General features: G+C 42.6%; 1 protein-coding gene across 2 annotated transcripts; it reads right to left on the minus strand.

Moving 5' to 3' along the window:
* Positions 1-2,045: 2,045 nt before the first annotated feature.
* On the minus strand, positions 2,046-98,359 carry LOC115403684 (neuropilin-2-like). 2 transcript variants are annotated; one of them, XM_030112658.1, is made up of 18 exons: positions 97,804-98,353; positions 84,711-84,891; positions 71,333-71,514; positions 63,747-63,974; positions 61,266-61,421; positions 61,009-61,178; positions 55,803-55,958; positions 46,710-46,854; positions 41,891-42,066; positions 40,744-40,917; positions 39,233-39,377; positions 27,208-27,282; positions 26,005-26,169; positions 18,187-18,455; positions 17,885-17,981; positions 15,400-15,432; positions 4,701-4,763; positions 2,046-3,385 (listed from the first exon to the last, which is right to left on the minus strand). In XM_030112658.1, the coding sequence occupies exons 1-18, from the start codon at positions 97,877-97,879 to the stop codon at positions 3,063-3,065; spliced, it is 2,814 nt and encodes a 937-aa protein (XP_029968518.1). In that variant the 5' UTR covers positions 97,880-98,353; the 3' UTR covers positions 2,046-3,062. The 2 variants fall into 2 exon arrangements, with proteins under 2 accessions (XP_029968518.1, XP_029968519.1); XM_030112659.1 differs by lacking the exons at positions 2,046-3,385; positions 4,701-4,763 and adding an exon at positions 5,271-10,970 and having other exon boundaries at positions 97,804-98,359.
* Positions 98,360-128,643: the final 30,284 nt, after the last annotated feature.

Consider the following 128,643-nt stretch of genomic DNA (forward strand, 5'->3'; position numbering starts at 1 on the left):
CTTAACTTTATTTACTGTGGTGAAGCACAGTAAAAAAGCCAAATACAAAGAAAACAGGTCCGTTTTTCTTTTAATTCAGGTTTTTTTCAGACCTTTCTTTGCTGTCTGTGTTGTCGTCTCTTTGTGTTGTGAATGTGTGTGTCTCCCCCTCTCATCCTCCACCTGTCCTCCTGACAGACATGTTTTATACATGTCAGCCATTGGCAGTCTGTGTGTATGTGTGTGTGTGTGTGTGTGTTTCTTCCCATCTGCCCCGTCACCACCTGGCTGGCTATGTTTACATGCACGGGATCACCATCGTTTTCATTTGATTGACGTGGATCAGTAGTACCAGCCACAGTCTGATTTCTCTGAAACAAAGCTCAGGTCCTCTTGAATCCACAAAAATAAAAAGTTACCCAAAGTTTCAAAAGGTTAACAAAAACTAAAACAATTAACTTTGACAATTCCAATAATATGCGCTGGATAGAAATACCGTAGTGGTTTATAAATCACAATGCAGAGGACAACTGTGAGCAGCAGAGGACGTCTCTTAACATTCTATCTATAGAATCATAAAACTGCTTTTATTGGCTTAAACTTTTGTTTAAAGGCACGAAAACCTTTATAAAACTGTTTCCAACGTGTTTAACACTTAAAATACTGTTATTCTAAACGGTGTCCAGCAGGAATTCTTTTGTAAATGTGCACAATAAAAAATGCATTCACATGTTATGTTTCCCACTAAAGCTCATTTCATGTATATTTTAGAATTAAGGTCAAAGGTTGTTCTCATTAAAGATTTGCAAAGCCATTTTTAAACAGATTTTCATAATTTATGGTTTATTCTTTTCTCTTCAGCTGCCTTCATTTTTTGGCTCATTGCTCAGCGGCTGCTTTTATTTTGAATAAATTCATGCACTATGTTGCATTATGCTATCAGTGATACATGTCTGCCAAGGTGTCTTTAAGGTTATGAGCAAATGGAATTATCATATGCTAATTGAAAGTATATGAGTAAAATTCCTGGACAGAAGAGCTGATTAAATCATCAGACTAATAAATTTAGAGGATCTATTTAAGAAATAATCGCAATGTAAAAACTAATAATTATTCTAAAATAATAATTTGCAACAAAATCTGTTAACAGCCGTTTCACAGTAGACCTTCAACATGCATGTAAACATTACCATCCTATTTTTCTCTCTATCCACACCTGTGTGTATATGTGTGTGAGTGTGTGTGTGTGTGTGTGTGTGTGTGTGTGTGTGTGTGTGTGTGTGTGTGTGTGTGTGTGTGTTTCCTCCTGTTCGTCAGTCTCTCAAGCAGCACTGGCCCTCCTCCTCCTCCTCCTCCTCCTCCTCGATGGCTGTCCTCCGATACAGCGTATACTGTAGTTAGCTTAAGGCTCGATTGTGTGTCCCAAAAAAAAAAAAAAAAAAAAAAAAAGAAAGGAAAAGAAAAGAAAAAACTCAGCGGTAAGATTTTCGTTCTCCTCCACGAGTACTTCCCTCTTCCGTGTCTGGGCGGCCGTTCTGAGGAGTCTAAGGTAAGAGTGGCGGAGAAGCAGCGGGATGATTCGTCGCTCCCGACCCACCCGGCCTCTTGAGAAACACCTGTTCGGCTCCACCGTGCACGCGCATGCACGCACACAGCTCTTTGGCAATCCATAGGTTGCAATAAAACAATCACTGACATTTTGATAACACAGTGTCTGTCCATCATTTGGGCATCATACAGTTTGGAAAGCAAAAAAATATAGATATATACTGAAAACAAACTCTAGAATACTGAATCTAAAGCACGACTCCATAACAGCATGTTAGATTTGATAAACCTCTGGTTTTTCTCTTTTCTGTCCGACCTTCCCTTACCTTTCCTCTACTCCTTGCAAAGATTTATACTCTGTGATGGAAAAATGTGTCAAAATAGAAAAGGACTGAAGGAACAGTTAAGACCGCAGAATCCAACACAATCCTAAAGAAAGTCTAAAAATGGCGAAAGAGCTCTACAGGGCGGCTACAAACTGAAGCTGGCATCTCTTTACCTTTTTTTTTTTTTTTCTTCCAAACAGACACAAGTCTAAAACAGAACAAAAACAGTCACCATTACTCTTCTATGCCACTGGTTTCACAAAGAGCAGACCGAGGGCAGACAAAGGAGCGAGCGGGCGCCGGACTGGCGGGCTAATGGACGCTTAAAACTCACGGAACTCATATCTAAAACTTCAGTAACAAATAAAATAAAATAAAATGTCCTGTTTCCTTCTTCACTATTAGAAATCTAGATCCATTTGAGTTGTGTGATTCAATATCTCGTAAAACTTTTTTTTTCTTCTTCTTTTAGAGGGAGGGGGTCAGGCATTCACTTGATATGTGTTGATTTCAGTCAAAGGTCCCCAACATCGAATGGTCCACGGGCGCTGAAGTCTCCACAAACAGTCGGAAGCTGGAATCCCTTCAATTCTGTGAGCCGCCGCCGCCGCCGCCGCCGACCACGTCCGAATTCAAGCCGACGAAGAAAAACTGTCCTTCAAGCACTGGCCGACGCGAATCCTCTCGTCGAGGAGAGTCCCGTTAGCAACATCTCAAGCAAAACACCAAAAGACCATGCTCTCATTAGACCGCCATGTCCGGACCGCCGGCCAACCTGCGGTCATTCCAGTGGGCGGTGGGTTATATTCTAGGGAAAGGTCTGTCATTCATATTGGTGTATTCATTCCTTCATTCATTCACAGGCTTTTAGAATCGAGCAGGCTTCTCTCCTGCAGGCGGAGGAGAAATGGGGAGAGTAGGGAGGAAATACAGGGCTCTACTGTTCCCCGAGTTCAGGTCGCATAACATGTCGGGAGATCACGGCTTCCCGGCGGCACATAAACAAGCGGGATCGGATTCGACCCCGCTAGACATCGGATTAAGGGAGTAGCAGGGTAGCAGGGAGCGGGGGACACTGGGGATTGAAATTACACAGAGTGTTTCCTTTTCTTTGTCCAGAGAGCAAAACAACTTTTGCAGGGGGGATCACAGGACACACCTTCCTCCCCCGTCATTTTTCATAGTCCTCCTCCACTTTCCCCCTTGACCTCACGCCTCCGAGCAACACCTCTGCTGGTTTATCTTCACTTTGTGCTTGATCCCGTCGTACAGCTCGAAGTTGTAGTTCTCCAGCGTGGTGGAGGAGCGCGAGGACAGCCCGCTGTACGAGCACGTGCAGTAGAGCAGCAGGCCGGCGCACACCGCCCCCAGCAGGACGCCCAGCGAGCTCATCACGATGATGGTGAGGAGGATGGGGTCCAGCGTGTACAGCCAGGCGTTGTCCTTGTCTTTCTCCGACACCAGGGTGACGGACGGCGGGTCGACGTCGGCGGAGGAGGGGGTGGAGAAGGGCCAGCCGGGGAAGATATAATCTGGAGAAACAGCAGCAAAACACTGACAATCAGCTCTGATGTTGAGAAGAATTAGATCACACAAGCATCAAAGATGCAGCTTCCATGGACGAGATGGGGGGGGATACAGCGAGCTCCTGCTCTGCCTCAACCATCCTCCATACGTCGTCGGCAGACTCTTAAATCTCACTACAGTCACATGCCTGGAGCTCTAATGGTAAAGCCGGCATTAGTTTTCCGCCACCGTATTCCTGTGTGTCCTCATGAAATCACAGAAATCATCTGAGACAGACCACAGAATGGATCTCAACGGCATCGACAGGACTGGACTGCTTCTCTAATTCAAGTCGCTGCAGTTCAGGAACAGCCAGCTGTTCTCCAGAGATCAGCATCTGTAAGTATTTTAATGCTATACCTTTATTTTGATTAAAAAAGTAGATATTAAAAAAAAAACCAGATTGAATAAGTGCTAACTTTCAGTAACGTGCACAACACTGACTGTAGAGTTGTTGAAGTTCTTTGTTTTTGAGGTAAATGTTCGACATTACAGTAGATTTATTCAACACTGTTGACCGCAGCATCATTATTATTGACAGAAACTTTGTAAATGTAGTAAACTTAATTACTGTAAAGATACTGTCTGCTGTACCTCTTGGATGCTGAAGTCTGTGCATCTGCTTTGTAAGACAGTCATGCTAATGTATGTATATTCACGCAAACAAGCCAATCCGCTAAGAGCTGCATTTGGAGTGTTTTCTGGAGGAATACCCTAGAGGGCAGCTAACATGCACTCATGAACGTGCACACAGACGGCTGTAAACGGGCATGTTTTGCAAGGCAAAGGCTGATCGCTCGTCTTGTATCTGTCAGAGGGCTGCAACAAACAAGAACTAGTGGGCATGCATACAAACACACACAGTCTCTCATACACACACACACACGCGCGCACGTAAGCGGTGATTGTTACAGACAGATGTTTTTCTTGGTGCCCAGAAGGAGGCTGTCTGTCTCACTTTGTCTACCGTGGAACATGAAAGAAGAGGAGGAGAAACACACAGCAGGCACATGCAGAGACACAGACACACACTTTTACATGCTGTCTGACAATCTCTCTCTCTCTCTCTCTCGCTCTTTCTCCTCACACAAACACACACGAGACTGCATGTCACTTTTGCCACGGGCCTTTTCTTCTTGTGGAATCACAAGTGAAACGCGGAGCCATGGGCATGCCCGTGCGCAAAGAGCAGCTACACCAGTAGAGTCGCGCTCGAGCTGTAAAACAGCCAGTATCGCCTCAGGCTCAGGAGAGAGAGATGGGGGGGGGGGGGAACCTTACCTCCATTGATGGGGGGTTTGTGGTTGAAAACACTTTCTTTACCGAAGTCCATAGGCCTGGGATCTGCAAAGAGAAAGAAAAGCAGCGTTAATCTCACCCGTCCAGCCATGCTGAAACTACCCGCGCGTCTCCATCATGTCGAGATAACATCAACACGTCTCTTCGGTCGCCGGCACACAAGCAACACTTGTAGATGGGGATCAGACAGCTGAAAACACGAGTGGTTCTGTTTAAACTTTCTGAAGAGATCAAGCACTAAAGCTCCTTTAAACTGTTTTGGTCTGTGCTGAAGTCTATCAGGGGAAAATAACATCTGCCGTTACTAAACTTTTCACCCAGACTACCTGCATAAAGCCGACAAGTTCCATTATGTGATAAGCATTGATGCCCTTTTTGTTACGTGCTCGGGAATAAAAAAAGAATCAAGAGATTGGGAGAATGGTGGAAAGATAGCGAGGAGAGAGACAGACTGGAAGAATCTGAACTGTGAACATGTTAAAAAATGAACACGAAAAGCAGCTTTTTAGAAAAATATCACTTTTATTACCTTCACATTCACCACAATCTATTTTCATTTCATTTCCAAGACCATGAAATTCAACAAGCTAAAACACCACTTTATGATTTCTGAGGCAGGCCGGAGTGCAAGGCTTCGAAGGATTGGAAGCTCAATTCTGCTTCAGTCGAGTTTTTTTTTTTCTTTCTTTCTTTTACTGGAGGAAATTGACATTAGTCTCCAGAAAAAAAAGGCAGCAATATCTGAGCAGCTGATAGTCAGTTATTGCTCAGGCAAAGAAACCAAAAATACATTATGAAGTGAAAATGTCATAGATATTCATAAGATAAAAGGTGAAAAACCCATTTGGCAGGTATAAATAAAAAAGATACTGATCTTTATTTCCTCAGTTGAAGCCAATGAGATAATTTGTTTCAGATGTGGTGGTTTTCCTTGCCAGACCTCCTTTCTGATCTCTCACTGAACAAAATAATGCAGTGAAGCCAAACACATGTGAACACCCCCATTATATGACAGCAGGAGCCTTTAACATGAAAGCAACAGGCTTTAATTACGGAAAGCGTTCAGAGTAGGCAAACCCTCGACCCCAAGGTGGGCCTCAGGTTAGAAACCACTAGTTGAGAACACAGATTCGCCTTCTCCGAGATAATGTATTCCCAAACACTGATAACTCCACAAAAAATAAATCAAAGGTTTTCATACCTGCTTTCTAATGTAAATGTTAAATTGAAACTAAAATGGAAAATACTTTTGAAAAACCTTCAACATTTGAGTTGAACTTTACAACAACCGATTAAAATGCAGTATGTTTCAGTTGCTGAAAGCTTCAGGATTTCATTACTTCACCGACGTTAATGTCTCTCTGTCGGCTTTGCATGTTGGATTTAGTGTGCTCAAAGTGCAAGACAGCAAAAAAACCCAGCGCAAGTCAATAAAATTAACAACAGCAAAAAAACAATCAGAAGATTTGAGGTCGCTTTTTTCACAAAGGTAGAGAAAGTGCACAAGAGTGGTGATAACAGTGATGTGGCTGAAGCCAGGTGTGAATGTTTGAGGGATTTCCTCCAACCAGGCTGATTTTACTGAAACTGAATTGCGGCGTGGCGTCAAACTCGTTCAGGTTCACCCTTTGCTAAAGTCGTGTTTGAGAATGATCAAGACAAATCTTCAAATAAATACTGAAATACAAAAAGCAACGTAACAATTCCATTTTCATGTCATTATCAACGTCGGTTATATAAAAACTCTTCGCTTGGATGCACTTGAAAGGGAGATTTCACGTCACCACAATTAAAGAAACGAATCAGGTAAAATCACAAGACGGAGAAGCCAAAAGAAGAGAGAAATACAAGCTTTCAAATAAAGTATCTGTCTGACTTCACTGCAAAGAAAGGCAGCGTGAAAACCTCCAGGCAGCAGCAGACTGTGACCAGGATCATAAACACTTCTGCTGTAGCTGTAAAATCAGTGCAGCCGAAAATCCCAGCAGTCATTATGTAATCAAACATGTTGCGTTCCGGTACTTTTTAATGATAATGTACACTTCATAAAGGGATAGAGTTTTCTTGTCTTTGATTGTGTAAATATACCAGCTTGATGTAAACTCTCCAGGCTCCCAACACTCCTTTCTCATCGCCGGGTAAAGTCACTGCGGGCCTCGGTGCAACATTAAATCGCTTACCGCCAGACAGCAAATGAAGCACAGGGGGGGAAAAAGAAAAAAGATGCTCGGACACTCTTTGGATGACTGTTGAACACTTTCTAATGATCCTGGCTTGAAGCCCTCGGGCTAGGATCCCGAGAAGAATCATCACACGGATCTGAAAGGAGATTAAAACTCCCTGTAGCCCCATTTTATCTCTGCTCTCCAATTAGTAAAGAGAAAAATAAAAAGGGGGTCTTGCTTTTATTATTTTATTCAGGCAGGCACAGGGATGGCTCTTTGGCACCGTTTGCTGTTCCAGTGGGGGCCTGCGGACCTGTTAGAGTGCTCATCTTGATGATATTTCTTTAGGAAACACAGGAGGAGGGGAAGAAACTGAAAAAAAAAAAAAAAGACCTGAGACAGCCCGAGGGCTGGAAATGCTTACCGCAGGGTTTTATGAATGCAATCAGTTCCATTAACTAATTAGAAATATTAAAGGGCTTCAAAGTAGTCTGTGATGGAGAAGGGAGAGGGCGAAATGAGGGGGACGTTGATTTAAAAGTGCTGCATGAGAAGACGCCAGCGCGTTTTCCAAATCTTGCAAAAAGTTTGATAGAGCGAGGGAGAATGGAAGAGAAAAGTGCACGGGTAGCACAACATAAATGCAGCCATACATCATTCCTCTATTTGAATTCGGACCGGCATTGATTGGGTTATGGCACGGGGCTGCTGGAATGAGTCATATAATGTGTAAATCACACGCAGGAGTCGATTGAAATGGAAGCGAAAGGGGCTGGGACGGCTGAAAATTGATATGCAAGCACAAAATAGCAGAAATACTTGTTGACTAAAGCACAAAACTGCATTTTATAAGACACAGCAGGATGAAATGAGTCAATACGTGCGGACAGCCGCGGTGTAAATAAAATGCACAAAACAATGATAGTGTATGACTGCGTCTGGTGGGAGTCTGGATCCTCCGGTTAGACGGCGGCGTGTGTGCAGAGCATACAGTGTGTGTCCTCATCACTCTGTCTATTCTGCCAAAAGACTTCTTTCATCTGCTTTTGTGTTTGAAACAACCTGCCCTCCTCCTTCAATTCTCTCTCTTTCGCTCAATCCAAACCCCAACCTGCCTCCCTGTTAGCCTCCCTCTTAGTAAAAGAAAATCTATCTTTAGAAAGAATAGAGAGCTTTTTCTTCTTTTTTTTTTTTGCTTCTTTCATCTCCCTCCATCTCTGGGCGCATTCTTTGGAGAAAAAGGGGGCTCGCTTAATGGGCCCTCGTCTGCCGAGAGATTTTTGCTCCCCTCCATTTCTTGCCTCTCATTTTCTCTCCTGTGTTTTTTTTTTCTTTTCTTTTCTTTTTTTCACTAGGAGGATTTGCGATGAAGGTAAGGAGTCGAATAGGAACAAGCAGGTTTTGATAAAAAAGGCTGGGGGATTCGGGCATGAACAAACCGATGCGGAGGGAGGCAGCGGCGCGCGGCACATGATGGCGAGCTGCTGAGAGGTCCGGAAACCAACCGTCACTGTGGTACACTGCAATATCACAAACACACATCTGAAATAAATCTCTTTTTTTTTTAACCCCTTATAACATGTTGATTAGCTCCAGTTTTGTGCTGATTGAATCAAACTGGAAGCTGTGCAACGTGCACAAACATTTGTTGCGTCAACATGGCTTCGGCCTCGGGACTGACATCAAATTTAAGTCAAGAAAAAATGTATTAAGATCTCTCAGTGAACGCCAGTAACATCCTTCTGACAGTGAGTATAAAAACAATCATTGCAAAGCTATACATCGTAAACATGTAGGCCTACTTACAGCAAGCACACGCACCAACTTATACCTCTGAAAAGAAAGATTCACAGTAAACACAAGAATGAAACCTTCGGTGAAATGAATCTTAAGGAGAAAAGTGCTGTTGATGTTCTCAACGTTACAAGAAAAAAGTATAACAGATCATGTTACACTTGTTGAGCAACTGTTCACACATCCAGGGTGCGATTTGCTGGGAGGGATGAGGAGGAAATACCCGACTTCGGTTTAACTGCAAGGAGGGATAGAACTGATCTCCTCTTCATAGCCACTAAAGCTCCTTCACCTCCCTGAAAACCGGACGAAAAGGGTCAAAGAAGTGCTGCACACACTGCAGCTCGTGTCAAGTGGTGTCTTTCCGTCATTTCGCCATGAAAAATATTATTAATAACTGTTATGATCCACATATAATAAATTATTGTGAAGAGTCCGCCACCTTTATTTACATTCAGGTCTATTTCTTAAATCTTTCATCAATTTTAAACCAGCTATTCCCTTTTTGTCATGACACCTTCCCAAAAGATACACAGAATAGAGCATGCTGGGAAACCCTCTGCTCAGATCCCGTGTTTCCGACATCCCTCCCTCTGGTTGTGTCACAAATCGCACCCTGCACCGATGCATATATGTACATAAAAATAGAATTTTTGTTTGAATTAAATCTCAAAAATATACTGCGAGGATGATTTGTGAAAAAGCATCATAAGTAATGTTACAGGATGTTTGGTCTCACACGCTCAAGAGAAACAAATCAGCGGCCATTTTAGAGGCCCAGAAGAAAGGTTTTTGTCACAATTCCAAACCAATGAACTGAGAATAAAATTAACTTTCACAACAACATGTAAAAAAAAAATCCACACACACAAACACCGCAAAAAACGCTGTACTTGCTCATGATGACAAGGAAATCCCATGATTGTGTTTTCTACTTTGCTTCATTCACACAGTCTAATCTACGCAGGACATACAGAGATGTTTATTGAAACATGAACAGACACAGGCATCGGATTATCCACGAGATCCAGGCAACAAACTTCAAGAGTACAGCTGCATCCAGTCGCACTCTTACTGGACGCTGAGGCAGCACCTCGTCCTGAGGTGAAGAGGTAATACTTTGAAAACCGTTCCTTTGAAAGGCATATCCAGGATGTAATCAAACATATGGGAGACGTGCACACACCAAGACATGCTTGGGCGTATCTTAAAGTGTGCATGTTTGAGCCTCTGAGTTCGGATCCAAGCTGTTTTACAGCTTCTGACGAACCCGGTTGGACACGCCGCCCTGATGCTTTCCATACTTTCTTTGTCCTTTGTCGGTGTTTTACTGTCTCTGTCTCTTACAGGCTGGTGGAAAAATGGACTGCTCTTTCGTTCAGCCCCAAAGAAACAGCCATCACTCTTAATGCTGCACACAAACACAATTCGTCTCCTCTACCTGTGTGTAAATCCCCTCCCCGTCAGACAGGATATCTGGAGGCCAGCCGGTGTCCAAGCCACAGATCAGAGCAGAGCAGGACAGACATTTCCTGCTCTGACATTTAGAGGGTACGCTGTTACAAGGCTGACAGTGTAAACTCCATATACATGCAGTCCATGGATGTCCATTATCCACTTTATTTTCAGATCGGAGTGCAGATGTCGACGTCAGAATCGCCTCCTGCAGAACTGATCTAAAATGTTATCAGGAGGTTATCCGTCTTTGGCCTTCAGACATGCAGACTAACTTCTGTCTGCCGGCCTCTTCAGTGAGTGATGGCGGTGAGATTCCAGCCAACTAATTTAGAGCATCATGACTGGCTAATTGGATCAGGCTTCCGCAACGGGAGCCGTGTAGATTGTCACTGACGAACAGCTGCAACTGCTAAAGAAAAATGTCATGGCTCTTAATCGCTTCGATCCTCGACTGGAGTTCAGTGTTTTCAGCACCTGGAGTCATAGTTGTCGTCTTTCTCCAGCGTGATGGTGAGCATGGGTTCAAGACTCTGTCCAGTGCCTGGGTAGAGGTGGTTTTGGTTTAGATTACAGCTGGGGTTCTGGTTCTGGTAACAGTTTTGAGGAGCTTGCTGATAAGGCTGCTGGCTGTTGTGGTACATCACTGAGTGATGGTGGCTGCCGCTGGTCTTCTTGGGCGCCCAGTGGTACCGGTGGCAGCACAGTATCACCGCCACGGTCACCGTGACCAGCAGCAAGAGGGCGCCAACTCCCGCCAGCACATAGTACCAGTAGGCGGGGACCGGCTGCACCACCACTGTGTCTACTGTGGGCTCCATCCCAGATATGGCACCCCCTGGAGGGCAGGAGGACACATTACTGGTTGGCTCGATGGACGAGCGAGGCAAGCATGCAGACTGCGTTGGAGAGTTAAAAGCCGATAAATCATCTCTATGGCAGGCCAAATTGTGATATCGAATGGCAGATCTGTCAAGCTTTGAATATCTCCAAACATACTGACGCTAAACATACTGATTGGATTATGCATTTGACATTATATTGAGACTTTAGGTCTCCCAACAAGCTATTTCTCATGATTCTAACTATCATGAACAATTAATCCTAATGAGGCATGAGAAACACATTGGTTTGACCTGTCTTATCACATTGGGTTTAATAGAAATATGATCCTTAAAGGTCTTCTGCATATAATATTTGAAAATGATGCAAAATGTTTGAAGTGAAAGGACAAAACATCAAACATTTGCCAAAGATTAAATTTCCCTAGAGAACCAACAGGTACAACAGATAATCAAGTGTTTGACTGCCGGTTTGAAATCAGTCTCCTGTGGTTACAATTTTAAAAATGATAACAATTCACAGTGATAAATATGCCAGTGTTATCTGTGAGAACAGAAAGCTTGACAGGCCTGGCAACAATCACCAAGCTTAGCAAATGGTCAATTATTGGGGCAGTGTGCTGAAAATTGTTGTGCCTGGCTGGTGTTTAAGTAGACATAATTTCCAAGGTCAGGCAAAAAACAGGCTCTCAGCTTCCAAATTTAACGCATTCTATCAATTTTTAAACACTCAATCACATTTTTAATTCACTCCCATTCTCCAGTCCTCGGGAAGATGCTGATGCACATTTGGCATTTTTTTAATTTCACATCACCACAACACAAAGGATGAGGATTTTTTTTTTTTCAGTAGATTATTTCTTTGACTGAACAATACCTCGTGGTAATTCATCCTTTACCAGTGGAAAGCTTCTTTATTTCCCCACTAAATGATGCTATATTTGTAAGGAACATGCATTTGTGGGATGAGTAGCGGAGCTGCGTAGACTGAAGGCCGATACAACAGAATTGTGGATTACCTCTGGTTGTAGATTTGTACCTTAATCTCAACAAGTTTGTTTCAAATTGGGAGAATACAGCGCTCAGCTCAGCACAGCTCATTTCACAAATGCATGTTTCTTGGAAATGTTGCAACATTTAAAACTGAAATATGCTTTTCACTGATAAAAGATCTGTTCTCAAGAAGCATTGCAGCAACAAAGACATAATCTACCAAACACAAATATCCTCACTTTTTGTGCTCTTCGGGACCGATACAGATACCACAAGCGTTAGCTGCACATTGACACGCAAAGGCCCATGCGCCATGCGCTCAAACGGGAACCTGACAATGCAAAGCCTTGATTATGCAGCGGCTGGCCGACTCCAACAAAGGGCGGGGAGTGTTAAGTGGATGTATTCGACAGGGTGCAGCTTTTTTATCAGGGCGAAATCGCACTGAAGTCGAGTGCACGGAGAGCAGGACGGAGTGGAGAGGAGGGAAATTACAGGGGTGGAGGACGGATAAAGAAAGAGGGCATTATTGGGGAGAGAATGGAGAGAAACAGAGAGGGTAGGTAAAAGAAGCGAGAGAGGAGAGGAAGGGTGGGGGAGAGAAAAGGAAAGGGCTAATCCTGCCATGATATCTTTAATCCTGCATTAAAGCGTTTGTCTGAAACTTCAATACTCTGTCAACTCACTGTGAAAGAAACCCGCAGAGAGAGAGAGAGAGAGAGAGAGAGAGAGAGAGAGAGAGAGAGAGAGAGAGAGTAGGCACAGTGGCTGGGTCAAGCAAAAACTAGATAGAGATGAGACAGAAAAGAGGAATGATGAAATGAGAGGAGAGAGAGAGAGAGAGGTACGGAGAAGGATATAGAGCATCAAGGAAACCAGTAAAGCTTAATTTAGTCTTTTTTAAAGTTCAGACGTTCTCTTTAAGGGTTTAAAATTGGCTTTGACTGTAAAGCTGTGCCCTAAGCAGCCTGCATAGAACACCTTCCCACCGGTGGATTAAGAAACCGATCATTTCCCAAAAATTGACCAAGATTTTGCTTTTTAGGGGAGGCCAGGAGAGGGGGGAAAAAAAAGACTTTCTGAAGAGCAGACTTAGAAAAAGCGAAAATGTGTGGCTTTCAAGGAAGTTGGTTGCTAGAGTCTCTGAGTGCCGTATCAAACGAGGCTTCCCTTCTCCTTCATAAAAATTAGCCTCAAGACTTCTGGGACACCTTTACAGCTCATATGCAAGTCCTTTAAATCACACATTTTTGGTTTATGAATACACACAACATAATAAAAAGAAATCTATCAAAAGATCATCAAAATTGTGTATTTAAATGTACAAAGTCTTGAAGAATTTAGAACTAAAAAGCAAGAAATCAGTTTTAAAATGCTCAATTGATCATCAAGCCAAGTTATTTTACTTCAGCTTTAAACAGATTCACGCTCCCATCACTTAAAATCCACTCTCAGCCTCATTTTCACCTGTACTGTAACGGCAGATCTCACTGCAAATAGATGAATGACGCGATACAAAACAAGTGTTCTTTAAGTGTGCAGTAAATGTCAGGTATGAGTAATTTAACCTCCGAGCTCATGGAGAAACACTTTGTATCTCGGATCACGTTTTAACAGCCACTCCAAAAAAGAAATCTAATCCTTCTACATTCTCATAAACACAAAGCTGTATGTCAGGACCGACGCCGCTGCCACGCTGGCCGTCATGTGAGAGCCGCTCCGGACCCGACGGTTTAACAAAGCAGCCAGGATTAGGTCAGACACTCGGAGAATCAGTCAGGTGACTCAACTTTTCTCAGCTTGTCTTTTGCCTTTTGACTATTTTTGGTATGGTATTCCTGCCTTTTACTGGAGTGCATGTGGGGAACCAAAGTAAGTGCTGCTCAAGTATCTAGCACTATTCAAGGAATGTTTTTGATCACCTCACACACAAGAAAAGTCCAAATACGCAAATGTGCACACACACACACACACACACACACACACACACACACACACACACACACACACACACACACACGCACTGAACTATGTGCACTTTGTCATCTCTCAGCTTCCGAACACAATGCTCATTTCGAACACAAAGTGTGAGAATTACAGACGGAAACAAACAAATGACAGAATGAAAACATTTAACGACCATCCATGAAGTGTGACGGAATATCCAGCTATAAAAAACGCACACACGTCATCGAGTAAGTCCCCATTTTCTTCTATTCAAATTGGAACCAAAATTTTCTGTCAGTGTGTGTGTTTCACTAGGCTCTGACAAGATATCAGCATTTGTATTGCAGTGATCTAAACAATCACACACACACAGACACACACACACATTTGTGCACAGCCAATGGTTTAGGTCTCGACCCAGACTTTGAAAACAGGCAATCCAGTAGCGTAATCTCCCTAAGCCTTTTCATCTTCTTTCTGACTGGCCTGTTTGAGGATGAAGGAGGAGGGAAAAAAAAAAAAAAAAAAGGAAGTTGGATGGAGATCAGCTCTGAATTTAACCCTAACCCTTTCAAAGAAAGAGGAAGGATAAGCGAGGGAGGAGTGCATTGTAAAAGGAGTGAAGAGGCAGGGAAGAGGAGGAAACCGAAGGAAAGAGCGATGGGAGCGGTTGCTGCAGAGACAGAGGGCACTTACATGGAAAGAACAAGTCAAGATAAAGAAATAAATTATGAGCATGGCTACTAATCTTTACAATTAGATAAGTAATGTAAGTATGAGGAATGAACTGTTGGCCACAAGAGGCCTGCCGGTACTTTTAATTTAAGTAATGAGCAGAGGAAAAACACAGCGACATCCAACACTGACTGCATGACCTGTGGTCTCACAATAACTTATTTAACACACAAACTTTAAAAAATCAACACTGCACTGTAGGTCTGCAGAAGCACAAACTGCATCGTAAAACTAGCAGTTTCACTCCAGTATCAGACGACTGCTAACCACTTCCAGTGTTCATCTGCTGCAGCTGCCTCTGAAGTGTGGCTCTTGTCATGAATAACCGTGTGTCCATCTGTTTGTGCGGTTAGGGACGTCGTTTTCACTTCAGACTACAGAACCAGGAGTAATCAAGCCCAGCATGCAGGGAGGCATGCTGGAAAAATGCAGTGGATTCATTCCAACAAGTTCCAAATCCATCAATAACCTTATTTCGCTTACATTGCTTCTATCTGGATATGTGGTATTGTTGTAGAAAATTGAGTTCACATGTACGAAACTGTTTGCATTTCGAAATCTGGGAGTGACGCAAACTGTAGCTCCTGTCGGGTTGGCCATGTGACCCATATGCCGCCTTACTGTAGCACGTTTTATGCAGTAACAAGGAGACTCGGGGCCAGTGCAATGCTTCAAGATGAGCGTAGCACAAAGCAGGAAGCACAGACAACATTGCACAGGAAGTACAAATGCACGGGAAGTCGAACTTACTGGTGATGCCTGGAGTTAAGGCCGGGAGAGGCTCTGGAAGAAAGGGAAACAAAGGAAATGTTACTGGAGATGGAAAGACCAGGAACAAGAATGGATGTGATGTGAGTTCTCTTCTAGGATGGGGCACATTCAAAGGTTATCGGGCCACTTGTATGGCGGTCGCCGATTTCATCAGCCCGATTGATAAAGAGCAGGAGGACCTATTGTGTCTACTTGAGTTGACAGTCTATGAAAGATTCCTATTAATAGTATTACAATCGGGGGATTTACAATGCAACAACAGCTCGCAGTTAAAGTGCATACAAAGGTCACCTCCAGTGTAATAATTCCTAAGTATGGCTGCCAAACATCAGTAGACACACCCACTTACAACATACAGAATTGTGAGCCTTGGGCAGTCTCCCAGCAGTGCTTCATCAGGTTTTTGACATGTTGGACACACTCAGAAGCCACTGAGAAGCCAGGTAACCCAGGTAATCCCTGGTGTCATGTCAGGAGTATTTATGAGCAGTAATGTCGAGGCCCGGGATTATATGGAGGATGTGATTTAAAGCAGGAAATGCACCCAAGAGACAAATAAAATAGTAATAAAGTCATGTCTTATCTTATATTTGAGCAGTTCATGTATTTTGTTGCCTAAAACCATCAGTCAGTTTTTTTTTTTTTTTCTGCCTCAACACAAATTTGTTGAGTCACGTTTGTTTCCACTTGACTCATCATGGAGGTCTGGTGCAGCTTTCACTGGTAGTTTAATATCTTTTATATGTCATTTAAATGTGCGAAAAACAAACCATTGAGCCAACTAAGAGATGTAGCTGCTAGAAGACAGATCCAAAGAGTGTAATTGATCGACAAGAGAAAAACATCAACTGGGAAGAACGCTCAAAAAACTACAGTCAGAAACAATAAATGATTAAAACTCAGATGGAAATTCTTCCCTCTTTTTACTTTTTAGCTGGCCACTAAGTGTGCCGAACAGAAAGCTATCCGTCTAGACTCCATCTCATTAAGCGTTTGGTTTTAAGTATCTCTTTACAGACGAGACGCAGTAAAAAGATCTCCACTGTTTGCACAGTCTCATTGTGAGGCGCCATATTCTGTTGATTAAACTCATATTTGTCATGGTTATTAACAGAAATGCATTTTAATATGGGTAAAAAATTGCATTATACTGCACTCTGGAAGTGCTTGTTATTCCTTTTTTTTCCTAAACAATCAATGAAGATTTGTTGGGTTCAGAAGTAGTTTAAGAGTCTAAATGCCCATAAATCTTCCAGGATGACAGCTACTTTTTAAAATGGAGAGATAAATAAAGAGGGCAGGATAAAGGGGGAAAGAAGAGGGGAAGCGCGCCTCTCTGTGAGTGCTTTTCTTATTGTCACAGCGCGTTTCTCTCTTTCCTTTGATTGTTCTCCACTTTGTTGTTTTAATAATTGTTTCTATTTCTCTTAGGTGTTAACGGCGGCAGGATTTACTGGCTGGAGAACAGACAGAGAAGGAAAGACGGGGCTGGAAGATGAGGTGAAAAGGCTGAGGGACAGGGTGAGGAGAGGGGAAATGGAGAAATGGGGAAGGAAGGGTGGAGGTACGTTAAAGGGTCATGGGAACAGAGAGTGAAATTTATGGCTGTTTATTATTTGCCGGAGGATGTTACATGGACGACGTGAGAGAGAAAAAAAAAAAGAGAACAGAGGAGGAAGAAGGGAAAAAATGGGGGCGACAGAGGGAAAGAACGAACATGTGGAAAATAATTAGAAATATGTTTAAATGAAAGAGTCTTGCTCCGAAAGATGTCCCTCAACAAAGAAGCTAATAATGGTTACTTTGTAACTTGTGATTTTTCCAACACTGAATATGTATAAAAATTCAGATTTTGCCTAATTGGAATATTCCATCCAGCTTCTTTAATGCTGTTCAGGGTCGAGTGGTGTAATGTTTGTAACTTTGATGTTGTTAGTGAGAAGCGAAAAAAAAAAAACAGGGTGGAATCATTATTTGTGTTATTTTGCCGTCTCACTGGACGGCTAATGTCTCTGTCTGTGAGAGCGAGGATAGACGGAGAGACCTGGGAACAGCGAGAGTCTCTCCAGCCCTTTAATCACAGCTACATGTTGCTCTCTTCAGTAATCAGGCACAAGTACCCGCATTATTTCCAGAGCTTGATGGCTCAGACTGAAACAAAGATGAAGCTACGGATGAGAAAAGATGAGAAGAACGAATAAATGCTGGAATAGATTGTTACAGAGAGGAAGAGAAAATGACAGATAGATTAGAATCCGTACCCGAAGGCCGACTGTGGCCCACTTATATATAAATATATCTTTGTGCATAAAAGTGAAATACTTTTTTTTTTTCACCCCCCCTGATTCACTCTTTGTGTCATCCGGTCTTTATTAGAACACAGTGAATAAGTGGAAAGGAAACCACGCAGACGGACAGGATGAGTGAGCAGCAGGTTAAAAAATGTCCAGCATGTGAGACTTACGTGTGCACTGCTCCAGCTCAACGCTGCTGGTCATGTGGATGTTGTCTATTCTGATGTGGCCTCTTGTTGGGTGATCAAAGAAGCCCTCAAACACCACCTGAAGACACACATACACACAAAAAAATCACTTTATTACAGCTTATTGATGGGTGAATGGGTGAAAATTTATTTTTAATAAAAAAAAAAAAAACGAAAGAAAAAAATTAGGAAAGTTCATTTAAAATTTTCCTCTGCACAGAACACTGCCAGTGTTGTCCATGTCCTGATGTCACGTGTTACTGTTTCAGTGCTGTTTCAGTCACCTGATACTCTTTGGGACTCTGGGGCAGGACCGTTCGGCCCTCTCTCCAGTGAAGGCCCTGGTCTCCCTTCAGCACCCACAGCAGCGTCTCCTCCTGGTCACTGTCCCGCAGCAGGACCCTCAGGCTGGCCTGCGCCTCCCCCTGCAGCTGGTAGTAGAAGAGGAGGCAGAGCGGCCCTTGCTCCGGCCCCACCTCGGGGCTCAGCAGCCTGGCTCTTTTGCGCTGGGTGTGGGCGCCTGCATCCAGGTGGAGGTAGTTCCCTGAAAAGTCTGTCAGGAGTTGAAAAATGAAATGTGTGTTTTATTATCACAGTCTTTTCGCAAACTCAGCGATATATTTCACACTAACGAGCTGCAATGAGAGATAAATTAGTGGCCTTTAAACTGACGAGCCACCACTCTTTTTAGCAAAGGGAGGTGAATTAAACTCCGCATGTACGGCCGTCTGTACGTTGTTTGCCGTGTATTTATTTAAATGGGTCCCGCTTTGATGCTTTATGATTTGTGACGGTGCCACGAGGTACTGCAGCAGCGGGACGTGGTTGTTTAGGATTTAAAGCATTACCACCATCATCTTGTGGTATGAGGCTTGACCGCAGTGAAACTGGCATTTCATCATGGTCGCTAATGGCTTTGAATACACGCGCACACACACACGCATACACACGCACGCACTAATTATTGTGAATGCTGACACTTCCTGCTTTTACTGCCGTCATTTTTGTGACTTAGGCGGCATACCAATACAGTCACACTGCACCTGCGTACGTCTGTGTGTGCGCTTATGCCGCTGTCATGTTTTTAATCAGATTCCCTTCCGACCACCCCTCTAAACACAAACAGGGTACAGAAAGATGGGCAGAGAGCATCAAGGGTGGAGGGAGGCCGTAGAGGAGAGGAAGGGGTGAAAGAATGAGCAAACAAAGTGATGGAGGCAGCGCTGCACTCCCCCCTCCACACACCAAACACAACCATAATCATTAGCCTGCTGCTGTGTTTGGCTGTTTTTCTAGTTTGTCTATTATGGCCGGAGAGTACAAGCTTCGCTGGAGCTGCAAATAGTGTTTTTATCGACAGACAGACGCTATGTGTGATACCTCACGAGGGAGGACAGAGGAAAAAAAAAGAATCAAAGAGAGACAAATCAAACAAATAATGATTAAAGAATCTATCTATCTATCTATCTATCTATCTATCTATCTATCTATCTATCTATCTATCCATCTAACCAGCTAGTTTTCTGTCGATCCTTTTTTCATTTCCCTCCCTCAGCTAAGACAGGAAGAAAAACATTCGACGGATTTTGCAGCTCATCAAGCTTAATGAATAATGGATCTGGGTTGAGGTAGCTCAACTTTTCACTTGGAGGCAATGAAAGAAGGGGCCTAAATTACCGTTGCTCATTAAGTACAGTTAGAGAAAAGTTGCAGTGTTTTTCTGTCGTTACTCGTTTGATCTTGGCGAACGTACAAAGGGAGGGAATTAATTAACAACTCTCCATGGGAGGGATAGGCAGGGATGTGGAATTGGCTCTGAGGGAGGGAGGGAGATGTGTGTGTTTGTGTGTTATGTGCGTTCTTTGCTAGACTTTCTGCTTGTGAGAGTGCAATTTTTAGGCATCTCTGTTTATGTTTTTATCCGGGATGTTTGTTGCAGAGAGTTCACCTGTCAGTCACTTTATACGTGTGTGTGTGTGTTTGTGAGTTTATCACACTACATAGGTGCAGGTAGGTGAGATGTCTTCTGAATGTGCGTGCGCATCCTTTAGAGAAGCGAGATTAAAGCTATGGTATATGTCTCTGTGTGACTGCATAAAGGTTTCCCACAGGGCTGAGTTCTCTCCGCCAGGCAGCTGGATTTGTGACACCGCGAGTTCACCAAGAATCTTTCTTCTCAAGCTATAAATCGAGAGCTTGTAGCTGAACCACGGTGACTCAGACGTGTCGCTGCAGGATCAGTCCATATTGTTGTGTCACTGAAAAACATGAGAAAATCTCCAGTGTCAGCAATTTCAGAGCTGCCTTCGTGCTACACTACAAGGTGTGGCTGCTGCTTTGACTTACAGCAACTTATGAATGCTCACAGCTAATGCAGGTTGTGTTAGATGTAAAGATCACACTATACTCAATCCATACATTCAGAATCAAACAAACAAACAAACAAAAAAAAAGCCCCTCTCTAAATTCACTATCTAATTGTATAAAGATTTTCTATAGAGCATCGTGTGGAATTCGCTTGAGTGCATTTTCTCTGCTTGTGAACAAAAGATGCTCACATTAAGCTGTTGAGTTTCTTCAGATACTTTACTCCTATGGTTCATTAATCTGAATGTGGTAGGTCCAAAATTATTCCAACCAACAGCCAAGTTTTTGAATGCTGCTTCTCGTTCCCGAACGGTTTCAGAAGGACGACCTCTGCGCTGGCCCTTTGCAACTAAACAGTCATCATGTGAAGCTGTGGCTGAGCGTCTTGTTAAAGTAATGACGCACACAGCTGCTTTTGATATTTTACAGCTGCACATTGTAATGGAAATTTCTCATGTATGCATGCTTTTTCTCACTTGTAGTGCTCGCAGAGGTATTTTTGTAAACAACCGTAGCTCACACACTCAGATGTGTGGGGAACCATGAATGCTTTGTCTAGAATTTACTTTTCCTGATAATCTTAGCGTAGCAGCTGCGGCACTCGTGGGAGTCTTCCTGTGTCCAGCCTACGGCTGGGTGCAGTCAAGGCCCCTGGGAGTGAACGTAGCAGATAGTTATTAGAGGCTTGCACGCCCCTGCGAGGGCAGAACTCACTCTGTTACTCTGTTGACTGCGTGACTTCTCCTGCTGTACAGCATAATAAAAGATACCAAAACGAACTCACCGGCGGAAGCCCTTTATTAAATAAAATTGCCATAACAGTTGGCGTCACGAACAGGATAGAACAGGGGGGTTTGCCCTCTCATAGGTGATCAGCACTGCTCCTGGGTTCCTGACATCTCGGAGAACATGACTAACGTAGAAAACTCAGCTGTCTTCCCTGCTTGCTGAATTGAGCTCTCAGGAAACGGGTGTCCCCTTGTCTGGATGGGACTTCTGGGATGGCTGACTGAGGGCAGCTGGCGAGCTTGGCTTACTAAGGTTGCTGGCATGCTTGCTATTTTCCTGTCGATTCTGGGGGTTTTCTCCTGCTGCATTATTCCCCTAGTCCGTTGTCTGGTTGCTCGCATGTTCACAACTACTTTGGCTCATTATACTTTGCTTCATTCCACTGAACTGTTTGCGTCCTTGTTCGCTCACCTTTCTGATGATTCTGATGATGATGATGCTGATGATTTGGGGTTGATTGACTGATGTGGGGTGTCTGTTGGCATCTCCCATGTGTTGAAGTTGATTAAACCGTGGTTGATTTAATCAAAAGGGGGGAATGTAATGGAAATTTCTCATGTATGCATGCTTTTTCTCACTTGTAGTGCTCGCAGAGGTATTTTTGTAAACAACCGTAGCTCACACACTCAGATGTGTGGGGAACCATGAATGCTTTGTCTAGAATTTACTTTTCCTGATAATCTTAGCGTAGCAGCTGCGGCACTCGTGGGAGTCTTCCTGTGTCCAGCCTACGGCTGGGTGCAGTCAAGGCCCCTGGGAGTGAACGTAGCAGATAGTTATTAGAGGCTTGCACGCCCCTGCGAGGGCAGAACTCACTCTGTTACTCTGTTGACTGCGTGACTTCTCCTGCTGTACAGCATAATAAAAGATACCAAAACGAACTCACCGGCGGAAGCCCTTTATTAAATAAAATTGCCATAACAGTTGGCGTCACGAACAGGATCCTACGAGTGGAATCCGGCGGAGGACAGAGACCGACAGAATGGTACATCAGGCCTTATCATTCCCACCAGGTTGCATCATTGTGGTTTTCTGGGAAGTTCTCAGTGGTGGCAGAACAGCACTGTAGAGTGTTTGGTGTGTGCAGCTCACAAGGCAAGGCGAGGAGAACGCCATGGGGAATGCTGCTCACCGCCACCTGAGTACCCTGTGACCACCTGATGGTGGACTTTGTGGAGCTGCTCTGTTTCAGATCAGACAGACCATCACAGGGCCCTTCCCCTCCTGGCTGAAGGGCCTCTCCACTCTTCACTGGCTGAACCCAGGTGACTGGATCCAGGTGAAGGACTTCTGCAGGAAACACTGGAAGGCCAGGCGGTGGCCAGGTCCAGGTCCTGCTGGACTCATGCTGCCTTTAAGGTAGCAGAGCGAGCTTCCTGGAGCCAGGCGAGTCACTGTAAGCCTTTCCCAGCACCACCCTGACTCCAACAGCTGATCTCCCAGCCACAGGGCAGAATAATCCCTGAGATCAGCTCCTGTGTGAGGTAGTCCACCCTCCACCAGGCAACAGTGAAGATGTTCCTGCTCCTGAGGGTGCTGCTGCCCCAAACCGCAGTGGCCCCCTGCTTCGTTGCAGACGCATTGTGGACCTCACAGGACTCCAGGACAGACTGTGGTGGAGAGCTGCCCCTGCGGTAGCTCCAGAGTCACATGATGCCAACTGTACTGTTTGTGCTTTTAAGCCTTATACTGCCTCCGCTAACACTTTACCATTCCTTGTTTCTGTTCCTCTCCAGGATTCTCTCTACACATTTCTGCATGCAGGCAGGAATAGAACTGGCTCAGAGCTGCGACATCCTAATGCTTCTCACTCTGACCCTTACCCTTAGCCTTAGTCTGATGCTCTACCGACTGAGCTAGCCGGCAGGATAGGACAACATCTTGGATCACACCAAGAAAATATGTTATCTAGAATTAGAAAGTGTGATCGTGCCCATCAAGCTTTTCTTTAACATATAAATATATATATATATATATATATATATATATATATATATATATATATATATATATATATATATATATATATTTTTTTTTTTTACTTGCCTTCAACTAGTCCTTTTCACCTTTCCTTTCCTTATCAATGACTGTTCCTCTCCCAGGAACGACTGCTATGACATCTTGCGATAAAAATCTTGAGAGTGAAGAATTTCAGTCTAGCCGTATCTCAGATCAAAAGAATAACTTATGAGCTCTGTTCAGGTTGGGTTTTTTTTTTCCCTTCCCTTCTAAATCCCTAAAAGAGCTCTTAACGACAAGGGCTGGGGATTTGATTTGCATATCGAGACAGCTCCTAGACAGGGTGCCACGCTAATGTTGCTGTAGAACAAGACTTAATGTCATGTTGCTGTCAAACACGGAGACAGGGACGCTGCTAAGTCAATTACACGCACCCACACGTGCACGGGCGCACGCTCGTGTGGGGCGTGTGCGCAAACGGATTGGATGTAGAGCTTTGCTTTATGTCACGGCCCTGTCTGTTTATGAAGGAGCTGCTCAGTCGACCATAAACTAGATGGCTTCAACAGATACAGAGAAAACCTTGCTGGACGGCAAGGTCGTGTGAGTGTGTGTGTGTGTCTGTGTGCGTGTGTGTGTGTTGGCACGGGCTAACTTACACACTTTTGGTCTTGAGAGTTCTTGAACAGTCCTACCTAGAATTGTGTGTGTGTGTGTGTGTGTGTGTGTGTGTGTGTGTGTGTGTCCAGAATGCCCCGGGGAGGTCTGGAGAGCTTAAGGCAGCACTTCTGTCAAAGCCATCATCTGACTTATCTGACCGGCTCTGGGCGAAGTGTGTGCGCCTCATGGGTGTGTAAGTGGAGTAAGTATGTGCATCTAAGGGAGACAGGGATGTGGAAGGGTATAGGAGACAGCAAATATGTGTGTGTGTGTGTGTGTGTGTGTGTGTGTGTATGATTGATAAAACAGTCTCGGTGATCCTCCTGCTCTCTTATTACAGATGGACAGATGTGGGGAAAAAGTCAAGTACAAGTGAGAGGAATGGAGGGGAAGCGAGCGAGGAGCGAGTGGGCCGATCAGAGTGATGGACGCAGACAGCTAGAGGTGGGAAGTGACGGCAAGGATGTGATCGAAAAAGTTTTATGATTGTACAGATTTGGAACTTGCACTTGGAAAAGCAACAAGAGAAATGAGATCGAGATTGAGAGTAAAAAGACGTTTGTCCAGGCATTGGAGGTAAATAAGGGAGGAAAAGAGCAAATAAGGAGTCTAAAGGTGGGATAGCTGCAACGCACAAAGACGACGGGGCAATCACACAAAGATATGGAGCTAAACAGGAACGAACACAGCGAAGGAATTCAAGATTAAACAAAAAATTATGGATTAGAATGAAAAAGACCCAGAAGTTGAGCAGATCAGTTCAAAACATACAACTAAGCAGCAAACTAGGTTGGAGAAAGTGGAACTGTTAAACCTCACATGCTTAAGAACTCCAATTAAGACCTAGAACACACTTCCAGAAGATCTGAATGAAATCCTTGCATCATAGTTGCTGTCAGTTGTTCCTCCCAGCACCGGGATGCATAATATTCCACCACAGGACAACTGCCTCGCTCTTAATGAGCTCAAGAAGTCTCTGCGCTGAGGAAGGTCAAACATTTCGACATGACGCTGCTTTTCTCCTCTTTGTTTATAAAATGAGAAATATCTTGAAATGAAGAATGCCCAGAAAGTCGAGCGTGTTCCTAATGGGCACGTGGAGTTTTGGGGAAAGTTTGAGTGTTTAATTAGAGGAAAGGACCAATCCATAAATCCTTTTAATGGGTTCTGACCCTGTGGAGGTTTAACAAGATGGAGCTTTTCATTGCTTCATTTGTTCAATGTGTGTCTGAATTAGATAAAGTTCCCACATTAGATTTAGAAGTGTCCAGTATTGTCTTGACTTTTTAGGAATAAAATAGATTTAAATGGCAAATTTCATAACAGATGATCTCGCCTGGAAACTGCTACAGATTTTTGGTAATACAGCATATTTTCCAGTGTTTTATTGGCAAAATGTTATCTAATTCAGCAGACATTTACAAGACTTAATGCTTCTGGAAAAGAAAGCACATAAAGCAAGTTTAGGTTCATGTCAGACTCCAGCTTTCTCTGACTGAACTTGGTTAAACAGATATAAAGGATGGATGAATGTATGGATCTCTGACATGTTTCATGATCTGTGTTATTAACAACTTTACGATCTAAATTTGTCCTGAGGAATCACATTTTTTCACATTCTCCAGCCGTTACCTCTTCTCAGATGACAGCACACACACCCACATGCCGTGTCTGGGATCAGCATCTGGTTTACTGTGAAATGACTCATACACGATAACATTCACAGTTGCCACATTGCTCTCCTCTACCACCATCACCAAAACATAAAAAAAAAGTAATAAAATCATTTAAGGGACTTCTGTTTTATCAGTCCAGAGCAGCAGCAAAACCTGTTATTTTCTCTGTCTAATGTGAGATTTGTTTAAACATTACAATGAAGCTGACTTCGACATGTGTAGATCTCATTTTGATAATCACAGAGCGAGTAAAGCTTTGGGTCCCCGGTGAACTTTGACACTTCAGACTCACACCCAAGTTTAGAGAAAGTTACTAATGGTTTTTACATCAGGAAATGTTAAAATCTTGAGAGCAGAAAAAAACCTCAGTCATGGTGTGGAAGGATACAACTATTACGACCTATTATATAAAACAAAATGCATGTGATGTGCTGTATTCATTAATTCCAAACAGTCTGTTTTCACTGGCCTTCAAACTTGTGATTAACTCACAGTATGAGTTTTTGATCCAGCAGTGATTCCGGTATTTCTCTTAGTAATGTATTTCTAATTTTAAGTTCCTTCGGACACCGGCGCTGCAGAATGTGTTTTCACCTCTGCATGTTTTGCACTCTTGTAAATGAGTGTGCCCGAAGCAAGGTGAGGACTCACTGTCTGATCCCAGCGCCAGGTCCTGCCTGGTTCCGTGCGCGCCGTGTCCGGTGGAGCTGCTGCTGGCCGTGTGCAGGGTCCAGCTCACACCTGACTGCGGGTCCGCCGACCACCCGCACAAGCTCTGCTCGAAGTCACACACGGCCCACAGGGATGGAGTGGTGGCTGCAAGTCCAGGGAGGGCAAGAATAAAAACACAGATTAAGTATAAAGACATTTGTTGGATCAACACAAACTTTTCTATACATCATTTAATGTGCAAATGTCTAGATCTTTCTTTTTCTTTCATGAAGCGAGACGCCACAATGCGTGACTTGTCTTTGTCTTTATAGTCCCCCAAGAGAGAGATTTCATTGTGCTCGTGTAATATGACGTCTCGAAAAGTTGAAGAGAAAACAACTTAATAATAAGTAAAAGACACGGAGAGACATTTTCAGAAGCACGCAGACCACAAGACGACAGAGGAAACGGACAAAGAGGAAACAGAAAAACAATGGGTGAGTCAGAGAAAAAATATCTGGGAAGGACATAAAAGAATAAAGAGAGTCTAAATGAAAGTAGGTTGGAAATAAGATGATGAAGTGATTCTGTAGTTAGCTATTGCGTTCAGTTATACTGTAATAAAAGAGAGAGAGAGAGGGAGAGAGAGAGGGAGAGACCTGCTTAAATTAAACTATGCACCAACTCCAGTGAGGCCACTTGCCTGATTGTTGCTGACCTGTAGCTGTGAAATCATGTGTGTGTGTGTGTGCGTGTGTGTGTGTGTGTGTGTGTGGTTGTGTGTGTGTGTGTAGAATCGAGATCCTCCGGCTGTGAGAGCTTATATTCACTCAAACAGAGCTTCCTGTGGGACTCTTCAATCTAACAGACTTCAAAGCCCAGAGGCCCTGTGGTGCACAGTGTCATCATGAGTTTGACCTTAAGAGTGCCAGTGTGTGTGTGTGTGTGTGTGTGTGTATGTGAGCGTGTGTAGATGAAAAACAGGCAGAAATAAATGCACGTGTGTGTGTGTGTGTGTCTTTGTGAATGTTTTGGAAAGAAATCTGCATATACTAATACTAGAGTGGAGACGAGACGGGTAAGAGTGCTTGAGTAAAGTGTGTGTGTGTGTGTGTGTGTGTGTGTGTGTGTGTGTGTGTGTGTGTGTGTGTGTGTGTGTGTGTGTGTGTGTGTGTGTGTGTGTTTGTGTGTGTGCGTGTTTACCGGGTCTCAGTGCAGGAGTTGTCTGCTCTACCCTTGGCGAGGTGGGCGTCGCAGTGTCGGGTATGGTGGTGGTTTCTGTCAACAGAAAAAATACAGAAAACGGTTGGAAAAGAATAATAATAATAAAAAAAACCACATTCTGTTCAAAATCTGGCATCGATTGATGAGCGTGAGGGTGGAGTCAACAGATGCTACACAGTACACATTTTGTATGAAAACGAAGGTACTGGCTTTCATACACGATATTCAAAAATGATTTTAAATGATAAAAGGTGCATTATTTGCTGTACTTATGTCAAGTTGTGATGGTTGTTAAATAATAAAAACAGCACATCATGATGCAGTTCAGAACAAACACCTTAGTCATCTTAGACTAAATAATCTTAATTTTGATTAATTCCAACGTATGCAAATGCAACCCATAGTCCAAACAGTGTGCAGACACAGGTTATATTGAAGAATGGTCAGGTCGGCTCTTGTCCCACATTCCTGCCAACAATGCAGTTCATTGTCCCTTCCAAGACAACTCAACACATTGATAGAAACCAGGTGACCTGGATGACTCATCTGACTGGAGGGGTCTGCAGCAAACATAGATGCTAAGCATAGCAAAAGAAGCCCTCAAGGAATTCACCATTCTACAATGTTGGACTTCTAAATTAGCCAGTTAGCACTGATGAAGCCCTCAGATGGTAAAAAGTCATGTCAGTGTTGCCCTCCCAGAAAGAAAATGAGAAGCGACTGACTGAATGTGTTTGTGGTAAAATGTTTGCTCAAATCCCAGATTTATAAATTACAGTAACTAATAGTGTTTGCACACGTCTTCACTGCAATTTTCCGTGACTATAAAGGCTGATGTTTGTCATGATGCAGAGCAGAGACTGAGGGAGACGAATGCGGTACACCTCTCAATTTAGCTACTGCAAATTGGGTTGTGTGTGCATGTGCACACGCACGTGCACACATACACGCCGCTATGATGATAGATGCTCCACTGAAGCTGACCTTGGAGCACAGCAGCAAGCAACCAGTGTGAGATAGATCAAATAAACACAGACAAGCACGCACGCCCGAACACGTCAGCAGTGGAGGACGTAACCTCAGGACCTTCTGATCTTAATAAGCACGTTTTTACTGTTTGAGGATTCCTTAAATGGCCCTGAAGTTCCCACCAGATCACTCTCCCTCTCACACACACACACGCTAGTGCGTGTGTCCCCATGTTGACGTAAGGGAACAGAAGATTGCCCGGCCTGCGTGGCACAGGCCTACCACCACAGACCTCTCTCCAAATTACTCTCAGAAGCTACTTCTTTCCCCCTCTCACTCATTTTATGGTCATTTGCTTGTCTTTTCCTTCTGCTCAGCACTCCTCCCTCTCAGCTATCTTTCTATCTGTCATTTGTCACAATGAATCTGAGCAGATTCAGCTCTGTTTTGCAAAACCACAAGAACTTTCTATATACATAGAAAACACAAGCACACATATGCACACACACACAACCAAAGTCAATCTTGCCTCTTTTTTTTCCTCCGTCTCTCCGGCACAGAAGTGAAATCCTATCTAGTGTTGTTTCTGTTTCACCGCAACGACAATTTTCTTCGTCATAACTCTTTCTCTCGCCCTTTCTGTCATCTGTCCCTGAGGTGTGTTTTGATTTCCACTCGCCATCCTGCATTTGCCTACCCCGCACCTACTTCTCTCGCTTTGTTGGGATCGTGTTTCTCGCGTTTGTTCTTTATTTCCCAAAGATCCGCCGCGCTCCTCAACCTTCTCCGTGCTTCCCTTTGCGTCGAGACGCCGTCTATAGTGTTATTTTATGGAGATTTTAACCACCGGCTCAGTAAACCCGAGCCTCCTGTGATTTACGGCCTGCACGCTGGCTCTAGATCTTCCCATGACTTGCATGGCGATTCCCCCCTCTCCATGTGCGTCTTATTCGGAGTGGACTGTTAGCCTTTTGCTACCTTTGCGAATAGCTTTGAGCCGGGCTCGGTGCCGGGACTCCCCCGCTCCCCTCTAACGCGTATTGTGAATGTGCATAACATTATTGAGTTGTTTACACAAACTACTCACAGCGAAAGTATGCAGGATTATTATGTAAGCCCAAACACAGGCGTGCGCGCAGACACACACGCACGCACGCAGAGTGAGATATTAACATTGGATAAGTGGTTCCCAGCTGTTGACATTAAGCTGTTTTAATTTGGTGCCCTTTACCACTGTAATTAGCCCCCTGTATGGAGGGGAGCGAGGGAGCGGTGGAGATGAGAGGGAGAAGGATAGAGAAGGAAACATAACCCTTTCCACCTCACACAGCCATTTCCCTAATTAGTGACCACACACAGCTTCTGCCGGCCTCCTGTTTCCACGTCCAGCTCATCTCCACCTCTCCGGTTCAGTATATTCCAGTCTGGCCACTCATTTCTTTTTACTTCCTCCATCTTTTATCATCCATCACCCCCTTCCTCTTCATCCATCAGGATCCTCGACAGGTAGCAACAGTAAAGGTCACTAAAATAAATCAAACAAGTAACTTAATTATAATTTGCTTATTAATTTAAAAGAGCAGTGGAGGCCTAGAGGAAGAAGCCCACTGCTCCTGGTAAGTGTAGTTAAGGTTAACTATGAATATGATAAGCTAAGAAAAAAAAAGGATCCCCAGGCGAATTACCACAGCATAACAAATTAAAAAAGATACCTGCTGCTGCAAAAGGGTTTCTGATTCTTGCTGTACTAACGCACACTGTGATACAAAACAAGGCAGCAGAGTCTTTAATCACCTGTGTGGGAATACTGAGGAAGAGGTCTCAGTCAGCTTTTTAACATGAGGATCCAAACCAGAGACCCAAAAGAGAGAGAGAGAGAAAAAAAGAAAAGCTATCTTTCCATCTATATTTTGCAGATGGGTCAACTTGGAACCAAGCAAGCAGCAACTCCCTGATTCTATCTTACACACACGCACGCACGCACACACACAGACACACACTCCTCAAGCTGAGAAACAGAAGGTGTCGTAGGCCCAAGGGCTCATTGTAAAGCTGCTGACTGAGCAGAGTGAAGCGGAAACAGAGAGACGAAAACTGTTCAATTATGGAAAGAGCTCTGGGTATAAATCTACCTCTGTCAGCCTAAATAATGACTACTGACACAGTATGGCGAGCGTGTGCGTCTGGGAGGGAGAGAGAGAGAGAGAGAGAGAAAGAGAGAGAATGTTGTCGCTGCTCAATTATCGGTGACATGGTGCATATGTGTGTGTGTGTGTGTGTGTGTGTGTGTGTGTGTGTGTGTGTGTGTGTGTGTGTGTGTGTGTGCGTGCGTGAGGGGATTTCCTTTGTAAATGACTGATTGACTGGCAGACGGAAAGGCATGGCCTCCCTAACAGAGACATCCTGTGATGAGTTACACCACCAGTGAGCTCCAGCGAAGTCGGCTAATCTTCCTTCTATTATTCTATCCATATTCTGTCCATTAACAAAAGAGTCAAAAATGCAATGTTAAAAATATTCAAAACCTTTGAAAAATCTTAACATTTCTGCAGACAACCATAGAAGTTAGTAATTTGTGCAATTTGCTTAGGCCTTTGTATGAATACAATAATGAACTGAGGCGTTTAGCAGCTGCAAACTACTGGGCAGAGTTCAGATTGAACAACTACAAAGGCTCAACGCCGCTGATCTACACGCAAAACTTAAAAAAAAGCATAAATCTGACACATTAATGACTCCTGACAGTAAAGTTTTGCAAGCTACACCTGCTCTCAATGTGCTGCAGATGACTTCCATTCAGCCTCAGGAACACGATTATGTGCAGAGCTCAGGCTGCATTTGCGAGCAGACGAGAGCTCAGTGACAGAAAACCTGGAAACTTGGCGACTTTTCAGACGTGGCAGAACCGGGAAAAGGGCCGCAACATGTTGTAAAGTGTGGCTTAAAAGGAGAATCAATGGTGGGAAATTTCAGCGCTCTGGGGTAAGAAATGATGCCAGAAATCTAAATGGCAAATCAGAAAACTGCTCTTAAAACCAGAAATGTGCAGGTTTGATGTGTTGAGTGCTAGCTCAACTAATCACAGCTCCTTCTTTAGTAAATGGGTAGTTGGAAAAAAATGCGTTCTTTACGGGGGGAATTATTTTCAGAGTAAATGCCTAATTAGTTCATTGTACTGCAAGCTTCTAATAATATCTACTTTTATGACAAGAGGAATGCCGAGTTTTAATATCAAGTAAACAGGCAAGGAGAGTTTCTTTCTCACAGTAAGGAAAATAAAATAATAAGAAAGAGAACACGTCAGTGACTGAAAAGCCACCAATAATGGAACTTAAAGTGTGGCTGAAAGGCAGAGCCAAGAGCTGCACAGCTGAGATGCTCTTTATGTCAGGAAACCACTGACAGTGAATTGCTCATTAGCCCATTGTGCAACACAGCACCACAAGGTATGCGAGTGTAATTGTAGCCTTAAGTGTCAAGCTAAGTACGACAACAACTGAGATGATAAAAAAGAAGCTGCCGGCGATGAATGGCTAAGTCCCATCACCGAACCAAAGTCAGCTACAAAGGAAATGAGTTTTAAGAGTGGCAAAAAACCATTAAGATAAGTATGCCATTAAGATCTGTGGAGGAGAGAAGGTCAGACTTCTAGTTCTGCGTTAACGAGGATATGGTTCTAACTGCTCCCCAGACCAAATCAATACTTTTTGATCACGTTGGGTTTGCAGAGTGTGTTTCATCGCTGACACAGACTCTTCTTCGACACTGCGGTGGCAATTAAACTTCACAGATTATGAGGAAAAACATAAAAGTTTTAACTTATAATAGAGGTTTAAACCGGTGCAAAGCTCGAAAGAATTTTCTTGCTCTTCAGATTTAAATCAAACCTGTAAAAATAGCACTGATTTGAAGGAGCGTTGAATTGTGGGATGAGCTAGTACGCTGCACTCGCCAAAAAAAATAGATGGATGAAAGACATAAATCAAAACAACAGAAAAACTAAAATGACGTCCATGCTTAACATTTTGACAGGGATTTTCAGAAACAAACCAAGAAACGAGCACCAACAGTCAACATGATCCTGCCTGCTAGTTCAAATGACAGGAAGAGAGAGGGAATTTAACCATAACCATGTGGAAGTAAACGATGCCATAGAAAGCTTAAAAAGCTATAACTTCTCCTGGTATACATTTTTACCTTGCAAACATTGACTCTTGTAATTGTTTGAGCAAAAATTTAGCACAAGACACAAGATTTATCAGGTTTCAGTATTGATCTACCACCACACGAGTTATGCTTTTTTCATTTTTTCTTATTAATCTTGGCAAATGTTAACAATAATATGTTTAAAAAAAATATTATCTTTTATTCTGATTTCAGCAGTGACAACAGAAGAAAAGGCAGACAGGAGGAAGGAGGAGGAGCAGAGGACAGACAGATGAGTGGGAGTAACCGAGGACACATCCCACCGATCACATGAAAAATATTGAACTGAAGCCACGGCTCACATGTGAAAGCAATCAGCAGTGCTGGACCTGACACTCACAAACAGACACAAACACAAACACACACAGGAGTAACACACCCTTGGCTAAACCCTGCGATTGGCTGGAGACTCGCTGCATTGCTTGAATGTTCTAGAGAAGGATCCGAGCAGCTTTCCCTCCACAGTACCCCTTTGTGTGTGTGTGTGTGTGTGTGTGTGTGTGTGTGTGTGTGTGTGTGTGTGTGTGTGTGGGTCATTTTTTGGCAAATTCGCATTGCAAAACTGTATCAATTATAAACCCGATGTCATGTCAAGGTGCATTAGTGTTTCCTACATTTAGAAGTAACTCTGCGGTGCTTTGCCAACAACATTGGTATTAAAATGAAATCCCTGAGATTTGTTACAGAGGCAGCTGTCAGTTCTGTTCATAGACGCCTTGACGGACAGTAGTTGAGGCTTTTTTTGTGTAGATTTACTGGACTTGGGGTCGGCCTTTTGGCTAGGATGCTCGAAATCCTGGGTGTGCTGTGGAGGACAGCAATGATGTGAACGTTTGAAAAATGAGGTTAAAAGTTAGCAGTAATATGTGTGTTTACTATAATCTTCATTGGGTTAAGAAGCAATTGTCTCCTTGTCTTTTGTTCTATTCAACAAACTTAATGCAATGTTGATTAGCCACATTTTATATCAACGCTTCCTTCTTTTCATTGCAGTATTAATCTGCCATCAACTCAAATTGTGGTGAAACGCAGGACTCACAGTCACAAATGACAAGAATCCATGTTGACATTGCTGTAATTAAGTACTAACTGAAGTAGTTGCACTGTTATGAGGATACAATTAAAGTGAAGGTTTGTTTTCTCATGCATAAACACAACTCACAACATCTAATTGACTTTGTTATGAAATGCTGAGCAGCCACAGACTTTCTGTAACCGGGTAAATAGAGTTATATCACAGAGGTAATGCGTCTTCACAAAAAGTGTTTTCCCATGACTTACATAATGGATTTTAAACTAGTTTTCATTTACAGCACACAGAGTATTTTGCACTTATTGGAGCTTTCCTCTTCAAATTAAAACTCAAACGTCTCTTCATCCCTCTCATTTGCTCGTCGTGCAGATTTTCGAGTGAAATGGACCAGGAACCAGCTACGTGCCTATCATCGGGGTAATCATGGTGCTTTTGTTGGACCACAGAACTGAGAAGTATAATTTCTGTCACAACGTGCATGGCACGTTTTTTTTTTTTTTGGATTTCCGTGATGTCAAAAGCCGCAGCTGCAAAAAAAACCTGAAGACAAAGCCGTCTTCAGCTGTACTTTGACCGGACACAAAAGCCGCTGTCGCTCCCCGTCTGCACTTGCGTGTGCCTCTTTGTGATTATCACCGGGAACCCCACCCGTAACATTGTTGTACTGATGAGAAACTAAACGTGTATTTACACTAACTCTCATTTTGAAGCCAAACAGGTGGTATATGTGTGTATGTGTGTGTGGATACAGTATGTGTCTGTCAGCCTGCCAATGACTAGGTGTGGACTGAAAGAGATGAGAGAGCCGCAGATGTTCTGATCGCTCAGTCATTTCAAACACGGACAAAACTGGCAGCTTTGTAAGCTTTCAGTTCACATCCAATAGTTGGGGTTATAAGACCTAAATTACATGTTGCCTTCATAGCTAGCGTGAATGATTAGAATGAGTCCCGCAATAACAGTCAGGTCTTTGTTTCTGTGTGTTCTCACCGAAGGTTCGACACAGTAATGAGATGCTAAACTACATTACAGTTGTGCCCTGTAAGAACCCCCGATGTGTAATTTTGGATTTTTTTCCTTTCTTTTTTCCATTTTTATTGCAATAGAGTGCTGAGATTGTCTCTCTCATGAGGAAATTGTTTTACAGCCCTGAGGCCAGGTCAGCGAGGTTCATTGAAAAATATGAAAACAATACAGAGGTAGTAATGGAAAAGCAATTTCTTTGTGAGTTTACCAAAGCTGATGATTAGAGGATATGAGGTTTGTGACTGACATCATATCATATTGTTTTCCTTCTCCCAACAAAATAAACAGAACATTTGTTACACACATATAGTGGGCACATCAGTTTCATGCAGCGCTCAAGACACTTGCACATTTTTCTGTGAACTCCTAACAGTGGCACACACAGGGGGATGTATCCTTCATAGAGAATCAATGAGTGACAGTAAAAACTAATATTTGTTTTGTCAAAACATATTTTCTAAGTTAATTTATTGTGAACAAACTGGTAGATAAAACAATGAGTTTAACATGTTGCAGGGCTTCATATGACCATCCCACTGAAATGCACTTTACTGGTAAAAACCTATGGACATCCTCATATATTGCTTTTGAATATCAACAGATGTTAACAATATAACTTCTTGTTGTTTGTGGGTCTACAGGCTCTTTTGGTCGTTTGTGTTCGTTACATGTATAATTTGGTGCATTTCTCGGGATGTTTCGGGTCGATAAGCGGCAATGCCACTGCTGGCCTGTGGGGGCAGTGTTGTGCAGTATGGGAGCACTCCTTACCTTAGATTTTAAAATACAATCATTTGACATGCTTGGCCTACTGGTGAAGCTTGAGGAAGTAGATTTAATCACTAGGAGAGGGAAAAAGATTGAACTGCCCCAAGATGAAATAATTCAGTCGAATGAGTGATACGTTAACCGGAAGAAAAGTTCATTCCATATCAGAACCTGTATGTACCTAATGAAACATCTGACCTCAGCATGACCCCTGAAATCACCAGCAGAAATCCATTTTCAGGAAACAATAAAATGGCTGTTTGGCTTTCTGCATATACTACTAAAGGTGTGCATGCGTGTGATTAAGCCGCATACACTCCTAATGTCTCTTCTTATTTATTCATGACCCTATCAGTGCATGGCTTCATTTCTTAAATGGTGCTGTGGGGAGAAAAAAGGAGCCGACTGTAGCTGGAACTACCATTTTTTCCCATCTACATATAGCCTGTGTTGTGTCGGGAGACTCCCATAAATCAAATTTAAATGAAAGTAAAGATGCCCTTTTAATATTAGCTGCCTCATGAATGCCATGCATGATAGAATGAAAAATTGATTCTGAGCAAGGTTTGTTGCACACATCAGATAAAAGGAATAAAAATGACTTGATTGTATTTAATCTGAATAGGGATAAAAGGTATTCTCTTTTCATGTTTTATTCTATATATCCCTTCCACTGTGTGTGTGTGTATTTGTGTGTGTCAGAGTGGTCCACCAGAGTTGAAACTGGTGCATTTTGTGTGCCTGTGACTTATGTGTAAACAGCTGTGTTCAGTGGACTGGAGCTGAAACACTCTTGAATATTTTATCTTCCTTTACAACTCAACACAACTGCTGGAACAAACACACACAAACAAATAGCACAACATGTTCTTTGTCTTCAGTGGGATGTTTTTCGGGTTTTTTTCGTCCCCCCGTTGTTTTCATTTACAGCGCTGGCGAAACGGTTGTGACTGCATAAGTGGTGAGATCATGCGTTTTTCAGCATTATTATCCTCACATCACTTAGCATGGAAACAATTAAAAACCAGACAAAGTGAAATTTAACGGAATTTATTTGCTCTCAGCCGCTCGGCGCAGACTTAACTGGGTGCTCGGCTGTGCGTCGCATTTAGGATGGTAGCAGCAGGGGCGGTTGCTGCGGTGTTCATGTGAAGTGGGAATGAACTGCTATCATGTTTAATGCACGGATTACATCCAGAAGGCAAACATCTGGCGCGCAGACACAGACGGGCAGACCACCAGACGATCGGGGGGGGAAACTGCTAAAAACCAAGATGTTGATCTGTGCTACGATCGCAGAGATGATGGCTGCAGATACGCCGTGCATGATGTTATTAGACGCAATCACAAAACACCCGTGTGCGCACAGAATGAAGCCAAATAACAGAGCCGGAGTCAGCCAGATGTGAAGATGTACACATTTAGCGTTGTGCTTGCTGCTCGGCACCTGAACGGCTAAATGAAAAGAGCAAGTTTCCACTGGGGCGGGGTGCAACAAAACTTTAAGCATGCCATCTTTATGTCCTCTCATTAAGGATTCAGTTAACCGGGAGAGCAGTTAAATTAATGTTTCGTTTGAAACCACAGGGTTTAATGAGAAAAGCTGTTAAATAGATGTAGACAGAGGTAAATGCTTTTAATTGCATGAATAATACAGCGGTTCTGTTCTTCTGTGGCACAAGCAAAACAATTACTTTCCTCCATTTTCAGCTTTTCCTGACAAATAACTATTTGACCAAATCATCATTATATTATTCTAAAGGATCTGAAGGGCGCAACCACAGTGTGAAGGAACTGTTTTTAAGATCATCATCGGCCGCAATCAGCAGAACCCAAAGTAAACGTGTCTTCCTGGGATCTCACTCGATCAAGTGTCAACTTGGCAACCAACTTTCCCTCTTATTTTATAACTACACTGATGATGGTGTCAAAGTCAAAATTAACAGAAGACAGTTTTTAAAAAACTGAGTTTTTTTTTTTGATTATCCAGTAATTAATCATGATAATTTAATGCATTTAAATGATCAGCCTAACACACAAAACTTCACCTAATTTTAAAGTGTATATAATGCAATTAAAGCAATTCTGTTGAACTTCAAACTAAAGTTTCCCCATATGAAGACAGTAGATATTAAGCAAGCATTCATGGTCAACATTAGATTATCTTCATCATTCAGTATGTTTAGGTATGTTTGTTCTTCCTACCATGTGACAGGCTGTTGTTATCTCACTCTTTGTACTTACTGTTGATTCCACTTTGACCACAGTGATGCCGCAATGTTTTTGTTTTAGGTCTCTTAGAATATCAATTTAACTTCTGTTGTCACTTTGCATTAGATTGAGACCCCTGTTAAAATCAGATGATACCTCTCAAAGGGTGTGTATACTTGTAAATAAATGTTTACCAGCTTTGACATCATTGGCCCTTGTACTTATAATATTATTTTTATTTTACTTTTGTTTTTCATATATAAACCATTTTCCTTTATGATTGAAAATATCTGTATAAAGAAATGCTGAATTTTTTTCATGAGAAGCAGCCTCTCTCTGCTGTCTGTGCTGTGCTTGTTTTTTCTCTCTAATCTCTCCACAGTAACGTGTTAGAAACAGTCAAGGCTGGCCCTTCTGTGCCCATCAGCAGCAGCCTCCTGGTTATGCCTGACACATCTGGGATATTGTGCTTCCTCTGGGCTTTCACAGTCTCTCTCTCTCTCTCTCTCTCTCTCTCTCTCCTCCACTCACACACACATAAGCACGGAGAAATACAGTACTGAGGCCATCAGCCATAACCAGCAGCCTACTTCATGTCCGCTGGGGAACAGGTACGTGTCGTTTCCTGTTCTCATCTTCACCTGTCACATGTCACAGCACAACTAGAGTAGAAAGATCCGATGGCACATGAAGGAGCGGGCGCAGGCTGGCCATAAAAACACCATCTGCAACCAAGGACCCCGTTGTTTAAGGAAAAAAAAAAAAAAGCACTTTTCTATGTTATTATGACAACAATATGATGTCTACATTTGAGCTGGGATTATTGTAAAACACACAGCAATGGCTATTTGGAAAACCGTTTAAATTTCAGTGGCGAGGTATTTACTGCCTCTACTTCACATGGTGGCGACGGAATGCATAACATTATTATCATTATTTTTATTATTGCCTGGTTTAAGTCATGTGCCAGGATTTGTAAAATTGCCTGCTTTATTTCTGAAGTTATTGGGCAGAGGAGAAGAAATTGCCTAGCACAGCTAACAAGGCCCATACAACACTTCAGCATATTATAATAAATGGTGTCACACAGCTCAGTAAAGTAACCTACAGACTAATGGTCTCCATTCATCACTATTTATGTGGTATTGCCAACCTTTTAAACTGCCATTCCTACTAATTCCTAACTCCAAAAATACGTAGATAAAGAAAAAAAACACTTTTGAAACCTCAAAAGTAACTCAGTTGATCACAAATGGTGCTGCAGCTGGTCCGTGCGTGCTATCTACATGTGATCTACACGACGGGCTTTACGCGCAGGACAGTGCAACCAACACAGCTGGCTACTATTAGTGAAAGTCCCATGACCTAGACATGTTAATCCCTGTCCAGACATGTTGGAAAACCTTCTACTGGAGCAAGATGATTAACTTTAACCTCTATTGTATCGGCAGAAAGCCGCCGAACGCGTGTCTCTGCAAATAGAAACATATATATGGACATACAGACTCTGCAATGAGACAAAGACACAAAGCTCGACACAACAGGTGACGGAATAAATGTTTGCTTGCAATTATGCTTATAGACCATGTAATATACAGCGCATACATGCCAAGGTAATCATAATCCCACTGTGATGATGATATAGTGTGCAAGATTTCACAGTTGTTGCATAATGTGTCTTGATTGCGCGTGTTTGAGCCCGTAGGTCATGGGTTTATCCGTACACGTGTTTCATGCACACTGCACGAGGACTCCTTCCATTACACGAGCGTCTCTTTGTGCTCTTCTTACCTGGAAGGTCGCAGCCAAGGACCTCCATCCTCATGCCGATGCCAGCGGGAGACCACCGCTCCGGAAAGACTCGTATGTGCTGGGCGACTATCTCCTCGAACCGCCGCACCTCCGGGGTGTCGTAGTGGCTGTTTCCCTCAAAAATCTGCGGGAAAGAGACGGCGACGTAATCAGCGTTTTTTTTGGTTTATAGAGCTGTGAAAAGCAAAGATAAAAAAATGATTGACTTTCATTTTCTGTCAAAATCCCTCAGGTCAGCTCATCTGTGCACTTAAAAGGTCAAACTGGAATAATCTAAACAGGCTATTGTGCTGGCTTGAGGGAATGATAATGGCCGGGCTATTGATCTGAATGCCATCATATGAGCACCTGTCCAGTGAGTCATGTGACCCTCAAGCCCACCTCTATTAAGAGAGGTGCTTCGATAAAATCTATGTGGCAAAGTTCGATAGATCTGATGGCAGCTCGTTTCCTCAACGACAAGATTTGAAGGGCTTAAATGTGCAACTGAGGCAGTGATATGTAGCAAAATATACACAGGGTTATGACTATTTTGTGGCAATTGGGGCACCGGGGGTAAAATTAATAAAACAATGAAGAAACCCCAAAAACAACAGGAGAGTTTAAATTTTCTTTTTTCTATATTTCATTCATGCAAGCAGTGAACTCATTTCTCTGAAGTCATAACACAGCAAACACAGCACCATGTGACATGTGCCATAAAAAATAAAAAAGGAGTGCGTCAACCTTTGATTTTTGAATAATCTCTGAGGCGGCAGCAGTCTCGCAAGATTTACCGCAAAGTCACAAGTGACTAGTCCGCAACGATCCCTTCAAAAACGTGGACTGTGAACATGGTGCTATTGGTTTCATTAACTGAACCCTGTCTCCTCCTGTCTTCCACATTTCTGGAATTTTGAGAGCGTATGATGAGTTTCCCAGGACGCTCATTTAAAAAGACAGGCAGATGAGAGGGAACAGGGTTTTAGCATCAGGAGAAAATCTGGGCGCTCAGTAGTGCTATTAAAGCGCTTTAAGACATAGTCTCAGGAAGGAGAAGTGAGTTTAAAGTGGCCTGTCTCGCGGTGCGTTAGACTGCCAGCAGTGCTGAGTGGTGATGCAGGAAAGACATTTTTAATTAACACCCATGAGAGACAAATGGGGGGATGAGTGAACAAGAGGATGAGAGACAGTAAAAAGCGGGGGGTGGGGGGGTGGGGGGGGGGAACGCACAGACAGACGGAGAGATGGAAGCAGGGAGAGTGAGGATTGAGGTGATTGAATTATTACCAAGGAAGCCGAGGCGGTAAAATAACAGCTTTTATAACAAGAATGAGCGAGGGGATGAAGGAGGAGAGTCAGAGGAGGAGACGGCGAGCGAATGAAGAGGAACTAAGCTGAGAGACAGCTATAAATAAACGACAAATGAGGGAGGACTGACAGAGAGGCAATCAGAGAATGGAGAGCGTGCACGTTCGTGTCACACAGAGGTAAAGATAAGGCGAACGCACCTTCGCAAATCCAGTCTTGCTGTCTGTGATGTAGGTCCACTCTTTGCCCGTCACGCTGTGCGCCAGCTTGTACTTTCTGACGAATGCTCGGTTCTCGGCGCTGGTGCTGCCCTCCAGCCCTCGTGCGCCCTGGGTAATGATGCCGCGCACCATCTTGGGCACACCGAGGTCCACCTGCGTCACAGGAATCACAAAGTTAGATGACTCTTTTGTTTGTGATCCATTTCATTTAAGCGTTGCTCTACAATGTTGCCAGACTGTCGTCACATTTCTTGGTCTTTGCTTCCATAAGGTTGGACACTAATTATATTCATATTGCATTATTGGTCCTTTTTATTTCCTGCTGCTAACAATCACTATGATGTGGTTATTAAACTTCATCGTAACAGACAGCAAATCTATTTCCCTGAAGTGATAACAGGGAGCGCCGCTATAAGCCTGTGAATGGGAGCATGCAAAAGATAAAAAATAAAGTGTATGCAGTGCCAATACTTTAAATGACTTTCACCAAAACTGTAGTCATGCTGAGTGATTCGACAAAACCTTTCACTTTCTCAGCAGAAATTTAATAGTTTAAAATTCCCCAGCTGCAAATTGGACTATTCCTACCTCCAAGTTACTTAAAAATGTACCATTAGTTCTCTGTGTCACTTTTTTCTTACATTTTCTTTTTCTTTGCCGTGTGCCTTTGTTAAAGGTTTCACTGAGTCATCCAGTTCACAGATCCTCAGCCTTTTTGGCAACTATGACTTTGCTTCATACATTTTTTAATCAAATTTGGTTTTTTTTGTTTTTTTAAGTTTGGCTGCCAGATCCCTCTTTGCAACTGAGTCCATACTTTGTGGATCTGACAACTTTAAATTTTGCTCGGTGTGCCATCCTCCAGGTTTCAATTGGGTCATTTCATGTTGATCATGCTGGTCTTACGCTGATGCTAAATGATAGTTAATGTTTTTTGAGAGCTAGGATTAAAATTGGTCAAACCTTTTGGTTAAAGCAAAGTCAAAACAACAAAAAACAAAAACAAAACTGTAAATTGAGCTCATTTCAACCTGACTGCAGTCTCATCAGTGGTAGGAAGCAGACAGTTATCCACCTCAGAATTGATCTCAATGTAGAAAAAACTTGGTTTGTTTACGCTACATACCTGAAGCCACTCCTCTCCAGCGATGGGTTGAGTCGGGTTGGGAAACCAGCCCGACCGGCTGGCCACCAGCCTGGCGGCCCCCATGGAGCCGTGGATGTCCCTCATGGAGGACGCGGAGATCTGCGAGTCGGGGAGCAGGCCAGACAACATGCCTTGCAGCTCTGAGCAAGGAGCATCTGAGGCGGGGACACAGATGGAGAGGATGGAGAACAGACTGATAGTCAGTGCATTTCCTCAGACAATGAACATGTTGCGAGGGCATCGCAATCAGCACACAACAGGACACCGGAGGCCATCTTTCTCTGGACAGAACTGGAATTACATTGTGGCGTAGAGCTTGAACTGTTTGGCAGTTTACATTTTTTTCTTTCTTGTAATCCAAATACCATTAGAACATTTTAACTGTCAGTCAATTTATTCCTTATATCAACTGCAATGTGGTCGATTAGATAGGTTGCGATTTTAAGTTTACCAACAGTACAACATTGATGTAATTGAACACTATTTTTTTTTTAACTTTCAGTTTAATCAGGATGTATTTTAATTCAAATGTAAGGATCATCAATATCATGGCTTTAAGTCCACTCTTTTTAAAATCATAAGTTTCAATTAAAATTTTTGCCAATCACTTTAGTTCGTGACAGGCAAATTTCTTTTATGTCTGTATTTCTTTCCCAAAGTGTAACATTCAGACTTTATAGTTGGTTGAAGACGGTGTTTAGTATGTAGATTTTGATCATGCTCATTTGAATCAAAGCATGCTATTGGTAATACAATAAATGCAGTTATAATGTAATTAGTACTTTGCACACTGAGGAGTAATGTGTACTTTTGACATTACTTGTTGAGTCAACTTTCCGACTACTAGTAAGTAGTAAGTACTAGTATGTCTGCATATTCTCATTTGTCCAGGTAGGAGGCATCTTAATGCAAACTGAACGATAGTAACAGTTTCTGTCACTAATGTGATGATTTGAAGAGCGGACAAAATATAGAAGTATGTATATGTAAAAAGTATTGCTCTTGTTTGGTCTTCATTACATCTCTTTTGGTTTTCCACCTCAAACATTACATCACCTGCAGCAGTTAAATATTTAAATCTGAAATGGAAATTATGATATTGTGATGGAAGATTGCTGAAAAACACTCAATCAAAACTATTGCTTTAAAACACTGACACACATTTGGGACAACATTTGTAAATACCAGGTCATAAACGTGTATTTTCATGTTTTTTTCCCACAGACTAATTGATTCTCTTTAAGTGAAAAGAGTCCAAACTGTCATCCTTGCGTGATCCAGCTAGGTGAAGTTGCAGCACTGCGAAAGCATCCAATACGACCTAGATAAAAACTCCTCATAAATAAGTGCCACTTTCAGGCCCGGGATAATTTGGTGTCAGTGTTTGATCTAATCTTGGAGCAAAATTCTCTGTGTGATTGTGACACGAATAGTTAAAGCGGCGACTGGCGCGTTACGCTCCGCAGCCCCTTCTGAGCTGCTTTCCATCAACCCATTTCATTATTTTTCCTTCCTGCTGCTGCAAAGTTGATGCGTAACTATAATCAAGCATCCAAAGGGGATTCTTCACAGGGAATTGAGCCAGAGAACTCCCAGATGGAGGAACTAAATGAAAGCATGATGCAGATCAAAGGGATACTGTTTGTTACACTGACAAATGTGTTTTAGGCTAACAAGCATCAGAATATGGTGTTGCCATGAATAATGACATGAGACAGGACCAAAAAAAGTGACCGTCTCTGTTTGGAAAATGTGCAGGTTGAAACTGATGTGAAGAAAAAAAAGGAAAATGAGGTGAAAAAAAAAAAATGACGGAAGAATGAAAGAAGAAGAAGTGGGTGGCAGGACAAAAGGTGAGGAAGGAGAGTTAAAGGACAAGGGGGAGATAAGGAAGTAGGCAAAAGGTCAAAGAGAAAGATAGACTCAAAAGAGAGCAAGTGAATAGAAAGGGTGAGGAGGATAAAGAGTGGAAGGAGAGCGAGCGGGCTGACAGTGAAGGGTGACGGTGATTGATGGTGACATTCTTCAGGTCTTCATGGAGATGAATGTTTAATGCTGTGACGTTTGCAGCCGTGCGCCGCTTTGGTAAATAATGAATCAACAATAAACAACAACAGCTACAGATGAGCTCCCCCTTGAGCTCGGCAGCAGACGAGAAAACTGATTAGCCAGAAGAAAATCCCATTATTGCATCGTCTGTTTTATGTTGCTTTTGTTTGCATGCGAGTATTTTGGTAGTTGCTGCGCCGCCTGTTTAATCCAGAAGTGCAGTGGGTGAGTCGATGGTAATGTAATCTCTGCGGATCATAGCAGAAATGGTCTGATATTATACACCAGTGTGAGAGCTCTTACTCGGAACGCTCCCGTCCAGACCGTACGTGCACCGGCTCACAGCCGTCACGGTCTCGCACACATGCTGGAAGCCACTTCCTGTGATGGTTCGCCCACTCACAGGTGAGCACACACTCCCACCGCGCTTCTCCTGATAACAGGGGTCTCACAAGTGAGACCTGAGCTACCAAGGAATCACGCACATGACTGAACCTCGCCTCGCTTCATAAATACACACATTACACAGGCCTGGAGGGACAAATAATAAAGGCGCTAAAAATAAGTGCTGCTGTGATGTGATTAGGAAGAAGTGATGGGAGGGCGGAGTGGCGCATGTACAGAGATGATTTACCGAGGAGGGACATAGAGAAGAAAATCAGAGCGGGGCGAGAGGTGGAGAGGGTGAATGAAAGGTGTCGGCGAAGGAAAGAGAAAGACAAAGGGAGAAAAAAAAAAAAACAAGGGAGAAAAACAGTGGCACGGAGTAGAGAGATGGGTAGATAGTGAGAAAAAAGTCGAGCTGGAGACATAAAAGTGTGATGTAAGTTAATGACATGTCACTGACTGACTGCTTTATGTCTGCCTTTATAGCCCTGTGCAGGGTATTATCACATTCCCCCTGGCAGTGTGTTCCAGTGTGAGTTTGTTCACATGTAGTTGGTGGGGGAGAAAAAAACAACAACAAAAAAAAAAGAAAAGAAAAAAAACCACATGACTATCAGCATATATGTTTGGTTAGAAAGTTTTTCGCTGCAGTTCATAGACGTATTTTACTGAAACTGCTGCAGAGCAGTTCACTCTATCGTCATTCACCTCTGAAACATCAAACTCTGTCCTCGCTGTTAACAAAAGGGACAGTGGCAGGAGACCGGCGGTGCTTTGCATATCACGTCAGTGTTTTCCACCGGCCCGTGATGGATGGCAGATATCACAGGCGGCAGAGACAGGCAATAGGCAGGGAAACGGCCAAAAAATGTGTTGAATGTGTTCTCAGTGCTGAGAGTAGTGGAAACAGTAGGGTGATATATAACGCAATTTCAGGTGTTCGGGTAAAAAAAAAAAATGGGCGAATGTTGGGCAAGAACTCAGGCGAGATACCTGATGTATTCTCCATTCCCATCCATATCTCCATAATACGAGCACACACATACACACACACACTGAAGCAGTATCATATTGTTTTGGTGTGATTGTGATTTGTGTGGGTGCTGAAATAGCCCTCTTGGATAAGAGCATATCTGTCCCTCTCAATGGCCACTACAGTGGCAGCAGAGAGAGGCCCTAACCTAATAATGACACAGCGGAGCTGGACATGCACATCTTATGTTTCCCTGCCTTGCAGGGACACTGCATTGACTTACACCGCAGACTTTAAGCAAACTCCACAACTTCTTGCCGCTCTCACCTTAAAATAACCCTTACTTTAGTTTCAGCTTGAAATCTGTGTAATTATTTTTCCTTATGTGATTTTACTGGACATGGTAACAGCAGTCCACACTGAGGCGTTATGCCACCAGCTGATGTCCCCACGAGCACGGCAGATCCAAGCTCACACACACACACATGCACACACGCTGAAACAGGTTGTGTTTTCATGCTTTTCGGTGACACTCCCTGGCTAACCCGTAACCTCAACCTCGAGTTCCATCTAGAAATTGAATGATTCTCCCTGCTTGGACTTAGTTTTGGCCCAGAAGGATGGCATGTGCCCATAACGTGTGTCTAAACAGATTTAGACACACACACACACACACACACACACACACACACACACACAAAATGGCCTGAAACTCTCTGTTTTTACCATTTCTGCACTCACAAACACAGACGGTCTAATTAAGTTTTATCTATTTATAGTATTGAGCTGATTATGCTGGTTGAAATCGTGTTTGTTTGCCAGGGCTGCAGATGAAAGCTGAGAGCCTGTTACTCTCTGATGTTATCACCCACACATCACACTCTAGTATTATTCTATTAGGACTGAGTGTGTCTCTTTGTGCGCGTGTGATCTGTGAGTGGGAGACAGAGAAGGGGGGATATGTATATGAAAGAGCAAGGGTAAGAGTGTGAGTGCACACGAGAGTGGGTGTGTTGTGTGCATGTGAAAGGGAGAAACGGATAAGAGGAGTGTATGAACAGAATCATGAATAGAACTGATGGATGGACAAATGAGAGAATTAGTTCTCAGCAGGTGATATAAACGACAAGGACAAAATAATAATAAAACAAACCAACGAACAAACAAACAAACCCTTCTTATTCACATCTGAGGGTTCTCACTCAGGAAATGCTTTCTGGGGCAGCTATTTTTGCCCTGAACCACCTCCTGACCTGTTCCGAAGCTACTATATCATATGTAGAAAAGTTTGCAAGATGACCACCATGTTTTTACAAGAATCCCAGAAGGAGGGTTGTAAAACAAGTCTGAGCAACTCCGCTCGACAATAAAGATGTAAATCTTTCTTACCCGTTATCTGACAGCCGTACAGCTCAAAACGCAGCGCAATGCCATTTTTCCAAGTCTGAGGTCTGATGCGAACAAAGCGGGCCAGGACCGGCTGCGGGATCCGATTGAGAACCACCTCTGTTGGGTCAGTGTTGGCATGGAAAACCTAGAGATAGAAAAGCAGATATATTTATTATTACTTTGTGCAGGAAGGGCAGTGGGGGAATGAGCTGCAACATACGAGCTCACTCGTATAACATGCACTGCTGACTCATTAAAAGCGCCGCTGCAACTTATGTACAGTTTCAATTGTTCTCTGGAGGAAGACTTTGTATATCGTTTTTAACAGATATATGAACCCAACATCTCCATTCATGAAACAAAAAGGCTCAAAGCTCAAAGTGTGTACAAATAAAGCTGAGATCAATAAAAAAAACATGCACACCCACACATGCATGGAATAGTGTCTTTATAAATCCCAGTCCACCTTAACAATGTGCAAGCGTAGCCTCATATGCCACCCTCAACACGCCCACAGTCAGCTATAAATGGTCAACGCTCGCTGCAGCAACTGAGCACTGATGCACAGAAGTGAGTCTGTGCAATACTGTTTAGGAGAAGTCAGTAAATAAGACGGAGACTGAGAATATGAATTATGATAATAGTGTCAGTTAGAGGCACACACTGCCTGGTGACCATAAGGAAAATGAGACAAGATGTTTTGTTTTCAGTTTGGGACAGAAAACAAAGTTTATTCAAACTTCACTCAGTGTCTTTTTCAGAACTAAATGAAGACTTACTAATGAAATTCTAGCAATGCAAAGCTGACAAAATAATCTGTTGGTCATCTTTTGGGTCAAGCCTAAATCATGTTAGCAGCTTCGACATTTTTAAAAAGCAATGCATCCAAAGAAAAACTGTGTTAATGTCAATGGATTGTGCCCAAGTACAACATACTGATTTGAAAAAGACACAGCAAACAACAGACCTTTCTATAAATAGCCGCATTATTGCCTTGAAAGATTGCATTTTGGTGTAGCTTATGATGTTGTTTAGCTCAAATCCCTGTTCCCACAGTGTGAAAAGCCTCATAAATCCATTAGCATGGCTGATTGGACCTATTTATACTGGAATGGTGAACGGTTCCACATCTGAAATTTTGTGTGTCACTCCAGCACTTAAGGGAATAGTTCCATATTTTAGGAAATACGATTATTTATTTATTTGTCTTATTATAAAAACACTCTTCTGCCTGTGTAAAAGGAGAGCCACAGATGGAGTTATTGATTAGGATGACACACTTTAACTTGCATCAGAATCACAGCATGCTAATCTCAGATTTATTAAGCCGCATCGGTTACATTATTGCACACAACACATAAATTGAAAGGATTCCAGGGGCTCACTGACACAGTCAAACACAGTCTGAGGGCATACAGTGTGGAATAAATCAAGGGTGTAAATATGCGGGGGAGCACCCTCTTCTCACATCCTCTTGACTCGACCACGCGAGCAAAGAACGGCACAGAAGACATCTTCACTCCGTCATGCTGTCACCCCTCAGTGCACAAACCCACACTGGATATTCACTAATACCCCGCTCCCCGACACAACGTCTTCCCATCGCCTCACAGTGTCCTGCTCTCACTCACACTCACACACACACACAGACACACACACACCAAAAATGATTTCCTCTAAAAGCAGACACAAATACAGATAAAAGGAAATTGAATGCAAGCGCACATGGCCAGAAGCACTCTTTTTGTCTCTTGACATCGAGACTTTATATCTCTATCTCCATCTGACAGACTATCATCTCTCTCTCTCTCTCTCTCTCTCTCTCTCTCTCTCTCTCTCCCGACGGGAAAACACAGCTGGGCCTCTCCTCTACTCACTTCTTTCCCTCTCTTCTGTTTCTCTTCAACATCTCCACTTCCCGCTCCTTCTTTCTGCCATCATAATTTACCGTCGCACATTGTAAGGAAAGAAAAAAAAAAAGCATTTATCTTGTTCTTTAAGTACTGAACCAAAAAAAGAATAAGGATTTTTTTCTCTTGTTTTTTTGACACTGTTTCCATCAAGTTATATTAGTGCTGAAAACACAGTGTAGCGTGCTTGTCACAGAGCGCACTGAGCCTTATTCAACTGAGCCAAAGGCCTTCCAATTACTTGCTTGGATACGCATTTATAGATGTTTACTTTGTTTTAGGTGTGTGTATGCGTGTGTGAGTCCCTCTGTGTGTAAATCCCTGTTTTCTTGCTGTTCACAATCCATTAAAGCTCAGGGTCCGTCAGGGGTGACAAAATGTGGATGAAGGGAGTTTCTGACCCGCAGGAACAGAAGCAGGCCACTGGGTCAGCTGGGAATTGAACCCATGACCCAATGGGTGAGTAACACAAAGTCAGCTCCATTGAACTTGTGCCCTTACGAAAGCCTTCATACTGGAAACTGTGACCAGTTAAATGATGGAAAATGCCTAAAGGCCCCAAAAGACTTAATGGGATTGTGGGAGCCGACTGTAATTACAAGTATGTGTGTGTGTGTGTGTGTGTGTGTGTGTGTGTATGTCAGTGTGTTAAAGTGTAATTATAAAGTCTCACTCCTAGGAGTTGGGAGCTTGCGGCTGCTTTCTGATTTCCCATGGCGAACATTGAAATGTTTCTACGCCACATGTACACGCAGTGCCAAGTCCCCATGACTTTGGGGGACGCCACGCTGACTTACATGGAAGGCTCGGACACTCACTTTGATCTCAGACAATGAGCATTTCTTGCCTGAATCTTGACCTTATCTTCTCTCAGACCTACAACAGAACTGACTCTGATGCAGCCCTGGTCTCCATCTTAATGTGAGAATATTTACATGGTGCTTGCAATTTGTCTCAAAGAGCACGGCGCGTCCTTATCATGTGACCGTGTAAACAGATTCCCACTGCATGGGTAATCCCAGCATTAGTAAGGCTACTCACACACAGTCCTACACACACACACACACACACACACACACTTTGATGTGAACGTGTTGTAAGAGTTCCTTGGAACACGTGTATGTTTGTGTGAAGGTTTAATATCGTAGCTCTGCCAGTGCTGCCCTTTGTCCTATCTATCAAATGACCCTTCTTAATTCTCACTAACCCACTTCGTTCAGGGTCACCGAATGGAGCTGAAACTCAATCTGCTGCTGCTTGATGCAACATTTCCTTGTCAGTGTTGTAGCCGTTGCTGTGTAGTCCTTCATGGAAGTATAGTTGTTTTCAAATATCGGAAAATCAATGAGCTGTTTTGGAAATAACATGAGACAAAATAGGGTGTTTGTGTCGCCGCATTGATCACCTCCACCACTTCTCCCTTACCACATGAAGGTCAAATCCAAGTTGGACTTTGCATGTTCTCACTGTGCATGAGCACCAGTGTCAAATCCACTTAAAGTCAAAGCTGTTTCTTGATGGTTACTAGCTCTCTGATTTAATTATGTATGGACAAATGTAAATAGCTGTAACTACCATTTAGCTTGTATACAAAATACTAATGGCTCAGTTATCCATGAGCATATCAATATAATCTTAGCCTTGCTTCATTAGACCTGTCTGCTGCACTCTGTTCTTCTCAGCAGTTTTCAATGTGGCTTCTTCTTGCTGTCATTAAACCAATTTTATTTTGTGCTGACATGCAGAATATACAAGATCTTCCTTCAACTAACTGATGTAAGCAGCTGACCTTAATGAGAGGATCATTCATCTGAGTGACCTAAACTATGCTGACAGCTCAGATAATGAGTAATACCAACACCGCAATAATACAGCCCGGTAAATCATGTGGACAGACATGAGTGAGACGAATAAAAAACAACATTCAAGCTTTTGTTTGTTACTTGCTGCTTATGTTCAGAGATCACACGTGCATATCTCAGGAAGCGACGCCACACTTGAGTTAACCTGTGAGCTTAAAGAGATGGCAGAGAAACAAACATCACATCCCAGGTGACATCGCACACCGCCAAAACTTTGCACGCACTTATTAACTGGTATGTTTTTATTCCTGTAACAGTTCCCAGGCTGCGGCTTTGCAGTGAGAATCAACAGCGAGGAGGTGAAAGGGGATATGTAGCATCCCGTCCCGGAGGTCTTCAACTCCTAAATTCACTCCTAACAGTCTCTGTCTAAAAGGCTTCAATAACAATCAGCTAATGGACGACACCTGCTGCAACCCCGCTCAGGTTATTGAGTGTGTGTGTATCCGTGCACGTGTGCATGTGTGTATGTGTGTGTGTGTGCGTGCCCTGTTTGTATGTCTGTCTGCATTTGTTAATGGGCCGATGTTTCCACCGACGGTGGAAGAACGAGGGAAGCTGACACCGGGAGCAGAGTGCAGTGAATGGATGCTCACCTATACACCTCTTTCTCCCCCTGTCTCTCACACACACACACACACACACACACACACACACACACACACACACACACACACACACACACACACACACACATACAGTTTCACGAAGTACTGTAAGGAACTTCAAAAGGTACTTTTCGTCTCGGCGAAGTTCATAGGTGAGAGACATGAGGGGAATACCATTTTCTCCATCATTTACACACACACCTGCTCCACTGCACGGCAATAGAGAATAGCAGCTGATCTTGGTTTGGAGGCAAGTGGCAACTAATCGGATTTAGTGTATAACTACAGAAAAAGCCCATGACAAATGAATATATTCACCTCATGGGAAGGTAAAAACAGGTGTGCGAGTGTGTGTGTGTGTGTGTGTGTGTGTGTGTGTGTGTGTGTGTGTGTGTGTCTCGTGTGTGTGTGTGTGTCGTGTCGTAAGCCTGCAGGGCCACAGTCAGTCATCCAGGCAGGACCAGTGTGGGCGTGCTGAATTATTCAAATATCCGTGCTGAGTGTGTGTTGTGTGTATGGGTGTGCATCGAGTTATAAAATAGTAAAACAGCCCCCTCCATCTCCTCTCATTTCATCACACAAGGGCGAATGCACACCCGTGCACAGACATCAGGGAAGTAACCCGTCTTTGACAGTTGAATCTCTGCGTGTGCGTGAGTGTGTGTTTGAGAGTGAGAGAGAGAGAGAGAGAGAGACAGTAAAACACACTAATCTCAGAGCCCACATCACGTATGGCACCTTGATAATGTCTCCCTTCATCCCTTTTCTCTCTTTCTCTCCCCCGGCTTTTCTTTTGTCATTTGTCACAAACCCTTTCCTGCAGCTCTCCTTTGACCTCGCAGTCCCTTCTGTCGTTCCCTCACCTCGCAGCCTCCCTCACTCCACTCTGTCATTTTATTTTCTTTCCCATTCCTGACATCCTTACAGGCCGTGTTGCTCAGACCTCTGATCTTTCCACGGGGATTTGTGGTCAACACCCTTGTCTGCTATTCTCATTACTCTCCCTCTCCTACTTGCCTCTGCTCATCCATCCATCCCTCTTTCTTTTGCTCTGCGAATCCCCTATGAACACTCCTTTTCCTCTCTGTCTGCCTCTTTCCTTCACTCACTTGTTCCCCTATGAACTTTGCATCCCTCCTTCTGGTTTCCACCCCTCTTTCCCCCTCCGCGTCGCTCATTTTCTCTCCATTCTCTCTTGGTTCTTCAACCTTTTGCTTGTTTTTTTTTCCCCCTCCTTCGCTCCTTTTCTTTTCGACAATGCCTTTCCATCACAATGTCCCTCTCTCTCTACCTCTCATTCCACCCACGTCTGCCTCCTCCATCCTTCTCTGTCCATCCATCCATCCTCCCTCCCACAGATTAAAGTGGGAATTGGAGGTTTTGGTCTTGGCTAAAGTCCAGTGTTGTAATGGCCACAGACAGGTCTGCCTGTAGCAATTCAGGAGGGCTACGTAATGACATTTGCACCGAGTCCGGCCTAAATGTACCTCTCCATGAGCGCTCTCAACAAAGTAAAGAAGTGAGACAACATCACGGGACCTCAGTCCACTAAAAATCTCATCTTTTTCCTTGCCATGTGGATAAACTTGCTTAACCTGCCCGAACAACCTAGTGATCAGTATCATTGACTACTTTATGTACAGTTTGTGTCTAGGGCATTACAGTGCAAGCAGTAAAATGATGTGCATATTGGAAAATGAATAAAGACGACAAAAAATGCTTGTTTAGAAACTGAGGTATACAGACGTATCCATCGATTGTTTCTGTATCTAAATTTGTGTACACATCTGGCCCTTTCTCATTGGCCCGTTTCTCATCTCCATTTCCCTACTTTGTACAATCTGTCTACGGAAGGCAGAAACAAATTATGTCTCAATATTATGGCACTTTCTTTCTCCCGTCTGCAAAGTTTCTGCGAGTTAACACATATTCCATATGTCCCATCTGGTTCACAACAGGCCTTTAATGACATTATCAAATACATTACAGATCACACAAATCATCCTGATGTAGTGTGACAGCAGTGCCGCCCCTTTGGGCCGGCTCCCAGATGTTTAAACCCAGAGCGTGTGTGTCATGAGTGCACGCACAGTGGCTCCTTCACTCAGCACGACTCATCTTCAACATATATTAACGTCCGATGAGGAGAAGTATGTAAACAAACACGTGCCCATATTCATGCATGTGTCTTCTATGTTTCCGGTAATCAGTGAGAGTATGGTGTGTTTGCAGGAATGCGTACAGTCTGCTCTACATGTACTCCCCCCCGCCCCCATGCATGTGGCTCCCATTAATTTTTGTCCTCCTTTAATACGACTTGCTCATAAACCACTAATTCAATAATTCTTGCCGATTAACACACATACACGTGCACCGAACCATCACTGCAGCCGAGCACAAGAAGTCATTTGTTTAAAACGGCATAAATGTTCCTGTCCGTTTGGTGATGACTTTCTCAGAGGCACTAGGGGGGGAGAAGCAAAAGATGATGGAGTGTCCAGAGGGGGGAAAGAGTTCAAGAGTGGATGCAGAAGGCGAATGAAGATGTGAAGAAAGTGAATCAGGGGACGGGGCGGCATGAATTGATGGATGAAGAGATTTTGAGGGAACTAGTGAAGGCGTTAGTGAATGAAAATGTCAAGGAAGAGATGAATGGATGGATGAACAGTTCAGAGCACGTTCAACCGGCTAACAGAGACAGGTCGGGGGGCTTCTGTGAGTTCCCGGCCTCAGCGAAAAAGCTCAACCTTCTCTGAAGTAAGACATTTTGAAATGAGCGAAGGGCTAAATGCTTATAGACTGATGTGATCCAAGGTCTGCCCGTAATTATAAAAACAATTTCCCTGAATTATCCTTTGAATGCTGACACAGCATTTCATACTCTCGTGCAACACTCTGCCAAGCAGTCCTCGCCACTGCTACGGAGTGATTTATACAGCGTCCCAACATAAAACACACGCTCAAACGACCGGCCTGAAAGATGATAGAGACAGTCTGCATGGCAAGGCCGCTGCTGACTGGCCGTCTGAGGTGTGTCAGCTGAGAAGGGACATTAGGCGCCAACATGCTGACACCATTGTTTCAGCATTAGATAAATAACCATTGTACATGCCTGTTTTTTTGTTCCCCCCTGTTCTGACGTCAGTCTTTCACGTTCATCCTTCCCTCCAGGGACCGAACGCACACTCCAACATAAAGACCAACTCGAAATGTGTATCGGGTTAATATCCATAATGCTGCAATGAGATAATCATGCGCTGCAGTGGATTAAACAGAAAGACTGAAAAACCCTGAGATATCAGATTAAAACTCAGACTGACGCACTGGGAGGACGAATGGCTCACACAAATCAAACTGGTAGGTTTGAGTGTGTTTGTCCACAACTATATTTCCCTGAGTGTGTGTGTGTGTGTGTGTGTGTGTGTTCAACCAGGAACTGCTGTTGACTAATTCTTGACCCCTCCTCCTTTATTCGAGCACATTCATATGCAGTCAAACACTCCTCTGCTGTGTCTGGCTTGGTATTCAGCTCAAAGCAGCTTTCCAGGGTTATGGGGGAATCAAGGGGGATTATGAGCAGTGACACCAGCAGCTAACCCCAAAACATTGTCATTAAGCTGTTTTGCATATTGGATTTTCATTGTTTCACTGCCTGACACCAACGTGCTATGAAACTGGGCTGCAGTTGCTATAATAGTAATGATAAAACTGATTGTAAATTGATTTCCTTGTGTTTGTTGTATATTTTGCAACAAAAACATGCACTTTAAGGATGCAAACACGCTTGTGCATACTGAAAAAAATTACATTGCTAAAATTACATACATTGTTTTATGTATTGCCAATTTAACTCAACAGCTGCAAACATGACTGAAAAAAAAAAAACTTCTCCTGAGTCTATACTCAATCTTCGCTCCCTCTGATTTTTCTGCTCTTCACTGTTTTATCCATCTATCATGTCTCTGGGAGTCAGCTTTTGCTCTAAGCCTTATGGGATCTGCAGTTCACAAAGGCACGCCAGATGGTTAGAATGGATCTCCAGTTTCTTTCCCAGACCAGAATCTTTGCATCCGTATGAGAGCGTGTGCAAGCATTAGCGTTCGTCGAGAAATAACGTTTTATAGCACACAACGCTCGACGTGGCGCTACACCGCAAGGACAAACACGTGTGACCACAAGCACCAGGGAGAGAGCGGGCCGAGGGATGGAAAAAGCAGCCGCAACCGCTGGAATGCTCCTCTACTTTAATTGCAGCTCCGACCATTAAGACCCTCGGTGCCGTCTGCTTCATTTCTACCTGGCATCGCTCAGACTGCAACATATCACCGACGACATATCATGGCTTAACACCTCTGAGGGAAACCACTTAGAAAACAGCCCAATCAGGTCAGCGTCAGGCAGAACACTGACCAGAGAGTAACAGAAACCAGATGGGCTGTGTGAATGCGTACGGTGATGTAAGATCTGACTTGGAGCTCAGAGACGTGTGCTGGTTCTGGCTCGGCCGTAAACCCTTAAATGAAGCCTGGTGAGCGGTGGTGGAACGCCTGTAATTGCAGACACCGGTTGGGCTTGTGGTCAGCTCTTGCTGCATATATTCCGTCTCACATTTCTCCGTGCAGCGCATGTCGAGGCATGTGTGCCGCCCGAGATATAATTTCCCCGGCCGCCTGCGACTGCCTGGTGGTTCCAGCCATGTGTGGCCGTGCCTACCTTGTGGTTCTTGCCGTGTCTGTAGACCATCCAGTCCTCCCCGTTAGTGCTGACCTCCAGCTTGAAGGAGGTAACATAGTAGGCCTTCTGAGTTTCCTTGGAAATGGCGCCCTGTGTGGCGATGCCTGTCAGCACCTTCAGAGTGTGGAGGTCCACCTGCAGGAGGAGATTTGAAGCTTTATACGACAGACTGAGGGCATGTTCAATATGTATAAAACCACCGAAACACAGCAGGTCAAATGGTGTCTTCTTGAATAACTGGAAGGTAGTAAAGCTCCCACTTCACAGTTAGAGCTATAGATTTTACTGAGATAAAAGTGTAAACTTCCTATTGGGGAAAGCAGGAAGATTTCCAGGAGTTCTGAGACGAAAAAGAAGAAATGTACCCAAAACACAAATTTTACTTCACTGTTTTTTTTTTGCTCCTACTCACGGGAAATATCTAGCACTCACTCTCATCACTTCAGGTAAGCAGACTTACTGACTGTAAACAGAACTCATTACTGAACGGTAGACAGCAGAGGTAGAAGATGAAATGTGCTTCACTGGTTGACACAGGCCACGCCCAACACCAATAAAGTGGCTCTGCAGGAGGCGGCCATGTTTTTAATGATGTGAGTACTGTAAACTATGAGATGGGATCAATCCATGTGGTAACTGCTGCAAGAACACAACAACTGTAGCTACACTTATTTTTTTCAATGAAAACCCAGAAAATAAAACCTCAGTTATTTACATAGAATTACCAAGTGAAAGAAAGTTCCTTGACCTTGGTAATTACAATGCTTATGTTTATGTAAAATCTCCTAAACTTTCTTAATCTACTCAGACACAAATTGCAAAAGTAATCTTTTACTTGTGAAGGAGTGAAAATAGACCCAAAAAAAAAAAAAAAAAAAAAAAGAATTAGCATCCATTTCTCACCTTCACCACTCTCCTTCTCTCTGTTTCTATCCTCTATGTGTCTCTCTCCTGGCAGATCGATAGTAATGACCCGGGGCTCATTTTAATTTCCTCCCATACAATAGCTATAATCACCTCCCCATCCTGATTGTGGATGCTACGCTACGTGTCTGGCATGCTGCTAACTTGTGTTGCATTATACATGGACAGCACTGTGCTAGATTCAAACTCCTCAATTTCAAGGTCCCTCAAGTAAAACCACATTTGTCTTGCTCAAGAAAGCCTAAAAAGAGTAAACCAAGTAGAATAATGCAGCGATCTTGAGGAGGAAGGAAACTTCCAAACACATAAAAGCTACTAGATCCTCTCAATGTTTTATTAGGACAACCTAAATAATATACATCAAAATTAAAATGTATTAATCTGCTGTAATGAAAACATGCAGTGTACATGAAATATTTAAAGCGGTGCATAAACACACCAGTTCACATACTATATAAGATGAGTTAACATTTTTTTTCCCGTGAGCAGAGAGCACCTGCAAATGTGTAACATTAGTATTTCACATTTTTAAGCTCCCTCCATTTAAGACAGATAGATAGAGGTCGAGAGATGAGGAAGGTGCTGCTGTAGGTTATAACATTTATTCTCCCCCATTGGAGCTGTTGAAACCTGTAGATTAATCAGAACTTGTGTGTGTGCATGTGTGTGTGTGTGTGTGTGTGTGTTGTGTATCCCACTGGGGTATAGTACAAAACACCGGGGGAGGTAAAATGCTGCGTTTGTTATCTGTCAGCGAGACAGGTGTTTTAGATTACTTCCAACACACACACACACACACACACACACACACACACACACACACACACACACACACACACACACACACACACACACACACACACACACAGGTCTGGGCTAGTAAGGCCAGACAGAGATCCACCACGACAACTAATCGATAGTCCGGAACTGAGAAGAGGAACAGATGAGAGAAAAAGGAGGGGTAAGGAAGGAGGGAGAAAGAGGGAGGGAGCTGAAGAACGGAGGGTGAAACGGTGAGAGAGAGCGAGAGAGAGAGAGGGAGAGAGAGAGAGAGAGAGAGAGAGAGAGAGAGAGAGAGAGAGAGAGAGAGAGAGAGAGAGAGAGAGAGAGAGAGAGAGAGAGGGAGCGAGAGAGAGAGAGAGAGAGATGCTAAGTGAGCTTTCCCAGGGAAGGTTCCTCATCAATCACAGAGCTGTTAGAATAACGGAGCCACCGGCGCTCACATCATCAATCTGCACCACACCTCGCTGAGCCAGGCCACAGCTACAGTACAGAGAAGAGTAGAATAGAATAGAGTAGAATGGAATAGGATAAACACGCACCCACATGCACAATCATAGTTATAAGACACCACAATGTGTGAGATGCAAGGAGGGGCAAGTTGGCATTTATGACAGCTGCTTGTCAAGAAAGAAGCCTGTGCTTGCTCACGCACACACACACACACACACACACACACACACACACACACACACACACACAAATGGTTGCATGCGCATGCACCCACACCCACACACTCTCCCTCTCTCCTGGGTGTTAATGTAAGGGAACAGCTGAGAGCCTCTGAGGATCACAACGGGCACAACGCCACAGCACCGACCGGACAAAGACAGCAGAAGAAGAGTAGAAGCGGCGCCGCATAGCCAAACTGTGAAGCTAGTTTGATTTTAGAGCACAAAATTACAAATGATCACAAATAATAGCATCTAAACCTTTCCAAGACTTGGGAGGAAGCTATTGTTTCATTGCATTTGTCTGATGCACACTGTTTTCTGTCTGCAGCCTGGAGGGAGCCGTCAGCTGTACGAAGTAAGACGGGAGGAAGCGTGAGAGCAACGGGACCTTGGCCTCGTGTTGCCGTTTGGACGTAGTCCCTTCCTGTGCGTCTCTGGGCCGGACTCTGGCCACTGCAGAGGCCTGAACTACTGCTTCCATCCCACATCTGCCTCTGACAATCTGTGATTGTGGCATTCAGTCTCCTGATAATAACAGAAGCCCCATTAGAACAAAACATGAAGGATTACTACCTGAAGCAGGCCAATCAAATACATCTGTCTAAGAAAACAGTTTAAAAGTTAAAAGAATCATTGTGAATGTAGCCTATAATGTAATAATACATATATAAGTCTGCATTTCTTGATAATAAAATCTTTGTTGCTGGTTTTGTGCAGCAAATAAATTCACATTCATTCATTGAAGATAAATACTCTGCAACACACGCAATGATAGCTGTAAAAATCTTTCATCATTTTATTAAATTATTGGCAAATTATTGAACTGCTAGCTTTATTACATTCAGAATGGTCAATATTATTACTTCATTTGGCCAATTCTGTAGCAAGAGACATTTGAGATGAAATCATGACAGCTTTCTTCAAAAAGCCACATTATTTACATTATATTTGTATGGAAGCGAAGAAAGTACCTTCAGAGGAACCTGGGGAGCTGCAATAAGATTTGTGAGGCAAACGTTTCAGATATAAGAGTGGGAAAGTATGAGGTCACATGACACAAATACGTTCAGCTCATTTCAATGGATCCAACTCTAATATCAAATGTGAATAAGGTTAACTGCCTTTTAAAATACATCGTCTGTTTAGATCTAGCAATGTTTGCGAAAGTGCCGGAAGATATTTTCATCAAAGGTTGACGCAGAACAGATTGAGGCTCCTGTGTTTTCCAGCGAGCTGCAGGAGAAGCTAACTATCTAATCTAAAGCCCGCTGCAAAACGAACCTGTCTGCTGGTGAAGGCTTTTGACTCTCGGCTTTAAGAAAAAAACAAACCCAAGCTAAACACTTTGAGGCTACCAGAAGCAGACAACCAACAAGACAATTTGCTGTTTACAGGATACAAACTAGAAAGTGCTTCTCCTCACGTTCCCTTTCCCCTCTCACCCAGACAGCCTCATAACTCAAGCTCAGCGTGGGGATGGCACAAAGTTGGCACTGTGGAGCGAGCAGAGGAAACAATGCCTCACCCCGGCATCGAGCCGCTAAACCCGGCTATCACCACACCTCCTGCTCACGCTCTCTCTCTCTCTCTCTCTCTCGTTCGTTCTGTCTCATTCACTTTCCCACACACGCACAAGCACACTGCCTCAAATATATCTGTGGTGGAGTTATTATGTGTGACTTGTCAACACAAAGAAAAATATGGAGTTGGGAGGCAAAGTTGTTTCAGGTTAGGTTTATTAAACTCTCAAATGCATATTAAAGGGAAGTACACGCTTATTAAAGGAAACACAGTTTTTCAGGTTTCATCTGTAATTGATATTATATCTGTATAACTATATCTGTAAAAAAAAAATCATCAAATATTATCATCAAATATTATTGGAACATTTATACCTTAAACACTCCTTTGATTCTTCTTCAATGTCAAGTCCTATGCTTTACCCCTCACTCAAGGCATTTCCCATTTTGACGTCCAACAGACAAGCTTGGTTGGATTATTTGTGCTGTGAAAGATTTCAAACTTGTCATACTGTCACTACTGGGCGAACAATCGACATGTCATCTCGGAATATTGTCTCAAACTGGTAGCTATTAAGCATAACAGACTAATAATTGACTGACTGTCAATCAGCCTCTTGAAAATTGGTATTTTTTCCAACCTCACCTTTCATATAAAGTAAAACTTCATAATTTTTGATGATTTACAAAAAGACAAATCATGCTTTTATCAGTTTGAGGTTACATTGAGGACCTGCTATAAATGTACAGTGAGGTTTCTGCCAGTCTTCACCGTCACGCCTTCCACTCCTCCAAAACGCTGCTGCTCGCTTTTTAACGATCACTTCCAGACGTGAACATAACACTGCTGTGCTTCAGTCTCTACACTGGCTTCCAGTTTGTTTTAGAATAGATTTTAGACTCTGACTGTTTGTTTTTAAAGCCATTCATGGCCTTGGCCCGCCTTACTTAACTGAGATGTTAACTCTATGTGAACATAACATGATCAGCTGATGCTGGTGGCCTCAAGGTCGAGACAGAAACTCTGAAGTCAACGTGCATTCTGGACTATGGAACAAATTACCTCCAGAAATTTTCAAGCTTTTCAAATCAAAGCCCAAGAGCTATTTGTTCAGACTGGTTTTGATCATGCACTTGTTTCCTTCAATACAGATAAAAGTAAATGCCAATGCAAATAAATAAACTTAGACATAATAAACAATAAATGGCAGAAAAAAAAGTGATTAAGAAACAAACCTTACTGAAACAATCTGAAAAATGGTGAACTTTGAGAGGTGAGAGTCGTACCTGTATGTACTCTCTGTTGCTGTCTTCGTTGGGTGTCCAGGCGTTGTCGTTGTAATTGAGCCGGGCCTGACGCGGCAGCCAGCGATCATCGTAAAAACTGGACGAAGCGGTGATCTGGTCATCTGTGATCTTTCCTGACTCCATACCAAAGGCATTACTACAGTGGAAAGCTGCAGGAAGAGGAGCAGATGGACAGAGTTAAAACAACTAATGATTAAATTTAAGAAAAATGCCCCACTCCAAAAACTTTGACTTACATTCACTGACTTCCTTGTGCGTCATGTTGTATCGAGCTGAGAAGCCGTCTTTGGCCACAGCCATGTCGGTGTGGAAGGACAGAGAGAGGATCCCAGTCGAAGACTGGATCTCAGGAGGCACCCTGGTTCCGCAGTATCGGCCAATCAGAGGACCAACTTCAAATCAAACAAGATTATTAGATTAGGTGACAATCTGTCAAAAATACGTCACTAACATCTTTGTTGCAGTTTTTTACTCATGAGATGAAGTTACGACTGTGCTGGTCACACATACTCTTTCAGGTGTCGTATTTATCATTCCTATCATTCCCCTATGAATCCGCTTGTGTCTCGTTTGTCTTTATCCACAACTCACTGCATTGTTTACTCGCTGGTCCTGCAGCTGCTCATCACTCCACCTCCACATGTCAGCACCCCGCTTCCCTTTGTCTGTCATCTCTATCGCTACACTGGACATGCTTTATAATGCTTTTACACACACACACACACACACACACACACACACACACACACACACACACACACATATATATTTGTGTGCGTGTGTGTGCGTATAAATCTAAACCTAAGTAATTCCTCTACTGTCTTCTTCTCTAATACCACAACTTGTATATGTCAACACAAACAGATGAGTGTGATTTAGAGCCTAGGGGTGTGTGTGTGTGTGTGTGTGTGTGTGTGTGTGTGTGTGTGTGTGTGTGCGTGGTAGAAGATAGTACATTCATCCAGCTACTCCCTTCTGCTCCTGTCTCACACACAGATATACACATGATGAGACCAGCCTGTGGAGGAGGAGGAGGAGGAGGAGGAGGAGGAGGAGGAGAGAAAATAGCCTGCAATCGATCAGAGCTATTGATTTTTTTCTTTCCTTTTGGAATGGGTGGATATCTGAAATAGGGCTCTTGAGCAAATAATGGTAATAACTCTTTTCTTGATGGTAGTGAGGAAAACAGGAAATAAGCAGAGAAGAGAAGAGAAGAGGAGAGGAGAGGAGAGAAGAGAGGAGAAGAGAACTGATCAGTATAACAAATGTTCCATCATAATATATTAATATTTTCCTATAAATGACACTGATCACCATTGCGTGTACATGTACATGTAGTGACCAGGAAGTGCCTCTACTGCTTTTGTATTGAAGCCACTGCAAAAAATATGAACAAAAAAAATTATCTTTTTTTTCTATTTTGATTACATTTAAAACTAAAATGAAAGTGAGTACTTGGACTGTTGATGATCTGATTCTCCTCTCTCGTGAACTGAATTTTAGGTCAGCTCCTCCTTTCTCCTTTAACCTCATTCTGTAGGAAACACATCCAGTCTTTTCCTGCTTAACATTATCCTGCATTCTCTTCCTGTTGAACTCCAGCAAAGGGTGGAACTAAAAGTCCTTCACCCCTGACTCTCACCCCACACATTTCCTTTTCTTTCAACCAGCTCCTACTTTATATCACTGTCACTCGTTTCCTTTCATCTCGCTGTCTTTCTCGTAGCCTCTCTTCATCACTCTAGGCAGCAGGTCGTTTTCCTTGGAACTCTCCATACACAGAAAGAGTAAAGATTTTGTGCTTTTTTTTTTTAGAATCCGTCCTTTCAAGCAGCATCCCTCTCCCTTGTTTCATCTCTCTAACTTTATGTAGCTCCTCAGGCTAAAATTGTATTTACTGTAAAATTCAGAGCGAGAAAAGAATCACTGTTGTTCATTCCACTTATTGTTTGCTGACTGACATTCGAATGTCTTACCGGATTTGCGAATCAAAGAAGCAACAATGTTTCAACACGTATTGTTTACATTTTAAAGTGAAAGATGGAATTCATGGTTTATGGTACTGAATGTATCAAAATAAATGTCAAAAGTGAACACTAAATGCATACATAAGAAAAAATCTTGTCTTCGTCTTTCCAGTTCCTGTTGCTCTTCCTCTGAGATCCAGTCATCCGCTCGAAGGCCGACCAGAGGTCCTCTGGCCTTCATTTATTCATACCAACATCTCATTCCTTTGTTCCGGTCTTCCCAGAAGAGGAGGACTTTTTCGTTGCCCTCTGTTTCTTTTTACTGTTTCCATTGCTTGAAACTCGATCCAAGGTCTATGCACCTTGGATTTGTTGTTCTAAATTCTTCCAGTTCTTCGAGCACAGAAACCAGAAATATCCTCACCCCCTACGGTTCTCCCTCTCACCTTCCCTCTTTTCTCCCTCTGCAGAGCTTCACCTACTTTGTTTTCCCCTTACAAAGTCTTGTCTTGTTTCTCCATAGCGGGTGCCAGCATTCTGCCTGTAAGCTTTACTTTCATCGACCAACACACGGCTACTGAAATAGTTGGTGCTCCATCTCAGTCAATAACGATGTAGGCAGGGCAGAATACACACTGACTCCTGACACCGATGAACCTCCGACGGGATCATCGCCGTTGCGTCAACACATCTACAGAAACCGTCAGACTAAATAGCGCAAGCATGGAAAACCGAGACCGAGCGCCGTACCTCCGGGGAGCCCGTCCCACACTTCCAGCCAGTCGTACTTGCAGTCCCCCTCTCCGCCGGGCAGGGGGTCGTTCTCCAGGTCGAAGGTGAGGAAGGAGAGGGTCACATCCATGCTGGGGGGGACAATGATGATGAAGGAGCACTCCAGGTTGTGGGGGTATTTGTCAGGGAAGCCCGGGGACTCGATAAGACCCGAGGGACTGGTGAAGTTCCGGGAACAGTCTGAACCTGAAGACATTGAGGAAAAACAGAAAGATGTTAAAACACACAGGACATGTTGAATTTTTAAAAGTGTATATTAATAGCTGTTAGATATAGTGTGACTCCATCCAGATCAAATTAGGAAAAAGTCAGCACAAATTTTGTTTGGAGAAGGATGCAGACACCACAGACTGCCATGATATTTCACTCTAATGATATTATTCTGGGCAGACTCCCAAAGGTGCTGTTGTTAGAGGAGAGAGTGCTGCCTCTCCATTTTCTTCAACTTGTACTTTTCTGGTTCTCTATATAAGATAACAAAGTGACTCAATGTGATGTTTATTCAATGCCGTTAAAGCATGTGAATATGTTTTCTGTGACCACAGCTGCTTTAGCTTTCTTAGCACCTCTGCGTCCAAAGCACACAGGAGCAGTCCATAAAAAATCACTGATTTCTTAGGGAGGGGCTTTATTTCTCCTGTTGCTGCAGTCCTGAAAAAGTTCTCTGGCACGTCCCACACTTTGAGAGCAACTAATTCAAGTGTCATTAGGGCCGCTGAATGTTAATTTATGCGCTTGAGTATACAAAGTTTTACATAAACGCTGATCTTGTCAATCCATCCACAGCCTGAGAGTGATGTAAATTCAAGAGGACCATGTAGGGAATAAGAGAAGTCGACATACAGCTGATTCAGGTGTTTCAACTTTAAAAAACACAGCACATTTTGAACAGCAGGTCTTGAAGTCATAAACCTGTAACCTTTGTACACTGCGCCATCTGTACAAACAAAGACACTGCAGTGCATGAAAAAGACAAAGCAAGAATAGAAAGGCGTGAATGCCACCGATCCCAAGTTTGGTTGTGCTTCAAAGGGACATGCATCTGTTAGTCTGCATTAGGTGCTTTTAGGCGAGACTGCATGTTTCTGCCAGCTCCTGGGAAAACACACAGACGGCATCAAATCTCCTCTGTAGCGTTTAAAAATCAGTAGAGAGAAATGAGAGAGAGGGAGACGACACCGGACAGTATCATGGACGAGCGCTGATGAGGGGATATCAACATCCGTGCACAGACGTGTGCACATGCTTTAACATGTCTGTAATGCTGTCTATTAATACCACACACACAGACACACACACACACACAGACACACACACACACACACACACACACACACTGAAGCGAATGTGGTCACACCAACTGGACCATTATTCCAGCCCACCCAGCCATGTATGACCAAACATTCAGCAGGCAGATGCACACACACATCAACATACACACACACACACACACACACACACACACACACACACACACACACACACACACACACACGCACAGAGACACTGTCTAAGCCTCTTATGATAACCCATTTCTCTGCAGTCTGTTTGGGTGTCTGTCTATTGTGCTCGTGTGCTTCTGTGAGTTCATGAAAAGAAGTAAAAACACATTAAAAGACTGTGTATTTTGTGGTATGCAAAACAGACTGAAAATGTGTGTGAGTGGTTGCGAGCAGTCATGTGTGCAGAGAGTGCTGGGTGTGTGGATGACGATATACTTGTCAGCACACAGCTGGTCTACAGACTGCAGTTCATATAGAAGTCTGGTCTATCACCACACATTGTGCAGGCTAAAAATAAAAAAGAAAAAAAAAAAGGAAAGACGAGGAAACCATGCAACTTGATTGCCCACAATTAGTGCATACAATGGCTCTGTGTGGAGTTTAAAGGCAGTTTCTTTGTGACTCGAACACGTAACTACAGTTCTATTGTGAGCTGTCAAAATTCTTCTGGCATTGTGGATGAACAAATACAATGTCGACGTTGCTGGAGGGCTGTTTCTGCCGCTAATGTGCCCAATTTGCTTCTTAGCAGGTGGAGACAGGGTCTGAGGTAGTGACAGCGAAGCTCCAAACTTGACGAATGACTTTAAAAATTGTTACTTTGAGAGGAGATCTCCATGGAAACTAGGTAGTTACACTTAAATGAGAATGAGCGGCTCGCTGACTGACAGACGCTGTAAGAGGCAAGCGCGTGTGTGAGACCCGGCGCCATATCTTTATTAAAGCTATACCACTGCTGTTCGTAATGAACAGACTACCCCAAATGACTCAACCCTCTCTCCCTCTCTCATTTTCTCTCTTTCTCTCGCCTGCTTTCATTATGAATCAACCTTCAAGTCCTCATTCATTTGATGGAATTATGCCCGGTGTGTTACACTGAAGCAATGAGACGTTCACAAATACATCAAACACTCTCTCCACGTTCTCGTTTGTTTACTGATCCATTTCTTATCACTGCACCTATATTTAGTATAATAAACATTGTCACTCCTGATGTATCCATGTTCCGGATTCTCATCTAATTTGCTTGTTATTGTGACCTTCTTGCTCATGGCAGCGATCACACAGGCAATCACTCACACGCACGCACGCAAGCATGAACGCGCACACTTTTCACTGGGTTTCTCCTCTGTCTGGGCCCCCTGCTGAATCCGTCGCGGAATAGCATTGGTCTGCGTGACTATGACTATAACCATGTGTGTGTGTGTGTGTGTGTGTGTGTGTGGGTGTGTGTGTGTGTGGAGTGAACGCCTGACCACCCCTGTTGCCAGGAGCGATTTTATTCTCCTTTCATTACTTCATGTTCATGGACATTACAAAAACACTTATGCCCTCCTTTCTCCCATCTCTCTCGGCCCCCTTTTCTTCAGGACAGCGCCCGTTTCCACGTTGTCTCATCACCTATGCAGTTCTCATTACGTCCGTCTGTTTGAACTGGATCAGCGAAGGAGATTCACTTGTTTCAGTTGTAGGATTTGGGGAGTGCAGTTGCTGAGTGTGTTGCTGGGTAGATCTCGTCTCGGTGCTCATGGGTCATTGATTTCTGGAAGAGCGCGTTGAGATATCCCAGCGTGCGTCCTAAATCACTCTCCTTTAGGTAAATAATGAGAGTCTCAGAAAATCACATGGGTCTGTTTGGCAACCTGACGTGCACTTATTTACTGTTTTGCATGCCAATGTGGTGTTAGTTAGAGAAAATCCACCCAATCTCTCACACATACACGTTGGAGGAGGTTTACAGTAGCATACGAGCTGAAACACTGCAGGCGACCACACACAGCACAACTCATTTAAAACCACAGCTTTGTGGAGTCATTTAAGTTGTGGTGCTGAAATCAGATGGTCACAAGACTGCCATAACAGTGAGGGCCCCACTTTGCCTCACTGAAAACTCAAATCAACCCTTTCTTAATAATTGACTTCGGGGGAACTATTCAGAGATGTCACAATATGTTGTATCCATGCTGTTGAAAGCCTCCTAAAACACTCTTTGTTTAGTACGTTCAGTCGAATCTGTTTGCTTTAGTTAATTTCTTTTAAGAAAATCCTTGCAAACATATCAATTTGAGCAAATGTTTCCTAATTTCACAAAAAAAAAAGCCTAATTCAGTAATCTGACAACTATTACTCATCATAAAGATGCAACACTTACAAAATAAACATTGAGTGCCCTAAAGCACAAAGTAAGCAAAGACCCTGTTTGAGTCTCAAAGATGCAGAATCTGGACCACCGGAGAGCAAGATGGTGATTCGAGGACGAGCTTCAGCCTTGTTTTGCATTTTTAAGGCAATCACAACTGTTATTTGTTACACAGAAAACACCTTTTACTTGTTACTAGGTCAGATCTGGATCCACTTTCCTCAATGGAAGCCAGAGGAGGCGGAGCGAGCAATATGATTGGTCAGACGCCCCAGTAAACTGACTTGATGGGTCGTCGGACGGAGGCAGAAAGGAAGCGCCTGAAGGCATCGGGCAGAATGTAAACAACAGCGGTTATTGGAAGGATTGTAACGTTGACTTCTTCATTATACGACCTGCAGTGTGTGTGTGTGTTTGTGTTTGTGTGCGTGTGAAGGTGTTTGTGTCTAACTGTGGGTGTTTGCACGCGTGTTACTCACAGAAATGTGTTTACTCTGTTTCGTGGTGAGAATTCACTTTTCATTAGGGTCAAAAACTGCTCCCAAGAGGTGTCATTTTAAAAAATAGAGCATACAATGTTTGTTGATTTTTTTTTTTTTTTAATTAAAAGCTAAGTTCAGGTTTGGGTTTAAAGTTAAATACTAAGATTAAGCTTGTAGTAATAAAGATAAAAAATGGAAGTCAATGCAGTGCACTTTTAAAGTTACTACAATATGCAACTTACGTGTGTGTGTGTGTGTGTGTGTGTGTGTGTGTGTGTGTGTGTGTGTGTGTGCGCGCGCGCACATAAGTGAATGAATGTTTTCGTGCAGACATCCAAGCCATCCTGCATTTGTGAGTAACCGTTCATCACTGCATCAGTGATTTCGTGTGTGTGTGTGTGTGTGTGTGTGTGTGTGTGTGTGTGTGTGTGTGTGTGTGTGTGTGTGTGTGCGCGCACGCGCCTGTCTGGTGGGTTCTGGGTCACAATAACAGCTGGGGGCACCCTGCCTAGACAGTGAAATTTGATTGGTCGCCAGATTGCCCCCGCCACATTCTTACTGGCTGGATTTTTGCCCCAATAACCATAGTAACAGTGCTGTAAACAAAAACAAGAGCGACATGATTATTTGTTTTGGTGTTAATGTAGTTTTTGTTTGCCATGCCCTAAATTTCGATGGGTGGTCACTGTTCATGTGTGCTTGCTTCTACATTGGCAGGCTCTCTCGCAACATGGCCGCACACATGAAAGCTGCTCATTACTCTGAAACACACCCCAGTAACAGGCAGGGGCTGCAGCTCAGATTATGTCTAGACAGTCTGTGAAGGGGCTGAAGGACAAAAACAACTACTACGCCGTCTTAAGTCCCATCAAGACATCCTAAGACACGCTGATAAATCAAACCATATCGACAAAAACACTGTGTAACTGAGATTTACTGAGAAAACAGGTAACTGTTTCAAAATGCAACAAATTTTACATTTGAGAATAAAGTGTGAATTACTCAAATACAGTCACTCAGGTTTCTAAGTGCTTGTTGCAGAGCTGCTGTCTCTCACTGCCCACCTCCTTGACACAGCGCCTTAGATGTATTTGCAGCCCATAAATAACATTTGCTTATTGTTACAAAAGCTGTCTTCTGCTGCTGGCATCTTGGCAGTTTATCTTAGCTGCTTTGTCGCTGCCTCTTTACATCATTATTTATTTATCATCTATTCAGTTTCTTTCAACAACAGATGTTATGTCATCTTCTGCATGACTGGATAAAATTGTATTCTGCTTGCAGGAGTGCCTGCACTTGAAATTACTGGACTTTGACAATGAACTGATGCAACTTCAGTGACCGGACTGCACACTATTAAGAGTAATGCAGGTAATTAGTGAAGCAACTCCACCACTTTTCAAAGAAGTCATTTGGCACTTGTGTTAACAGATTTTTTGAGGGACTTTCACAACAATGTAAGTTTCATGACTCCAAAAAGCAAACTTCTCCTGATTAACATAAATAGTGCAGGTCTATATGCGTTATATTTTTCACGTTGGAGCAGAGTTTAATTTTTTTTTTTTTTTTTTGTTTTGTATTTTTTTCGGTGGAAGAGAAGAGAGCAGACAGAGTTACCACAGGCAAATACGCATTTAAATGGTTCACCAACAACTATGCTGTACGTGTTGCACACACTAATATGCGCACGCACGCGCACACACACATGCACACACACAGAAAATCTAGTCACCCACGCAACCAGACGTTCAGTTGCACCTTCCAGGATAACAAGATCTTGTTAGCAGTATGACAACAGCTTGAATGTTCCAAATGGCTCCGTCATTACTGCCAGGAAAGGCTGGACACAAATGCACAAGCACAAAGACGAGCACCAACACACACACACACACACACACACACACACACACACACACACACACACACTGAGTTATGCAGGCAGAGACAAACTGAGCAATATCCAGCAGAAGCTTCCATGATATAATTGGTGAGAAAATGAAAATGCTGTAAGATTAGTTTTCGTTGCATATTGTTTGGGTAAATATAACAAATATAAAGGTATTACCTATTTTAAGATTAATATTTGGGCGCTCTAACATGATTTGACTAAAGCCATGAGAAATTATCATGATCTAACAATGAAATATTTCATGATTCAATTTTGTTTGATTCAGTGGTGATCTGTTTGAGAACTGCACAGCCTTTGCTGAGAGGGTAAACGTGGTCCATCACCGGATAAATATACTTTGAAAGGCATTTAAAACCACAAAAAGAAGAACATCCTTCTTTTAGTTTCTAAAAGAAGCGCGCATCACTTTTTTTGTCTAAGCTAGTACAGGTATGGATCTATATGTGCATAGCAAATAGCAAATGAAAACAAATCTAATGAGTCACACAAGTCTCTCACTCTCTTCTTTCCCTGAGGTGCCAGGGCGTGAACACTGACACCGGTGTTGTTTTAAAGTCCATCAGGTGGACTCGCACACACACCGGAGAAATCCCAAAAGACCGGTGCCAGCAAGTGAGAAACACCGACAACCGCACGTGTTGTGTTTGTAACCTCAGCCCTCTGTGTGTGTGTGTGTTTGTGTGTGTGTGTGAGAGAGTGTGTGTGTCTCAGGGGAACCGGGCTCAGGACTCAATTAAGCAGGCATGTGTGGAATGCTTTCAGGAGGAACGGGACAAGATGGCTGTGGGGCCGACACTATTGCGCCTCTCTGTCTCAGTTGCCCTTGATCTCAATTGGTCTCACTTTGGCTGACCCATGGCAGCGTGAAGGGGAGCCACGTCAGGCGCGCGCACACACACACACACACACACACACACACACACACACACACACACACACACACACACACACACAGAAAGTACCATGAAGGGAAGCGATGTCTTGCCTGGACAGACTAAAGGGCTCTCAAGGGTCCTCTGCTGTGTCTCTTGTTGCGTCGTCTCTGTCTCCATTGACACCAGGGAGATAAACGAGGCTCGGTCGCCTAATGAAGCATGTTGAGTCCTCCAGTAGCTTGTAATGCAGTTACTAATAGCCTATTCACGGGAACACTCCATATAAAATCCTGTGCACTCACTGTTGAGTCTGTCCATGAGGATCATTTACAGTGATATCGTTCTCTGTTTGAGAGCTGGATTCACTAACCACAGACTTCATGTGGATTCAGTAGGAAAGGATTCATTCAAACGCAGTAAAGTATCAGATCGTGGGATGTCTTAGATATCTACGGGATAAAAAAATCAAATAGAACCAACATGATGTGCATTGCTTCAGTCTCAGTTCGGTTAGACAGTTTTAAATCACTAATAACTGAACTTGCTTCTTCATAAGGAAGTCAGAGTACCTCAAGAAAGCCAATACAGGCAAAGGGAGAACATGCAAACGTGTCTGCCAGCACGTATGGTATTTACCTGTCTTGAAGATTTCGTAGCGCAGAGAGAACCCTGCCCCCTGGTGGGCGTAGTCAGACACGAACTTGATGTGTAGCGACGGCCCTGACGATATGATCGGCGCAGGAGCGATGTTGCTGCAGTGCTTCCCCAGCAGGTCGGCTGACTCAGAGTTTCCGTCATGGATCTCCACGTAGTCGTACCTGCAAAGTACAGACAATATATGAGAAGTTAAACGGTTTTCAGGACTAAATGTGGCAATGGGCAAATTTTGCATCTTTAAGTTTTGACCAGCTATTAGAATTCAGAACAATACACTGGACGACTGAGTCAGCCCTTGAAGAGAAGGTCTGCAACTTTACTACAACCAAGTGATTACAAACTCCAACTGTTGTGGGATTTGTGGTCTGCAGAATGCCATCTCAATGCTAACAAAAGACAACTTTTTAACAACGGTGTCACAGTCTCAGGAAATCCAATAACTCCACTCGCACACAGCAGACTTCAAGTTTGGGACGCATCGGAAGACAGTGGCTTGAAAAGAAATAGTTTCCAAACCAAACTGGAGGAAATCTACCTCACATGATGTCTCCTTTATGTTCCACTGAGGTGAGAGTCCAGACAGAATGCAGCGGTCAACGGTTTGCACTGAGAATGAACCCAACACCCTTTGATGCTGGAAATGAATTAATGTGGAACAAATGGCTTTCAGTTTACATCCTGCCCAGGTCTAATTCAATAATGTTTGGGACACAGCTTCAGTCCAAAGAGGAATTCACATTTTCCACTTTTGCTAGAATGGATTTAGGTTCCTTCCGTACTTTGACTTCGAGAAATGCCAAACTTTACGGTGATTTAAGCCGTGTTGAATCAAGACTTAAAAGGCAGAGGTGGGAAGTCACGAAGTACAAACACTTCATCACTGTACTTAAGTAGATCGTTTTTATGCATCTGTACCTGACTTTACAGATTACTTCCCCAACTGTTTACTTTTAATTCCTACATTTACACAGATTTGTTTTACTTTCCACTCCTTGTATTTTTAAACCTTTTGGTTACAATCTCTACAAAGACGACTCAGGTCAGAGTCACTACAACACGACAAGAGAACGTCAGCAATGTAGAGGAAGCACCAACTCAGCTTCACAGCTTCATGTGTAGCTTTTACACTCAGTTATAAATTATCCATATTAATGAGCAATTCTATCCTAAAACATATTTTCAGATTTTCTTTTTTCAATTAAGGTAAATGAGTTCAATTGTACATTTACTTTAATCAGGATTTTTAAGTTAGTGTGCACTTGTTCTTAAGCAGACAACAATTGAAAGACTAAAATTTAGTGATTCAAAGCAAAATTTCCCTGTCAAACGATTGAATGTACAGTCTCACTTCTATATATTTATTTTACATCAACAGGAAGAACACTGGGAATTGTTATCGTCCCTAAAAGGTAGGTACTAACTCCAAATCTATTCTGGTTCCAGTTTCTTTCATGTTTTCTGACCACATATGTTCAGGACTGCTTCCAGTTCCCCAGCAGGAGCGTTGCCTCTGTGTCTGGATGCCAAAGACACACCTGCCTGCTTCTGAAATAGCTTCCTGGAAAGAAAATTCCTGGAGCAGCTTTTCACAATGGAAAACATTAAGGTTTCAATGTGGGATGTAAATAAGTTCAGTCCCTGTCCGGGTTTTCCCTGCAGCAAAGAAAGCTTTGTCTGAGATCTAACTGGCATGTCGGTCTCTTTATTTTCCCAGTGCCGGATTTCAACACTTCCACCTCATGAGAACCTTGAGGATCTCGGCTTTTCCATATAGCTCAGTGGTCGGACATTAATAGCCGGTGACCAAAGAGCTCGTAGTGATTGAACAGATGAAGGTATCATGTAGCGCCGGATAATAAAAGTAAAGCTCGTGGTTATTTGCTGCTACAGAACAGACACATTGGAGATGAATGGCTATATAAGCAGCGTTAATCACAATTTATTAGCATGCTTTCACAGTTATGCATACTACCATTCCTGAACACAGAAGTAGAAACACACATATACTGTACATGCTGGTGTTGGCAGACAGGATTAGTATATAATCCAGAGACACATTCTAACCCCAGTTAACCCCATACGGTCATGGCTAGACCTGCTTGAAGCAGGATATTTCACCTTCAGTTGGATGAGAATCCACTGAATTCACCAGGGTTGTGAACGTTTTTTAGTGTTTAAAAGTCAGTTATACAAAAGTGATTAAAGATGAGGAGGTTTTGATTATGTTTAACGGTCACTTTCAGTAAGTTCTTAAGAATGTGCACTTGGATGTGTTTTACCGCATTATGGAAATCAGCAAAGTTTGAGGTTGAAGACATGTTTTCCCGTAATGCTATGGTTAAGGATAAGTTGTGGTTATGGTTATGGTCAGGGTTACAGACATCGCAGTGAAGGAAATGAGTGTAAGTCAGTAAGACATAGAAAAAAACACACATCCTCTTTGTGTGCTCGGATACAGCAGGACACTCGTTTTTATAAAGTGCTCAGTCAAGCTTGTATGATAGCATTATAGAACCGTGCACGCGTGTGTGCGTGTGTGTGTGTGTGTGTGCCGTCTGTTAGCACACCATTGTCTGGGAAATGAAACAGCTGTTGACCCTCGTTCCATGTCTTCCCTCCCAGACACTGACTGTCCATCAGCCAACGTTCCTCAATCAATTAACGTCTCGTAATATCAGAGTGCATTCATGAGTGTATGCGCTGTCTGCCTGCCTTAGAGTCTTAGGACCTAAATATATTTAACTACTCAAGGATTTGCCATTTTTGTGGGGACAAAAATCAAGTTAAGTTCTAAAAGTGGTCAGTGAAGAAGTGTTTTGATGTGATTGTAAAAGGCTCAGGGTTAGGTTAAGCAGGTAGCAGTTAGGGCTGAGTTTGTAGGAAATTGACCACGGATGGTCACACAACACTGTGTGTGTGTGTGTGTGTGTGTGTGTGTGTGTGTGTGTGTGTGTGTGTGTGTGTGTGTGTGTCTGTGTACAACGTGACAGGTGAGCATCCTGCCAACATGATGAGGGTCACACACCTCCCACTCTCCCGTCATGTATTCTGCGGCTCTCACACCGCGGTTACGACACAAGCTGTCGCCGCGCTCCGACCGTGTGTGTGTGTGTGTGTGTGTGTGTGTGTGTGTGCGCAGCCATGCGTGTGGGTGCACATGCGTGCCAGTGTGTCACAGTTCCTGTCATATTTTCCCAGAAGAACACCTCATTCCAGCGACAGATTCCTCCTCCAGTTTTTCCAGCAGTGACAACTTTGTTTTACAGTTACTCGCATGCATGTGAGCGCCCTTTCATTTCCACCGATTTCCCTAATTATTTTTCCTCTCTTCAGCTCATACTTCTTTAATTCTCCTTGTCTCTCTGTCTCCTCTCTTTCTGTAGCTTCCTCTGAAGTGCTGTCAGGCACATAACCAGTGGCCATGAGCCAGTGTGTAGGAAAGAGTGAGTAGGCAGAAATGGGGAAGAGAGAATACACATATTTTTCTGTTTTAACTTCCAACTCTGTATCGTTAATTATTAAAGGGAAAAAAAAAAAAAACGATAAAATGAACAAGACAGATCTGAGACAGATGGCATGCTCTCCCACAATCTCTTTCCAAAGCCCAGCTTTCTTCATCCATAACAGGTTCTTGAGCAATTGTGAGATTTTCATCTACTTCAGTAAAACCCTGTTTTCAGGTGCAGGAGTGAAGCCGCCGTGAAGACGAGAGGTGTTCGGATTCGGCTGGCACACTGTAAATGCAGCCGGAGCGAGAACATGACACTGCATTCACTCCACCACCTCCCCACCTTCGACTGACGGAGACAGGTGTCCTCCCCCCCCCCCCCCCCCCCGCCCCCCCCGCCTCCCGCTCTGCAGCTCTGTGCTTTTAGTCGAAAGCAGAAAGACACACAAAGATAACTTCTAAGTCGACGCACGCGTACACAGGAGACCTGTGTACGCGCTGACTTTCACGCACAGACACGGCGGTGCACACACAGAGCCCGTGGCCATGCGCACGGGGGTCTACCGAGGGGGTTTGAGGTTTCCAATCTGTCTGTGTGTAGGAGGTACACGGCTCCTAACAAACTGTTTAATCCCATCATCTCTCCTCTCCTCCCCAATACGCACTGATTGGCTGCAGCGAAACGCTGCAGCCAATCAGTGCTACGCTGAGACTTGCCATAGGGAATGACAACAACTCCAAATCTGTTTCTCCCACACTTTTCCCTGAAATTCAGCTGTTAACAAGCAGCGAGGTTGTTTTTTTTTTCTTCCCTCTCTCTCTTTCCTCGCTTACATGGAGGAAAAACATGTAACATGGGAGAGAAGCAACTAAAAACAAGCATCTGTGGATTTATGGATCACAGGAACAGACTTATTTGTGGAAGAAGACCTGAATCCGACTCTAACGTTTGACATGCAGGGAGATTTATGTGCTTGTGATTGTTTGTGTTTTGGGGGGGGGGGCGGAAGTATTTGTGGAGCGAGAACGCTCTCGAAAGGCAGTCTGACGGGAACCAACGAGAAAGGTCTGAATACAGATGAACTTCCACCCCTTTTTCTTCTCCTTAATTGCCTTTCACTCTCTCTCTGTCTCTCAGCGTCTTTAGGTTTGGAGTCGTTTTCTTACACCTGCACATTTCTTTCAAACAACCGCGGCAGCCCGGAGCGGCAGGCGAAGCGGCTGCACAACACATTAAACAAACTCACAGTAAAAAGCAGAGCAGATGTGTGTTCAAGCGCAGCGGAGGTTTTACAAGTGAGAGAAATGGAGTAAAGTGTATTCAAGCAGTGCTATGTCATTTGGTGTAAATCCAAAATATGATATGCTCATTGGCTGTAAGATTGAATTTATAAACTGTTTGCTGTAGAACTCTGGGATTGATCTTCAAAAAACTGACAGTTCCCACTACACTGTTTTTTAATAAGAAGGGATATCTTTTTATTATGTCTGTTTCAAGTTTGTTCGTTTTCTTTTTCTCTTTCTCTATTTTCTTTTTTTGACTTTTCTGACTTTTTATCTGACCATTTCAAGGAAATGGAAGTGAAATCATTGGTGGCCGCAAGAAAAGAACATTTGTACAGGAACTGAAACTACCACCGATGAGAGAATTCACACTCAAACAAACAGAAACCCTTTCCTCCCGCCGTCACATGAATGACATCATGGAAATCCAGCTAAAACCTCTCAAGATAATCTGAGGAGATTTTTAGGGAAGTTTTACTTCTGCCTTTCCGTGCAGGCTGGCAGATGAGTCAGGAGGTGTTCATGACCAAAAAAATTCTTTCTTATCTCACTTAAAAAATAGTAAAATAGTAAAAAATACAAATATTTGTTTCTTTTAATTTCTTAGAAGAGTACATTTTCTATTGATTTTATCAAAACACATTTTTGTTAATCTGTACTGATTCATTCATCCACAGATCAATCCAAACAGGACTGTCCCATGCTTACAATGGCAAATCAAGACCCAAAAATATCCTATGTATTTTTCATTTATTTGTACAGATCATCCGATTGAACATGTGTGCCCCCTTTAAAGAGAGACCTGTTAAAAACATCTACCTTTTATAAGAACAGTCAGGTTTTTTTATGGATCCCAACAGCTGTCAATAAAAATGTCTTCTGATGTGAAAAACATCGGGAAGTTCAACCATGCATGTGCAGCAGGAGAACTGAGGAAGATGCTGATACACAAACTCTGGTGCAAGTTGGGATCAAAGTAAAAAATAAATAAACAAATGAATAAAAACTTTGTAAAGAGCATGCATCTCATTATATAATACAGCATGATGATGTTTTCATCAAAAAACACAGTGATTAGAGTAATTTTAGCATTACAGCCATGTGTTTTAACTTTAAAGTGCATTAGCAGTAACTGTCTGACCCTCATCGCCGTCCTGTGTTTATAGCGTCGCGGCACACCTGTGCAGCGCGGCGTTAGAGCAGCAGCAGTCAGACTGTCAGTGAAGCAGTTAATAGAGAGTGAGGAGGATGACTGACTTCACTTGGTATCAAGTAATAGGCCTATTACTGCCGACAGTTGGACAGTGTGTGCATGTGTGCGCGCGCGCGAGTGTGTGTGTGTGTGTGTGTGTGTCCAGCCGTAGTCTCCAGGACAACCCGATCGATTCCTCATTATAGCTTTAACACACATTGATCAGGATCAGTCCTTCACCTACACACACGTGTGTGTGTGTGTGTGTGTGTGAGGTTGTGTGTGTGTGTGTGTGCTCACATACAGTTATTACAGTAACAGACATTGATCAGGCAGACCTTCGGGGCCCCGGGGAGCTCCTGTAAATCAGAGCCCTGATATGATCATTATTACCTGCACCACCAGGGGCTGTTTGTGTGTGAGAGTGGATTTCTTAAAATTACCACCTTGGAGCGTTAACAAATCTTCAAAATTCTCCTTCTGTAGCACCGGGTCTCTTAAGCAGTGGAGTGTAACCTAATCTCACCTTCCACCGGGGTTGAAGTGTCTGTTTATTAGTTTCGCACTGGTTATGCACTCAAGGCTTTTTTTTTTCTCTTGTTTGTGGAAGAATAATTTTCATCCCAAAGCGAAGCAAAAACAAAACTCCCACACTTAAACCATCACAATTTTTTACGTTACTTTCCTTCTGTCTTTCTTTTTCGTTTTGTTTCGAATGCCCACTAAAATCAAACATTTGAGACTGAAGAAACGAGCACAGGGGAAAGGTCTGAACAACTGAACAATTCAAAAATGAAACATGGAGAAAAGTCTAGTTGTTCACACAAAGAGCCAGGGGAAGTTATGTAATTAGAGATTTAGATAGGTTTCTACAGCAGTTACAGTCAGTACACAAGTCATGAACTGACACAGTAAACTGCACAATATAACCAGCACTTGTAATGTCAGCCAGCATGGATACCCCAGCTACATCATTCAAGATGACAAACATCATGATTCAGCTTGTAGACAAAGTTTTGATTCAGAAATGAAATCATGCTCTAATTGAAAAACTGATGACAGCCTGACTCGACTTTCCATGAAACACTATATTCACTGGGTCACTTCTTAGATCTTCTGCACCTTCAGTTTTGATCACGTTCACCCTCAGCTCCTACTATTCTTTCGGTGTGACTCTTAATTATGACCTTTAACAACTGCAACACTCTAACTTCGTGTTGACATCTGTAGAACAATCAACTGGCCTGTTACAAGAATGTAAGGTGAAGAAAGTACAGATAGTTTTGTTCAAATGGAGCAGAAAGCTGTCCAAAACAAAATTACTCAAAAGATCTACCTACTATTGTAACAAAGATGTCGCTTTCAATTCCGTGCACAGACGATTGCACATTCCCAAATCATAAACTAGCACTGAAACAACTTCCAAATGGGTTGGCTCTACAGTCGTGATCCCTGCTGCAGGGGGGACGATTCCCCCGGTGGGGAACTTGGACTTTGTCAAAAGCGGTGGCATAAACCGCAGACTACGTGTTGAGCTGCGCATTTGGTTTCCAATGAGATCCCTTCGCCTCTCTCCCCGCAGCTCAGTAATCACGCTGTTTGTCAGCAGTGTGTTGGGATGCTTGTCCGGACGTACGACTCTCCCGCTGCTACAGTCACTGTGACGGTAATTCAAACATGCAGGCAGCTGCTAAATGCCCACAGCTGCTAAATGAACAGCCACTGTCACCGCGCATGCTGTTCCTCCGGCTTCCTCCCTCTGTCATGTAGTCTTTTCATCTCTCCCTCCACCTCTCTCTTTGTGCTCCTCTGTCCCGAGGCCAGTGTCACATCACATCACTCTCCCTTTTGCTCCTCTCCCAGCCGTGTCTCCGAGCGCTCTGCCCACCGGTCAGGTGTATCCATACATGAGGACGAGATCAAATATTTCCTCCACGGTCGCCAGAATCCAGCTTCCAGGCACCACGGCGTTTAAGCAATGTTTAATACGCTGCTTTGATCGCAGCATATTGTGCAGAGAAGGGCGCTCAGAGGAAGAAGAGAAGAGAAGAGAAGAGAAGAGAAGAGAAGAGAAGAGAAGAGAAGAGAAGAGAAGAGAAGAGAGACCTGGCATGAAGTTAAATGATTAATTGAGGCGGAGTACAAAGACAAGGTCTAAATCATTAGTGAAACCATTATCGTTGACTGCAGCTTCTCTGTCATATAAATCACTTCTTAACTCACTGCTTTACTCCACACTTCAGTCATGAAGCGGCGAAGGACAAGGTCTGCTTGCCGCGCGTGTACATACACACAACATAAGTTGAATTTAAAACCTCAAAAACACTTTGGACTTCTTCTCTCAGTGTGAGCACATATGTACATGCAGCTTGAGGTAAATTTAAGTGATAGACAAGAAAAAAGGAGCAAAAACGTGGAGCAGCACCGTGATGATCCGGCACACAGCAGAGGAAAGACGGTGACGACTGAGGCAGGAGCGGAGGGGAGAAAGGAGAGTAATTAGACGAAAGCAGAGGAGATCGAAGAACATGAGGCCAAAAGGAGAGAAGAGGTGATGATGAAGGAGGGAGGGGGGGAGAGCGGGAGAGCAGGGAGTGGGAGGGTAGAGAAGGTGAGACTGACAAAGTTGCAAGAGCAGATGAAAGATGATAGATGGGCTCCATTGGGCAGCAGCGAGGGGAGGGTCGGAGGGGTGAGGAAGGGTGAGATGAACTGAGAGGGGGCAAGAATGGGGAGAGAGCCAGGAGGAAAGAGGAGAGGAGAGAGAGAGAGAGAGAGGTAGCTGTCAGGATGATTTGAGCCTGCCCTCAACAGACCCTGACGCTGCACTTTTACCTCAGCCAGTGTGTGTGTGTGTGTGTGTGTGTGTGTGTGTGTGTGTGTGTGTGTGTGTGTGTGTGTGTGTTCTTTCCGAACACTCCAAATAGAGATCTTGTTTTCAGAGACAGAGCCGTTGCACTGAGCTAAGAGGAAAATGTGAAGTAGACAACCAATTGCTCCCTGAAAAGGCTGCATACTCCACACCTACACTTTTTTTTTTCAAACTACTACCTTCAGCTTAACGACAACAAGTTGCTGCATAAGCCAAAAGAGCCACTTTGCTTGGCTTCTCACAAATACACAAACAAGGTATTGTGGCTTTTTTCTTTTCAACTCTTTGGAGGAAAAAAAAATGTAAGCACTACATCACGAAACTGTTAAAAATATCTGTAGTATAACAACTGACTGAAAGCTGTGTGACAATTTTGTAACTACGTATGTATTTAATTTTCTTTTTTCATTAAATGCCATCTTTTCAATCATGTTTAATTTTTAATAGTCTCTATCTTGCAAAGTTTCATATTTTATTAATTAGTGTTTTATTGTTCATTTATTCACTTATTTATCAACTCAATTAATGACTGACCTAATTTTTTTCTCTTGAGTTTTTAATCCCGCCTCTTATGATACAGTTTCCTTCCATTATTTTTTTTTTTGATCAACTTATCCCTTGATTTTACTAAATAGTTCACTCAAAACAAAATATATTTGTGATTTACGTGACAAAAGTGACATACCAAATACCAATCTCCTGGGTAAAATGTCTGCGTTTGAAATGAGTTAAAATCTCCGACTGATGATAGTCTTGGTTTTAAAATGAGTCTCACTTTGCTCCAGTCATACTTACTGTGGCCACTAGAGGTCACAATAATTGCACATTCAATCTTGATGATCACGTTTAAAGCTGAAGCGAGCTCAGAAATAACATGAAATCATGTTAATTTAGGTTTTAACTAAAACCACCAGTCACAGTGCTATAAAAATAATTCATAACCTCTCATGTGCTTAAAAACTACAAAAGCATTAGCTTCCTTCAGTTATAGATCATTGTGCTTTAAGCCAACAGGTTTGTTAGATGGCAAAACCTAAGACTGAAATCTGACTAAAGACTGTGTATTCTTTCTGAAGTCACACCTACTTCATCATGGGTAAAATAGAGAAATATTCTGGATTCAAGCTCCTCTTTTTTACTCGCTCATTATTCAACTGTCATCTTTGAGTATCCAACCAGTTGTGACACTTTCAATATCGTACAGAATTACTGCAAGCTCTTAAGGACAGTGATCCTCAATATTGGTAGATTTTCCATAAACATACTTGTTAGCAGTATCATAACTCTCGAGGGCTAATCAAAGTTGACATTTTGCAAGTTTTTAACATCCAGCACTAAATACGGTCATCAACCATAACAAAGAAAAAAAAATGTACAGAAGAGTCTCTTCTGTCTGTGCACCAGCCAATCCCATTGGTCACACATTGAATTTTCCATAAGAGAGACACGCACACTGACATACAGGAAATACTAATCCAGTAGATCTGTAAGTGAAATTCGTCACCTATGATACCCTGAAGGCACCGCATCGACTGTCCTGTGACAGAAAAAGAGAAATCATACCTTTTAACGTCTGTTTACGGACACGGTTATCTCCCGGCTTAACTGCTATCAGAGTTCATGTTTATCTCCCCGGGTGCCCCACAGCTGTTTCCGTGCACTTAAATTGCTCCTGTAAATGAATCTTAATGAAAACATCTCTCTTATTTTGTTGACAACCACTCTATTGATTTTGAGCGTGGAGCCGGCAGAGTGCTTGACAAAATGTGACGCATTATAGATTACAGATTCCCATCTTAAATTGCAATCAGGGACAATGATAGATTAGATTGCATCTTTATAGTGACACACTGCAACAATACATGTCTGACTGGGGCATACGGATGTCACGTCTATGCACACACATGCACATTGATCATTGATTTTGTGAGGTTCCAAAAACCAATTTGTTTCGAGTTTTTCCATACAGAGAAAAAAATAGTGAAGACCCAAATCCTTTTTAAACTCGCCTTAGCAGGCAAACAGTGAAGAAATGAGTGTTCATGTTAATTCAAGATAAACATTGTTTTTTTGTTTCAAAAGCTATGATGCTTGAGCTAAGAAACATATGGGTGAGGTTTCTAAATGCATATTAAATAAAAGACATTCAACAGCTAGAGATGGACCCAAACAGTGACAAAGAATCGTGTGTGTGTGTGTGTGTGTGTGTCCAGGTTGTTGCTGGCAATCACTGGCTGTATGTCTGATTCCCATCGACACACACACACACACACACACACACACACACACACACACACACCAGTTTCTTCTCCTTGGCCTCTCTGCCCTTTGAACCTAACAGCTCAATTTCAGCCTAACCTTGCACGCACACACCGGTGCACACTCCAGGCATTTGGCGCCTGTGGACCTAAATAGCTCAGCACTGTAGGGATCTTGTAAATAACAGCCTATTAAGCTGGAGATGTTACCACCGGCACTGCAAATATTTCACTCTTACAGGCACGGTTTGGACTTCAAGTCCGACAAAAAGTGGTATGTGTCATTATTGGGGCCAACCTGAGGCTATACTGCACAAATATACCCTGCGTACGACGCTGTGTGCATGCACCATAATAAATAAATCAGGGCCCACTGTTTCTTGAAGTTCATCTGGATTTCCTCCCCCTGGGAAACTACTGGACTTTAAATGGATGTGAGGCATTCAAAGAGGCAGCGGAGAGAAGGCCGGGAGTAGTGGAGGAGGGAAAAAGGGTTTGAGGAGGAGACGGTGAACAAGAGGAAGGAAGAAAGTGTAGGCAAAAGGAGTGAGCACCCAATGTATCAAAACTGGACGTGGAGTAACACTGATAAAAATGATAAAGGCAGCAAGAACAGAAAAGTGTGTTTTTCATTTCCACTGCACAGTGAGAAGGAACAGCCAAACAGAGCAAGGCACAGCAGGCCTTTTAAACCTTTCTGCTTTTCTACAAACAGGCAGTCAGTGAAATATTGATGCTTCAATTCCAACAAAGAAATGTCTGAATGATTTTGGTACATCTGAGAGGGGAAAATTCACCTATCTATAATTGATAGGGCTGAAATGTTAATAGCTGGATGGAAAAGCACCAGAACAGAGACATAAGACAGGCTGAAGGTGTGTGTCTGTGCTATTCTCCGTTCTGCTGGGATTGAATCTGTAGCCTTTGCACTCGCAGTGGCCAGGGAGGTCTTTCTGCTTTACTGTGTGTGATGTTTAACAATGACATGGCAGGAATAGAGATGAAAGGTTGTTTCTTTTAAGAGGAACATGACAGGACGGCTGACGATCATTTGAGGAAAATCTCTGAAAATCGGCATATATTTGTGGAGGCCTTTAAGCTAGTGGACTGACTGTTTCGATGTGCAGAAATGACAAGTTTTGAATACTTTTTCCTTTTCTCAGCATCAGCTGGGACCTCATGCAGTTCTGCCCCCAGAATAATAAACTATTAAAAAATATTAATTCGATATGTATTATTACATAAAGCATGGCAATCTGTGCAATGTGCCACATGTGCTTTTCAGATATACATTTTGCTCATCCTGTCAGCTTCACTTTCACGCAGCCGGATGATTTTCCAGCGTGCCCATTCGTTAAACAGTCTGCCTTTATCTCTGCTTGCGGTGTCTTTATTTCATGCTGCCTATCTGTCCCCCACACCATTAGTCTCACCGTACAGCCGAAGCCAAACCAGACCAAAAACAATGATGGACACCAAATCCTCTAATCTGTGTTAATTCTTCCAAAGTGTGAAAACAGTGCTGGAGCGCTGAATGTGTTGTAATTAGACTTTGATAATTAGAGACAGGGGACTGAGGGAGGTCCCACAGTGATTATTATGGGATTGCTAAAGCCAGAGAAACAGGAGGAGAGTGGGCTGAAGTTCGCCAAATGCACCCAACAACTCTCACACAGAGACAGGCTGGTGGAGAGAGGAAATCCAGGGAGAGAAAAACAAGTCAAACTTAAGATTTTTCTTTTCCCTGAATTGCAATCGAACTTTTCAATTAACTTAAATCGTTACAGGCTTTTGATCAATGTACTTTTTCATCCACTGAGCATATCATCATCTCAAAGTTCCCACAAATAATTAACAGGTCATAATGACAAACTTACTTAAAACTTTGAATGTCTGTGAAAATAAGCTGTGTTTATATTCTGGAAAGAATTAGACCTATATACAAAAAAGTGACTCGAAGCAGCTTCAACACAGCTTAGATGAATTACAAACATGCAGACAGCAGTAAACCGGTCTTACAAAATTAGGCCGACAGCTGCCGATGTGTCGCAGCTCCTCCTGATACATGCTAATAGTGACGGTACGGACATATCTCATGTGGCTGTCAGGAGGACTGAGTCAGATCAGGATTAATGAGGTGCTCCAGCAACAGTTTGGTTTAATGAAATACCAGCTGAGCTGCTCTCCACTGGAGACGAGAGCTTCGATTATTGCTAATGCTAAAGTTTAACGAAGTGAACAGGGCAAGAGACAGCAGCTCTGCAACTCTGCGCCTACTTGATAGCAGTATAACAGTGTCTTACCTGCAGTCCAGCTTCTCTATTTCAAAGTGTGGGTTGAAGTTGAGGACGATGCGTTGCGAAGGCTCGGGGGCTGTGATGATCCAGCGGCAGTTCTGGTGGGGGGGGTACTCCAGCGGGTAGCCGGGGGTGGTGATGTAGCCGGCATCGCTGGCGTCGAGAAGGCCACCGCATGGCTCGGATGCTGGATGGAGAGACAGCGGGAAGAAAGACAAAGTGAAATCACTCTTCGTACAAAAAGTTAAGCAGAAGCTACATTTATATTTTTTCTGGCTTTGGGTCACTGTATAAGTGCTTTCTGACACGAGCACTGAAACTACTTCAACTTTGCCATAGCTGTTGTGTTTACTAAATGTTTTTACATAAGCTAATGCTGTGGTTCACTCAGTGGAATAAGGTCACCGATGAGAGGTTCCATATTTGATAAAAACAGCCTGAAGGCAGGTAAAAGGGGAGGATAAGAAGACAGAGGTTGAGTAAACAATGAGAGGAAAGGTGAAGAAAGAAATGGCTATTTACAAAATGAAATGAATTTGTTTTTCAAAAACAGCAACAATGAAGAAAGACCAAGCAGATGAACTTTAAAAAAACGAATATATCTGGAGTAAATCTTCAATACAGCAGATAAGTCCACAACATTGACGTTGTTTGTCGATAAGCAGGACTGAACATGAACTCAAATTAATTTAAAACACTTTCTCTCGTCACTCAGCAAATGCAGCAAAAAAACAGATAATCTGCAGATAGAGGTTGTGTTTGCAGAGGAGACAGGATATGCGAAACAGAAACGTGTCTGTGTGTGTGTGTGTGTGTGGTGTCAAAGGTCACTGCAGCATCATGGTGAAGCACAAAGCTTTCATTCTGACCGAGGAAGACTCACACACTAACACACACACATGCACACACACGGCCCTCCACATGACAGTGCCACTGTCACAGCGCGGATCCACTTGTCAGCGGTCATGCGTCTGTGTCATGTTGTAAACAATGCCGCTCATTCACAGCCGCAGATGTACCCTGACATAGATGGCTAACTCATACGTGTCTGCGACACCCGGCGGCATAACGCACACAATTCTACTGTATGAGGTCTGTGGTGTCTATTATGCAAAAAGCTGGCTGCTCTGTTTGATGGACTGTGCCTCCCATCAAACAGAGCAGAGCTTCTTCATTGTTGCTGATTGGCAGAAGTTAAGTTAAACCATCGCCGTGGTTAAACCATGAATGTGACCCTTGTCAGGTCTGAACAGTCCCAAATACTGAGGCCCCATCTCAACCAGAATCCAGAGTGATTACGCTGCTTGCATATCTCCAAAACATCCTCACACAGTTTAACATATTTGTGCAATAATAGTGTGCCTTCCAGCTAAACACAGATTACAAGCGCTTTGTGGGTAAATTAGTGGTATTATAAAAGAACAACTGTATCCAAGGAATCAAATACAAGATCTCCAACAAAACAGATGGATTTCAGCAAAATATTTTGGTAAAAATGACAGCCGCACTGCACCAGGTTATTAAAAAAAAAAAAAAAAAAAGCACGTCTGAGCGCCGGCTGTTTGATGGGAAATATTTGGCCGGTAAGCAACCTCTAAAATAATTTCCTGTTTTGGAGTGGGAAGCAAAACAAAGTCACAATCAAGCTTCTGACAGTCTGTATTACTCTTTCAATCACAGCTGAATATGCCTCGGGAAAGTGGAGAAAAGGCGGAGGAAGGATGATCTATGCGAGGAGGTGGTGGTCCGAGCCCCCGTCGGGCCCGTTGTGCCGTGACGTTTTATTATTGCCCCTGTGCTGAGAGGGGTGACATAGCCAAGTCAAACTACTCAGCAGAATACGACATGTTTTAACGCTATTAATAGCCGGCTACTGTAAACCTACTCTGAGAGGAGTCACACATGCAAACATTAACACACAGGCATGGCATAAACACTTTATCAGACGAGATCTTCAAAACTAACTCAAGGAAGAAGGTCAAATAAACATGTTCATGGAAACTCTCCTCTTTTTTTTCTCACCAAGACTGAAAAATACGAAAGCGTGCCTTCTGAAGTGTGTCCTCCATTTGAGAGACAGTAAAGGAAGATGGAAGTTGGGCTCGGATTTCAGCACTAAGAGCACAATGTGATTGACACTTTGGCGTGTATACCTGGTGTCTACCTCACTCTGTCTGCAAACAATTAGCGATCACCAATCTGTATCTCCTGGACTCCGCCGGCCTCTCCCTCGTCCCACCGAGCCGTGAGCCAACTAGTCCCGTCTATCTCCTCCTGTCTGTTTCCAATCTCCCTGGTGACATACAGTAATACAGGAGTAGGGTTACAAGAGCTATGCAGCCCAGCCAGATGCATTTCATCTCAGCACCACCTGGATTAGTGTTTAACCACTCGGGAATCTCACAGCAGCGTCGGCCAAACACCACTTTTAGCTCTCTGCTTAGCTAACGCATCTAACCAAAACTCAAGGAGAGGTGATGCAATGGGCAAAAAATAAGATAAAATAAAAATCGAGAACTGATTAAAAAGCGTTACTAAAGTTAATGAGATATAGTCTTTGATTACAGATAATAGTCGCTTCTTTAGAAAAGTAGTGCAGGTACTTTATTAGTTACTGAAAATTAAAACCAGTAACTTGGGAGAGTTATAATTCGGCATTAGTTGGATGAAGATGCCGTCCAGTCTGGAAGCTCGCAAGGTCTTGAAAAACGTTCATCCTCCAGTAAACAGGGCCTTAGTGAAATGGTAAATGTTGAGGGTAAAAGCCTTGCTAAAGCTATAAGACACAGAAAGTCAACAGCTCTGCAACTCCCCAGCTTCGCGTGACAGAAGAAATGAGTAACGAGTGCACTGAAAGCTCAGTTTCACATTGCTAATCAGTTACTAGTGTGTCACTGCCAAACATAGAGCTGTTACAGTAAAAGCTCTTTCCCCACCACTCCTCAGTGAGTCAGTGCCGCTAACTTATTCTTTAACCGGCAAAGTTTCATCGCTGTTACCTTCAGACACCACTAAATGACCTTCTGATGAAGTGCGGGAAGACACGACAACAGGAACACCTGTGAAGCATCTGTTTGAAACCTACTTTTAGGGAAGTCGGTATGTCCATTTTTTATATCCTGACACAGTTCTGACCACGATCCCCTCTCTGCCGCTCACCTCTGGCACACAGCCGATAAAGACAGCGCCTCCGAGTGTCTGATGAATAAGGCCGGGGTAATAGCGAAGCAGACACTGTGCGTACATGAGGTATTGGCTCGACTCGACTCTCAGGGTCTATTAATCTCCGGACACCCGCACATACAGAGAGTCAGTCGGCGATTACCACATCCAAGCACAGACGGCGTCCTCTTGTTTGTTCATGAGCTCTGTGTGTATACTGTAGATACACACTCTGTATCCGCTAGACTAACACTGGGAGAGTGGGATGTTTTTGCTTTGGGAGAGGGAGCTACCTGCTGTCCTTCTTTTAATAGCAACAAGAGAGTATATACATTTAGCTTCTAAAAATAGATTACAAGAATATGGGGTTTTTTTTTTCCACGCTGCAACACTCAGACATGCATCCTGGGAAGGAGGCGCAGCGCGCGCATGTGTGTGTGCATGTGTGTATGTGTTTTTGAAGCAGAGATGCTGAGCTGGGAAAACGTTAGAATACACTGTGAGAATTACCAAGCAGGTAAAAGGCAGAATCATCATTTAATGTCCTTTAACCTTTGCTGAGATCAGTCCTGCTTCCTGCGAGCTGCTGCAGGGATGGATGTTCATCCTCTGAATGCCAAAACCTGCTCGGGGTGAACGGGTGCTGATACGTCCTGTGTGTTGATTTACGTGTCTGTGTGAGTGCGGTTCCCAGGTCTGAGATACTTGCGCATGCAGGACGAAAGACAGCTCCTCAAAACATCAGCGTGTCTAATTTTCCGTCTGAAACCTGCCTCCTCTTGACCCTTATGTTCACACCAAACTGCCTTTTCTTTACTCAACCACATAAGCATGCACGACCTTCAGGGAGAAGCCGTATTTAGACCACATATTCACAACCCGAGTGCAAACACAAACCGCTGAACATCACTTATCCCCCTCTGGCTCCGACGTTGCTGAATTCAGACCACACACGCAGACGCGCGCGCACACACACACACACACACACACACACACACACACACACACACACACACACACACACACACACACAGCACACGGTAAGCAGCAGTAAATGGTGCTAAGCAGTCAAGCACGGATATGAGACAGGTCACTGCATTATTTATGGCTCGTTGCCACCAAGGTATTGCATCCTGATAACACCTATTCAGCAACTTTTCCCCACGTGCGCATGTCTCTGCACACACAGAGAAATGAAATAAAACATTTTCCTGAATACCAAACACATGCAAAAATACCCACACACTTCCACATGGAGCTGCTTAGCACAATTGAACCAGATCCTTGTTTGTTGGCCCCAAATGCAAATGCTGTGACCTTGTTTCTAAGCTCTCTTACAGATTCATTCTCCCTGGGAGAGAGTCTGATTTGACTTTAAACAGACACTTTTCAGCCCGTAGCAATCGATTTGCCAGTCTGCGAGAAGTTTGCTAATGTGTTCTTGTCTGCATTTATTTCCACTGACTCGACCCCGTAATGAAAGCATTAGCGGTTTAGCGAGGGTCCGTGTATGAAAGTGAGAGAATGTGTCGGTCTCACGCCGCTAACTAGCAGGCTTGTTAAAGGGAAAAAACCTGACAACTTCCACCATCGCTGGTCCCACCAGTTCAAATAGCACAGCGAGACCACTCTCGCATCCTCATTACTGTGACCTAGCAGGAAACAGGTCCCTAAATTTAACAATCGATACTTTCTGCCCATCTGTATCAAAGCCTGGGGGAGCAATGCGAATTTCCGCATTGATTTCTCTGCATTTCTTTTACTATTTATAATCCAGTTTTAGTGGATTGTTTCCAGCATCACGCAAAACTCTCAAAAGGCTCCAGGCATTGTTTCCCTCAACAGTTGAGATAGTGATACAATCGGAAAATTTAAATGTTGTGCAACTTGAAGATTGAAGAAAATAACAAGCTAAAATGTATTTTTTTGGAATGAAACCAACAAGTGTTTTCAGACTAAAACCTGGGAAACCTCAGGAATGGACAGAAAGAGAAAAGAGAGAGGAAGAAAGGAAAAAGGGCAGGATGAAAGTTTAAAAAAAAGAAAAAAGAGTGGGGTGCCAGAACATCTGTCTCTCATCATCGGAAAGGAGAAAGTCAGCAGCTCAGAAAAGCTCACTGGACAGAAAATGCAACCGTCTCACACACACACACACACACACAAACAGGTGGGGCTGCTTTCTCCAGGTGCAGTGCATTAAACAACAGTGGAAAACTACAGAGTCGGTCTGCATGTGTGTGTGTGTGTGCGTGTGCATGTGTGTGTGTCAGAGAGCAAGGGATGATGGAAAGACTACAAAGAATCAGTGAGAATCAGTGGAAGAACAGAGCGCATTGGGGAAAAATGGAGAGAAGAGAGGACATTACTCATAAAAATGAAGCTGACTGTGTGAGAGACAGAAGGAAAGTAGTGACAGGAGAACAAGCTTCTCAACTCAGGAGCGCAGACACCGGCTGATCTACGGTGCTTTAGAGACAATATAAAGAACAAGAAGAGACGCATGGAGGAAACTATGATGAACACCAAGGATTATCTACAGCGAACTAAAAAAAAATCAAGCTAGCTTGAGGAGAACAGTATGAAATGCTGAGAAAGAACGATAAAAGCTCCAGACTCAACTATCATCATATAATCTACTGAAATGTGACGTGATAGACACGGTCAGTGCCGCCTCGACCTCATCTTCACGGATCGTTTGGACAAAGCTTTTGTCCAGAGAGGAACACATCTGAGAATTCATACGGCAGTAAAAATCCCTCCATGGCAGCCGCAGAAAATGCCATGAGGTTCAGTTGAATCAGAAAAGAAAAGGCAGTGGGCGACTGCAAAGACTGTTTTCCTTTTCTCTTCTGTTGTTTTATTTTTTTTTTTCCAATCGTCCAAAGTTTACCTAGTTTAGAAGTGTTCAAGTGTTTTAAACAGTTTGTCATCTGATGCAAAGTCTGCTCTGTTCAAATGTTTTTTGTTTTTTTCTTTTCTGAAAAACTACCCACCATCTTTCTCACGGTTTGATCCACCCCAGAACAGGGAAAACACAGACAGAATAACAACTAAATGCACGTTTACACACACACATCTACAGGCAGTTTAAAGTCACCAATGAATGTTTTTGGTTTGCGAGAGAAGTGCCCAGAGAAAAGCCTCCTACACACACACACGTACAGGGAGAACATGCAAACTCCACAGAGAAATGCTTCCCAAGCCTGGACTCAATCCACGAACATGCTGTGAAGCAGAAGTAATAATTACTGTGGTGTTGTCCAGTCATTCTCTAACTCATGCGACTGAACCACGGGGGCATTTGAATTTCCTCTGCATTGCATTATTGTCAAGGTTTAATGTGCTGCCGAGAAAAAAAAGGCACAATGTTCCAATCGAGGCCATTTACCCTCACCATTTCAGCAATTCAATTCAATTTACATAGTGTCAGAGACAACATATTCAAATCACAGACCTGAGCATTGCATACTCATGGGAGCTGGCGCTATGTGGAGGCTGAAGATCATTTAGATTATGAAGCCCAGAGATTTTTCTTTTATTAGCCAAGCTAGACATGTGCTATGAGGAGAAAAGCTATGAATACCATCAAAATAAATACAGTATTCCCTCTATCTTTCGATTTCAGGTTACTACATATCAAAAATCCCGACTTCGTCATTATTGAGGAAAGGATGATTATGCCAGGAGTTCGTCTGTGAATGTTACTTACAAAGTCTCCAAGAGCGCTTACTTTTACGTTTTGAGGGTTGTGTGAAAGAGTCCTCCAGACAAGTCTTGTGAATGGATTTCCCTCAAGTATGAGAACAAGCGGACTGACAGAGTCAGAGAGAACGGGCGGAAAGTGAAGAAACAATGAGCGTTTGAGAACGCTAAAGAGATTTCCCACCGTGGTGAAGCGGGGCGAAAAGAAGGTGAGGGAGGTTTCTTAATCGGGGTGAGGGAAAACACTGACAGGAGCGAGGTGTGAAGAAAGAGACAGAGCGTGCGATTAAGGAAGAACCGAGCAGCCGAGAAGAAGGGTAAAAACAACGGGATGATTCAGCGTGAAGGGAAACGGAAAGAGGAAAACAACCTGTGGCCTCGCACTGCTCTGGAGACACACACACACACACACACACACACACAAACAGTTTCTCTTTGTGCGAAAAGGGTTTTAAAAAGAAGAAGAAAAACACAAGAATGGGCAAATATCCTCATTTGAAGGATTTCCATGAGCTCCCCTTCCCTCTGAGGACATTCGTTCTTCACAAGTATACAAACACAACAACACACAGTCACACACACGCCGGCCTCAACATCCTCTCTAATTACTCCAGTCATTACCAACGGCCAATGAAGACACTAGAATACTAACAGTTTACTAATGACATGATAACTGTAATTAGAACATCCTGCTGGACCCACTAATTGTCCTTTATAGAGAGAGAGAGAGAGAGAGAGAGAGAGAGAGAGAGAGAGAGAGAGAGAGAGAGAGAGAGAGAGCGAGAGAGAGACTGTGCCAAAGGTTAATTGGCCTAATGTTTTTTTCGCTCATTACAAACCGGGTTGTTGGTGTCAGTGGACAAACTCCTGCATTATTAGACCATGATTATTCTAACAACTCAAACACAAATGCTACCCTATGTGAATACAGTAAATGCCTTTTAAAAAATCCCTTCAAAAGGGGAGGAAAAACTGAATTCATTCAAAAGAAAAATGCTCGCAATATTGTAAATAAGTAGTGTTTTTGGTGTAACTGTACTTTTATAAGGTTTTTTTTCCCCAATTCCTTTGACATTCGCCTTCTACTGGACATTGAATATGATTCCTTATTGTTTATTTACACATTTTAATCTGGTTTTACATCAACTTCCATTGTTTTAGCAGTAATCTGAATCTTTGCTCGTACTTGATGCTTTCAACAAGGTCATGCCTGTTGCTGAAAACACAAACATATCCAGATAAAAAGTTGATAAAACTTTGAGCTGTTTTTAAGAAGACTACTTCATATGTTTACTTTAGTAAAACAAGAGTACATAGTTATGATAGAGAATAATTTAAATAAGCACATATTCTTTAGACATAACACAGTTATCTGGGATTAGCTCCAGCACCCCGCTACCCTAAACCGGATAGAGCGCCATAAAAAATGGATGGATGGGTTTTCTGTAAGTTTCACCTCTGAGAGTAGTTTCTAATCCTGAAACCTGGTGCTAAACACCTGCTGCCTGCAGGGTAATTGAGGTGAAATTAGAGCAAAGGCTCCATCACCTGTCACACAAAATGATTTAAATATATCCAATGCTGTCGTTTTCATCCTGTCCTTTTTTTTCTAAGATCCTCATATCATGTTCAAACGTGCTATTTCAAGGTTTCGCCATCAGTCACATTATACACTGCTACAATCAGCAGCTTGTTTTGACCAGAAACCCTCCTGCGTGTGGAGAAGGAGAGGAATAAATCAGTGTTGGTTTACTGCAGGTGGCTCCACTCAACTACTGCTTCACACTCTGCTGCTTTGCTCTTATTTCACTAATGCCCTATAACACTCACTTTCTCTCTTTTCCACTCCCAAACGCTCACGACTTCTTGCTCAGACCACCTCCCTCCGTCTCTCTGCTCGCTCGTTTCTTTGCTTCATTGTTGGTGTGCTTTCCTGACAGAGTAGCTCATAATCCTGCATGCCAGAAAGGCTTAATAAACCGACTTTCTGCCATCATTTTCACCTCTTAGTATCTGTAAATCATTCAACACATCTGCAAATGCAACAGCAGATCAGAAACACTCAAGTAACAGTCACATAAAATAAAGATAAAGATGGAGAATTAAGCATAGAAACGTGGAGAAACTGATTTCAGAGTCACTAATTATCCATTCTTTATATAGTCAGCTGCAATCCAAATGCTGCCAAAACAGAACAGCCATTCTCTAACTCTTTTAAATGTGTTCAATATTCATAATACACTGTTATAATACAGCAGTTCTGAAATATCCATGCCAATCTTCAGATACACTGAGCAATTATCCACACGCCACGAAATTGCACTGCAAAGAACAAACACAGCTAAATTCGCCTCCATACAACATGATTAACATTTCAAGCTCAAACTGTATCTTTTCCTAATGTGAAGTAATCACTCTTGAATTACTGAGTTCGTGGCACGGCATCAATTCATTACATGCCGACCTAAAATTGGGTATAACCCCATTATGTGAACAAATGACATGGATGGTTTGTTTTATTGATGGCCAACTGATGACTTACAGAGCACTCTGACCCACACCAATGTAGCATTTAATTAATACAAGCCGACCCCATGGGGCTGCACGGCACCTGGTTAAAGGAGAAGTGTGGCGAAAGCTGGAGGCTACAGGAAACACAGCAGGAAACGGGTCACACTCACAACGCGTGACGCTCGCAAAGTTCTACTGCAGCATAAAAAAAAAAACTCTTCAACAAACCACAAAAGCATAATGAGACGATCTGTGAGGTCCCGAGTGACCCCCTGTGTAGGAGATAGCGAACCAGCTCTCCGTTAAAAAGGTCTCATCCCCTCTGATGAGTTAACATCAGTTCGCGTTCACAGACCTTCTAAAGATACAGTTTGAGCCAGCGGTTGAAGAAACACAATTAGATCTAATTGCGTTTGTCCGAGCCTCCACTTGCGCTGCCTCTGGTACAGCAGCCAGCTCATTAGTCTACATGCTAACTGCTAATCAGCCGCAACTGTTAAGAGCAGACCGGTCTCTGCTCGCGGTGCCAGAACACATCAAATTCAGTGGCTGAGGTGAAAACCCCTAGGAAAATGGTCATTTAAGTGACCTGAAGTACAGAAACCTTTGGGATAATAAAGATACCTAAACTTTCAGAAACTGGAACAACAGCTCTAATTTGCACAGGGAGAACATGCAAAGTCTACACAGGAAGCTCAGATTCGAGCTGGATATATTTTCTCTGTGAGGCAAGAGCGCTAACCAGTATATCACACATGTATATTTTTTGACATATGTCTGTGTTGATGGATTTGTTCATCTATTTCCATCACAAACTGCTCCCTCTCAGTTATCTACATCTAAAATTACACCGATTTAGTTGGACCCATCAAAAAGTACCTCCTAAAAAAGCCCCTGATGCATACCTGTGGGCATGTCACCCCACCGCTAGCCTACTTTTCACACTCAGCATCGTGGTGATCCTGTTTCATCATCCAGCATATTTCTGCAGAGACACTATAGAGGCAGGCAGCTGGTCTTGAGTGGCCAATTACGTCCGTTTATCTCGCTTCCAGGCACAGCTGTGATCAAACGGAATGAAGAAACAGGATCAAACAGCGAGGCTAAAAATCATTCTTCCGTTTCGTTCGCTTCTTTCGCAGCTTCCCTCTGCCTGCCTCTGTCTCTGCTGCTTCCTCCAGTACTTCCATCCCTCCTGTCTCTCAATATATACATACACACACACAGTTTTTCTTCTCACTGTGCTTTCCTTGCTCATCTCTCCGGAGACAACGGAGCAGAGGCATCTATAAAAGTTTACTGCTGAGGAAGCTTCACTCTGCATAACCCACTACTGAGAATCTGTGTGTGTGTGTGTGTGTGTGTGTGTGTGTGTGTGTGTGTGTGTGTGTGTGTGTGTGTGTGTGTGCATGCTCCGGCAGCACTTGAGGTACCAGCAGGGAGATTTCAAGGGGAGCTTGAGGGAGTCCCCAGAAAAATGAAGTTTCACCGAGAGTCAGCAAATATTCTGTTGTCAAAAAGAAAAACTAGCAGAATATCAGCGCATCCTCGTGTAAAATAGGTCAAATCCTGCTGTTTGCCAGAGCCTCTCAAATGTGCCCCCCTGTGGGTGTTTTTCAGTAGCGAGGCTATTTGTAGGACACTGATGGTGTGAGCAGATTGGTTAGAATAAACAATGATCACTATCTTTAGGAACAGAACGCTCACTCAGTGTTATCAGAGGCAAACATTTTATTCGCCCACCTGGAACACATTCCATTTAAAAGTTTGCCGGGCGACAAAAACCTCACTCAATACATCCCTCTTTGGTGTTGAATACAAATTGGGGTCGTTTGAAACGCTTGATGAAATGATAAGCTGCTGTTTGTCTGAACAAAGGAGCCTCAGAAGTGCTATAATGCTTGCATGCAGTCAGCATTTAGTCATTTCCCATGGAAATCCAAACATTTACAAGTGATGCATCATCACAACGGCCTAAACTGACTGCTAGATTTTAGTTGTACAAATATTCTTGGTCTCTGGCTTGTATTTTCTCACATCGGGAGTGAATGTGAGGAGAAGAATGGCTCCTCTGTTCGGCTCTGTCTGTACACTGTGGTCGTCCCAAACAACATTAGGCAAACAGACATCTCAATCCAAGTCATGAGATCTTCAGAAAGCCCTCCTCAACAAACTATAAACCAATAAAAATCTCAGTTGCAACCAACTTCTCCACAGCTACCTCTTTCTCACTTCCCTGTTTTTGCACGAGCATCTCGCAGAAGAAGGCGTAACTCGGACAGTGAATGGAAATGGGTGGTGAAGCTCTCAGAGTTTGTGCACAGACAGCAAACATAAACCAAAGGAAACACTGCAAAAAGAGAAGTCATCAACCGCATGGTTTGCATGGTGAGGCTCTTTGAAATCCGAGCACTTGAGGTCTGCTGTTGCTTCTAAAATATCATATAATCAATTAAACCAGAGCTCTCAGTAAAACAGACTTAGAAATTGAAAACTGTCACTTTTCATTGGTTGGCACTCTTTGACTTCCACTGAAATGCACACCTGTGGCAGCACAGGAGCAGATGCATTCATCATTTAATTTGCTTGTGCAGCAACTTAGTGGAGGCAGACTTGTAAGGAATCCTCGTGCGTAAAGATGGCCAGAAAGTACAGAAAGCACCAAAACATTGATATTAGAGCGCACTTTTTGTTGAAACGTATCATAAAAGCGAGCACTGCGCTCTGATAAAGCCTCGTTTTGCACATCAGAGGGTGCTAATCGGGGTTACACGGAGGTAAACCTCTTCCTTCACGGGAGCTGGAGAGCTCCGGATGGAGTGGCTGGATACCGCGCGGCGCGGCGCGGCGCGGAGCTGTCCTGCGGCAGACGGAGCCAGCAGCCCGGACAGATTCACTCCACCGCTCCGCCACACGGCCGGGCACGTGATGTGGTCATGCTTGCAGTGAAGGTAAAGCCTTTACAGTCTTTCAGGAAAATGCATTTTGGTGACTTTTTTTTTTTTTTGTCAGATTACATCGGATTGACCAATAAATTAAAAAAAAAAAAAAAAAAAGAAAAAAAAGAAAACAAGTGCGATTACGTGACAAACTCTCAAAAACATGCCCCCTGGCCCTGACACAAAAGTTGATAGGCGTAAACCCACAGTGTGTGGTTAAGATGTTATTTTCAATGTGAGGAAATCGATGTTGATCCCAAATCAGCCTCCGAAACGCTGTTCCAGCTGGGACAGACCGACACTATCAAGCGGAGTAAAACCAGAAAAAGCGCAGCTGATGGTGATGATAGTCAATATCTGGATATGATCTGCTCGGAATAAAAGATTCACTTTGGTTATGTGCTGTTTTCTTCTTATTTGTTGCCCATTCTGTCTCGTGTTTGCTGGGCTGACCGGTAACAATGATCTTCTCAGTGTGAAAACTAATCAAGATAAGATCGAGGTTTGTTATTCGTTATTTGAATGGAAAGGAGGCTGAAGATAAGATTCCTGTCTTCATCAAGCGCACAATGATGGTTTTCTCACATGTTTTATTTTTTTAATATCAATTTAGTATTTCTAATGTTGCTTCAGTGCGCAAATCCTGCAGCCTCTGCTGTGTTTACGAGTGTATTTGTGAACAGAATGAAGTGGATTTGGATGTTTTCGTTTCCTTAAACGAGGTTTCAATTCACCACCGAGTGTGACACTTGGATTTAAGCGCGCGTCAAGAGTGTCAAACTCACCCACTTCCTGTGCTTTTACACCTGAAGGCAAAAGAAAAGCCAGAATACATCCACAGAGCCATAGGAATAAATCCATCTTCCCCGCTCGATTGTGAAGAAAACACAGTTCTTCTCCTCCTGTTTGGTTTTCACTCGGTCTGTTTTGTGGCAAAGCTGCAGGTTAAAGTCCCTCTTTTCAGTCTTTTTTTTTTTCTTTTCTTTTTACAGTTCTGGATTACTTTCGGGCAACACGTCTGGAGCCCGAAATCCAAACGCCGGGTTGCGTTCACTCGACTCTTCAAGAATATCGGGCTGATCGTGGCGCACAGTGCACGCAAGTTCTGGCTGATGCGAGATACTTCTTCTACCGTGGAAACCAGAAGCTGCGATCGCTGCAACCTGGTCACAAATCAGCGTAATTTGTACTCTAAACACAGTTTTAAAGCAAACAAATCCATCGTGGCGCGCGCCGTCCGCGTCCCTCTGTCAGCCAAAAAGCGCGTGAAAAATGTCCAGCGTGCCAAACACAGATGACAAGAAATTAAATAAAGATGAAATTACTGAATGTAACCACTAGAAACATCATCAGAAACGTGTGAAAACAGCTATTTAGTTTAATTCAAAAAAAAAAAAAAAAGAGAAACACGTGTCTTTTTCCCCTCCTATCGACGGATTATTCCCAGCTCTTATTATTAAAAGTCTCTCCTAACAGGGGAGGCATTTATTAGTTATAAAACCAAAACGTTTCCCATCGGGTCTCCTCTGAATATGCCGCCCGAACAGTAGTCCCTTCTTGCGCAAAAGATAACTCAAGATCTCCTGGAAGAGGCAGCTCCCGGCTCGCGTGCGTAAAACTGACTGAGGCGGAATAAACGTGGTGCTGCTCTTTACTCTCCTCCAGCGAAACTGTGCGTTTCTTCACCAAAACGGGCTCCCCTGTCACTCCTCCCTCTCTCTCTCTATTCGCTCGCTCTCTCTCTCTCTCTCTCTCTCTCTCTCTCTCTCTCCGGCAGTGCGCTCCTTCCCCTCCGATCTCCGCCGGGTTTGTGGCGGCGAGCAGGACTGCTCACTCAGTCCCCGGTCTGCCTGTGCGCGAGCGCGAGCGTGCGCGTGTATCGGATTACAGTAGGAACCTTCGTCCCGCCTCCATCTAGTCCCTCACTGATTAAAGAGCAGTTTCATCTCCTTCTCACTCCCTTCTCTCTCTCTCTCTCTTTGCCAAACCATCTCACACCCTCCTAGAAACACTATTTATTTATATATTTATTGAATTAATTGATCAATCCAAATTTCTTCCTGGCTATTCTTTCCATATGCTGTCTCTGCTCCTTTCTGTGCACATTTCCCCTCTTGGTGTGAAGCAAAAATGGAAGAAGGGTTGAAAGGCAGAAAACAGAGGCAGAGACCCAGCCTGCAGCCTGGCTTTACGAGCTTTGTAGTGTAGTGCTGGGAGCTTTAAAGGGAACCTGGTCCTGGTTTACTGCATTAGAGGGGAACACACTGACCGAGCGGCGCAGCCTTATGGAGACTCTTCAAAACGCTGAAGCATCTGGCTGGTAAGTTGCAATCAATTTACTGAGAACACCACTTAAAGAGATTGTTATGAAGGATATCAATGAGGCTGCTTAGTGTGGAGGAGACAGGTGTGCTTGTCACGCAGAGCAGTCATTGTGTTAACGTCGTATTGTATAATAAAAGGAAATCACACACGTATGTACTCACACTGCACAAACTTTTGCAGCTATTAAGGGGGAAAAAAAACTGTAAACCAAGGGCAGATGGGTCATTGGTGTATAGAATCTAAACAAGATGCAGTGGATTGGTGGCAATACAACTGAAACACATACACACACACACACACACACACACACACACACACACACACACACACACACACACGAGGGACGTGCGCGTAGATGGAGTGATAAGGTCATTTCTGTCCACTTCCTGAGCAGAGAGACTGTCAGAGGTTAAACCTCTCCACAGTTTCATGCTCTCTCTCTCTCTGTCTTCATCCTCTCATTAGTATAATAGAGGGAGTATATCAGTGGGAGGTGTGTTTTAGCAACACCAAAGCTTCTGGTCTGAGAGACTAAGCCTAACCCTGGCTCGTGCTCTGGCTCTCAGGACACACCCTACACACACACACGCACACGCTCACACACACACACACACACACACACACACACACACACACACACACACTGAAGCCATAATGACACAGTGAATTCACCACTGACCACTCAGTGAGGAGGAAAAAAAAAGAAAGTCAGGTTGTGCTCTGAAAGATCTGGTAAGGGAAAAAAAAAGTATTTTCAAAGTCTTTTATGAGGGAAAAAATAATCACACGATTGCCGAGGCCTTGCACATCATGTGCCACTTATTTTTAGCCTCCTGAACTTCTCCGGCACAAGAAACTCTGAGAACAAGCAGATTACTTGTTTAACAAGTCACAGACCTGCTCGCGATGGAGACGAAGGTAGTTTTTTTTTTTTTATTCTCCTTTTTCTTTCTCATTTCTGTGCAAGTTTTACCTTTAAAGCCAGCAGTCACGCAAACCACTGCACAGGGACACATGAAACACACCCACACAGACGCACACACACCATCAAACTGTCATTCTGATGTTTTCAAACATCTCTGGAGGTCTGCGAGTATTAAGTTCTTTTTCCATGACAGATCAGTGTGTGTGTGTGTGTGTGTGTGTGTGTGTGTGTGTGTGTGTGTGTGTGTGTGTGTGTGTGTGTAACTGTCACCCCGCTCATTCCTCTGGTCCCTCCAGCCGTACGACCTCTGTAACCTGCCTCTCTCTCACCCCCTCACCCCCGTCGCTCTGTGTCTTCCCACTGAAACTGAACCCACCTCGGTCTGGTGGAATCTGTCAAGCGATGAGAGCACGGACCGGTCACACGGTAATATCTGTGTAACACTCAGCCCGCTTCTCCGTGTTTGTGAAAATATCTGTTTTTTTTTTAAGCAACAGAGAACAGGTAGCTCATGAATAAACCAATTAAAGTGTTCAACAGCAGTTATCCACTGATATGAGGCATTTTAAGCTTTTGAATATGAATGAACGACTGTTTATTTTTTTTGAGATTTTTTTAAAGTTTACTCAAGATGATCGTTTTTCAGGCTACAGACAGACATTCAGTCCTTCAACTGAAGCAAGTACTGTAACAATGCAGTTCAAATATTTTGTTTCACATGGGAGGAAAGCTGTGAATGAAAAAAAAAATTGAAATCTGATCCACAATTTTGGCAGGAAGGAGTTGGAAGGAAACAGTAAGAAATAACCTCTACTAATGCACAGCGCCAAAGCCTCCTGGACTTTCCCCTTTACACACTCTTCTTTATATCTGTGACACCTTTTTTTTTTTTTTTTTCTTTTTTTGCATGCCAACCAGTGGACCGGGTTTCCCCAGAAGTCACGACTGAAATCACCACAGATCCGCACAGAAATATGGCTCATTGCTCGCAGCACAAAACGGTCCCAGAGCGTCTCCCGAGCTTAAAACTCCTCTGCACACATATTTCATTCAGACACTTCGGATCAGCAGAAGTTTTAAAAACCATAGCAACAATAATGTGATGCTATAACATCTGTGAGCAACACAAATTGCTCCACAAACACTAATCTGTCACAGAAGCAGTCCTGGCTGCTGCCCAAACCAGAGGCTTTTTTTTTCTGGAGCCACTTACTTTTCTTTACCACTGCATTTTTTTTTACAGGGCGATAGTTTTCATGCACACACGCTCTTACCTTACATGTCATTAAAGCATCATGAAAACATGCACCATGTCATGTTTCCATGCGTGTGTCAGTATGCTCATTTGCCTCATTCAGTGCGTTCACAGACGACTGGCGGTAGACTCAGCATCAATATTAAGCATCGTCACACCTGATTTACCCATCATGCCAGCGTCGCCCCGTCTACCTACATAAAATATCGCTCAATCATCTATGCGTCAGTATGCTCAGAACCAGTCGGCTTGATTGACTAATTCAAAATTCCAATTGCTGCCGACTACTTTGGCTGGACATTTAAGAGTTACCAATCAATTAGTGACACTATGGTTTGATTATGGGAATGCATTTCCCTGGATGAAATTTCCCAATGTGCATAGCTTTACAGACAGTCATTGAAAATGTTTCATTATTTTGGAGTGAACTCCATGCTTTAGCCCAGTAGGGTCGGATTTTGCCGCGTTTGAGAACATGCAGGATGAGCAGAACATACAGAGTTACAAAAAGAGCGAGAGAGAAAAATGAAACACCGGGTGTATTGGATGACATTGTAAACTGTAAAAATAGCAAGGAGTCAAATCCAGTCCAGGAGTCAAATTAAGGCTTCGTTTACACAACAAGGTTTCCATTGAAAAAGCACAGCTTTTGCATTTTCATTTCAGAAAAGCTTTATATTTACATTTCAGCTTTTGGAAACCGATGTCTGTTTACATGGAAATGGCAGAAATGCTGAAAACAACCAAGTTTTCATATTTAGCTACTCAGCTTGTTTTTTTGTAATGAATTGCAATTGCAACAGAGTCATGTGAATTATGATGAGTACAGTTTAATGGGAAGCGCAAAATTATTCATCACTTTATGACTGATTTCTTCTGAAAAACTCCTCAATCTGAGTTTGAATGAACCTAAATCTGGATAAAGTTTGAGTCGCCAGTGGAAATCTTCACAGGTTAATTCCAGACCGAAAAGGCTGTTTGTTCATATCTGAAAGACTTTCTCACAGTGGTTTGGACGTCCACTTTACGGCCACCCTTTGTGATAATGGAGAACAGATTGTGCTCCACTCACATGTGTTTGTATAATCCCTTTTGCTACAGTTTGAGGGAACGCAGCGAGGTATGTGCAAATTTGAAAGAAAAAAAAAAAAAGAAAGCTGCTTTCACATCTCCTGTTGAAGGAAAGTTTTTCTTTGCTCAACAGCAATTCAATTCAGTTACATGTCACAGACAATAGTTATCGTTCAAAGATCTAAAAGAAAATATCTTTTTCCCAAAGAAGGGACAGAAGGGATTTTACTTTCTACAAACCCCCATAATCTGAAGCAACTCTGTGGCTAGCTGTAACTCCTGAATGACTATCTGCTCTCTACTGAACGGAGCAAACACTCTTTTTATACACACAATATTCAGCTATTTTTCGATGATGCAAGGAGTTTCAGGATGGGAGTCATTTCAGAGCAGCCAGTGATTACGCATCGATCCCCTCCACTGGCATTCACCACTGACTGTTAGACTTTACAGCATGTTAAATGATCCCGTGTGTGTGAAATTACCTGGTGTGTGTACTGCGCTCGGAGAGGAGTGGAGCGTCGCCGGGTTCCTGTGAAAACACGTGAGGGTGTGAAACCAGCAGAGGGTAAAGTGATCCTCGCTCTGCGTCGGGAGGTAACGAGGAGTCGGCCGGCACGTCGGGGAATAACTCAGGACCTGTTCATGACACGGCACCTCCAGCTCCACCTCCACCTGCACCTCCAGTACCTGCTCAAGTTTCCCATGTGCTCTCACTTCATACCAATTAATGCCTTCCTCTCTTTCACTGCATTACATCATCATTCTTTCTTCCAGTATTAGAGCTATTTAATAATCATTAATCTCCATTTTGCTCTGCTGAATTCTCTCCAGATACATCAAGTTCTTCCTTTTTTCCCTGCAGATGTGGAGAAGGAAGCAGTGGCAGTTTTCTTTCTGTCTTTCTTCAGTGTGCCTGGTTTGGTCATTCAGTTTCTTTCATTCTTTCTTCATGGTTCATTTCATGAAATTAATTGTGCTTCAGTTTCTTTCTTTTCTTCTGTCTGACTTTTCTCTTTTTTCATTCAATCCTTCTTTTTCTGCCTTTTCCAGTTTTGTTTTCATTTTGTTTTTCTTACACTGTTTTTCTTTCACTCTGTCTTATCTTTTACTTACTTCATTCTGTCTTTTGTGTTTCATTTTGTCTTTTTAGGCTTTCCTTTGTCCTTGGCTTCTGTCTCTCTATTTCATTGCATGTTTCTTTCTAAAGTTTTTCTTTGTTTAAAGTCTTTCACATTTCCCAAGAATACACTGACATTTAATTGAATTAAACTAAAACTGAATTAACTTCACAGCAGTTTTATTAAACATAATTAAATCTCAGACCTGACACACCCTTCATGTCGCAGGCGATTATAAATCAAGTACTGATAAAATCAGCTTTATCTGTTTCTCCCGTCATCCAATACTGAACAATAAGTCATTATCCAGCTAGAGATCAAATGAAAATAAGAGAAAGCCTTTAACATAAATGTCCAAGACTGGCATCCACGTAGCCCACACTGCACTTTGAGTGGTTTGCACCTGTGGATTACTACAGAACGTCTACTACTTGCTGCCAGGTCTGCAGTGAAACACGGTTAAAAGAAATGAAGCACAGCTATCAAAGCGGTATTCAATAAAGCCTGTGAAACCCGTATAATTCCTGAGCGAACCGCCACCTGAATAAATGACATGCTAAATTACATGTACAATGAGGAGCTTCAGGACTCGTACAGTAATCTGAGTGCTGCAGTGTATCCGTATCTCCTCTTGTCTACGCTTGGAATGTCATACTTCTCAATGTTTTTCACACTGTAAGATATTATTACGAACGCTTATTATGATCCATAAGCGATCAAAGGTACAGGTCTTCCACTGGATGCTTTTAATCCTGGGAGGAGTTCATATTAATACATTCATGCATAACGTGCAATTTGATTTAGTTCCTCTGAAAGTGTCTGCATTGTTTACGATTGCATTCCTATTTTCTAACTGGCTACATCTTGTTCATCCTTCAGCAGAAATGCTGATGTTATTGTGGTTAGAGGCATTTCCTCAGTGACTCACCACAACTTCTATCTGTGAAATTTCTATCAGATCATTTCTGCGTTGTACCTCAAACTTTGACTGTGTGGCACATTGTTTAGCTGGAATAAGAACGTGGTGGTGAAACCATTTCCTGTGGATTATTCTTGTGAGAACAGCGTGTAAAGCACGTAACCCTGCATGATCAGGCCTGTGGTCTACCACTGTCACAATCGTTATACATCTGATTAAAACTTGTCTTCTGATCCTAAATTGTCTCCATTCCAAGCTGAGCTTGAAAACTGGGTTTTGATGGAATAATTATGCATTTTACCATCTGCTTACTTGTTTTCATCATGATTCCTTTTCAGAAATTAAAAAGAAAATGATCATGCTGGGAAAAGGCATCCACAAGACCGTCACACTCTCCCTGGAGCTCCCCCATTGGGAGGGCCGCCCCACACTTTCAAAACCGCCGCTCCATACTATTACCAAGACATCATGTCAGCTAATGATTCTGCCACCTTATATAATGGGCTCATCGCTCATTTCCCTGCAGAGTGTATGCTTGTTCCAATGTTAGTGAATCCAAAGTAATCAACCCAAACTGTTACCAGACCACTGAGGTTTCTTTCAAACAGCCCCATTAATAGCCCGTCCCTGCTTCTCCCCTTCCATCCATACCTAAGGGTGATGGCAATGAGCACAGCCAGGTCAGAGCGGACAGCAGCGCCGTCGCCGTCCTCGTGCTTAGCTGGAAGCTGTCTGCGAACGAAGCGGCTCGCTTCACACGTGTGCGAGAAGCGGTGTGTGTAGTATCAACCTGTTGACACTCTGGGTCTCCAGACTCTGAAGGAATGTGTTCTTTTCCCAGGTTTCACCGCCGCCCAGAGAGAGCGCTCCAGCTGGAGAGCTCTCAGACGCCGTGAGCCCGCTCCAGTTCTTCTTCCTCAAAAAAAAAAAAAAAAAAAAGAAAAAACTAAAGAGGAAAAAATGTACTCACTGGGAACTCACAACATTTTCTATGATAACACAACACCTGTGAAGAAATTCTCATTTCACCCTCCACCTGACCCACAGCTATCACAAACAGACACGCTCGCACAGGGAAGTTAAATATTTATATGTGCATACATCACCCATGGATGGACCATATTAGCCTGTTTATCAGCAGCTTGGGTACACCAGCACCGAAAACACTCAGTAATGCAAACACACTCACACTCACACACACACTCTCTCTGTCTGGCCTCATCAATCAGCTGCATTACTGAGCAGATCTTACAGGAAGCCACCGTAAATGAGTGTGTCAACAGATAGCACAGGCCACACTGACATACTTGTTTAAGGGATGAAGCTATGTTCCTGTGTGTGTGTGCGTGTGTGTGTGTGTGTGCAGTGATAATCACAGTACAGCCTGTGGAGACTGCAGGGAGTCCACTCAGCTATTAGCAAGGACACCGAGGTGATAGAGAGAGACAAATATCCACACAATCTCTCCACACGCACAGATTTTCACTGAAACACACACACACACACACACACACACACACACACACACACATAGACACAAACAGACATACACACACACATGGTGTCGAGGGATTGTACTGTGTTGTCAGAACTGTGCAGATTTAGTGGAAAAACGTACTTTCGAGGAACTTCACGGTCAGCTCTCTTCAGAAGCCCTCCCAGTTTACCGTCTCTTCTCATTTTATTTAAACCTCACTATCGCCACTCCTCTTTAACCCTCTGCTTTCTCTTTATTTCCGGCACTTTCACACTCCCTGTGCTTTCTCCGCATGCCCCCCTTTCATCCTGTGCCACTTCCTTGCCTCTCTGTCCGCGGACTCGTCTCGTTTTACGAGCCCGTTCTGGTTCTGTATTTTCCTCCCCGTGCCCTCCCTCTGTTTCCACTCGCTCCTGCTCTCTGCGCCGTTGCAGATAAGGATGTCCTCTCTGGATGTTTGACTCAGCTGGTAGCACAGCGGCAGCAGTTTGCAGCTCGGTGTTGCTCAGCGGGAGGAAATGACAGGTGCTGTAAAGATGTCAAACTGACTTTGTAGCTGTTTCAACGGTGAGGAGTTTGTAATTGAACTTTTATTGTATAGATGGAATAATGATCCACTGATGCCTAAGATTTTTTTTTTTCTTTCTTTCTTTTTTTTTTTTTTAATGCACTTGCAATTAAACTACACAATGTATGGATCTCGGGTCCATAAGAGTTAATTATCTTTAGGTCTGGAGGTTTAATGAATGCTCTCACAGCTGTTGCTTGACACATTTAGGAATGAAATTGTGCTTTGTATAAATAGACTTTCAGCTGAATAGTGATTCTAAGCCTGTAAGATGAATGGCCGTTGTGCTTTGTTGTGAGGTGGTCTAAATTGCTTTTCTGAGATGTCGTTGAAATTTTCTTTGCCTGTGTGTCTTGTTACAAATGAATGTATCTGGGGGTTTTTTTTGGGTTTTTTTTCCCCCTCTGGTGTTGTTTTGTGTAAAGTTCAGTTTCTGCGATAGCCATGTTCGATCTCATTCGATTGGATTTTAGATCATAAATTAGAAATGTTGAAAAATATGAGCACTATGCACACTGTCAGAGTGATCAACAAGTACAAAAAAAAGCTTTAATGAGGCGAGTGTAGCTTCAAATGCTGGAGGTTTTCAGGATCTTTGTGGGGAAACTCATTTAATCTCCCAAGTTCCCTTTATCGTGGCGAGGGCGTGAAGCTGCAGCCTATCCCAGCTGATGCTGGGCAAAGGGCGGGGTGCAGCCAAGACAAAGTAATGCAGTCATTCACCTAACTCACTCCAATTTTCAATTTTTGGAGTCACCAAATATTTAAACAAGCAGGTCTTTTGTTTGACTGAAGGAGGCAGTACTTTGAGAAAACCAACATTGTCCAACACGCAAACACCACATGAAAAAGCTGAGCCTCACACTCACACTAACAAAAGCACCGCAGTGCCCTCCTGCCACAAAACAGAGATATTTTACTCCAAAATGAAAGAATCAAGGGCAATTAAAGGCACACCTCAAAAATGTATGCATGTCCTCAACTTCAACCCGATAACGTGTGTAGGAGGTGACCGAACACAACACGGCAATCTCATGACTCTGTCTTCTTGAAACAAAGATCTTCACTCTTTCAGGGGATATCTGGTTCCTTCGTCCATAAACCAATCTCATTGTGCTAAACACAATCTGAATCAGTCCATTACAGGGCAAACACGCACAGAAAAATGGACACCTACAGGACATTTAACGACAAGCGTTCACCCAGAGCGCATGTCTTTAGAGATAACTGAACAAAGCTCACGCAGTCACAGAGAAAACATGGAAACTCGACACAGAAATCAAACTGTGGATTATCTGCTGTGAGGTGAGAACACGAGCCACTACACACACAGTGGATGTCAGTGAAAGAGTCAGTGGGAAAAAAAAGAAAACACTCGGGCACTCTGACAGAGCATCAGTGTGATCACGGGGATTTGCTTTCCCAGTTCCTGTTAAGTTGAGATTTTACAGTTACATGGTTTGGGTGTGACAGCTGAGGTTTAGCCCCATCAGTCACTGCCTGACAAGACAGCCTCCAGTGAGGAGAAACAGGGGAGGGGAAAAAAAAAAATCCTTACACTCCCCTCCACACACAGCTTTTGCTTCCCCTTCAATGCACGTCTATTGTTTTCTTCAGTCCTTTATTATTCTAACCTCAGATCAATGCGTTGGTCACCCCATTCTTCTGCGTTTGAGCTAAGACCCAAAGAATTTTGGTAATTAGAACTCACTGTACATGAGTGTATGGGAACCACGCAACCACACACACACACACACACACACACACACACACACACACACACACACACACACACACACACACACACACACACACACACACACACACACGAAGACAGAAGTTTTCACGATCCACTAACTTCCAATTGCAGACAGTACAGTCATATACATGGTGGCATTGTTAAAGAGAAACAAAAGACAGACCTGTTTATGGGCATGTCAGTCAACTGTAGCACTGGAATTACAGAGATGTACGGGTCACTGCTCACCAGTATGTAGTACACACACACACACAGGCACACACACACTCTTAATGGCAGGATGCAGAACATCTTCACGGCCTGCTCTGGCTAATGAAATTATTGATAACGCCGGCCGGAGGCCGACGTGTGAGCCCGTCCCTCTCTGTCTGAGGAGTGGATCCCCTCTGGCTGTGGAGGGGAACTTTGAGAATGGCTTTCTTTGCAGGGAAACCCCTGTTTGCCTGAGATGACACAAACTGATAGGATAATCACTAATGGCTTAATCAAGAGCGCGCGCGCGCACACACACACAGTTTGTGTAATCAGTAACCCCTTTTTGAGGCTTCAGAGGTCATCTGATCAGTGTTAGGTTTCATCATTTTATCATGATCGCAGTGCTTGTGTGTGTGTGTGTGCGAGTTTATTTATTTCTCTCTCTCTTTCCTCCATTCATTTTTAACCCCCCCCCCCCCCCCAAAAAAAAAAATCTGCCTTCTTCTAAATTTTCTAAATGTACCTGGGCATACAAATCGCTTGTACTGTCACTGTTGGATCTATCACTTGCTTTTGGCATTCATTGTTAATTTAATTGTGCAGCGTGAAAGGGAGCGATAGCCTCTGCCCCCTTCCTGAATCGCCTCTGTATGCTAATCCTGACTGTAAACACCTTGAAGGGATCTGGCTGTTGTCTTAGCTTGTAATCAAGGAGAAACATGCTTAATTACATCCAAGCAAACACAGAGGGAATCAGGTTTACTACAACAGAGTACTGTTCTGAGATTACTGTATTTATTTGTGAACTGTAAAGAGCAAAGATCACGCTTAAAGCCCCAGCGATCTCTAACACTTGAAAACAAAGGAAATGCACACAGAATTTTGTGTTTTTGTCCTGTATTCATACAAATATGTGCTAAAGCCCACTGGAGCTCATATGCAGCGCAGTCCCGCTGGCATTTCCACCTCCTATAGGTGACTAAAATGAAAAATATTTTGACCTTTATGCAGCCATGCATGTGAGGTGGGAATGGAGAAAGGAGTGAGGCTTGGGGAGGGGGCGGTGGCCGGACCGTGGGATGGAGAAATGACTTGGTCTCCGTATTTCAACACAGAAATTTACAGCAGTGCATGCGGCAGCGTGAAGGAAATTGAGAGGCATATTGGATAAGGCAGTGTTGAGGCTGGAAATAACACAGTCTTTCCTTTTGTTTTTTTGTTTTTTCTTTGCAGCCATAGGGACAGAGGAAATATACACAGAAAAGACCAGTTTGGGAAGACACCTGACAACTTGAAGAAAAACCCCAAGCAAGGTGTCACAATTCTGATTCAACCATTCAGCTAATTTTGAAGTGTTTGATAACACAGAGAGCGATGATATATGACTAAAACCTCATATCCCCTCTGGAGCTACAACCGGTGTTCAGGAGATCTGAGTGTACACACACCGTCAACCACTCTTGTTTTGGAGTATTACCAGAGATCTATCTATGAAATGCATATCCAACATGTTCATAAAAGTAGCCAACAAGTCGACCTTGAATGCTATGAAAAGCAATGTGTAATAATAATAAACTTTGGTAATCTCAGAATGATGAATTTAGGCCCATTTTGTCCAATACACGGCGGCGTGATGATTCACGGTGTGGTAGACAGGGAGTTACATATTTGGAGCAAAATGCAGGAAGAAGTGGGAAGTTAACATGAGCTTTACTCGCAGCCACTGAGAACGAGTCCACCTACAGGAAACCAAAATTAAAACATGAAAACTTCGATGAGAATCACTCTGATGAGGTGAAACAAGGGGTGAGTTGCCGATGAATAAATGCACAAGTGAAGAGAGGTACCTATTTATAGGAGAAGGGGAGCAGTAGGGGGAGGACCAGAAGGGGAGAAGTGATATAATAATTGGAGTTACTTCCAGGGAAAATCCTATTTTGGCAGTCTGGCAGAGATAGAGGAACATGTGAATGGAAGGAGGATTGGAGGAAATGGAGGAATACACCGTTGCTTTCTGGAGAAAATCCCATTTTTTTCCCAGTATGATTTAGAGGGAAGGATAGGGAGATGGCAGGGTGGCTGGCTGGCTGCGGACATGGATGGATGGATGGATAAAACTGTGGTGTGGAGACAGCTGATGAGGTCCGATAAAGTGAATAAACTGAATGAGGCCGTGTTAAAAGAGAAAAACGATGAAATTATTGACTGGGATTGGATGGATGGATGGATGGATGGATGGATGGATGGATGGATGGATGGATGTAGTTCCAATAAAATCTTACTCCCTGCAGCTGGCAGATTTGGCACCTGGAGTAGTTAGATTACCATAATAATCCACCATGAGGATATAACGAGATTTTGGAGTTCAGGGTGTACGTGTGAGCGTGTGTGTGTGCATGTGTTTGTGTGTGTGTGTGTGTGTGTGTGTGTGTGTGTGTGTATATATATATAACAGTATTTCTGCATGTACCTGTATCTGTTACAGGGTTATAAATCTATTCACACTGACACAAAAACTAGATGTTAAAGGCTAGCTTTGGCTTTAAGGTGGAATGGTACATCGCCAGGTGTGTGTGTGTGTGTGTGTGTGTGTGTGTGTGTGTGTGTGTGTGTGTGTGTGTGTGTGTGTGTGTGTGTGCATGGGCAAGAAAGGTTGAGATGAGGAAATGAGGGGTTGCAATACTGGCCGGCAAATTTGATTTGGAGCTGCCGCTTCAATGAAATGGTTGACTGGATCCTCTCCTCTGCTCTTCCTCAGCCCCCCCACCACCACCAACAAACACACACACACACACACACACACACACAGATATTAGTGGATGCTAATTGATTGAGGAGCGTTGGCTGATGGACAGCGTCTGAGATGGAGGAGGAGGAGATGCAAACAGGGGTCAACAGCTGTTTCATTTCCCAGACCTACAAAAGTGAGTTAATACACACACACACACACACACACACACACACACACACACACACACACACACACACACACGATTCTATAATGCTATCATATAAGCTTGACTGAGCACATTATAAAAACACGTGTGCTGTCTGCGGCAATACAAAACACACACACACACACACACACACACACACACACACACACACACACACACACACACACACACACACACACACACACACACTGGACCCTGGTGTCAGGTCACCTTCAGATTGTTAGCAGGGAACATGAGTGATTATGAGTGATCATTAAACCATTGAGCTGAAATCTGGGTCACAGGACTCAAAGATCATCACATTTTGTTGACAGGCCGTCAACCCCGCGCACGAACAATGGAAGCATGTCTGAACAACAACGCCATTGTTGTATCAAAAAAAACATATTTACTTTCAAGCTCCAGAAGCTGGCAAAAGGCTGCACAAGCTCTTCACAAAGAACTGCCTGAGCAATAGACTGTCTTTCACAATATAATAATAATAACGACTCAATTATTTAGCCAAAAAAAAAAAAAAAAGACACTGACTATTGGCTGAGGGCCTTCTTTGTTGTGTTTTGGTACAGTGACCATCTAAATACCACCTCGAGTCTACAACCTATTTTGATACTTGGCTTTTTTTTCCCTCTATTTTCCGCCTCACTGCTTCATCCTCCACCTCTGTCTCCTCTCTCCTTATAGGATGCACACAGTTCAAAAAGCCTCTCTCCATCTTTTATCCCTTTGCTCTCTAATTTGTCTATTATGGAGAGTTCAGAGTGAGGATGAAGGATTAAAATATCGCTGGCAAGCTTGTAAGTGTGTGTGCTTGTGAAGGTGAGAAATGAAGAGGTGCTTCTAGGGAAAGTCTTTAGATCACTGATGCTGGTCTTCATGTGAACATTTTCAGCTCAGATCAGAGGCTCTTTGAAGCGAGCCTCTCTTCAGGAGCAGGTTACAGATACAGTATATGTTGCCAGTCATGTGTTGGAGATTGTCTCATGGCTAGAGTCATCCTGGAACCTCCTGTTAATTCTTGTGACCTTCGATTTCAGAGGGTGGAGTACAGAGACTAAAATGAAAGCAAGTAAAATGAAGCCTGCAAATGACATTTAATGTTTTAATGATTAAACTACTGATTAAACTCAACACTGTGCTGCAGCTTGTTGTGGTCAGAGCCATTTATTATGAGGTCTTTTCTCCTACATTGCTTTATTTTTTTCTTGCCACACTCAGATATATTTCTCATAAATCTCCAATATGTTTGATGAATTCCTCCACCGATACATCTTACTCTACATTTTTGTGCAGGAAGGGGTTCAGCCATGAGCCGATCGCTCCACGGCGACCACAAGGAAATGAAGTCTGAAGCGATACCGCTGGGGCCTAAAGCACACAAATCCCTCATTTATTTGATATTTGCACATGGCGTCAGGCAAGCTTCATGCAGGATCGTAGGCCCTGTTTACAAGACATTTTCAAGTGAAAACAGAACATTTTCATTACGTTTTGCACGTCTGTTTACTTGAAAATGATGCTCGGAAACAGTGAAAAAAAAGTTTGAAAACGGCTTCCAGGATTAACTTTTCAAAAACGCTCCAACTCTTTCTACAAGTAAATGAGGAAAACACAATTTTTTGTAATGCTGCTCGAGCACATGTGCAGAAATAAAGTTCTTCAGCACATGTATGAGGAGATGATGGATAATGAACATGACTCCCAGTCCATATTCTCCTGGGACTTGGTAGTGTTCTAGCTGAGAGTCGCCTGTAATAGCAGATCAACTTTGTCGTCTGTCCATACAAATGTCCACGTACTTAACATTGTTAACTTTTACAGGGCAATGTTCTCCGCACAAATGTGTGTATGGTTTCATTCATTACAAAAACTATCAACAGTGTCTCCTCGGGGCACGCCAACTACACCACTGTTTTCAGTGTTTCTGCCATAGACATTGTTTTTAAAGTTGTTGTTGTTTTTTTTACTAAATTTTAACAGAATAAGTCTTGTTCTAAACTTTCTCTTCATGTTTAAGGTTTTCAGTAAATTGAAATAAAGATGGAAGGCAAGTTTACTCAATGAGTAACTAAAAATGCATTGGTACGGAGATTGAACTGCAGGGCCCCTGATTAAAAGTAATGGCATTTTGTAGATTTATCTTGTCCAATATTGACAACTGTCGATGCTTAACAAGATAAATCAGAGGTGCTGGATCTAACTTTCGGACTCCTACAAAGCGATACATTTTTTTCAGAGATAAAGGGTAAGATGTTGGGGATTTATAGATATGAGAAAGGGGAGAAGATGCCGGGGCAACGATGGACAGAGTCAATGGAAACAGAGAGGATCACTGTAACTCAGTCTTTTATGTTTTCTTCTTTTCCATTTGCTTCTGTCTCTCTTCTTTATAGCTCTGGTTAGGCTTACACAGCACAGGATGAAATACAAAGGATTTAATGAAGCATCTTGCTCTCTCCCTCTCTCTCTCTCTCTCCTGCACACACACACACACACACACACACAAACACACACAGCTTCTCTATTTACAGCCCTATCTTTTTTAGGGTTCTTCTCTCACTCAAGAGTTTTATGATGCTGCAATAAAACATACAAAAGACAAATGGTCAGTGCAGAATTGCTTCTGTAGGAGTTGTTCGGTACTTTCTCAGCCGCCTCAGCCATTCATCTGGTCAGTTAGTCAGTCACTAGGATGAACGCACGGCCAGCGGTTGAACCATGTGGTCAGGTCTGTGTTGCAGTTTATTTTCAAAAAGAGAGTTTGGTTTGTTAGTCAGCACGCAGGAACAGAGAGCGAGAGAGAGAGAAAAAAAACAATATCTATAAAACCACATTAATGTACATCTTCATACAGCAGCAGATCTTTTGGGGTTACAGGGTTTCATCAACCTTCATAAATGGAATTGGGGTGCAGAAATACTGATTCAAAAAGGTGTTTATCAGTGTATTCAACTGGTTGATCTTTTAATCCTAACTTGAAGTTAGCACTAGTGAAATGAAATAAATTAAAGGTGCTGTAGGCAGGATTTTACTAGTCAAAGCTAATTTTTCTGTGTTTTCTTTGGATTAAATGTTAGAGTATCCATTGATAATCCTTTAGGAGTGTAGCATAATTGCACTACCGCGAGGGTGCAGCGTTTCCATCTGTCTCTGTTCTGAGCTGAAAAGGAATCTCGACAGCTCCAGGTATCTTTGACCAATCAGAGAGCCCCTGAGGCTCTGACCATGATTGGTCGAGGGGCGCTCATCGCACGTTCTTGTGAGAGGGGTTTAACTTGCATAAGGGCGTGATGTCAGAGAAAACAGGACAGGATTGGCTGTGCTGGGTTTCAAATGGCCATCTTAGATGGGTCGAATCGCCATCTTGCTTAGGTAACCTGAAGCAAGATGGCGGGGATGCCAAATCCTGCCTACAACACCTTTAACTAAACTTCTCAACAAATAACACATGTGAGGCGCCCTCTATAGGACCGACTCACCATTACATTTAAGCAATATGAGAAATCAACTCCATCCAATAATTCTATGTACTGTAACCAATGGATGCTGCCAGAAACAAGAGAACCTGACAATGATCTAAATCAAAAGACTGGAATATACTGGACAATAGATCCTGTATTACACTGTACCGTGAATTCATCCAATTGTGCCCATAATGACCAACACATTTTGAAAGCCTTAAATAGTGAACCACTGTAATTGTTTTTAATGTATCTTAATGAAGTGGAACTTATTTTTCGGTAACTTCAAAGAAAATGTGAAGGAAATTTCAAAGAAAATGTGACTTAACAGTTGTTTTTCCCTTTTCACAAAGTTGTATAAGTTGAGTTAAATAAGAAAAACAGGCATTGAGCCACGGTGAAAGCCTTTCAGTTAAGCAACAATACAGTTTTTTACTCATTGATGATCTTTGGACGTAAACTTAAATTTTTCAATTTTTGAAATTTTATATTGAATTGTCTAAAGTGTTTTAAGAATTACTGCTGAACTTTTAAAATGCTTTCTCTGTTTCTACTTCCTTGTTTTGCTATTGTATTAAACTGTCAATCTCTTTGAATTATACCAACCTGCATGAAGGGTGTGATCTAAATAAAGATTGATTGACTGACTGTATTATTGACTGTAATAAGAAAAATAACTCTGTGATTAATAAAATATATGAGATTGCGTTATGCCTTTATGCAAATCAATGTCACTTTTAAAGTCGGTGATTTAGGCCCTGTTTAAATGGCAATTTTTCAAGTAAAAAGTCATTATTTTTATATTTTCATTTCCAAAAAGTTTTGCTTTTAATAGCAGGAAACTGAAAGTGGTGTAGTTTTCATGCCAGGCCACCAGCTGATGCTGTTGTGTGTTTCTGCAGTGAAATCACACACGTGTGCGGAGAGAACAAAATGATGTTAAGATGTTCTCGGAAGTCGGATTTCAAGTAGTTTTTATGACTTGAGGAAGAGAAGTTGCCAAAAAAAAATAAAGGATGAAAGAAATAAAAGACTCAAAGACGTTTTTCAAAATGTATCTTTCGATATGGTTGTGCTCAGTGTGATTCAACTACGTATACTTCAGTTTTTAGAAATAACTTTCCATTTTACAATTTTTTGAAGTTTTTCATTTAAATTCAAAAGGTTATGATCGACCAGAATGCCACAACCCAGTTTTGACTTTTTTTTTTTTTTTTTTCTCAAGAAAGTGACACATTTCTGAATTACAAGTTCAGACACAACTTGAATGCAGCTTTGGATTCGGGCAGGAGTCGCTTAGTTTTGGGTTTCTGCCCAGAGTCGAACTTTCAGAGGTGGCCCTTTCAACACTTTCCCCACACACTCCTTCAATTACAGTAGGCCGGCGAGGGACCAGAAAGTCGAGTCGCTGAGGCCTGATTGCCCTGCAAGTGGCCGAAGAAACTTGACCTTCATGGAAAAACTGTAAAAAAAAAAACCAAACAATTAAAAAAAAGAGAAAGAAGGTCATCAAAGACCGCAAAAGTCTTCAAAAAGAGAAGTCATCGGGCCGTTCGCACCATTAGCTGACAGGAAGTCTATTTCTGTCTCCAGCTTTCGCACCTCTGGCTGACAGCAGCGGTTGTCACAGCAACGGTGGACTGAGCTCGACAACAAACATCCTGCGAGGCTGTAGTGGACTTTACTGCCGCTATCAGCTCGGACTATGCAGCAGAGACAAGGAGGGGTTTGATAAAAGCTAAAGTCCGCACAGAGCTGAAGCACAGTCCTGGAAAACACAGAGATGCATCATAACAGGGAAAACTATACCTGAGCCCACATGCAGTGTAGAACTGCTCACAGCAGCGTTACGCACCTTTGTGATATCTGGTGAAAAACAGAAACGCATCCATAATGAGGGATCTTATTTATTTATTCAATCCGAACTAGTGAGTCACTAAAGACAAAACAAGAAACAGGCCCACCGAAGCAGCGGAAAAACATTAATACTGAAAATTCCTCCCTAAAAAAACATACCAAAACTTTTCTTTCTGTTGGCAATGTGAAAATCTGTAAAGTCTCTGAAAAGACGTATAGTCTGATAAGATTACAACCATCCAGTTATCTGTATCTAATTATACAAATCACCAAATCAGTACTGATAATTAATCCAATAATGACATATAAAACGTATTTTCCCTTTTTTTTGTTGTTGTTGTTGTAGTCCGCTGTTCAAACTGCCAAATAATTGCCAACAAGTGATATTTTATTTATTTTTACATCAAGTTCCTTCCTGTTCTCTTCATGTAAAACAATCTTCAATGTCTCTCTGCACATGGCAACGTTTCCTTATCCAAAAGAAATCCGGCTTTAAACACACAGGTAGAAAATATCAGTCAAATCTGGAATCAAATCTGTTTTGTAATTACAGGTGACCTTCACTTGATAATGTAAATATCAAACATGGAAAAATGCTGTTCTATTTAATTCTTTTTGAATTATCATTTGTGTTTTTGGAGTTCAATCAATCCACCTCTAACACTTAAAACTCTTAAACTCTACCTTGTAGTTTAAATTTGCTGAAATCTGTTTCAAAATATGAATCACAGCCTTTCCTGGTTTCTTTTTCCAAATCAGTAATTTGTTCAACAGTTGACCCCTCTTTGACCTGATGTTAGGGCCAGTGACTCTGTGACGGAAGGTGACCACCTGAACCCCCCAGCCTCCCTCCAAACTGTGAAAAACTAAACTGAATAAATCTGCACAAGGCTTTCGAACATTTCATCTTGATGTTTCCTAACACCGTTTGCAGCCTGGACAAAATGTACCGTCAGCACAGCACACTTAACTGAGGTACACTGAAAAAGTATTTAACATAATTGAACTGATTTGAATGGAATTGAATTTAAATTAATTTGAATGAAATGACTGTTTTGGGAGATGAAGGAAAACGGAGCTTCCACAGGTGAAGGGAGAGCGAGAGAGAAAGTGTGTCTGTGTGTGCGTGCGTGCGTGCGTGCGTGTGTGTGTCAGCTAATGTATTGTTAGGCTAATTTCCCAGCAGCCTCCCGCAGAGACACATTGTTTCATTTCAATATGAAACGGCTGTGAAGGAAAGCTTTTTAAAAGGCACACTAATTGTTGTAATGGCCTGTTCTCCTGCACCTCTCCCTCTCTCACTGTCTCTGCTCCTTTTACAACCTCTCTCTCCTCCTTTCACACTGTATTATAATGACCCGCTCCGATCCGCCGCCCCCTCTCCCCCCCACCTCCCTTGTTCCGCGCACACATGAACGCAGATCTGTGAGTGACAGTTTAATGAGAAGTGCTTTTCCATTAAACAGACAAAAGGAGAGAATGCATCAATTAACACCCACTTACAAACAACACGCGCACATTTCGAGATGCGTAAGATTTTATGCCTTTGACTCATACACACGCGCGCGCGCGTGCACAGTCCACTGATGTATAGACACATCAATTAAATCAGTCAAGAGCAACAAATGTATTTATATTGCTCCCGCTTTATGTCAGTGAATGAAACTCTTATTTCTCCCTTTCAAACACATTCATCTGCAAAGACAAAAAAACGACAATGTGACTCTTTTGTCTCCTTTCTTTGTCTTCTCACACACAAAAGATACAGAAGATATTTAAATGTATACATGTGTGTGTGAGTGTGTGAGAACATGAAAGGCTGAACATCAGTTGTATCGGTACACATCGAACGGCTCCAGAGAAATCAACTCAGAGAAAAACAAATGATTCCATACATTCTAGTTTCACATGTTGAGCATGTGGAAATAAATTTGATTAAATAACAGTTTTCCAGTTGTTTTCTTTGTGTGTTTATTTCTGGAACGTGGTTCAGCACATTGCCAGGCAACTGCGCCGGCTGCAGGAGCATAAGTTAACATATTAAATACACAACATGCAAGTCACAGCTGTTTATGTGTGTGAAGGTACATTACTATATATCTAGATATTACTGAGGAAGTCAATGTGTTCACATATGAGGACTTGTAATCTTTTCTGATCAGTGTCTTTTCCTTTGTGTGTGTGCATGTGTAAATGTATGTGTATGGGGGCATGTGTGTTTGTCAGCAACATAAATATATAGAAATTTGCTTAAAGTTATAAATAGAATTTGCATAACATGTCATGTGCAAGGCAAAGGTGTGGAAACAGACAGAAAACAGGTGTTTTCTACATTATATCATAATACAGGATAATCAATGTTAAATATGAACATATGCCGCACGAAGAAAGTTGTTGAAAATACCCGATTTGTGCATTTAAAAGACTGCATGTATCTGCGGAGACGAATAAAAACATAAAAGAGTACAGATAGTCACACGCAGTTCAAAAAAACTCCAAAGTATATACAGGGAGAGGCAGAGCAGCCGCAGAGGGATGATTGGGCCGAATACCAGCACTTTATACCTCAGTAAATGAATATAAACAAACAAACGAGCAGCGTGGGTCTCTGCTCATGGACTACGTTCTGTCTCGTCTTTCTCCTCGGGGAGCAAAGTCTCACTCTCTCACAGTTCTCATTCAAAGCAAAAAGAAGAAAAAAAAAGTCACAGTCGTTAACTTCGAGGCATCAGACAAATCGAGCAATCCGCTTCCAAAGTTTTGAGTTACTACTTTTCTATTGCAGTTCGACTGGGAGCCTAACTTTCCCAGGGAGAGCTGCACGGACACCGCAGGCCTAATCGGATATCACATCCTGATGAACGAGTCTGGAGCACATAATATGTGATCGCAGGGAAATGTGATGCTGAAGAGGTGTCTTTTAAAATCCCAGCAGGGTAGGTCAGCTCCAGATCATGTTTCAAGAGAGAGTCGGCTACTTTTTTTATTACTAAACTACCACTGAACTCAAAGAAATTCCATCGTGTTGCTGGGCTGGAAGCTGTTGATAAACAGTCCATCAGACGGACTGTTTATCAACAGCTTCCAGCCCAACAACACGATACACCTTCTCTATACCCCTTCACAGTCTCCAAAAGAAACTTTAGTAACTCTAAAACAAAGCCCGTCAGAGACGAAGCAGAGGAGCAGCAGCAGAACTTCTCAAACCTCGCTCTGTCTGTCTTTATTGTCTCTTCGTTTTGAACATAAACCGACTGGGCATCGTGGACATCTGGGAAGGAGTTTTTGCATTTTTGCATCCTTCTCATTTCCATATTGGTGCTTCACTTATTTATAAGTACAGTGTGAAGCAGCAGCAGTGAGTTAGGGAGAGTTATTCAATGCTGATGTGTTAACCCGAAGCAATTTGCGTCCTGAGGTGCCGTAGTAATGAAAATCATAAGGTAGTAATAACTCTGCTGATTACGGAGAGGATTAGAACAGGGAGGACATTCAGACACCAGACCCGCATTTCATCTAAAGACACAGTTCTGTCCTCTGATGTACTATCAGAACTGATAGCTGACAGCTGATTGTGTCCGTTCACACGTTCAAGCAGCAGAGCTGGAGCCCTCCCTCACTCCGGTGGACCGACTGCATCGTGGATCCAGTCCAGCCATCATTGAATAATGTGAATAATGGACAGTTTGTGTGCACCTGGAGACAAATGAGTGGACATTTATGCTCACATTACTGCAGTGAGATAGTATCTTTCATAACTTTGTTACAAAAGACTTTGTGAAAACATGCATCATACAACAGCTGCAGGTTGTTTTTTTTTTGGGACGTTTCACTGTATTTTGCACCAGAAGGTTTCATTAAAATCGGCTTCAAATTGATATTATAGTAATTTTTGGTAGTAATTGTTTTAGTTTTACAAAAATAGAAACATTTTGATCAAGCGTACTCTGAATCACAACAAAGAAAAACTTGAAATTTAATGGTTGTTATGGCACTTTGTCACTGGCAAACTGACCCAGAACCCAAGGTATAATATGTAGATGTAAAAATGACACTTCTGTTAATTGTGGTTGTGCGTCTCATATATTGTTATAATTGATAGATTTTATTAAGTAGGCTGTAAGTAAATACATAAATGTGTGTAAATGTTACTATTAAGAGACTGTATGTACGTTTCTATACTCTTTTCTATACTCTTTTTTAAATTAATGCTGCCCCCCAAAAAAAACAAAAACAAACTGTGTGCTGAGCATGTCTGGAAGCAAGTTTCAAATTGTGAGTTTAAGTTAATTTTCCAAACATTTTAACCTGAATTTTTGGAGCCCATAAATGTATTATCTATCAGTGGATATCAAGCTGTAAATCTACATTTGTTTAGCATTCTGAGAGTCTTCTGTTCACAATTGATAATGCATTCGTGTAAAAGTAACTTTTATAAGCTCAACTTAAAAATACTTTACTTTGTTAACAACAGTATTTTCACTACAGTCTAACCACTGTTATATTGCCTGAATGGTAAATTGAGCAGAATTTATGTAACAGTAGTTATACTGGAGAACAGATATTCACTAGTCTTTACACTTGTGTGTGTGGTGTGTGTGTGTGTGTGTGTGTGTGTGTGTGTGTGTGTGTGTGTGTGTGTGTGTGTGTGTCTGTGGAAACAACACTACAGTGAAGGCTCTTTCATGAAGCCACTTCTCACAACAGCCGGTCATGTTGGTGGACGGAGTGTGTAAGTGAGATGGAAAGAAGTGTGTGTGTGTGTGTGTGTGTGTGTGTGTGTGTGTGTGTGTGTGTGTGTGTGTGTGTGTTGGGAGGGTGAATGAATCTCAAAGACGACATTCAGACTTTGAGGCAGCGCACTGTTCTTTCTTCTCAATGTGCGTTGAGAGGAAGCGAGATAAGAGGCGCCACTAAAAGCTCCCTTCCCCTCACACACACACACACACACACACTGTGTCGCTTGTTGATTAAACAGGGTCAGGTTTTGTGCCGGCAGTGTCAGACTGGTGCGTGCTGGTGAAGCAGAGATGGAGAGGACTGCAGGAGTCACCCGGGTGTCGATGCGACAGAAGGCAGGAGGAAGGACGGAGGAGAGAGAAACATAAAGAGCAGCTGATGAAAGAAGAGATGAGCAAAGGTCAAGTGTTTGGAAGAAGCAGGAAGTGTGTGTGTGACAAACACACCCTGATCTCTCTCTTTATTTCACAACTTCTCTGAGAAATGCTTTTTCTTTCCCGTGTGGTGTGGAGTGGTGGAACAGCCCGGCCTTGTTCAGCCCGCCGATCTAAAGCGACACAGTGTCGGGTTTCCATCACTTCAACATCACCGACGCCTTCATTTCCTATGGACTTCCTCCAAACTGCTTCTTAAACGTAAACAATAAACCAAGTCTTCACTCAGCCACAGTGAGTAGAGGGACCAACAGGCAGTCATACAGATAAATGGCGAAAATAATAATTTAACTAAAAGGTTTGGAAGTAAATGTTTAAAAAACAATGTGGCATTTAAATAGAAATATATAGGGGAGAGGAAGAGGAAGGTACAAACAGATACACCTCTCAAGATTTCTTTCTGTACTCAGGACTAAAGTTTCAGCTTTTATGTCACAATAACATCCATCACTCTATTCCGTTCGTCATCGACTAGAACCGCATGAGGACTGCACTTTATGAACCTTCTCTCAGAAACCCACATCAGCGACGCGCTCTGCAACAGGAATGCGAAACATAAAGCTCAGAAGTAAAAACCATCTGACCTGTGGGACGACACTGCAAAGTGTGAAAATTACAAAGAACACAGCGACTGCAACTTTAATCAGAGCAACGCACTCGCAGTGTTTTAGTAAGAGAAGCAGAAATAATAGATCAGTGAAAGTGAAGTTTAACTGGTGGAGTATCATTTGCATCCAAGTGAGCTTGTGAAAATAGGCATTATTAAAAAAAAGGGACAATCTTAAAAATATATCTATAATTTCTTCAGGTTTATAGAAACATATTGAGTATCAAATAGTTTAAAAAGGTGTAGTCAGAAGGTCAGTGAGCCTAAACACATATATGACAAAAACTATTAAGTTTTCATTTAATATACTCCTTAAGATTTAGGGTTCATATTTAACCTTGATAATACAAACTTTTGCTTGGCCGAACTTGACAATACTAACCAAAGAATAATCAATAATGAAAAGAGATAGAAAATAGGTGTGTTAAGTTCTGAAAGTGGTTAATTGTGCATTTTTTAAGCGAATATATTCAGATTGTTTGGCTCTCAAATCACACAACCTTTATTTTGTGTTATTTAAGGTTGACATTAACGTCATATTTCAGAAAATGTAGATGTTTTATGAACTGCATCGTCAAATGATGAGGAGTACTGTTATTCTGGTAAGTAGGATTAGAAAATGAGCACAGGATGAGTATTTTCTATTAAAAGAAATATAAAAAAAAGTGAGCAGACCTTCAAATAACATAGAAAGTGTACATCAGAATACCATGAGCAACATTTACAGGCTCACTTAATCTCCCATCCCGTCGTCTCATTTACATGAATACTCAATAAAAGGATCAGACTGGTGTGCAGATTGTGACATTTACACATGATCCCACATCCGGCTTCACCCAGAAAATTGATTAGTTAGCTTGACTAATCGAGCTTGTGGTGAGTCTTATGAAACTGAAAGAGAAGAAAACCTTCTCCTTGTTCAACAGATAAATAGGAACCAATGATAATATGTTTAAGAGTTGTCTCTTGGATCGACCGGTTGTGCACAAACCAACAAACAAACATTAAATGGACGGACGTTCATTGGGATTCAGATTCTATTTGAATTTTTGAAATTGTTACATCCACTTTCTTTCTCCAAAGACTGAGCTGCTGCTGTAAGTAATACATTTTGCTTATATTTGTATAATTTTGTATTTTTTTTTTTTTTTGCTGAATACCTCAGTCACTTACCTGTGTTTTGCTACATGTGGAAATTATTTTACTCTAAAAGGAAACAGTATTTGTATTCTCTGCCTGCTTTGTACGTATCACTGAATTGACAATAAAATTGACTTACAGCAAAAGAGGAGAACTTGTAGGAGAATATTCACAGAATAAGGCTTTTCTGAGATAAATTTTGAGGAAAAATCGAGGATTCTCCATTTTCATCGGTTGAACATTATCTCTCGGTACTATTTGTTCTGTCAGAAACAGATGCTGGCTGAACTTTACAAGCGCTGCTGATTGTTGAACTCCAGAAAAAGAAAAAGAAAAAACTATTTTCTTTTGGCTTCTTTCAAAACGTGTTTACAGACTTTGGAGGCAAACCAAACAGATAGGCAGGGAGGTCAACAAAAGACACTTCTCATTCAACTTCTGTTTTCCTCCTTCAGCACACATCCACACACACATTTATGAGCACAGTTATATTGCTATTTTCACCAGCGTTGGAGTGATTGAAGCACTGTAAACAGTGTGAGTGCAGCTTCACTGGCTTTTGTCAGTGCCGTTCCACTGTCCAGATGACTTTTATTGACTTTTACTTCATCGCTATTGGAGACAACCTCGTGTTTCTGGGTCAAATTCTGTTGGTAGTACTGTTCTTACGTCTCCACTGCAGGCATGCTGTGAGCAGATATTAGTGTGTGGAAGCAGATATGGTTTGTCACTGCTAAACTGTTTCAAGAGGAGCTAAACTCCCCAGGAAACACACTGTTTTCACTGAAATCAATTGTGCCCTAAACTGCATGACTACACTGAATAAAGGGAAAAGATTAAAGTGATTTAAAGCCTTGTTTAATTTTTTTTATAATGTTTTTTTTCCAAATGAGAGATAGTCCACTTGGTCTCTAGTTGGAGTTTAGCCCAACAAAGTCAAAAAGACATCAAATATTTCAAACATACTCAGTTCTGTACACTCTCCTCTTTGCAGCTCTTGAAAGGTTTTTAAAAAAAAAAAAACATCAGGGAGAGCAGAGGACGTTTACACGACAGTGTTTCTAGTAAAAACACACTGTTTTTACAAGCTTATGCTGCATTTTGAAAATTATGCCTGTTTGGGCTTTTTCGTATTGATACCACAAACTCACATCATCCACATATGGACAGATGTTGAACTTGGATTGCTATGTGGATTACTCTCAACTCCAGTTGGGTCAATGTCGAGTACAGCAGACAAACAGCAGCAGTCAGTAGCTGTAGGTAAGTAGTTACCCTGCCTAACTAACAGGTCAAGAGGTCAGTTAGGCTGATGTTTCACTAGATGCAGACTAAACTGATCACAATTCAAGACATACAGCAATAAGTAAGAGTTGTGTATTGTCAGTATATATATATATATATATATATATATATATATATATATATATATGTATATATATATATATATATATATTTATATATATATATACACATACACACACACATACATATATATATATATATATATATATATATATATATATATATATATATATATATATATATATATATATATATATACATATATATATATATATATATATGTGTATGTATGTATATATATATATACTGCCCAGTTACATGTCTGTCAGCAATATCACCACCCAGAAGCTCATTTAACAAATACATGTAAGTGTTATCATTTATGGATCTACTTTTCACATCTCTGAATTCTCTTTGAATTTTCCTGTAAGAAAAGCTAATAAAAGCCAAACCATCAGTTAGCTTTTAATATGAATATTAATTGTTCCACTTTAAACTTGAAACCATATACTGACAGGACCAGGACGTGTCAAGCCGATGTTTGTTAGATTAGTGGAGATAGTTCAGTTATTTCGTGACATTTTAACAAAATGGAGACGATACAAAAATGAGTTTGTGCAACTTATCAAGCTTAAGGTGGCGGAGGGGATCTCAGCTGACTAAACAGAATGACTGATGGCAAAAACAAAATCTTTTTTGTTGTTTTTCCTGTCGTTTTCATCTGGTTATATCCCATGCAAACAAGGATACAATGTCAAAATCACTGACATTATAAATCTTTATTTGGGTTCAGTTCAAACTCAATGAATGTCGACTCTCAGAGTAGAGTAGAAACAGCTGAGAGAGATTAAGCAGAGTAGCTGGAGAAGAATGGCTCATTACTGCGTGTGTGTGTGTGTGTGTTTATGATTATTATTCATGTGGAGTTGCTATGATACAACCAAGCCAGCTGGGGAGCAAGCGCGGCGCTCAACCTTTGTTGCCCTTCCTCATTTATTAAACACATACAGAAATGCGTGCGTGCGAGACCCTAAACACACGCAAATCAGACAAATAAGTAATTTGCCAGAGCCGCGCAAACACAAACACACAACCCTCTGTACCCCTGCTCATGTTCACATTCGGTTTACGGTATCAGGCTTCCTCTCCGCCCACGCACAGCTCCCGAGCATGTGAAGCACTGGTCCATCATACACAGAGCAATGCCAACTACAAACACACACACACACACACATACACACAGGAAGAAGAATGTCAGTGTGGTCATTCAGTTCATGGTATCTCTCTTTAGTTATGTGCAGATGTTGGGTGAGCAGATAAACAGCTGCCCATCTGAAGCATAGGAAGTGCTTCATGTTAGTGAGCAGAAGCAGGTGATAAAACCAACGTTCAATGATACATATAATGAATAAAACCTACAATGTGCTGAGCTATATCTCATTTGGGAAAATTAGATGTTGTGGGGTCCAGATCACTCAACAACTTATCTTATCAAACACGAACTTCACTGAAATATTCAAAGGTTGTTTTAGTTTGGTTCAGAGTTTTACATTCAGTCATGGATTTTTCTTGACAAACTTCATTTAAAGGAGGATCAAGGAGTGTTTTACAGTTTGGGCTGAATTCCCTCGGTAACATACCAGAAGTCATGAAGGGGTCCAATGGCATATGACTGTAACGAGACACGCCCTCGGTTTGGTCAAAAAGCTGTTCAACTCTTCAATGCACACTCTCTTCAGGCTTCAACAGGTGCCGCCTCATGAGGGATCTTTAACCATTAAATATCTAGTCTATAGATTGTGGAAGGAAGCTGGACAATGAAAATCAAGGGAAGCAATCAAGTCAAACTCAAGTAAAATGAAATAAGCTGCAGTGTGAAAGTAAAGTGCAATAAAATATATGAGACACAAGCATGTATGGACGTTGCATGCAGCTCCTCTGTGAGGCTGGGGCAGACGGATCCCCCCCGTAAATTGATCTGCTGTCACCTTGATGTCTTTACAGGCCGTATCTATGAATATAATGAATAACTTTCTTCTACATATTTATTGTTTCACTGCATCTGTTGACAGCGGCATAGTTTAACAGGGTAAGGTCGAGTGAAAACTGAAAAGTTTTTTTTTCAGAAAAAGTTCTGTGTTGAGATGATCTCGGTATACACGAAGCCACAACGATGACACAGCAACCTGTGGAGGTCAAAGAGAAGCACAGTGACGATGCCGTCATGGACCGCCAGACTGTCCTCATGAAACCTCCAAACCACCAAGTCTCAGCATCTTTCAGATTATCAAACAACAACAACAACAACAACAACAAAAAACTTCCTGGTTATAATCAAGAAAGAAAAGTGGCAGTGCAGGTTTGTGTAAGACATCCAGATGTGAAATGCTCCACTTCAAACATTTTCACTGCACATATTGAATTCATGTGGTGGACAGATTGAATAAGAAAGGAAATCCAACGGCGGTTTGAAAAGCGTGACGTATCAGGTTAGAATTCTGATGAAAATACAAGACAAAAAATCAACGAACCTCTTGTAGCACTTGAAGGTTTCATATTATTTACAAAGGAAATTTGTGTCTTTCGCCAACCTGACGAAGGTCTTTCGCTGTAACCAAAGGAAAGCTGTGTTTATATGAACTGTAACTGAAATGCTAACAAATTTCCAAAGAACTGGAAGCAGAATGTCAATAAACCTCCAACGGATATTAAATCATACACACAACATCGTCTTTCTTTTTTTTTCTAATATGCAGAAAACAATTACCAGCAAATATAAACAGTAGTGGGTCTAAACAAGAGAGCATAAATAGTAAATAATTAGAAAACTGAAGCAACGAGGAAGAGAGAATAAAACGCTCCTAGTGTGAGGAGCAATATGTTGGTATGGGAGCAACACAGTGTGGGAGTTTGTGTGTGGAGCAACTCGTATCCACTCAGCGTGTGTGTGAGAGGAAGAGATAACAAGGTTATTCTGGTCCGCACAGTGATCGGTGCAATATGGAGTAATCAATACAGTTTGTGAGTAAGTGTGTGACATTTGAAATATATTCATTTCACTTGAGCGCACAGGATCACTCAACCTTTATGGAAATGCGTGAATGTGATGCGCCGCTGGGAGCGTTTATTTATTTCTGGGAAGGATGATCAATCGGCAGGCGGTGCATCAGAGGAGGGTCAGAGTGGCGCTGCATCATGTATGAAGACGGAAAGAAGTCAGCGTCAGCTTAGTTTAGCTTCTCAAAGATTATCGAATCCTCTGGAAACTCTCAGGATTCGTTACGCCTAAATAAAACCCAAACGGTTAATAAAAACAGATGGACGATTAAACATCAACTTTAATACTAAAAAAAAAAAAAGCTTAAACGCACAAATTCATAACCCAAAAGTTAAACTGTGTGTTTTTTTTTGGTTTAACTACTTTGAGAAAGGACCATTTATTCACAACATCATAAATTCAGGAGGGGAAAAAACAGCTAAAAAAAGCATTGAAGTTTTTTTTTTTTTTATGT

This window comes from Salarias fasciatus, chromosome 16 (assembly GCF_902148845.1).
Source record: "Salarias fasciatus chromosome 16, fSalaFa1.1, whole genome shotgun sequence".
Classification (NCBI taxonomy): domain Eukaryota; kingdom Metazoa; phylum Chordata; class Actinopteri; order Blenniiformes; family Blenniidae; genus Salarias; species Salarias fasciatus.

Coding starts and splice junctions, on each gene's coding strand:
- LOC115403684 (XM_030112658.1), bottom strand. CDS start 97,879: ATGGATTTATTCCTATGGCTCTGTGGATGTATTCTGGCTTTTCTTTTG. Junction 63,975..71,332: donor CTACGAAATCTTCAAGACAG/GTAAATACCATA, acceptor CAATGTCTTCAG/GTTCAGACTGTTCCCGGAAC. Junction 17,982..18,186: donor AGAGTCCCAAAGAGTATCAG/GTGACTGAAACA, acceptor GTGTGTCTTCAG/GTGGTGTTTGAGGGCTTCTT.